Genomic DNA, 144,179 nt, shown 5'->3' on the forward strand with positions numbered 1-144,179 from the left:
GCAGGGGGCAGGAGTTCCGGGGGCAGTCAGGAAGAAGGGGTGGTTGGATGGGGCAGGGATCCCAGGGGGGCAGTCAGAAATGAGGGGAGCGGTTGGATGGGGTGGCGGGGGGCAGTAGTCCCGGGGAGGGGGGCATCAGGGGGCGAGAAGCAGGAGGGGTCAGATAGGGGCTGGGGCTGAGCCAAGCCTGGCTGTTTGGGGAGGCACAGCCTCCGCTAACCAGCCCTCCATAAAATTTTGGAAACCCGATGTGGCCCTCAAGCCTAAAAAAGTTTGCCCGCCCCGATTTACTGTATGCAAATATTTGAAAAAAGTATTTAAAAGCTTTATATTATCAACTTTATAAACAGAGCAAAAGTAAAAACCACAAGATGCAGATAAGTTCCAAAATCTTATTTTATTAACTTGAAGCAACTGCCAGTTTGAACATTTGCTGCTATAACTATGAGTTACAGTCGATGACTTAATACACTGTAGAAGATTAAGTTATATCTCCTGTATTCTCACAGAATGATCAGCCTTCTGCGTATGGATCAATATATTCAAAGGTTCTTCAGAGGTTTACTGCCACTTACCCTATATTTGGACGGAAAAACATTATTAAAAAATGTAATGATTCAAAATCAAAATTCATTTAACAAATTTATTTTAAAATGGTTTTCAATTTTGTCAACCTATACGTATTCACCTAAGCAACATACATAACAAATGTAAGTAGTAAAGGGATTTTTTAGTATACATCTCCAGTGCATTTACTTCTCATCTTTGGGCCAAGATTCAAAAGCACTTTTAGTTTGTTTTTTGTTGATTTTCAGTCACCATGAGGCACAGATCATAGGTTAAATGCTTGGGTTCAGCCGAGTTTCACTTGGCACCAGACCTGAGGTGTGGAGGCAGCAAAAACAGCTGCATACCACCCTCAGCCAAAAGCCAACTGCCAATGGCAGCTTCAGGGACTCTTCTATTTTGTAGCAGTTTGCCACAGCTGGGAATCAGCAGAGTTCAGCAGCACTCCAGTCACACATCCAACTCGCCCCTACACCAAGGGCTGAGAGGGAGAGGGGAGGCAAATAGGTAACTATGTCTCTACACCACTCAGGAATCTTCCATGCTGGGGGAACCATTTAGGTGGATGTTCAAGTCAGAATTACAACTCCTTTGTTCTGCCAGAAAAGCACAAAGGGAGCTGGAGGAGGGCCAAGGATCAGGACCCACTTGTTTTTCAACAATTTCTCATAACCCACCTCCCTAGTTACAATGTTTGCTCTTTTGGCTAAGGGTAAGTAAGAGATAGTATTAGAATTTAAAATGCACTTGCTACAATAAAATATGGGAACAAAATTTTGTATCCTCTGCTAGTAAAATCTTAAAAACATCAGTGATGCTAAAATATATATATTTTACCGACAAATTTGGTTGACTCCTTCCTAAAGGAAAAGTATCATACCCAATATTTCTCTTATAAGAAGAAAGAGAAACAGATACAGTATTGTGTATCTTCCTACATTCGATCACAACAAAATCACATTGACCAGAAATGAAACAAGCACATCATACATATAAATACCATCACAACAGGACTATTCTTAGAATTACCAATAGTGCTAATGAATGCTGTAAACAGAAAGATTAGACAGATAACATGAAAAATATTTTCATATCTTTTATAGGACAGAAACCTTTGTTCATGTCTTCTGGTGGTCATCATCTTCTTTTGAGCGGCACCTACAACACAAAGAACAAGTAAACGAGCAACTTTATTCTTCTTTAGAATAGTTTTTAAAAGTTCTGTAGGTATAATGTGCATTGTTTCTATTGGAGTTGACAACTCATTTCTTGATTCTTAAATAGGGATACAAAATAATGGTCAAAATCAACAGAAACAATAGGATTTCACTACATCTGTGTAAAATTGCCACCAGAAGTGCTGGATACGTTATAGGCGTCACCAAAACAGTGCAAAGTTCTTTGTGTGGAATTAACTAACAAGTATCTAGTTCTTCATTTCACTAAGAGTGAAATCTGCATTCTATTTCCTGTATGAACAAGAAACTTCACATGTTGAAGTAGGAACAGATTTACTTTTAATTAAAAATTAAAATAAAAACTGAGAAAAGACAGGTAGAAGGTTCAAAATAGGTATGTAACATCACCCATCACCTGCCTGCTTTGTAGTTCATTACATCTCCTTGGTGGGGAACACCCCACCAGCAGAATGACTGCTTAGTCTCATTTTCCATCCTTGATTGCACTAAGTGTGCATGTTTGTGCCTAGATGGATAAAGAAGTCCTATTTACAATTTGAAAAGGGTATTACAAAAAAACCCCTAAATCCCTGTTTTTTCTATACCTTTTATGCAAATAATAAATGGAAATAAAGATGCTTTTTTTTTTGTGTCAAACTATATTTAAAACATCAGTATGGATTGGGAAAGTTTGATTCTGGATTCTTCATGTTGCATAACTAACTCAAATGTTCCAAACTATTTTTAACTTGTTGCTAAATGTTTATCTACACATGCTGTCAGAAATAACCTTGTTAGGAAGGTGAAGTTGGTGTCTCATCAAATCAGACCCATGGAGTAGGCGTAGAGTGGCCTGTGCCTCGCTTTCCTTTCTCTCTTTCAGCACCATCAAAAGGAAAAGTGAGAAAAATAGCACAAACATTAGTTAAAGCCTGAATTGAATCATATATCCTACAGGAATAATTTCATAACAATGAAAGCAGATAGACAGTATCTGTAGGTTTTTGGTTTGTTTTCTTTCTTTTACAATGATGATAATTAGAGATCTAATTAATGTAGTCTAATATCGCCTTCCAAAGATCATAACTTTTAATAATCCCTTTAATTAAAGGATTTACAGAAAAATGAAGGGTTTCTTCTTACGTATTACCTGATTTACCAGCACTGAAGACAAAATCTTTTAAAAATGGCTACAAATGCCTTGTTCACAAAAGACTTTATTATCTAATGATGCATACTGAAAACATACAGAAATCTGCATGGTCCACTTTACATGCAGCAGAACAATCTTCACTTTACAATAAGTGAGTGTCAACTGTTTTATGCAAGAGACAACACTGTCACATTTCTTAAAGAAAAGCTTCATTTACAAAAGAAATAAAAGGTAAAGAAGCAATTACCGCTTTTAAAAAGCAGCTGCTTTGTTCAAGAGTGGAAGGTTTATGCCTGTATTGAAAGACAACATGATCACAAATAATGAAAACAATGAACAAATGAAACACTTTTAGCATAAAGCAGTACACTTTCAAAATGACATACAAATAGTTAAAAATTTCATTATGTTGTCTATCTATCCTTTAGATATAAGGTCTTTCAGAATCAGATTCCAACATATGTAATTAGTAAATGAAAACTCTTCTGTAAGTATTGGTTCTATGTCATAGTGAACTATATTTAACAAAATGTATACAAAGTCTATAGCAAGTTGATTAAAAAAATTAAAGTAATAAGAACAGTACACTGAAGGCGCTCTATCCATCAAGTGCGCATTCTCCAAATTTTAAATGTGATGAACAGAACAGAAGTCGTAACTATGCCACAGTTGCAATGCCAGAAAATAAAAACATCATTTATCAAACATGCAGGGAATTCTGCCATAAAGCTATTGTCTCTCATTTGTCAGTTGTTCCAGTAAAATAACATCTTAAACACCGGTGATGTTGATGGTTTAGCTTACCTTCAGTGTACTGAAAGTTGTACACAACCTGCTTTAAAAGAGGAGACCATCCCTGCAGGCAGGCTCAAGAAGGAACAGACCCCCTTCGGCACTGACTACACCAAGGGCATGCTGCTGTGGCCTGCACACACACACCTAGGAAAATGTGAATATAAACAGCATTTATGCTGGCCATTTTTTAAAGACAAAAAATGAAGCCAAGTCTGCTAAGAACAAATCAACCACCCAGTATTACTGTTCTTTTATAACAAGCTTTTTTTTTTTTTTTATAATATATGAACTGCAACCATATACATTAGCATTGTACTTGTGTGCAGTCTTGGCAATTAAAACAGTTCTACAGTGAAAATTTTCACATAAGACACAAACAGAATTACTCTAACATTTCTAAAAGAAATATCAGCCTTGATGTTAATTCAAATATATCATCCTTCCTCAACTTTGCAGGGGAAATATTTATGTTTATATACATTAATAAACTGCTGTGAAATTTCTTCAGTCTTTGTATCTTAACTACTCAAACCCTTTGGACTTCTTCATCGGATTTAAATTTTTTCCTGGATGAAGGCGTGTTGCAGAGCCTGGTTGATGCTAATCCGTTTGGCTGGGTCTAACATTAGGATCTGGTCCAACAAGTCCTTTAGCTGATGTACTTTTTTCCGCTGGTCTTCAGGGAGTCGTTGGCACCCAATCAAGTCTGCTAACAGGTCCTTGGTTGGATTAATGGTGCTCATGACAGTAACTTTTTCCTAATATAAAAAGTGCAACCAACATTTACTTCTATATAAATTAGCACGGTTACTAAAACCACTATGAGCACAATAACAAGCACATAGTTAAAAAACTTTCTCTCTGCTGTTATTCCTCCTAAATTTACTGCTGTCTAACACATATTTAGTGTTGTAACTCTTATGACTGTAAATGTTATTTAAAGAAATACTGAAAACTGAACATAAGACTAATAAATGTGCTTTATGCCAAATGCATTCATTTCCTTGCACATCTCATTTAAGATCTGCTTCTCTACATTTGAGACTCAGTGGTTAGTATACTGAGAATTCTAAATGAGAAAGCATGTTCTATACTTGCCAATTTGATGCATTCTTAGGGTGCACTCTAACATTCAATGGTACACATTATAATCCCTAAGGGCATATCTACCCTACAAAATTATGTTGGCCTAAATTGCGTCGGCATACAGCCACCACAGTCATTGAATTGTTTTTGCGGTCCACACTATGCTCCTTGTATTGGTGGTGCATGTCCTCACCACAAACGCTTGTACTGACTGTACTGTCAGTATGGGGCATTGTGGAATGGCTTCTGAAAGCCAGTAACAGTCGATGTAAGCAACACAGTGTTTATACTGACACTGCATCGACTTAACTACATCAATACCGACTCTATGCCTCTTGTGGAGGTGGAATTTTTAAATTGGCATAGTGGGGCAGTTTTGTTGATGGGAGTGAAATTTTAGCATAGACACTTACATAGTTAGATTGACGTAAGTTGCCTTGCGTCGACCTAACTCTGTAGTGTAGACCAGGCTTAAGGGAGTATTCTATAACAAATATTTCACATAAAAGTTGCACATTTTCTAATTTTAACAAAACAAAGGAAGGCAGCACCATTAAGATTTATTCATAATTTCAAGTTAAAGTTATACAAGGTTAAATTATATGAGGGAGTGTACTCAGTTTATGATTGAGAATAACCAGATTTTTTTTTTAAAACAAATGCAAAACCATAGGGAAATTCCCTGTTGCTAGAACATAAATTAACCTATCACAAACTGTCTGCATTCTGCAGGGGAAAAAAATATTTTAAACAGCCTTTACAACGTATCTTGGTACTAGTTAGGACATTAATTAATAGTTCATTAATTAGTGAATTTCATAACTGAAATATTATAGTTAAAAAACTTTAAAAAATTACAGTTCAGTTAGTTCATTTAAAACTTACCCTTTCTGTTACTTTGTCTACTTCTATATACATGAAGTTGAGATTTTGATCAAAGTGTTGATCTTTGAATACACCTTTTCGGATCATCTGAAAATAAAACAGAGGCAGAAGTTCTTTGTCTTGAAAACTTCAGATTTTAGACTCATCATAACAGAAGATTACATCTACTGACTTACAGTAATATGAATTACTTAACACTTTTAACAGTCTTTCAGAGAACAGTGAGAAATGACTAGAACATAAGAACAGCCATACTGAAGCAGACGGATGGTCCATCCAGCCCAGTATCCTGTCTTCTGACAGTGGCCAATGTCAGGTGTTTCAGAGGGTCTGAACAGAATAGGTAATCATCAAGTGATCCATCCCCTGTCGCCCATTCCCAGTTTCTGGCAAGACTAGACTGAATAAAATGTCACTCAAACCAGCTGGATAACACACACAGTTATCTTCCATTTACTTACGTGTTTTATTTTTTCAGCTCAGTGTATAAAAGAAGTTTCTGTTTTCACTTAACACTTAGTCTATGAAAAAAAAGTCATGTACTTTCACGTCATAAAATTTATAATCAATAATTCTACAGTCAAAAGGTTGTTATATGCTCGCTGTTAAGACATCAGACTGAATTCAGTGTTTACTATGATGCCCATTACTGCAATTTCATATGAGATTTTAAACAGTTTACACATTTCTTACCTTGTTTGGCATCTTTCCTTTGAGGTCCATGGCAAGTTTCAACATATGGTTATTGGTTTTGCCAGGAAACAGTATTTTTCCTGTATAAAGTTCATATAACGTGCAGCCTACTGACCACATATCTATACCATAATCATAGATTTTGCCTATAACTGAAACAGAAGAGTTTTCTGATTACATCAGTTAATACCACAAAAGCAGGCATAAACATAACATACAACAAGAGTAAACAGATCCTATAAATTAGGAGCTACCTTAAAACTCATATTCCTAAGAAGAGGAAAGTGCCAAAGGAAGAGAATGAAAGTCTTTCCATTTTCCCATGACAGTGGGCTTTAACTGTAACCTGCCCTGGCTTCCACAAATAAAAAACAGTGAAAACTGTGAACCAGAATTGCCCATCCCTCCGTCCCCCCCGGGAAAGGTCATGTGAGCTTCTGCTCACCAAAGTCTGTCTGTTCTGCCTCTGCAACATCCCAAATTCCTGCCTGACTAGGACCAAACAATGAGCATCACAAGCTCTCTTTCACCAGATGCTAGTGTGTTCTGCTACTGACAGATCGTGGGACTGGCTACATTAAGATTATTGTTTTAACTTTGGTTTTAGTTTTTAGATTATCTATGAAGCATCAATGTTCCGAATACATATGGCCATGAATGATAATTACCAGTCAAGTATTTACATAATTTAAATACAGAGAGAAATATGTCAAATAAACTTACTAATTTCAGGAGCTCGATAAAATCTACTGACAAGATATGGTGTGATGTCATTATCTGCAACATGTGAAGCTGATCCAAAATCACAAAGCTTTAATATGGTTTTAGATTCATTCACCTGCAAATTAAATAAAAACTTTACTGGCACAGTGACAGTACATAGATGGTCACTGATGCTGTGATAGTACATAAACTGTCATACACCAGTAACAAGACAATATCAAATCATCCAATAATCCCCTCAACTAACTTTAATATTTGTTCCCCCCACTCTATTTTGGTTCCTTGTATTCTAATAAAACTATAATACCTTCTTAAACTGGAAATGACAATGAATGACACAACGTCATAAAGACTACTGAATTTAAAATTCATTTTTACTGGTCAATTTGACTAAGTTTACAGTTGTTTGTCTATAAACTGAGAGACCATTAAATAACATTTCCAAATTTATATGGTCTCTACTTATATCAAATGCACATGCTACTAGCCCATAAAAAATAATGAGTTAATATGATTGACAAAAAAATTAAAACCATGGACAAATATGTCAAAGAACTGTGTGTTCATTTTTTTTTTTAAGATTTCTTCTATGTACACAGTAAGAATGACACCTGGTGAGAAAGGCTGGAATCTGCTCCCCAGGCTGCCATTCATGAGCCCGAACAATGTGCAGGATTAATAAGTGAAGATTATTTACATTCCAATGTGTCTTTCTCCTTCAAAAGAAACATACACAAATTCTGAGCTGAGGCAAACTCAGCGTGCGCCTCCCCCAAATACAGAACCAATACACATTTCAAATAGTAGCAGAGTCCTTATCACTCTTCCCCCAGTCATCAAAGAAATGGCTCTTCCTTGCCATATTTGGCTTGATCAAAAGTTGGTCATATAAAAGGTCCTGAGGATCCCCTAAATCTTCCCCAATCTACTTCTCTAGAGCAGAGTTTCTCAAACTGGGGGTCCCGACCAAAAAGGAGGTCGCAAGGCAATTGGGGAAGGGGGTCACAAGATCACCTTTTCCCTTGCCTCACAGCTAGGCAGCCAAAGAGCAGTGGCTGCTGGCTGGCTGCCCAGCTCTAAAGGCAGTGCTGCTGCCAGCAGCAGCGCAGAAGTAAGGGGGGGGGGATGGTATGGTTACTTAGCTCTGCACTGATGCAGTGAAAATTATATCCAGTACCAAGAGTGGGGTGGGGAGGGTCATCACAACCTGAAATATTTTTAAAGGGAGGCCCAGCAAAAAAAAGTTTGAGAATCTCTGCTCCAGCGAATTAAGACAGGGTAGCAGCCTGCAGAGAACTAGACAACATTCCCTGTCTGAAGATTGGTCCAGAATGTGCTCATGTAATGAAGGCACATCATTTTCCACTCAGAGCCCAAGTGAGTCACCTCTGCAATGCAATCCAATGATCACAAGGAAAGAGCAACCAAAAGTCACTTCCATACCTGGATAGCATGAACTGCAGCAGTCAGCTCTGTTGCCAAACCAGAGAGCTGGCTAAATTTCTCACTCTCTAAATCTGGTATTCATACATCAACTTACTGTGTCAGTAATAACAATGCACATTGGAATTAGTAGTTCTTAGCTAATTAATATTACATAGTTCATGTCATTTTTCGGGTAAATATTCTTATAGCTGGAAACATACAGCCTCTATTAGATTACCACACCACCAGTAAGTCTTAAATACCTCATATGCAAATGAAATGAATCAACTATAAAGGACTGGCCCCCCCCCCCCCAAAAAAAAAAAATTCTAGAAAGTTTTACACTGTTTGGAATAGAATTCATGCCTCCAATACAAAGTTAGAACATTTGTTGAAGTCGTTTACGAACATAAATATTCATTTTGTATGTATTGTAATAAAATTTAGAATCTTTAATATGAAAAAATATTCCAGTAGGACATATATATTCAAGTAGTCAGAAAACATTAGTTTATTATTTGTTATATTATTCAGCTTTCACAAGTTGAACAGGCATTTGCTAAGATTAAAGCAATGCACTTCAGTACTTTTCACACAAGTTTAAATGTGAGACCTCACTGCACTCCAGAGCTTAACTTTACAGTCACTTGCCTCTGGAATTTTTTGATGGCTGGATTTTCTCTAAGAAAAAAGGGGTAGGGTTGCACGTGCATGTAGTTTTTTGTTTCTGTTTGTAGAATGAATGGAAAAGTGAAAACTTATACACTGAAAAAAGCAAAATTCTAAATTGAGCCAGAACTTCTAGTATGACTAATACAAAAAACACCAAAGGGGAAGAGCATACAAGAATTTTTCAAGTTGTATTCAGAAATATTTGCAAAAGCTGGAGATGACCCTGAATAAACTGAAGGTAACATCATAAAGGTGAGAACTTTATTTTTCTAACAGAACATATTGTCCTGTATGTGTGTAAATGGCTAGATGCCATAGAGAATTCCTTTATCAAAATGAGGATCACATTGATAGCTTGGATCACTGTAGTTATAGGAAAAGCTGTAATTTCTAGGGGTTGCTGACAACTCATAAAAGGACATTACTTTTTTTTTTTTTTTAAATGATACTTGGATGTGAATTGAAGCCTTAAGATCTTTCACAGTTTGATTTCCTTTTTTAAAAGGGTGCACTTAAGGCTTCTTGGGCAGAAGAACTGAAAGACAGAATGCTTATTTTAGGATTCCTTACGTAAAGCCTTTGCTTTTCACATAGAGGTCTAAAGATTAGCTTTAAAATATTTGGACAGTAGAATTCTGACTCATGTGGGCAATTTTTAAAACAATATTTTAACTATGTTATAGTTGGAAACCTCTTTCAGTCATTGAGTAAATAGGAAATTTTAGAAATAGAAAAAGCCTTATGTTCTTGCCTGCTCACTTTTTTTTTCCAGATACATCTATTTGGTTAAAATGATTATACTACATTGTCTATTAAATTTATTACAGATTATTTCAACCATGCTAATAAGAAAAGATATAATCATCTTGGGGGGAAAAAATGTATTCTCATTCTGTGGCTGGACAGACCACAAATTAGTTAAGCCAAGCTCAAACTTTGTAGGGAACATAGAAGAAAGTTCTGATTGAACCTTAAAATGTATAATATAACCTGTCAATCTGAGCACTTAAATTGGTTTCTGAATACTTGGGTGGAGAGCTAGAGTAGGAGTTTTTGGACCTATTCCATTTAACTTAATCCTCTTCATTATTTCAAGTCTTTATGATCCTTTATAATACTATTACAAGTCATGCTTCTAAGCACTGAAATTATTTCTTAGTTGATGCTTTCAAGAGAACAGAGGGAAGGTATCCATCAGTTCAAATTAGTCAGACTTCTCACCTTAGATAACATTAAGGGAACAATTCAGATTTCCTTCAGGGGATTCTAACTCAATATATTTGATTTTTAAAAATGTATTTAAGAAAAGCTAAGTTATTTTAACACAGTTCAGACAGAGAGAGAGAGAGAGAGAGAGAGAGAGAGAGAGAGATCTATAATATAGTCAGGTTAGAAAAGATTAATCTCTTTGAACAGTCAAATTAAACAAGATAATTAGGCAAACTGGATTTTTCATTCATGCAAGCTTCAGAATCGGGAGGGGAGAACCAAGTTAATCCCAGCTGTGCCTTAAGGCTTGTCTACACTTATAGCGCTGCTCTAGCGTTAGAGAAGACGCTACCTATGCTGACGGGAGAGAGCTTCTCCCATCAGCATAGGTACTCCACCTCCGTAAGTGGCTGTAGATATGTCGACCAGAAAAGCCCTCCCATCGACACTGTGCTGTCCACTGGGGGCTAGTTTGGTATAACTACATTACTCGGGTGTGAATTTTCCACACCTCTGAATGACACAGTAATATCAACAAAAGTCTGTCGTGTAGACCAGTGGTTTTTAACCTGTGGTCCATGGACCCTGTGAGGGGATTCTCACAGAATACGCTAAGGTTTCCAAAGGGGTCTGGCACCTCCATTTGAAATTTTTGAGGGGTCTGCAAATGTAAAGAGGTTGAAAACCACTGGTGCAGACCAAGCCTAAGTTAACTTGACCATTAAAAACAGCTTTTAACATGTGTTTTTATAGAAGCAGAGCCAAATTTGTTACTGGAGGCTTCAAAGGAGTTATACACTACATATAAATTTGGCGCCCTCTCTCTCTTTTTTTTTTTTTTTTTTTAAAAAGGGCCAGGGTATAAATTTAAGACTATATATGGCCCTCAAGCCAGTGATTTGCATAAAGCTCAAGGGTAGAATATGGTTTTTACTTATTAAACTTTCAGGTATTCTCTATTATTTGTTCAGTATCTTATTGTTCTACTCAGCATCCCTCCATGAAAAAATAAGCTCACATTTAAACCTACTTATTTCTGCCCTTTGTTGCTTGCTTAATTTTGTTTATCTTCCCATTCTTTTTCTCCTTCTTTCTACCCCCGCATTTCTTTCCCTACAGCAATTCCAAATTCCTCCTTTGTGAGTTTCACTTCCACCACCTTCCATCCATTAAAGTAACCAGCACTTAAATAGTTAATGTTAATATTCAAAATACCATGATTATGCTTTAGAGCAGCAGTTCTCAAACTGTGAGTCAGGACCCCAAAGTGAGTCACGACCCTGTTTGCGTTAGACTTGCTTGGGCCCAGAGCCGAAGCCCCAGCCCAAAGCCTGTGCCCAAGGGCTTCAGCCCTGGGTGGCGGAGCTCAGGTTACAGACCCTGCTACCTGGGGTTGAAGTCATGGGGCTTCTGCTTTGGCCCCCACACCCAGTGCAGTGGGGCTCGGGTGAGCTCAGGGTTTGGTCCTCCCTCCTGGGGTCGTGTAGTAATTTTTGTTGTCAGAAGGGGGTCGTGGTGCAATGAAGTTTGAGAACCTCTGCTTTAGAGTTAACACCCCAATACAATTAATGAAGGGGAACAGAGGGAGTTAATGGATCTCAGATACTGTTTCAAATTGATGCACATTCAAAAGACAGTTAATTGCTTACACTAGGTTCATATTCAGGTTATTTTCACAACCAGGAAGACTAGAAACTTACATTTTTAAGTAACTGAAAGCTCAGATTCTGTAGTATTTGAATCTGTCATGTGGCCTACAAATACATCAAGTGAACCAGATGCAACCTGTGTTCTGGTGTTTAACGCCAATGAGGCTTTGCCTATCCTCTGCTTCCAGGGTATGGGGGAAGAGAGTTTAAGGAGTCTTTCCCACTCCCCTCATACAAATAAAAGGAATCATCTCAATTTAGAGCCAGCTAGCATGTCTGCTGCAAGAGCCAAACATGTCTGTGCTAGCACCCTCACAAAAAGGGAGCATTTGCTACCATTATCTCAAAAGTCATCAAAATCTTTCTTCTCAGAAAGAGTGCTTCCTTACTTTGCAATACTGAAGCCCTCTTTTTAAAGAAGTAAGAGTGGAACATGAAGGGATATCTGGGCAGTTGCTGTGTTGGTTTAAAGTATAAAATCACAGGTTACGTTTAGTGTTAAAAGTTTTTTAATTGGAAGCAGAAAATATTTGATTGAATTACATTTATTTTCTTATTTACTATTTGTACCATGACAATTAGATTTGTCCTAATGCAAAATCAAAAACTTTTTTTCAGAGTAAAGGATGACAAAATTTGGACTTTATAATTCAGATAACACCCTTTTCAAACATACATGTATTTTGTACAGGCTGTCTTATAGTGTTAAATATTACTTACCAAAATATTGTCTGGTTTAATATCAGCATGTAGGATGTTACATCTTTTAAGTAGTTTTAATGCCAGGAACAATTGCTGGCTGTAGGACCGTACAGCTTTAATGTGGAGACCGACATCCTTTCCATACTTTTTCAGTACCTCTCGTAAATTCATACTATTTATGTATATAAAAATTATAGGAAAAATATTAAACAAAGAATAGCATATTCATATTTTAAACATCAATTTTAATGCACAGAAACAAATTCTCTTTTAGGCAGTAGGAAAAAAATCACTTAAACCAGACCAACTTGAAATAGATTCCTTCTCATCAGGCCATATACTGAAATAAAAATCTCAGCCAATCAGAGCAAGAGATTCTATACAGTTACTGACATGACTGTGCTTATCTAACAGTTATGCAGCTTCATTAGGATTCACTGAGTGTCTCGTGTGTAAAAACTATGATAGTTTCTCAACAGTTGTATGGTCTTTGTGTAAATTTTCTCAAGGGGCAAAACAGGGCAGGAAAACATTGACAAGACTGGGACTTGGGGAGGAGAAATACAGAAGTTGACGTGGCCATGTTGGTTGTTGGCATAGGCAAATAGATTGGCTAATGTTTATAAAACTAACAGAGCAAAGTGACTTAACAGCCAAATATAGCACAGAACTTGAGGACAAAAACATTTCTGCATGCTGATAACTTGTGGGTGCGCCATAAAAAACAACATCCTTTGGTCTCAGTTTATTAGTCTAGTTGTGACACGCTGTACCTCAAAGTAGCATCCTGCAATCTCCATATTCATCACTCACATGTAGTTGTAATATTTAAAACAAAGTATGCCATGTAAGATATCACATGAAAGGTCACGAGCCACTGAAACCCACTGTTCTGTCAGAATATGTATATCATTAGAGTGTATGAAGTTATGAGATTTTGCTGCATGCTTGTTATTGAAATACGTTGTAAGTTTGGAAGTTGTCCACTGCTAGTTCTCCAGTGACAACAAAGGAGGTGACCAACACCTGGGCGGGCATTGAAAGATAATCACAACCATTAATGAGCAGGGGAGTTGTAATCAAGGGATTTACAATGCTGTAAGAGGCCTGCGCAACCATCATACAATGGGAGACGGCTCAACTTGGTGACTCAGCAAAGCCCACCAGGACATGTCTCAGCTAGTGTTTTCCAGGCACATGGACTGAGGATATAAAATAGAGGTCAGTGGCGTCATGCTTTTACCCTTCTCCTCCCCCACCTATACCGGAAGCAACAAGAATGCTGGGAAAACAAAGATTTGAACTGAGAAGACTGTTCCCAGGGGAAGCCTGCATATTAAGATCTGTGGCCTGCCTGCAATATCCAGTGGGTGAGAAAAACTGTTTGATCCAAATAGTGCCTAGTCTAACAAGGTTTAAGATTTAGACTACGCACTTACCTTTTTTCCTTTGGTAACGATCTCTGACCTTTTGTGCCTACCACTTATAATCACTTCAGTTCTATCTTTCTGTAGATAAACCTGTTTTATATTTTACCTAAAACAGTGTGTTTTGGTTAAAGTGCTTGGGAAATCTCAGCTGAGTTTACAAAGGCTAGTTTGTGTCCTCTCCACATTGAGGGAGTGGCAGACTGGGTAATGAACTTACACTGGTCAGTCTTCTGACCAGGGCAAGATGGTATAGTTCTGGGGTGCAAGGCTGGGCGCTTGGGAAATTTTCTGGTGGCTTTCTCTGTGTGATTTAAGAGTGGCTCAGGGAGCATTCATGCAACTTAGCTAGGTGTGGGGCTCCACAGCTGTTGTACTGAGTGATAACAGTGCCTGGAGGGGTTTGCTGCTTGTCACTAGCAAAGCAGTGAGAGAGACAGCCCAGGCTGGAGAGTTAAGAGGGCACAGCAGTACCCCAATTCCAGGTTATACCCCAGGGATCCCATCACAGCATACAATTATTACTTCATAAACTTCAAAATCACTTTCCCCGGGATACATGGAAAATTACTTGATTGTACACATACAAAGCTTAGGATTCATAGTACTCTGATAGTCTTGGTATAGAAATGTAACCCCAAAAGAGTTTTTTTGACATTTTTGAGTCCACTGTCATAAAATACAAAGTAGAGAATCTAGTCTGTCACAAGAAACCTGAACCTTTATACCATTTTAGAGTAAAAATTAAAGGTCGAATCACTCTATTGATTTACTCTGAATGTATCCTACGTGGTTGTATACACACAAGTAACATGTTCCCAGACATACTTAGCAAATGATATGAATACATTCTGAACCTCTGAAACCATTCCAGATGAAGAAGGAACTATGAATATTAGGAAAGAAAAATATAGTGGTAAAAAGAATTGCCAATTGTCAGGACGACTCACGGCAGGAATACTAACTGATACTATTTTTAATTTATTTTATTGTATTGGACCAGATGCCACCCTGACATTGTCATTTTAAGTAGATTAAAATAATGTGCTACTCCTCTGTATATCTGTGAAGTGGTTTTTGAACTGATTGCCTTAAGTAAGTTTACAACATATTAAGAGCAGAATCTAAAAAGTCCGAATGTAAAGAAATTTTTCAAGTTAAGAGTAAAAAAGATTAAAATGCACTTAAATCTACTTTCATTTTTATACACAATTCAATACATATTCATTTTACCTGAGTGGTTCAAATACCAGACAGAGGTGCTGTTTGTGATAAAAATGTCTGAACAATCGCAGACAATGAAATTTGTCATCAGGATCTGCATCATTGAGCTTCTTCAAAAATTCCAGTTCTTTGAGACCAGTTTTTTGCCTAAAAACAAAGAAATACATTTTTGGCCCAGAAATTATTGAAATTCTACACATCACATCCAACATGAGCATTAAGTTGGCTGGCTCTCAAAATGTTAGGAAGGCAGTAACAGTCTTATGTTTAACGCAGCCCTAATAGTCAAAAGATCTACGTTTTAGTCTCAACATCTATTGTCTTTGGCAAATAACTTGACCTTTTTGTGTTTCATATGTCCATATAAAACCTCTCTTTGCCTTTTCCCATATGTAAAATGGAGGTAGGACTTCGCCCTACCACACAGGGTTGTGAGGTTTGGATCAATACTGGGTTTTGAGAGAGTTGCTGTTTAAAAAAAAACACAAAAATCAATCCAATATCTATTTAACAAACTGTACTATACTTGTTAGCAAATCTTTTGCTGAATGGGTTGCACATGATAGAGAGTTCACTTAATATTATTTAAATTCACATCCAGATTCACATTTAAATATAATCTGTGAGCTAATCAAAGTACCACGGTCACTATTTTATTTTAGAGAATTTTTAAGAGTCTTACAAATTACAAAAGCAGTAAACTTTAAATTCACAGTATTGCAACTATACTGGATAATACCGTTTACTGTAACATTTACATTACTCAACAAGGGTCTCTAGAGCTGTAAATAATTTACTTTCCACGTAGGCAGAGTCTTACTCCTCTGCTACCAAATATTCATTAAAATGTATAATTATGTATCATAATCAATTGGATGTTGATTGCTATTGACTATGATAGACCTAAGATTATTTCACTTGAAACATCAAGTGGGAATAAAACCAAGTACTGGAAGATTTTCTAGAAAAAAATTTCAATACAGATAATTAATAAGATTATTATTAGCCCCACCTTTATGACTAGATTATTAGTGCGGTAAATCTCATTATTTTACTATTTAACAAAACATGACTTACATAAGTTCATTGTTCCTGATTATTTTGACTGCCACTTCTTGGTTTGCTCTGGCCATATCTCTGGCTCGCACTACGTTACTGAAAACTCCCTGGCCAGTGTAACCATAAACATTGTAACGTTTATCTAGAACTTCACCTATGTTAACACCTAGGAAAGAAAATGAAGAGGGAAATAAGATGAATTCTGAACTAAGTACACACAAGTAGAATAACTGACAAAAAGAAACTTTTCTGTATAGTTCTGAAAGAAACAAAGATACACAGTGCAGTCACTTAATTATTGTGTCAGGTCTACAGTGCTTTGTAGCTAGGTTTGTGGAAATTGTGGGAAACTGAAACTGTGCTTCCTTTGGTCAGGAGTCTTTTCATAAACAACATTAGAAGTTGCATGCCCATTTCACCCCATTACAAGAAACGTTTCTGTTGGTCTTTATTAACTGCTGCTGAGTTTAACATTGAGTAGTGAAGAAATGTGCTCACTGAAGCGCTTCCATTCTGAGTCCTGGGTGACAACTACAGCACGATGGGCATCAAGGTTCTTTGCATGCTGTTTTTCTTGGTTTCAGATCATGGCAAGCGTGCTGACGTAACCCTTCCTTCTGGAGGGAGATCTCATGGCTGTAAATAACTTTGGATAGGTTTTAATTTTACTTTGACTGTTAGATTCTGTGACACCTGTGAGCAGTTTGACAGAGCACTATAGTGCAGGAACATGCAGCTGCTTTGGGTGAGCCACACTTTAAGTGATGGCACTGTGGTATGCAATTTCAAAATAATTTTGCAAATCTTTTTAATAAGGTGCTTTTACATTTAGCAACCCTATTTTAGACAATGTAAATTAAGTTAGCAAAAAATACTTACGATAATAGCCTTCTGCATCAGTCCAGTTATCCCTGAGATTGGGGTTTTCTTTGAAGTCTTTTCCAAAGCCAGCAGCCCTAAGACGAGCACTCTGAAATAAAGCGGATAATTAGCTTTTCTATTATATTCAAAATAAATTTTTTTATATAACTGATTTTTCATTACACTTGCTTATGAAAACTAGAAATCCATTCAGTTATTTATCATCTCATCCCTAACCAATATTCTTCTATTTCTACAGTTCAAATAATAAATTGACCTTTTAGGAAAGGAAGTATCAAACACAAAATATCCCTTAAGCACCAACGTATGAGAATTATGAGAGAAAAATCAACAGAACTACTACTAAATAGTACAGATATGTAAAGCTTTCGTTGCTACCATAAGTAAAATTTAGTAAAGCATTAATGTACACTCCTAGTAACACACAAGATTTGTGGTCTCTCTCCCGCAGCTTCTAGTTTTCCTTTGTTGTTAATGGAGTGACACTACAATGGCTTTTTGTTACCCCTTTATTTGTGGTGACACCACTTGTAATTAAAGAATGACATCTGGTATGAATCATTAATTCCATGATTTTTATGTTTTGTTTCCTTAAAAGAAAAATCCATCCTTGACACAGCCATTCCCAGTCTCTATTCAAGCCTAAGTTAATGGCATCTAGTTTGCATATTAATTCAAGTTCAGCAGTTTCTTGTTGGAGTCTATTTTTGAAGCTTTTCTGTTGCAAAATGACTGAGTCATTACACAGATTGAATCTATTTCCCCATGTTAAGTATCCTCACACCTCTTGTCAACTGTCTGGAATGGGCCATCTTGATTATCACTACAAAAGTTTTTTTTCTCCTGCTGATAATTGCTCATATTAATTAATTAGCCTCTTAGAGTTGATATGGCTACTTTTACCTTTTCATGTTCTGTATGTATGTATGTATGTATGTATGTGTGTGTGTATTTATATATATCTCCTTACTCCTTCCATTCTATGCATCTGAAGAAGTGGGCTGTAGCCCACAAAAGCTTATGCTCAAATACATTTGTTTGTCTCTAAGGTGTCACAAGTACTCCTGTTCTTTTAGTGGTGCTAAAGAACAGAAAGCATCAAACATTGTGGGGGATCTCAGGTTAGGAGAGGAGCCTGCCCTGTTACAGAGGCACACCTCCCCCCTTTCAAATACTAAACCACCAGGGTAGTCCAAGACAACAGCATACATGAAAGGAGGTAGGATGCTAAGTGCCACCTAAAATATGTCATGAAGATTATGAGAAAATAAGGTTTCAGAGTAGCAGCCGTGTTAGTCTGTATCCGCAAAAAGAACAGGAGTACTTGTGGCACCTTAGAGACTAACAAATTTATTAGAGCATAAGCTTTCGTGGACTACAGCCCACTTCTTTGGATGCATATGCATTATTAAAGCATATGCATCCGAAGAAGTGGGCTGTAGTCCACGAAAGCTTATGCTCTAATAAATTTGTTAGTCTCTAAGGTGCCACAAGTACTCCTGTTCTTTTTATGAGAAAATAAAGCATCCTGAACCTATATGGAGAACCATGTAATTGTAGATTAACTAAATCCCACAGCATCTTTCCAAAGGCAATGTTGTAACTACAAAACCGGTCTGTGACTAACAATCCTGTCACCCTTCTTCTGAGGTGTGACACTTACCATGATGCCCACTGCATTTCCCAATTATGATGACAAACTTACAGTCCTAGTTCTAACATTTTTGTACAAATTCTGGGAGTAGCTTTTTTGTTTTTTTCTTATATTACTTTGTGCTTCCTCTGCAAAGACAATGCACAAAAGCCACTGCAGGTCCTGCATGAACAATAGGCAAAATCCCCCAGTATTTATCCAGGGAAAACTCCCATTGACTTGAGTGAGATTTCCTGGATGGTACTTATAAGAATTTCCAGATGTGGCTCAATGGACTTCTATTAAAGTTTTCAGAAGATATTATCCACCCGATTTTACAAATTTTAGTGAGTCAAAATTCAGGCATAAACGACTTGACAGTGTCCTTTTAACAACACAGCAACGAGCAAATAACGTGTATAAATTATCTTTCTAAAATTACCTACATCAAAGTATGCAGCAAACATATCATCCGATTCTGTGAACATGTCAGGAGCTAATAGCTTCTTCTGAGCTGAGCCTTAAAAGGAAATTTACATTACTCAACTTGAAAATGAAGAAAAACTAAAAGCACTGATTACCAATAAATAGAGGTATTCTGGTGTGTTAGCAGTTATCTTCTCTATATTAAGAATCTACATTATACAGCATTAAACTTATTTACTAGTTATATGAGACTGCAACCAGGCACTTCTATTACCATTTCTCCTAGATTATGTTGGTTTATGGCATATTCTTTTACATAATTAACCTGTTTAAAAATGCAACACAGAGCTTAAAATTTTCCATTTGCTTTAAAAAAAAATCTCAATTGAAGACTTAACTGTAATGGCTTTCCAACAATTCACATAATAGGAAAAAATTCTGTATTCTACACATTCCTATGGATAAACCTGTAGACTGAGTACATAACTTAGAATTATATTTTTGCCAATAATATGAGGTACTTTATTAAAAATTTTAAACCCCCAACACTCTTTTCTTGGAAGTTTCTCTCACACAGTCAGAAAAAAAATCTTCTTGACAGGATAGATAAAATAGCTGATGGTATTTTTAATTGTTCTATTTAAAAGAAACATTTTAAAATGCAGGCAAGATTACCCCTTTCTCGCCATTTAATCATCTTTAATGTCCCAAAGACATTTTATAGGGTTGATAACGTAAAAGAAACTAAATTAAGGGTACATTTTAATGAAGACAGAACTGGAATTATTTCATAACATATTAAAGTAGAATAATTTTAATATTTTGGAGTAAGTTACATGCATCCCAGAGTATTGAGGAACCCACTTCCCCCAGCATTACAACCCCAAATCCTGCACTTTCAAGGACTACATGACAGCCACCAGCCTCCTTATGATAGATGACTGGACTGGAATCATTTGAATCAAGGAGAGAGCACCGTTAAGAGAAAGAGGGCACTTCACCATACTTCTCAAATGTCTTTCATTTTAGTCCCCAAAGTTACCTACATTCCACAGAATTTGGTGTTACCCTACACTTCTAGTCTTGAACAATATTTACATCAGAAATAAAGGAGAATGAAATTGAGATTATACAAAAGCTGTTTATGCAAAATGATTAAACCAAAATATTAAGTTTTCTTCATATATCATTTTTTGTGCCCCTTCTCATTTATTCTCCCTCCCCCCGCCCCGGCTCCATGCACATATCGCATCCTACATTTGAACTCTGGCCAGTTGCTAGTCCCCTGATAGCAGATCATACTGCCTCCACAGGAAGTCAAAACACAGATCAAACTTGTCTCTGACAAGCAGCAGGGCAATCTTTTAAAATTGGCTTTCCTTTTATGTTTCTATTTATTGTAATATTCACCCCTAAAATCCTAGAACAAAATTATTTATCGCTTTTTAATTTAAAGTACTACTACTTGACTTTCTCTAACTGTATTTTCTTTAATTATCATATTGTGTATTTCGTATTTTAATTATTTAGTATTTTAATTGTTTGTGTAGCACACAAAAGTGTGCCTTGGCAGGGTGCTTTCTAAATACTATTATTTTATATATAACAAACTGACAATTTGGTGTATTTTTCAGAGTTGAGACAAAACAAATCCTTCCACCCATAAAAACCATTTTTTGTGTAGCAAAGCACAACTTGGTAAAAGTTTCTTCTTGCTTTGTGGCAGCAATTAAAACATTCACAGATCTGTGCACATTCCTCAGTGACAATGACTAAGATGAAAATAAGTCAAGGTTCACCAAACAGAAAAGGAAAAAATACCATCAGCAGAAAAACAATTTGCGATCTTCCAAGAAAGTGTCAAATATCATGGAGATTAAAAAATATATTAAACTAAAATAAATTGACAGTTCATTCTTAAATATAAAGGAAGGCATTAATGTCTGTTCTTCCTAATTTGCAGCACTGACTGCTTAACTGATAATTAGGAACCCTGAAGACAAACTCTCACATTCACACCACCATCCCTGAGAAAGTGTTTCATTTTAACAGTTCAGTTCTATAACTTTCTGGTGGGAAATTTTCAACACTGTCTAAGAATTAAATTTCTTCAGTCTGAAATTATGATATTAAGAAAGCTGAACAAAATATGCCCGCAAAGCAGATTAGGCATTTCGTTTCAAATTGCATAATGAAATTTCAGATTCTTACCATTATTTTGTTCAACTGTCATGAGGTTGTGTTTGGCTTTTACAGAGGCCTCAAATGTATCAACATTTTCCCGTTCATACTCTTTAACATCAGCAGCTACACGTTCTAGAATGTCATCTGGCGAATTTGAACGACTACGTGTGCTGCTCTGAGGACTGCTTGGTTCAGATGGCACAGACATGTTACTGTCTTCAGTCAGGTACTTGTATTTCTGCAAAGAAACTATAAAGTTATTCTCATCATCATGACCTGTCCCAATCTAATTCTACTGTGTATGTTGGGGCATACTTTTTCCTGAATCTAACTAGTTCATTCTAGAGCTTAATCTGTATCTTTTCTTTATACATTATCTGAAACACTAATCAAATTATGCAGCATGCTAGTTGTGGGATACAGAAAGAAACATATGTCTTGTCAAAATATACCCTGAGACAAGACTTTATAGTCCAAATCTTCAGGTTTGATTTAAAATACTTCAAAAATACCTTTTTAGACATTTAGATTTATTGATAAAACCTTTGTAACAACTGATTTACTGGTTAAGAAAGCAAGGCAAGAAGGATAGCACTTGACCATGTGTGGCAAAACGGCAGCATTGAGAAGTCCATTACTAATATTCTGGTGTATAAGAAGTGAACTCATTCATGCTTCAAAGAAAAAACAAGAGCTTTGAGTCTTGCAACCTAAACATTTACTATTCTATATTAGTTTGAAAGTGTAGAAATCTCAAGTGTTATTTGAAATTTTAGTATTTGAATTGGAGGATCTCGGTTAGTTCCCTATATTCATCTTAAGTTATTCAGTGCTTGTATAAAAATGTATCACAATGATAAAATTTTGCAAATGATTTTTGCTGCCCTCAATAATATGGAGCCCAATTATTTGACTGATGCCCTTTTATTCTATGCCCTGTCCCAGACGTTACAAACAATTTAGGAGGATCTTGGTGTCAGATCCTGAGGTTATACTCTCCAGGATTAGCAGCAGGGCTCTTTCAGTTAAGGGCACTGACCTTTGGAATTTGCTTCCCTTGGTGGTGCCATGAGAGTGAGTTGAGTGATCCTTTGAGTATGGTGGAAGGTATTTTTACTCCATTTTGTCTGATTTGGGGGATTTAGCCAGTAACGTTTCTCAAGGTAGCACCAGTACATCTTTACATGTAACCACACAGAAGGGTAACATTATTATTATTAAGCACCTGTTGTAATCATCGCTTATTTTACGGGTTTAAAATATAAACAACAGTATGCTAAGAATATCAGATAACGGCATTCATAGTACCTAACAGTTTCATAACACGCAAAAATCACACCAATTCTGCTCAGCTTTCTGAATACTTACATAGAAGACAAACCTTTCATTTCAAATGAAACTGACTAATCAGATTACAATCAATATTTCTGAGCCTTAACCTCCACTCTACTGTCATTTGTGGTATCAGCAATATACCAGTGAAGACAATAAATGTATGATTTATCCTTTGATACAATCATTACATAATTTTATAGTAATTTAAGTTATAAAGCCAACTGTCAGAAAAATGACTCGTTTGGTGTAAGTTGCTTCTGTTTTTTAAAAAAGGTTGTGCACCAAAAATGTAAGTTTCAACCCAGACAATATTTTTACAACCACATTGAAAAATGAGTGACAGATTGTGACAGTCTTAGCTTTATTAATGTAAGTGTCCACTTGAAAAATGTCACTGTCTCCAATCTTATTTTAAAAGAAATAGTAAGACAAAAAAGGTTTTTACTGTACATGTAAAAGACAACTTCAGCAGTCTGAGGGTTTTAATAGTCGCATACCTGAACAATTGCTTGTCTCTGTAATCTTCTCTGCTCTATCAGAGCTTCTTCATCTTCTTCTTCTACATCAAAGTCTTCAAGGCTGTGAATTATTAATTATTAATATTTGTATAGCACCATAAAAAATATGGTTCTTTACAGAACTTAGAAAAGATGTAGTCCCTGTCCCAGAGAGTTTACAATCTGAAATTAAGAGTAATTATACAACTCTTTGCCTCAAAATACTTGGAAACAAGAACCCAGATTCTTTTGAAGCATAGGAATAACTATAAACGTCACTCCTCTTTAGTCTTACTACAGGTTCAACTGTCTGAGGCAAAGCAAAGGAAATCCCAAAATTAGTTTTCTGAACCTCTTTTATGAGAAAACATATGCTCTTCGGTGTGCGGCAATTCTCCAAAAACAGCCATATTTTTGGAGTTTAATGTACCCTCTTTACATATACCCACATCATGTATCATTTGAAAGCTTATTGTATGCATGCTTAGATGAGGTACAACGTGGAGGTGTCAAGTGGTGCCGTAAACCTGTAGGTGAGGTGAAACAATGGTATTCAAAACGAAAGCCATTTTTTTTGCTCAATTCCAGAAACACAACATGACTAGGACTACAATTTTTAATATTTACGTTAATTATAATTATCTTAATGGGGTTCCTTTTAATCACAGCTACCAAACTACAATGTATTAAAAGATTTTTATTGGTTTTGCCTGGGGAAGCATTATTTTTTTCAGAAATGATTAAGGTGGTGCACTCGTAGCAGTAGATTGCATGTCCCTAATTTGTACTGCATAGTGAGTAGATATAAATGTATGCAAATTCCTAATGTAATTCTTCTCCATTTGTAAGCTTTTTTACATATGATGAAGCATCTAGTGTGCCTGGTAGAAGGTTTTAATTTGTACTGCCTATGCATGCAGTACTAGTCTTTGAAATATTCCAGAAACTAGCTTTTTAATTCAGTGACACTTCTGCACAGGTCAAATTAGTGTTATAGATGACAATATAGTTTCATATTATGAATATGCAAAAGCTATGAGAGAAAGAAGTGGCCTAACAAGAAGTAGGTAAGACAAAGTCCACAAACAACTCCTTGCTTCTGCACTGAAGAGGGACGAAGAGCACGTTACAGCTCTTACCAACCATGTTATCAACAATATGACAAACCTATTTGACCCTGACTCACATCCAGAGGCACTTATCAACATATCTACTGGATTGCATGTAACATGAGATGTACAAGAGTCTCCACTGAGAATAGCAAAGAATGGTGAAGAACAAATGGAGAGATCTGTGATTCTGATGGGACATGCAGCTTTTTCAGCCTGGTCAAGAAATCTGGCATCAAAACATTTGCTGACATGGACAAGCAGGCGAAGTTTAAATCTGGCAAGGGAGGGACGATAACAGCCGTGATCAGTCCAGAAATTGTTTTCTGAAGAACCCTCTCCTTAGCAAGATGCACAGATGATATTTCAATACCAACTCTTCTTCACCCAATAAGAACCTGGGCCTATGTCCCTCTTTCATGCTGATGGAAACATAAAAACAGATAAAGCTGAATCAGGGTAACAGTTGGAAGCTCAACCTGAAAGAATCCATCAGCTAACAGCATCCAACAAAGAAACCATAGTGTACATCAGAGATGCTCTGGCTGTGAAACAAATAATGGCTGGAGACAAATTCCACACATCCGATTAATTGGATGCTGAGTACTTGAAGCAGGTCCTAAAAAGATTTGACAAAGCTAATTCTATAATCAAAGTCTTTGAGAGAGATAACAATAACTCTGTGAAAACTACAGAAAGACAGTGTCAGACAGGATCTAAGGTTGGATGCCAAGAAATACCAGGTGATTGATGGGCATCCTGTACCTCCATGGAAAAAGTTTCTAAATACGGGATCCAACAGCAAGTCACCTGTAAAATTCCTCTATGAAAATCGTTCAAAATGCTCATGAGAATGGAGGAGCACACCCAACACAAATACTCCCTGTTGGGGGCTTTTCCAAAGGTGAAGTAGCAAAGTCCACCACCAGTGGAGGCGTTGAAAAAAGCCCGAGACTTGTACAGTACTCACAAGGAAGCAGACACAAGGATGCTTCTGCATCCTGTACGTGGCAATATGGCTTTGGGGCTTCTTGGAATATGTATACATTGCAATATAAGCCCAGGGTTAGTAGAACTCAAGTTAGCAGACTCTGGATTTGTTAATCTAGGGCTTGAGCATCTAACACTCATTTGCAACCCCAAGTTAGGAATTGCTGGACCCTGCACCCCAACCTGGAACTCCAGCATCTACACTGCAGTATTGGGGCCCAAAGTCCAACCACACATATTCCAGACTTCCTAGCACCCTCCAAAAATGTGGCCACTCTAGCCTTTTATTCATGGTGAAGTGTGGGGAAAACTTGACTGTCCAGAAGACAAAAAGTTGGCCCATGAGATTCTTTTGGCAGACTCCCAGAGCATGAGTCCAGTGGGGCCATGTCTGCACTGCAAAGCAATAGGGCTTGAACCCTAGGTCCCAGCTTGACTCAGGCTTGGACTCTGGGGTCTGGGACCAAGCCATGGGTTAGCGCAATTTGTGTGTAGATGGAAATGCGGTTAGGTTTGCGCCTTAGTTCAAACCCTGGGCTTACACTGCAGTGTAGATATATTTTTGGTGTTGTCAAAGGAACCACAGTAATTAGGTCACCTGATACAGATGTTTTAGTCCTTGCTGTATACTACTTTCCAAAAATAGAACACAGCTAACATGTGGATTGAAACAGGGACCATTACCAGCACAACTGACAAATGTTGCTTCATACGTGTGCATTCCTGTCCTGACTTCTGCAACATAATTGCTGCTGTAGACACATTAACAGGATATGACAGTCATCCCTATTTAAATGTTGTCAGAACAAAAGGCGCTTACTGCTTCAGAGATCTTTCCAAAATTGGGAGAGAGACAGATAACTTGCAATTTCTGTGGCAAGGAAACTGGTAGCAGTGCTATATGACTAAAGCAAGAAACAGAGACCTGAATTGCTTGCACCTCAATCTAGCCACCAAAAATGGCAAGTCACTTGGCAAACTCTCACCATGTGAGGACAGTCTGGAAGAGCATGTAAAAAGAGCATCTTGGCAAACAAAAATTTAGATGTTTTCACACACAGATAAACCAGATATTGGCTCACCATTGCAACGTGGATGGAAAAATGTGGATGATGAACTACTTCCTGTATTCTTCAAGAGTCCAATGGTATCAGAGCTCCTACAAGTCCTTATCTGCATCTGTACCAATAGGGGTTGCTGCTCTATCAACTGTGTCTGTAGCCAGAACAATCTTCCCTGCACAGAACTGTGTACGTGCCGAGGACCAGGCAATGAAGATGGTGATAACCCATGCACTCTCAATAGAGATCATAATGATGAACAAGATGCTAATGATGTTGACTAGAAAAGCAAGTAGTGCTACTACATTTCAATGATACCTGTACAAATGTATTATTAGAATCTGATTTACCCTTTAGATTGTGATTGTGATACTTTGAGCTCACAAAAACAATCCAGCATTATGTCTTGAAATAATACACAGTCATTAAACTAACAGAAATGAATATAAATATTTCAAAGTGGTCATTTTAACCTATTTATGAAGCTAATGTTTATCTCTCCTCTTCCCCCCACCCCCATGGTAACAAAAGTCCTGGCCAATTCCACATCGTCTCTCATTTTAAAACTAGACATAATAAGTTTTCAAGTTAAGTATGATGTGCATGTGTGTAGAGAGGGTACATTAAGTTGACCAAATTGGTGGTGTCTGCTGCCCACCTATCTGCTATCATGTTATACATAGGGCTGGAAGGGACTCCCTGCATCACTGAGTACAATGCCCTGCTCTCAGAGGTAATCACATCACATAATCCCATTAATCCCAAATTTATCAAGCTCCACCTTAAAACTAGTTAGGTTGTTTTCCCCCACTATTATTGGAAGGCTGTCCAGAACGTGACTCCTCTGATGGTTAGAAACCTTCCTCTAATTTCCAGCCTAAATTCATTCAAGATCAATTTACACCCATTTGTATTTGCATCAATATTGTCATTTAGCATAAATAGCTCTTCTCCCTCTGTGACATTTACCCCCAATATATTTACATAGAGCAATCATATCCCTGCTAAGTCTTCATTTTCTAGGCTAAACAAACCAAGCTCTTTTAGTCTCTTCTTGTAAAATTAGTTCTCCATTTCCCTGATCACCCTACTAACCCTTCTCTGCACCTGTTCCAGTTTGAATTCATCTTTCTTAATAACATAAGACCAGCCATAATGGGTCAGACCAACCATCCATCTAGGCCAGCATCCTGTCTTCTGACAGTGGTCAGTGCCAGGTACTTCAGAGGGAATGAACAGGGAGTCATTGAGTGATCCATCCCATCATTCTCTCCGAGCTTTTCGCAGTCAGAAGGTAGGGAAACCCAGAGCATGGGTTTGCATCCCTGACCATCGTGGCTAACAGCCATTGATGGACCTATCCTCCATGAACTTATCTAACTCTTTTTTGAACCCTTAGCTCCACTTCTCCTTGAAGATGTGAATGTTAAATATATCTTTTTAAAAGGGTCTCAAAACAATTTATGATGATTTATTGAGCCTTACATCTGTGGTGTACTATTCTAAACTCTTCCCCCCCCCCCAATGAATAAACTGAGGTACAGTAAGACTAAGGGCTTGGCTACACTTGCGAGTTACAGTGCAATAATGGAGCCCTCGGCGCACTAGCTCACTACCCGTCCACACTGGCAAGGGACGTAGAATGCTCTGACTCTGCGGCTACAGCGCTGCTGGTACTCCACCTCAGCAAGAGGAATAACGTTTGCTGCGACTTGACTACAACGCCCGGGCATCAGCGTGAATGAAGTGTTGCATTACTGATCAGCCTCCGGAAACATCCCATAATACCCTTAAATCAAGTGGCCACTCTTGTCATTGTTTTGAACTCCTGTAGGAATGCGGAAATGCCCTTTCAAAGCTCCATTTCTGACAGCCGGCATGCAAGCCGTTACTGTGCAATGTTGTGTGCGTGTGTGAGAGAGAGGTGGTGGTGGGGGGGGGGGGGGGGGCGAGAGAGGGGGAGGTCTGCTGCTGTCTGAACTTACAAGCCAGCATGCTGACATGCTGGCAGCCCCCAAAAAACTCACTCCCCCCAGCCCCCACATACACACAACACACTCCCTGTCACACTCCACTCCACCCCTCCCATTTTAAAAGCATGTTGCAGTCACTTGCATGCTGGGATAGCTGCCCATAATGCACCACTCCCAATGCCGCTGCAAGTACTGAAAATGTGGCCACACCAATGCGCTTGAAGCTGTCAGTGTGGACAGATTGCAGCGCTTTCCCTACTGCGCTCTACGAAGGCTGGTTTAACTCAAAGCGCTCTACATCTGCAAGTGTAGCCATGCCCTAAAGCCATGTCTACACTAGCACTTTTGTTGGAAAAACTTTGTTGGTCAGGTGTGTGAAAAAAACACACCGACTGACATAAGTTTCACCAACAAAAATGCCAGCGTGGACAGCACTACGTTGACGGAAGATGTTCTCCCTCTGACATAGCTACTGCCACTTGTTGGGGGTGGTTTAATTATGCCAACGGGAGAGCTCTCCCCCATCACAGAGTGGCTACATGGGAGCTGTGCCGCTGTAAGGTCTCTACTGTAGACATAGCCTAAGTGATTTGCTCAAGATACACAGCAACTCAGGATTGGGAACACAGCCCTCTCCTGCCCACTAGACAATACTCCCAGGTAGTTTTCAAGTTCTCTATAATTATACAAAAAGATTTTGATCACCACAAAACCGGTTTGCCACACAGATTAGTACTGAAACGATGTAAGAGTCAGGGCCCTTCGCTAACATGAAAGAATAGGTCATTACACTGGTTTTGTTAAATGGACACAATACAAAGCTTTCAATAATTAATTCTCCCCATTAATGGAACCAAATCTTTACTTGTTAGGAAATATTAGAAATTCATTCTTACTTCTCATCTGATGAGGAATCCTGCTCAGCTTTCATGCCTTCAGAAAGACTTCCTTTAAATTTATCTTCCTTAACTTTGCTTCTACTCCTACGTCTACGACCACCCCGTGACCTAGACCTCCTCCTAAGCCGAGATCTACTCCTCCGACCTCTATCCCTGTTGAACAGAAGAAAAATACAGGAAGGAAGGGAAAAAAATAGTATATGATTTAATTTGCTTATGATTAGTTTAGTATCTTTTATGTCCAAATAATATTTAGTTGACACAAATATATAAATAGGCACATCAAACAACCCTTTAAAATAGTAAGCTTTAACAATTAAACTAACATTAATATTCTGAAAGAGGCTAAGATGAGTGAAAGAATGTGCTAATGTGTAACTTTTTGGGGCAGGGAGGATATATGCATGATAGAGCTGTTTTGAATGAGCTAATAAAATATTTAATTTTTATTCTATCCAATTTGAATAATGGGCCTGTATTTAGACAATACTGAAAAGAAAAGTTTCATTGCAAGACTTTTTACCTCCTCCGAGGAGACCTGCTTCTCCTTCTTGGAGACCGGCTACGTCGGAGTGGTGAACGAGATCTCCTTCGGATTGGAGACCTAGATCTTCTTCTGGATGGTGACCATCTGAGTGGGCTGGCTTCTTTTGATCTCTCCCGTCTAGAGAGAATATCATCTCTAGGTCGGGTTCTTGAAATTAAGAAGAAGAGAAAGACACTGGTATCAGGGGCAAACTGAAAACAAAAAATCACAATTCCCTCTTAAAGCTCACTTTAAAAGCTTACTGCAACTGAGACTCCACCAGAGGGGTAAGTATACTTCAGTGCTGCCAGTCTGCTTTGCATGTCTCCCATCCCTGGAAATATCTGCCCAAACACAGACCTAATTCAGCACAACTCTCGCAATAAAACTTGTTAATTACCATCACAGAGCTAGAAGAAGTAAAAGAATGGCCTATTTTAAGTTAATGTGCAACAGTGTTGAAATGAATATATACATAAAATAAAAACTGAATCCAGAGGATCTTCTCCACAACATTACAAGTAATAGCTCAAATTTGGGCTTAAACTACTTAGCTGTAATCACTGTAGAGTCAATTTTAATTTAGAAAACAGATGTGGCCAGCCGTGATTTAATTAACATTATGTGAATACTATTGTAGCAGGAGTGTTGGTGATTCTGTGGAAGGCATCTTTTCACTTTGGATATTACTGAACCAATTCCATACTGTTGGTAAGGGCCACAGTTTTGTAAGTAAATATTTCAAATAAGCTTTAGTATTTTTACAATATATACCAACAATTCTACATGAATGGCAAATGAATAGTTATGCAGTGTTTACATGACAGCTGCAACATAATGAAGGCATGAGATCTCTATCAAAACTGTGAATAGTTTTCTAATGAGATTGTGACAGATGATTCAAATGTAATTGTAAACAACTCTATATTTAAAGTAAACAAATTAATGTAGTTCAATATTATTTTAAAATTATTTTTAACCATTGTTTCTTGAAGGTCTCCCTTTCAATTATTAATCCAGCCCAAATCTGTTTACTGTGGTGTAACTGAATCATAGCGTAAGGTACCATAATAACAAAGAAAGCTATAGTCCTAACGCTATAATGGTTAAAAATAATTTTTAAATAATATTGAAATATATTAATTTGTTTACTTTAAATATAGAGTTGTTTAAAATTATATTTGAATCATGTGTCACAATCTCATTAGAAAACTATTCACAGTTTTGATAGAGATCTCATGCCTTCATTATGTTGCATCTGTCATGCAAACACTGCATAACTATTCCCTTGCCATTCATGTAGAATTGTTGGTATATATTGTAAAAATACTAAAGCTTATTTGAAATATTTACTTCCAAACTAATTTCAGTCTGAGCAATTACATGAACTGAAAACCTGCTGAAGAAGCAAAGGGCAAAGCATTGAGTGGAGGAGCTGTTAATGATGCACTGTTGTCTTCCTGAGTCCTCAAGCTGGTAGCTCCAGAGTTATCACGAGCAAAGGCAGAGTGAGATTAATAAGGTCTTGTCCACAATGTGGATTTACCCGGTTACCACCATCAGTGACTAGTCACCAGCACACCCCCACTAGTGCAAATCCAGAGAGCAGGGAAACAAAGCCACTATTTCTGCTGGTAGAGCTTTCCCTCTACCTGAAACTAGAGTGAGCGCCACTGGTGCAAACAGCTTAGCCTGCCTACACTAGGCACTTGCAGCAGGTGGAGCTACACAGGAGGCTGGCCACCAGCTACTGAAGCAAATCTCCAGCACAGATAAGACTTAAGACTCATCATTCTGCAGCTGCTTGGGAACACTATGAGCAGCAAAAAATTTATGAGGGAGGAGGATTCTGAAAAATCCAGAAGCTTATGGAGGCACTGAGCAATGGAGTCAATCCCATCACTGCAGCCAAGAAGCAATGGGAGGACAATGCAACAGAGATCCCCACTCCATTGCTACAGCCAGGAGAGTAGCGAGAAGCACAGAGCAGTACAGACATCTCTCCACTAGTCTGCAAGCTTGCAAGTAGGGTGCTTAGTGAGGAAAAAAAAAATCTCTCTCCATTCAAGCAGCTAGAGGGGCTTTAAAATTTCAGACACCTAGATTTATCAGCCTAGATTTTAGCCTCAGCACAGGGTGCCTGCAAAACACGGCTTTTAAACCAATTTTTTTACATCCTCAATCCTGGGCCAGCTGTCTGCTGAGCTGGACCCGTTGGTATAAATTAAAAGTTACTTACTGATGATTTTAAAATGTGCTGCTTTATACTGCAGCAGCTGCAGCTCCCAGGTGACCTGTAAGCACTCTTAAGAAAAAGACAGATCTAGAAACCAAACGTTACAATCTTTTTCCCTCAAGTTTTTGTTCTTGTTTAAAATGATTTAGTTTCAAACAAATGAATATATATTTTTAAAGAAGATTTCTTCTATTAGGATGGCTACTGTCCCAGCTTTATCTGTTTCAGAGAAACAAAAACCACCAGGAAACAGATTTTCTATGGATTTAAATTTAAAACTATACTTAACCATTTTTCCTACTGTTATCAAAAATAAAGCATAAAATTCAGAATGCACTTAGTAAGAGATTTAAGTCTGTCTCCCCTGATTTTAGGTATAGTTAAGAAGCGTGATGCTGCACAGGGCCAAGCAGCCATACCATCAAACACATATGCAGCAAGATAAATGCTAGCATGGCTCAAACAAGCAAAAATCATCTTTAAAAGTGAAAGTCTCTTAAATAAATGACTAAAAATGGCATCTTCTTAGTCTGAGGTGTGTATTCAGTCATATATGCTGATTTTACTACTAAAATGTTCTTGTCAGCATTACAGACCCAACTCTGCTATAGAAGGATGAACTGGATTTTATTTAAGCTTGTACACACTCCACAAGATTGTTAACTACTTTCTAAATACAGGGCAAAATACTATGCCCAACTGACAGAACAGAATTTGAGCTACAGAATATTGATTATTAGGGATGATGAATGAGCCACAAAAAGCATGACTCTCAGAACCCAGGTTAGGTTTGAATGACTAGAAGTTAGAAAATACATCTATTTGTGAACTGAACACACACATGAAGACAATAAATATGCAATCTCATAATGCCATTTTCTCAGCTTCTTTTCTATAAAGCTGTACTTTAAGATGATAGTACAAAATTCTGAAGCCTTCTGAATTTTGCACTTACTTGAGCATCTTTGGTGTTTCTTAATATTTTAAAGTTACCTGGGAGAAGAAAGACGCCTCCTTTCTGGTTCTCTTCGTTTCCTTTCTGCTGATCTGCTCTTTGCTCTTCTACCAGGAGACTGAGTTCGAGAGGGTGATTTACTCTGTTTTGATCTGCGATCATTAAGAAGAGGAGATCTGCTTCTTCGTAATTTATCACGTTTTGGAGATAGGCTTCTTCCTTTAGGGCTGCGGCCAGGTCTTCTACTAGGAGACCTGTTTTCTTTTCCTGAAGAAGCATCTTTTGAAGGAGATTTAATTTGCTTCTTCTCTTTGTCAGTCTCCGATCTCCTTGATTTCCTGTCTTTTGATCGTGACCTTCTGTCTTTGGATTTGCTTCTTAGTTCTATTGGAGATTTGGATTTTTTGCCACGATCTCGACTTTTGCTTTCATTTACAACTGGAGACCTTCTGCGATCTCTTGCTTTACTCTTATCATCTGCTTTATTCTTATCCTCCGGAGGAGACTTAGACTTTCTATTTTTCTCTTGAGACCGCCTTTTAAGGGTCGGAGACTTTGATTTCCTTGTTTGATCTTGAGATTTAGTTCTTTTAGATGGGCTTTTTGATTTTCTCCTCTCTTTTGATTTGCTTCTAGTTGTTTTCTCTTTCACTCCGTCAATTCCTATCTTGCTTTTCTTTTTATCAGATCTGTGCCTAGTCCGTTCTTTTGATTCATTCTTACTTGCTTTTTTAGAACTTGTTTTATTGTCCACAAGCTCTAGTTTCCCCTTAGTGTTTGATGATTTAGTTGAAGACCTATTGCCATTTCGCACCTTTTCATTGATTTCTCCCTCTTCTTCCGAACCTGACTCATAACCTTGTAATATTAACCCCATCCCAGATTGAACTTTTCCTTCCATTAACTCATTCTCAAGTTCAGCTTTTAATAATGCTCTTTGTTTCTCCAAATCTTCTAGAGGAGCTAAGAAATCAATTTTAGTTCTTTTTGCTGGTCCATCTTCTTTGTCGGAGGCATCAACAACCTCTTTCCGTTTATGTTTCTTATGTTTGTGCCTGTGTTTATGTTTTTTGTCCTTGTCTTCTTCTGAAGAATGTTTGTGTTTCTTGTGTTTACTTCGGTGTTTGTGTTTCTTTTTTTTGTGTCGGCTGTGCTTATTCTGAGGTTGTTCTCCTTCTGATATTTCACCATTTTCTTCATTGACACTTCTCTCAGAAATATCAGCATCTTCAATTCTGCAAATACATTAAAACGTACATCAGCAAATATCAAATACTTCTACTTACTATGTTCTCTTACTTTTATCATCTTGACATAATTTCATTTACATGAGACTTGTAAAAACTTTCCAAAAATCAAGAAATCTAGATTACACTCAAATTTCAGGATACCGAGAAGTTATTTTCTGTCTATGGAATCATACTTGGGTGCATCATATAACCAAGTTGTAATGGCAAGTAAACCTCCCGCCCATGCAGGTTATTTTGATGTCCAAATGGTACTGATGATGGGAGATCCAGCAAGTATATTAACAGATATATATCATACGTTTATAATACCAAATTATGTCTGTTTTCAAGCTTAATGTTTATAGTACCCATATGTTTGCAGCACAGATATGTAATGCTAAGTATTTTTATGCACCACCTTAAGCTTATCTTTATTAAGCTCTTACTACTACTGAGGGAATTCTGCACCACTGCACAAGTGCAGAATTTATGTCCCCCCAGAGATTATTTCCCTCCCCTGCAGAATAATTGATTCTGACGGGGAGGTGAAGGGAAGCTGCAATTACACCTTTCGCTCACCAGGGACTGATGTGGCGCTGAAGAGCGGGCAGCTGGCTCATGGGCCAGAGCAGCCAGCCACGAAGAGGGAGGGAGCAGAGGCTGCCTTCCTCAAAGGGCCTTGCCTGTGGGGCCAAGTAAGGAGGCATGGGATATGGGGGCACGGACAGAGCAGGGCACACAAGGCTGCTGGGTGGAGAAAATCACACAGACGGGGGTTCAGAAGCATGGGGGGAGGGGGGTGGACAGACCGGGAGGGAGCACAGGAGCTAGTGAGGTAACAATATTGAGCCAGGGGCTGAATGGGAGTGGAGGTGCAGGGCCATGTGAGGACGGGGGGCATGGCAGGGTTAGTGGAACTATGCCTGGCTGAGTGTGTGTGTGTGTGTGTGTGGGGGGGGGGGAACAGGGACACACAGAGACAGGGGCAGTTATGCCTGGCTGAGGGAGGGTGCAGAGACACATGGGGACATGTGCAGATATGCCTGGCTGAACAGAGAGTAGGGGTGCAGGGACACACGGGGTCAGGGTCATATGTGCCTGACTGAATGGGAGAGTCTAGGGGTCAGCATGGATGAGGGTCCCCGAGAATCCCTCCCCCACCAAAAAAAACCCCTGTCCATACTTCTCCCGCCTATAACCAAACAACTCTCCAGGTTCACTCCCAGGCTCCTTCCCAGCAATTACCTCCCTCTCACTCAGCCCCTCGATGAAACCTGACTTTGCACTGCTTCTGAGGGGTGCAGGAAATATGTTTCTGTATTGTAATTTAAATGACTATCCAAAGTTCAGTATTAATATGCCTAGTAAAAAATTTATTTGCCAAAAAACATTTCCTGAATCTTTTTTGTTGTCTGTACCATTACAGACATACTTGCTGACAGGTATTTTGAAATAATTTACCAAAATAATTGAAATTGGCATGATTATATTGTGTTATTTTGACAAATAAAATATGCAGAATTTTTAATTTTTGGTGCAGAATTCCCCCAAGGGTATCTTACTTACTATCCCACCCACATGTATATTCAAGGCTAAACCTTTTAAAAGCATGTATATTATTTTCAAATGATAAAATACATAATGTGAATATTTTTGTTTCAAAGGACTGCACAAAGCACCCGATTAAGCCATTCTTGCACTATCCTATATGGATTGACTTATTTAGCAGTGCTGCTCTTTCTTCCTAAGTATACACATAGTTTGGCATATAAAGGATGTAAATACTATGGAAGCAAAGGCTTTTCTGTCAGGTGGTAGGAGTATAAGGACCAGGATAAATTAAGAAAAGGACAATTTAGAATGAGTATCAGAAAAACCTTCCTGACAGCAAGCCACATGAATCAGCTTATCTGTCTCCCAAGGAAAGGGTGAAATCTTTGGGCACTTAAAGCTGGACTGCACAAAATACTATATGATTATTTTAAATAAACAGTCACTCTTGACTGAAAGTAGGCAAATTTTTTTCCTGGCAATCACATCAATTAAAACAAAAATTAACAGCTCCCTACGGGGTGAGGGTGGGAGTGGAGGAAGGGAGGCCCTGTCCTGCTCATACCCTCAGCTATACACAGACTTAAAATTTTCTTCTTACCTTACTCTCACAATGAGGAATATAGAATTTTGGATGAACAAAATGAGTTGCAATTTTTCTGGACTCCAAACAACAAAAAGGAATGTATGTAATATCCTTAATAGTGTTAAAGAGATAAGCTCATCAGGCAAGATTCAACCCACAGAATTAGAAATAACTACGGACATGCCTACACTGGGAAATTTACCAGTAGAATTATACCAGGTTAATTATATTGATTTGGGGGGGAAGTGTGGCATTTACCATAAAATTCAATAAATTATAGTTATGCAGGTAAATTTCCCTGTGTAGACAAGTCCTAAGCCTCTACTGCAGCCCTCTTCAAGAAAGATCTTTCCCCAGAATAGTCATATCTGTTGCAGCCGTCATTAGAAGAGATGCCAGACTCAAATTGACTTTTGTTACATTTGTGATGCTAGTTGTTCTCATGTCTGGCTTGACCATGTCATGAAACTTGTAAACTTGAACCTTCTAATAACTGCCACCATCCTGTCAACATTGCTTCAATTTTTTACAATTGTGTCAATATGGCAAATTTTGAATATTACTACACATTGTATTATGATACAGTTATAGTTCTTATAACTGCTTTCCCACAAGCTTCTTACATAACCTCACTCAATTTTATACTCTGCACGTCCTGAGTCTGATAAAACTCTGGAAGACAGTTTTCCCCTCGTTTTATTCTATTTAGAAGCTGAAATGGGTTCATTCATGTTTTTTAAATATTATTTATTAATTGCAACCCTATCCCCCAATAATCACTAATGCAACATTAAGGTTACATTGTTCAAATTTTAAAGTCAGAAAACAGAAAAGATTAAAAAAGAAACAGTAACCCTGCCATACTGCATATATCATTATATTGTATATGTTTTATTACATATACAGTAAGATACACATTTAACCAGGAAACTGTATTATGCACACTGTGAAAGTTAAAATAATTGTTGGGTAACTTAAGATTTACATTTCCTATCTTTAACTGTGCAAATGTAACATTTTAATTACTACATTTATTAATTTTGCAATTTACATAAATACATGCCCTAACAATAAATAAGACTAGTATTTGCCACCAGTGAGTCATTCTGAAGCAATATATATCCTATTTTCTAGCCAGGCTATTTAAACATACCCAAGCTAGCACTGCTATTCTGTAGTTGTTTTTAAACTGCATATTAGACTTAGGCAGTAGTATATTTTAGACTGCAATAAATAAAAGCAGACCTTAAAAATCCACATACCCACTTGTCTTAGCAAGGGAAGGAACCTACATTATCCCATTCTGCAGAATCTAAACTTCTATTTAAAAAGAAGTTTTTAGACCTTATGACTGGCAAAGATAACCTTCCACCAAGACCTTGTCTAGATGAGGATAAAAGGTGTTTTAAAAAAAATATGTTAGCTAACACACTTAAACTTTAGTGTAAACAAAGCAAATCCTATTTTAAACAAGTTGTGGTATAGGTGTTTGACTTAGGGAATCACACAATTTGCCCTGCGTAAACTAGGATTTTAAAATGTGTTAGCCAAAGCTTAGACAAACACAAATAGGAACTAAGTGCAAACCAATGTAGTGTCATCCTCCTGAGTTTGAAGACAGACTTCTCCAGTGCCTCTGCTGCTGCTATTAGTTTTGCCAAGTGAAGGTGGAGTGAAATTAACAGAACTATTTCATGTCTGATATTCAGAATCCTGGGGACAGCATCAGAGGCAAATCCTGGAGTTATTCACTGGGGAGGAAAACCCAAAAAGTAAAGGTTGGGAGAAGTGTAGAACAACAGAAGTCTCTCTCCACCACCACTCATTTTAGCAGACAAGAGGCTTTTGAGGATGCTCGAAAAACACAAAGCACTTTTTATATTTCTACAGCTAGAAGAGAACGGAGGTCCAAAGATAGCCCTGGTATAAAACCCACTACTGTTCCCCTTACCAAGAGCTAAAACTTAGTTAAACAATTATTTTAATACATGTGATGGAAGAGTACAGATCACTTTCCAATAGTTGTATTGGTTCTTTAATTCTAACAGGAGAAAAATGATAAAAAGCAGTAACAATTTTAGTCAGTAACAGTTATTACTTTGAGAACTAAACAGCCAATATAGCTACAAGTGAGCACATCAGCAGAGTTAAAAACATGCTACTTTTATGTCAACATCTGACTACAGCCACACCTCAATCACATATTTTCTCTATATATTCTTTCCCATTACCACTGATTATCCAAGTATTTGTATGTAAATGAGCAGCTCTCTATTTCTTATCAGCTTCTTCCACATGATTATAATTTGTGACAGCAACAAATTATGTCGGAGGAAGTGGAGGAATTGGTTGTAACAAGAGAAACAAATTTTACACTGCATCTGCCTTAATAGATACCAAAAAGAAAAAAAATCTAGTTTACAACTTTTTAAAATTCCTAGTGGCAAATTAGAATTTGAATAGAAGAAGCTGCAATCCAAATCAGACACTGCTGTTCAAGAGGTTCAGAGAGGAGGCAAGAACTATATGGTATGATTAAGGCTGTGAGTTTGTGACGGAGGTCACAGATTCCATGACCTCAGTGACTTTTGCAGCAGCCGGTGCACCTGGCCTGGGTGCTGCCTGGGCATTTCAGGCAGCCCGGCACACCAGCCGCTGCTGGGGCAGTCTCTGATCACCATACCCACCTCCCGAAGCAGCAGGAGTTTGGGTGTGGAAGGGGGCTTAGGGCTGGGGCATAGGGGGGGGTGAGGGCTCTAGGCGGTGCTTACCTTGGGCGGCTTTGCCCCCTCCCTCATTCATCTCTGCACAAGAGGCTGTTGTGACCACAGGAAAAACCCCTGGTGGCCGCATTTGAGACACGCTGCTTTAGAGCCTACAGGTCCACTCAGTCCTACTTGTTCAGCCAATCACTAAGGCAAACAAGTTTGTTTACACTTACAGGAAATAATGCAGCCCACTTCTTATTTACAATGTTGCCTGAAAGTTAGAACAAGCATTCGCATAACACTTTTGTAGTCAGCGTTATAAGGTATTTACATGCCAGATATGCTAAACATTCAGAGAAGCAATCAAGGGCTGTTTATAAAGCAGTGGTAACCCCAACTCTGCTCTATGGCTGTGAGACTTGGGTGACTTACAGAAAACACTTGAAAAACCTGGAACGCCAGCAACAGCACTTTCTTCAGAAGATCTTCAATATTAAAGTGGGAGGATCATCGCACTAAAGTCAGTGTCCTCACAGAGGACAACATCTTCAGTGTTGAGGCCCTGATTATCCAGCACCAGCTGAGGTGGAGCAGGCACTGTGTGCGCATGCCTGATGTATGCTTACCAAAACAACTGTTGTACACCCAACTCACCAAAGGGCATGGCTACACTTGCAGATGTAGAGTGCTTTGAGTTAAACCAGCCTTCGGAGCGTGCAGTAGGTAAAGCGCTGCAGTCTGTCCACACTGACACGGTGTGGCCACATTTGCGGCATTTGCAACTGCACTGGGAGCGGTGCAATATAGGCAGCTATCCCACAGAGCACCTCTTCCCATTCTGGCGCTGAGGCTTGTGGGAAGGGGGCAGGGAGCACAGGGCATTCTGAGTCCTGTCCCAACGCCTCGTGATGCATTGGTTCGCATCCCAGCAATCCCTCTGCTTCCGTCCACATTTGGCGCCATCTTTCAACGTTTTTTGTGCTGCGTGCTCCGTCTTCCCTTTCGGTCTGCGGGAATGTAGCCCAAACTGCTGAGGAATATGCTGACGAGTCTCGCCAGCACATCACATTTGGCAGTTGAGTTACTCCTTAAGATCCAAACTGACAGTGAGGACTCCGAAGATGACATTGACTCGAGTAATGCATAAGACACGAGATCGCTTGTGGCATTCACGGACATGCTCATCACTGTGGAACACCGCTTTTGGGCTTGGGAAACAAGCACTAAGTGGTGGGATCACATCGTCATGCAAGTCTGGGATGACAAGCAGTGGCTGCAGAACTTTCAGATGAGAAAAGCCACTTTCATGGGACTGTGTGATGAGCTCACCCCCACCCTGCAGTGCAAAGACACGAGATTGAGAGCTGCCCTGCCAGTGGAGAAGCGGGTGGCTACTGCAATCTGGAAGCTGGCAACTCCAGACAGCTACCGATCCATCGCTAATCAGTTTGGAGTGGGAAAGTCAACTGTTGGAATTGTGTTGATGCAAGTTTGCAGTGCCATTAATCGCATCCTGCTCAGAAGAACTGTGACACTGGGTAACGTGCATGACATTGTGGCTGGCTTTGCACAAATGGGTTTCCCTAACTGCGGAGGGGTGATAGATGGGATGCATATTCCAATTCTGGCACCAGCCCACCTAGCCTCTGAGTACGTTAATCGGAAGGGGTATTTCTCTATGGTTCTCCAGGCGCTTGTGGATCACCGTGGGTGTTTCATTGACATTAACGTAGGCTGGCCCAGAAAGGTACATGACGCAAGCGTCTTTCGGAACACTGGCCTGTTCAGGAAGCTGCAAGCCGAGACTTTTTTCCCAGACCAGAAGATCACGGTAGGTGAAGTCGAAATGCCCATTGTGATCCTTGGAGACCCTGCTTACCCTTTAATGCCGTGGCTCATGAAACCCTACAGAGAGCCTTGACAGCAGCAAGGAGCAGTTCAACAGGGTGAACCAGTGCAGAGTGACTGTGGAATGTGCTTTTAGCCGTTTAAAGGGCCGCTGACACTCTCTGTATGGGAAGCTGGACCTGGCCAATGACAGCATCCCCGCGGTTATATCCGCGTGCTGTACCCTCCATAACATTTGTGAAGGGAAGGGTGAAAGCTTCATTCACACATGGACCTCGGAGGTTCAACACTTGGAGGCTGAATTTGAAGAGCCAGAGAGCAAGGCTATTAGAGGGGCCCAGCATGGGGCTGCAAGGATTAGGGATGCCTTGAGGGAGCAATCTGAGGCTGAAAGCCACCAGTAATGTTTGGTGCCCTGCATGGGAGTGAAGTGCAGTGGTTCCAATGTTAGTAGGATCTGTGTTTGCGATGCTGACTTGCAGTGCCTGTTGGTTTCCTGGGCTAAGGTATCTTTTACTTTATGCAATAATAAAGAATGTTTTCAAAGCCAAAAAATCCATTTATTGAAAAGAAACACAACCGCTTGGGAAACAGAAAGGGCAAGGGGGTGGGGTGGGGAACGGTACAATCACAGATTTGCGTATGTCCTGTTATTACACTCAGCCTTCCTGCCTGGAGTGCTGCGCAATGAGTGCCGCACTTCAGGATGGCTATACTGCATTGTGATGGGGGTTGAGTGCAGTGGGTAAGGGTCATAGTTTTCAGGGCTGGATGGTGAAGATACAGGTGTTGGAGGCAGCCGGTAGCGGTAAGAACCCGGATGTTGGGGGAAGTGGGTTGGAGGTGACATGGGAGCACAGGGGACAAAAGTTTTGGGACAAGGGCTGCGGGGGGGGGGGGGGGGGGGGCAGTAGTGCTCCGCTTGCATGGCTACAAGCGCCTGGATCGAGTCCACTTGGTGCTCCATGATGCTTATCAGCCAATCCGTGCTTTGCTGCCGGAGCTCCGAGCTTTTGTGCCGGCGATCCACATTCTGCTGGCAGATCCTCCTTTCACTCTCCCTCCACTCCTGTGCTTTTAGATTTGTGTTAAGTGACTGCTGCATTACTTCATGCAGCATGTCTTCTTTGCTTCTACGTAGCCTCTTCCTGATTCTTTGCAGTCTCTTGGCCGGTGATAACATGGACGGCTGAGATCTCAAAGCTGCATCTATAAAAGCAAAATGCAACACTTAACAGAGGCAGCATTGTTTACACCAGTCAGAGCAATGATTGCCCCAGACTTAAGGAGGGCAAGCACAGTCTACACAATAGCATAATATGCCCGTCCCAAAGCAAGAGCGCACAACCCACGGGAGCCCCAAAATGGTGAGTAAGCACAGGGTCAAGGGGAACTGATTGTTTCATGGCTGTACTGTCATCTGGGTTTCTGTGCCTTGGGGAGAGCCAACAGCTGCAGGGGGCCCCTATACTGAACACTGTCCTCATATTTTCCACAGGAGTTTGTCCTGGAAGATATCTCGCTGCTGAGGGTAACCTGGGAAGCAAAGAAGGGTCTTCTACTACAATGCAGCTTCCGCCGTGGCCCATATGCAGCTTGCTTGTGTGCAGCAATGATCCTCCTGCCCCTCATGGCACAGTGGCGCGGATATGTTAGCCTGACTGGGACAAGGACCACAGTGACTCTCCCAAGAAACCTGCGCAAGCGCATTGCCCAAGGTTTGGCTGAGACCTTTGAAGAGATCACTGAGGCCGATTACTGCGATGTGAGAGAGTACATCAATACCCCATTCTGCATCTAGGCATGCATGCAGCCCAACCCTCCTCTCCCCAAGAGCCCGCACTGAATAACTTCCTTCCCAAAATAAAAGCCGCTTACCAGGAACCTCCTCTGGTGTTTGTTCTTTCCCAAGCACCAACCGCCGCAACTGGTTACCTTGAGAACAGCTCCTGGCTGCATGCATCTAGGGATTCCGGGGTGTCTTCCTCCGCCTCAGCACCCTCACTCCCGCTTTGCTCCTCCTCCTCCTGCCTTGTTGAACTGGGCTCTGAAGTGTCCATGGTGGTACTCAGAGCGGAGGTGGAGTCGCCCCCAAGTATCGCGTCCAGCTCTTTGTAGAAACGGCAGGTCGCAGGGGCAGCACTGGAGCAGCAGTTTACCTCGCGGGCTTTGCGGTAGGCATTCTGCAGCTCCTTCACTTTAATCCTGCACTGCAGTGAGTCCCGGTCATGGCCCCTTTCTATCATGTCCCTTGATATCTGCCCGAAGGTATCAGAATTCCTATGGCTGGAGCACAGCTGTGACTAGACAGCTTCCTCCCCCCAAAAACTGATGAGGTCCAGCACCTCGCCATTGCTCCATACTGGGGATTGCCTGGCACATGGAGGCACTGTCACCTGGAAAGATTCGCTGAGAGTACTCCACGCCTGGATGGGCAAACAGGAAGGGGATTTTCAGAATTCCCAGAGAATTTAAAGGGCGGGTCTGATGGTTTGGCACCTGAGGGTAGGGCAGTATAGGTTCAAAGTGATGACCAGAGTGGCTAGGACAGACATTGTGGGACACTTCTGGAGGCTGATCAGATCGCATTAACAGACCAGGGCATCCACACTGGCGCCGCGGCACTCCAGCGGGGGTGCATCAAACGTTATTCCACTCGCTGAGGTGGAGTACCAAGAGCGCTCTAGCCGCGAAGTCAGAGTGCTCTACGTGCCTTGCCAGTGTGGATGCGTCGTGAGTTAGAGCACACTGGGCTGCTTTAATGTGCTGTAACTCGCAAGTGTTGCCATGCCCAAAGGAGAAAGGAAACAGGGAGGCCAAAAGGAACGCTTTAAAGACACCTTCAAGATAACATCAAGAAGTGTGGCATTGACACCACACACTGGGAGACAGCAGCCCAGGATAGGGATAACTGGCAAAGACTTGTCAGAGAGGGAACATTCACTTTTGAGGAAAATTGCCTTGCCCTGGTCACAGAAAAACACCAGAAAAGAAAGGAAAGACAGCAGTCATGCAGCAATGGTGGCCCAACCCTGTCTTCCAACACCACCTGTAATGTCTGCCAACGAGCCTGTGGCTCAAGAATCGGACTTCGCAGTCACCAAAGGACCCATGAAAAATAAAAGCTGTGAAAGAGAACATCCTTGACCTCGAGGGATTGCCGACGACACTCAACATTCATATGCCCCTTCATGCTTCAGCCACCATTCCAGAGGACATTCTTCCATACTGATGACACTTGTTAAAAATACAACACATTAATTACATTTGTGACCGAACTCCTTGGGGAAGAATTGTAGGTCTCCTGCTCTGTGGTTCTACCACATTCTGCCATATATTTTGTGTTATGGCAATCTCGGATGACGACCCAGAATATGTTGTTTGATTTACGAACACTTTCATTGCAGATTTGACAAAATGCAAAGGTACCAATGTGAGATTCTAAAGATAGCTACAGCACTCGAGCCAAGGTTTAAGAATCTGAAGTACCTTCAAAAATCTGAGAGGGACAAGGTGTGGAACATGCTGTCAGAAGCCTTAAAAGAGCAACACTCCAATGCAGAAACTACAGAACCCGAACTACCAAAAAAGAAAATCAACCTTCTGTTGGTGGCATCTAAACTCAGATGATGAAAATGAACGTGCATCAGTGCACTCTGCTTTGGATAGTTATGAAGCAGAACCTATTATCAGCAGAGACACATGTCCTCTGGAATGGAGGTCAAACCATGAAGGCGCATATGAATGTTTAGCATATCATAGAATCATAGAATATCAGGGTTGGAAGGGACCTCAGGAGGTCATCTAGTCCAACCCCCTGCTCAAAGCAGGACTAATCCACAGACAGATTTTTACCCCAGTTCCCTAAATAGCCTCCTCAAGGATTGAACTCACAACCTTGGGTTTAGCAGGCCAATGGTCAAACCACTGAGCTATCCCTCCCCCCTGGCATGTAAATACCTTGCAACGCCAGCTTCAAAAGTGCCATGCAAATGCCTGTTCTCACTTTCCGGTGACATTGTAACTAAGAAGTGGGCAGCGTTATCACCCATAAATGTAAATACTGTTTATCTTAGTGATTGGCTGAACAAGTAGTAGGACTGAGTGGACTTATAGGCTCTAAAGTTTGACTTTTTTTATATAACTGCACTCAAATAAAACAAAGTTCTACATTTGTAAATTGCACTTTTACGATAAAGAGATTGCACTACAGTACTTGTATGAGAACTGAGAAATACTATTCTAGTTTATCTTTTTTACAGTGCAAATATTTGTAATAAAAATAGTATACTGAGCATTGTACATTTTGTATTCTCTGTTGTAACAGAATTAAATATATTTGAAAATGTAGAAAACATCCAAAAATATTTAAATAAATAGTAGTCTATTATTGTTTAACGGTGCAATTAAAACTGCGATTAATCGCGATTAATTTTTTTAATCATTTGACAATCCTAGTTACAAGCTTTCATTACTTTGCATACAAAAGTAATGCAAGAACTGGGTCGGAAAGGAAAGTATATCAGTTTTCTTCACTCTACTGTAGATAGGGATCTGATTGCTATTTTCCTTTATGCACTCCTGATTTATAAGACTGCCATAAAATTGACTGCTGCTTGTATTAAATTATCAGAAGCATTTCTTTGTATATAAGAGTATGTAAACTGAATCAGCCAAGTATTTCCAATTTGGAAGACTGATCTTTTATTTCACATAGTTCACATTTGGACTCAAAAAGGCGACGAACTTTTATAAAATAAAGTTTAAAAATATCTGTGGATGAGTACGATGTAAGTATTGGTATCTCTCATGGAGAGAGAGGGTATTTCAGAAACTTCTTTTCCAGTTCTTTTTTAAATGAACAGTGGACTTTCTACTAATCCCTTTGGAAGATTACTCCAGACTAATAGATTTCATCATGAGAAAGATTTTCCTGACATTCATGTTAAGAGTTCCTTTGTTTATTTTCATCCTATTACTCTTTGTTGCAGTTCTCTGTACTACCTTAAACATTTCCTCCCACTCCTTAGTGTATATTTACTTTATTTATTTGTCACAGTTGTTACATTACCTGTCTTTTTCTCCCTCCTTCTCCATCACTGATTACTCAAACTATACATAGGTTATTCTTTTAATATTTCCATGCACGCGAATTTCTATGCATGCAGATCTTCCCCTGTAACTTCTGGTATGCACAAAATGCTCTCTATAAAATTAAGTTTTTGTTTATAATTTTCTAGCCCTTCTGACTATCAGAGATTTGTCTATATCAGAAAAGTTTTCACAAATGCACCACTGTAATTTCATTAAATAGTTACACCAGAACAAACCCTAATGTAGATATGCTTCACTGAAATAAAGCAATATTTAATCCCTATGTAGGTTCTGTCCAAATCTGCAGACAGACTAAGGCTATGTTCACACTGCACTCTCGTCATTTAAACTTTTGCCACTTAGGGTGTGAAAAAAACACCCACCCCTGAACAACAAAAGTTTTAATGGCGAAAAGCACTAGTGTGGACAGCGCTTATCCGGCAGAGACTCTCTCCCAGCGACGAAGCTACTACCCCTCATTTGAGGTGGTTTTATTTTGTCTCCAAGAGAGCTCTCTCCCAATGACAAAGAGCGGCTACCCTGCGCACCTTACAATGGTGTGGCTGCAGCGGCACAGCCACGCCATTGTAAGGTGCACAGTATAGACATAGCCTGAAACAACAGCTCTTAGGGTCTAATTCAGAGACTATCCAAATCAATGGAAGCCCTTCCATTAACTTCAATAGGCAGGGAATTAAACTCCGAGAACTGTCAACCACTACATTCATCTCAACAGTGATCACCAGGAAGCCACGAATGAGAATTAAAGGTCAGCATTAACCACTTAGCAGAAACCACCAAACTAACAGGCTCAAGTATATCCAGTGGGTTTATATTTTCCATTCATTCTAACGCACAATCCACATGAATTTAAGGCCATGTCTATACGTATAGTGCTGCAGTGGCACAGGTGTACCGGTACAGCTGCATTGTGTGTGGTGAAGATGTTCTATGCCTATGGGAGAGAGCTCTCCCATCGGCATAAATAAAAACCACCTCTGCAAGTGGCATAAGCTATGTTGGTGGGAGAAGCTCTCCCACCGACATAAGGCTGTGCACATGAGCACTTATATTGGCGTAACTTGTGTCACTCACGGGGGTGGAATATTCACATCCCTGCCAGCATAGGCTGTAGTGTTGACAAAGCCTTGCAAATTTTAGCTACAAATATGTTCTAGTCCAGGGGCGGGCAAACTTTTTGGCCCAAGGGTCACATCTGGGTGGGGAAATTGCATGCAGGGCCACGAACGTAGGGTTGAGACAGGGGTGCAGGAGGGAGTGCGGGGTGTGGAATGGGATGGTGTGTGCAGGAAGGGGCTCAGGGCAAGGGGTTGGGGCAGAGGAGGAGTGCGGGGTGTACAAGGGGGCTCAGGGCAGGGGGTTGGGGTGCAGGAGGGCGCTCAGGTTAGGAGGGGTGTGGAGTGGGGCAGGGGGCTCAGGGCAGGTGGTTGGGGTGCAGGAAGGTTGCGGGATGTGGCAGGGGGCTCAGGACAGGGGGTTGGGGTGCACGAGGGGTGCAGCAGGGGGGCTCAGGGCAGGGGTGCAGGAGGGTTTCGGGGTGCGGGCTCCGGCCAGGCACTGCTTACCTGGAGTGGCTCTGGGGTGGCAGTGGTGCCGCGCCGCTAAGGCAGGCTCCCTGCCTGCCCTGGCCCCGTGCCGCTCCCGGAAGCAGCTGGCACCACGTCCCTGCGGCGCCTGGGGTTGGGGGCTGGGGAGAGGACTCCACGCGCTGCCTTCACTTGTGGTTTCCACACCTGAAGCTCCCATTGGCTGGGGACAGGGAACCGTGGTCAATGGGAGCTTCAGGGCAGCGCGTGGAGCCCTCTGCTCCCCCTCCCCCAGGGGCCCCAGGGACGTGGTGCCGGCTGCTTCTGGGAGTGGCATGAGGCCCGCAGCATCACAGGGGTGGCAATTCTGTGGGTCGGATCCAAAGCCCTGAGGGGCTGAATCCGGCCCGCGGGCCATAGTTTGCCCACCCCTGTTCTAGTAAGTTCTACTCCCAACACAGAACTTTTCTGTCAGTCTCTATCTCCACTCTACCCCAGGAACCTTATATGAATTGACATTTGTACCATTTGTCAACCTTTTAATTTAGGATTTTGAACCCTTATCCGCTCGCTGATGTTTCTCAGTCTGATGCAGAAAAATACTAGGACTCCCGTACACAACTTAGGTCAGCAGAAAGTTGGGCAGATTCTATCTCCAAAGCATGTGGACTCTTGGTCCCCAATCAGATACAAGAAAATAGAATAGCGGTGGGAGGAGTCACAGAATGTAAAAGGATGGAAACTGGAAAGTCAGGAGGAACAACACCAAGCAGAGAGAACCCTCAACTTGATCTTCCACATTAAGACATGCCCCCACCACCACCCAAACACTCCTGTGTTCTCCCAACCTGAGCACCTGCTCCCAAAAATCCTCTTGAGCACCCTCCTTTGCGTTCATCATCTTTTCCTCTGTATTGAAAGGCTGAAAGGACCCTGGCGCCCATCAACCCTGCTCACTGTTTTGCTATCCTGACTGCTTCAGAGGAACATGATACCTTCTTAGCACTGCCTGATCCTATTGCTTCTCCAGTGCACCCTGGCCCTGACAAATATAAGGAAGCAAGAGAACAGAATTCACCTCTCTTGCATAGGAGGGCAATGTTCTAACCAGACACAAAAACAAGCAGACAGTCCCCATAATTCAAATAAAACAATCTTTAAGAATTTGGGTAAGTATTTCAGTTAATGAAAGCGTTGTGTGCATTGTTCTCAGTCACCAGATTTGAGGCTCCTGTGGTGTGTTTTGCATGGTGTTATGGAATTTCTATGAAGTTTTGTACAGATCAACAGGCACTAAAACAACCTAATTCAAAACTCCTTCTGTCTTACAATACCAGCTGGAAAATGGTGGAATAGGACCATAGAGAGAAAGAAGATTTTATTTATATATACACCTCTACCCCGATATAACGCAACTCAATATAACACAACTTCGGATATACGCGGTAAAGCAGCACTCCGGGGGGGGCAGGGCTGCGCGCTACGGCGGATCAAAGCAAGTTCGATATAACGCGGTAAGATTTTTTGGCTCCCAAGGACAGCATTATATCGGGGTAGAGGTGTGTGTGTGTGTGTGGCCCAGCAACCTCTTGCTAACTAAATTCTGCAGATTCTGGCAAAAAATCCCAAAGTAATTCTGATGGGAGGGGTGTTGCCCCAATTTCATAAGATTAAAATATCACAGATTGGGCAAAAAGGTTTTAAACACTTAAGTAAGCTAACCTTTTATATATACACCCATAGTAAAGTACATTTCCTAAAGTATTCTCTATCAGAAAGCATAGCTAATATTATACACAAACCTTGGGCCTATGAAATTCAACATCATATTTTGCTATTAACTAGGTATTACAATAAAACATTTTTGCACCATTATAATGTTTTTAAAATACATTTTCATGTGACCCAGAAATAGTATGTGTTGTTTTTTATTTCTTTGAAAAGCAACTGGTAAAAAAAGCCCTTCAAACTATTACAGCCAGAAATCAGATTACAATTAAGACAGGTCCAACACCGGGTATAAAAAGTCTTGACCAAACCCCTTCCCCTTTATATTAAGCCAGTAGTTCCCAAATTGTGGCCCATGAAGCCCTCATAAACCCATCTCATGCTGGGTAAAATCACCAGAGCAAGAGACCACTACAGGACTTAAGAGGTTGGGAGGGCATGGCTGATGTATGGCTACATATTTATACCTAGGGCTTGTCTATGCATAAAATACTGCAGCTACACTGCTCTAGCACTTCATCACCTATACCAACGGGAAGGGTTCTCCCATCAGCGTAGGTTATCCATCTCCCTAAGAAACAACAGCTAGGCCAACAGAAAAATTCTTCCATTGACCTCATGCTGTCTACACTGGGGGCTAGGTCTGCATAACTACACCACTACACACCCCTACACAATGTAGCTAGGTCCACCTAACTTTTTAGAGTAGCCCAGACTTTAGGTCGACAGAAGATTTCTAGCCCTAGTGCTGTCTACACTGGGGTAGGTTGGCATAATCACATCTCTCAAGGGTGCAGATTTTTCATGCCATTGAAACATGCACCTATGCTAATGTAAGTTGCCAGTGTAAGTTAGCTCTATGTCAGTGGTTCCCAAACTGGGGTTCATGAGCCCCTGGGGGTTCGCAAACTTTTGCAGGGGATTCTCGGGGAAAAAAATCCCTAATGGCGGACAGAGCTGTCCCTAGTGACCCTGGGCAGCACAGGACCCTGGACTTCCAAGAGCTAAGCAGATCAAAGCAGGCAGATCTATCACACTGAGGAGATTGAAACTTCAAGACTCCTTATAAGAAATGGAAAGAGAGATGGATATTTTTTGCTGTTTTTTAAATTAAATTGGCAGCTAATATTGTTTTTTAAAATTATTATGAAGAACAAGTTTAAGCTTCATTGTAACATACGTTGTTTGCCTGGACTGCTCAAGACCTGAATGCTTGTGTAGGAGGAACTCTGAGTTGGCTTGTTAAATACCTTCATGCTGTTTCACATCCGATACTCCTGGGTGAAACATAGAAGTCTTGTCTTACAACAGGCTTATTCAAAGCGATACAAGCTACAAAAGTGATATCTTGGAAGAATGTTGCTGTTTTCATAATGTAATAAAAATACTGTCTTGATAAATATTAATTAATAATAAATATTGTGCAATAAGCATATCATAACAAATTTATATTTCCAAGATCACTGCTTTTATAATTTATACGCCAGTAAAGGAGAAAATCCCTGGAAATATTTTTTTTAGGAGGGGGTTCACGAGACCTGACATTTTAGTGAAAGGGATTCACAGGTTGTTGAAGTTTGGGAACCACTGCTCTATGTCCACATGGGAGGAGGGTGGGGAAGGTGGTTAGTCTGGTTAATGGATTGCCTGTGATCTCAGCAGGAGCGAGGGCAGCTCTCCTCCCCTGAGCATTCAGGGGGCCTGGGGTCTTTGGTGGCTGGGGTCCTTCCGCTCCGCATCTTCAGGGCACTTCGGCGGTGGGTCCTGGAGCGAGCGAAGGACCCGCCGCCGAATTTCCACCAAAGATCTGGAGCGGAAGGACACCGCACCGCCGAATTTCCACCAAGGGCGGCAAAATGCCGCCCCCCCCCCCAAATCCTGCCACCCATGGCAACTGGCTACGGTCGCTTAGTGGAAGCGCCGGCCCTGGATCTCAGGGTAGTTGACACCTGTGCAAAGGGCTACTGGAGATTTCACACATGTATGGCGAGGCCCAGCCTGCCCCTTACAAGAGTCCCAGCCACCTGGAGTTCAGGCAGTCACTTTTAACTCCAGATAAAAGTCTCTAATAAAGACCAAAGTGCGAGAGATCCTTGCTCTCTCACAAAATGCTTTGCACCACGACTCTAACGCCCACAGCACTAAACACAAGACAAGCCTGGCCCTGGCCTCCTCACCCCAGAACGCTGCCCAGCCCGCGTTCCCCAAAGGCAGCCGCGGGTGCAGCGAGTACGGAACAGCCCCCAAGCTGCTGGATGCCCACACGCGGCGGGAGCCGGCCCCCGTTTCACTAGGGGGAGCAGGCCGGCGACCAGCAGCTCCAGCGCGGGAGGGGATTAGCAATACTCCTCCTTGGGGTGAGCAGCCAGTGTGAAAAATCGGGATAGTGGCGGGGGGTAAAAGGCGCCTATACGAAAAAAACCTCCACGAACATCAGGACTGACCCTCCCCCTCCCCCCCCCCGGCATCTTAGCAACCACCCCTGGGCGCCCGAGGCGGGAAGGGAGGAGCACGAGGAGCCCCGAACTCCAAGCGCGTGCACGGCCTCTCCCCCTCGCGGCCTGGCTCGTGCTCGCTGGGGCCGAGGAAACGGACGCCGCGTGCGGTCTCACGCCGAAGGCCCAGCCGGGGCCCTCGCGACTCGCCCGCTCCCCCCGGCAAATGAGCCTTAGCGACCGTTATAGCCACCTCCCGCCACAAGGCGCCTCATTGCTTCTCCCTCCCACTTCCCCCCCGAGAGGCGCCTTCCCAAAGGGGCCGCCCTGTCTCTTACTCGGGCTCCCGCAGCACAGACTCCACCGCGGCGGCCATTTTGAACTTCCAAACTCCTTCGCTGCTGCTGGTGAGACGGGGCCGCAGCGCATGCGCGATGGAGCGCCAAGGGTCGAGGCGAGGAAACGCACCAGCTCGGCGACCACCGGAAACGAACCTCACCCTCCAGCGAGGGAGTAAGTTACTTCCGGTGGATCTTTTTCTAGGGAGCGTCTTTAAAGAGCCACCTCCAGGCCCAGCAGCGCAATCCTAGAACAAGTGGTTGGGGAAGGGAGTCTTAGCCAGTCCCCGAGGCTCAAGCGATCTATACGCGGCGCCGTGACACTGGCAGCTGCCTGGGGCGGGCGCACCCAGCGTTTGAGAGGTGGGTGGATGATGGTGGCGGAGGGGACAGGAAATTTGGGGTGATTATAGAACAAAGGGGAGCGGGTGAAAGGCAGGTGCTCAGGACTTCTTGGGATGTGTGGCCCCTTGATGTCACGCCAAATAAGAAATGGGATCCTAAACTCTGAAAACCGGAGTACAACCAAAAACTACCAAGGTTGCCTGAATGTGTGGACATATGGAGTTAATTTAAGTAAAAGAGAAACTGCCAGGGAGCCTAGGGCCAAAGTACAGACATTGTCAGGGCCGGCTCCAGGCACCAGCCCAGCAAGCAGGTGCTTGGGGCGGCCATCGGAGAGCGGTGGCGTGACCGCTGCTGCTGAAATGCTGTTGAAGACTGAAGCGGCGGCGGTAGAAATCGTGAATGTGGCTTTTTTTTTTTTTTTTTGCTGCTTGGGGCGGCAAAAACCCTGGAGCCGGCCCTGGACATTGTGGCTATTGTTGAATTATGTTTTATAAAACTTAATAGCTCATAAACAAGATTTCATCGTTTATTGTTTTAATGTCAGAGCAGGCTTAGATGAGCATCTGCAACCCAGATACTCAAGGCATTTGCAGCCTTGCCCTAATGTATTAGAAGAAGACAATGAGGCTATGTCAACACTATCACTTTTGTTGATATAACTTATGTCACTCAGAGGTGTGAAAAAAATGCACTGAGTTACACAAACAGAAGTACCAGTGTGGACAGCGCTATGTAAGTGTGACACGCTCTCCTGCTGACATACCTACCATGGCTTGTTGGAGGTGGTTTAATTATGTCAATGGCCATGGGAGAGCTCTTTCCTGTCGACCTAGTGTGGCTACACAAGCGATCTTACAGCAGTGCAGCTGCATCCGTACAGCTGTGCCACTGTAAGCTCTCTAGTGTAGATATGGCCCTAAACTGAGTAGGAAGTCTTGCAAGATTGTCATGAAAATCTAGCAGCTAGTGATAATATTTGGGGGTGTGAATTATATTTTGCATTTTTTAAAATAAATTATTCTGGATGGGAAAGGGAGACTTTTGTCAGCTGGAAAACAAAAATGAACCCCAGGTGTCTGTTTTCATTTTCAAAATGGGAAGAAATGCAGTAAAGAAACAGCATAAGCACAGAAAATTAAACTAGATTTTAAAAATGGTTTCAGTTGTGATAATCTCAGGTGCTAATTATGCTAATACTTACTACTTCGCTATTATTACCTCATTCATTATAGGTACTAGATAATACTTAGCCCTGCCTTGAGTGCAGGGGGATGGACTAGACTAGACGGCCTCTTGTGGTCCCTTCCAGTGCTAGGATTGTATGATTATGGCCTAGTTATTTCTTAGTCCTGCCTCAGTGCAGGGGACTGGACTAAATGACTTATTGAGGTCCCTTGCAGTCCTGCACGTCGATGATTACGTTCTGAAAGACTAACCAAGAACTGTGCTAAGCACTGCACAGAGTACTAGATGACAATATCGCGTTCCAATACCTGGGTCAAAGAGCTCATATGCAACCATACATTACAACGTGTTGGAGTATAAAGATGAAGAACCTGAAGCACAGAGGTTTAAATGACGGAGCTAAGCTCACACAGGGATGGGAACGGGGAGCGCTCGCGGACCTCGAGCTGTCGCTGGTGTTTAAAGCGTTGAGAATTGGATTTCAAACGAGTCCTTCCGCGACGCTCTTGGGTGCGTCACTTTACGCACAGTCCCTTAGAGTGGGGAAGCCTGGTGTTATGGAGGGAGGAGGCGAGAGGGCTGAGCGCGCGCTCTAACACTGCCCCCTGAGTTCCGGGCCGGAAGCCGGAAAGCTAGCGGAGAGGGGCGTGTCTGAGCCGCGCAGGCCCGGAAACAGGGTGAGACTAACTCAGCAACATAGCCAGTGACCCCTGCAGAGTGGAATGGAACCTTCCTCCTTTCCCTTCACGCGCTGCTGACCCGGGCAGTGAGGGAGCGGCACGTGCTTTCAGTAGAGTCAGTCCAAGCGGCGGCGGCTGCGGGGGGGGGGGTTGCTGGGGGAGGATGAGGCGCAGCCGTTGTAGCTGGAGGTGGTGCTTTGAGGTGACCGTGTGCCCTTGGCCAAAGCGTGGGGGGAAGCCGCAGGAAAAAGGAAGAGCAGGGAGGGGGGTCGAGCTGCCAAACAGGCGCAAGAGGGACCCGCCACTGATTGTCTTCCTCTGGCACTAGCCCATGCAGCTACTACCTCCCTGTTTTGCTGTTGAATCACTGTAGCAGGTACGGTCAGCTGGTTCTTCGCCATTCCCTTTCTAAGGGGAATTCACAGCGCCTGAAAACAAAAGTAGAGCCCTGCAGTGGATACAAAATTTGTATGTGCACCTGATCCGTGAGGGGGAGGGATAGCTCAGTGGTTTGGCCTGCTAAACCCAGGGTTGTGAGCTCAATCCTTGAGGGGGCCATTTGGGACAAAAATCTGTCTGGGGATTGGACCTGCTTTGAGCAAGGGGTTGGACTAGATCACCTCCTAAGGCCCCTTCCAGTCCTGATATTTTATGATTCTGTGATCTGTAAACATCACTGGATATAAAGTGGACATCTGCAGATTTGCAGGGCTCTAAATATAAGGAGTGATCCTGCATTGGTGGGAGGAGGGGAAGGTATGCAGAGGGATGTACTACAGATGATCAGATCTAGGGCTTCCAGCTGCTGTGATGCATTCTGGATTATTTTATTGTTTATTTTAAAAGAATTGGGGAGGTTAACAGACTAAAGATATGTATTAAAAGGCACAGCCCTTTGTCAGTAGTGGATGTTCTGTATATGATGTTTGTATCTTAATGATACATTTTTCTATGGAAAAGGCTTTGCCATGGGATTCATAAATGTTATGCAAGTCCCAAAATGAATACACAACAAAAATCCAGTAGAGGAGAAAGTAGCAAATGGATTTGGAATGTTTTTTTTAAACATAAATCATTTTCTAAAATCTCAAATTTGAAGTTACAGAATAAATGTTTCATCTGTAATATTAATAATTGACTGAAGTAAAAAATGAACTGCTTTGTATGAGGCATTTAGGTTTAAATTTTCTACTGGCAAAACTTCTGTTGTCTTCCAAGAGGCTTTGATTTCACCTTTGAATTTTATATACACGGATGCAATTTGGATTATAATCTGACCCTATGTCCTCTTGTTGTAGCGTCTGAGAAAAGGCAGCCATAATAATTGAAGTATAAATATACCACAGCAGAGTATGCATCAATCTCTACTTGGGAAAATGTAAATAGACACTTTATGGATATCTTGCTTAGTATTACTGAAGATTTAGGATAAATTATCTTCTTCTGGAGAAGATTGCTGACATACCAGTTTTGCAGATTATAGAACAGCTACTAACTGCTTTATTTATGTTTCTCTTATAGACTTGTGTACTTGCACTTTCTGAAGATGAATGAATTTAAATATAAATACCAATACATTCCTTCCACAAACCTACATTTACCTGAGGAGATCACAACATCCCGATTGTATGCTTCTGCAACAGAGGGCTTTGAAACCCAAATTGCCAGCCTGGTGGAAATGTTTTTGGTTGAAGTGTACAGGTGCAAACTTTGTCAGTTCACAAGCAGTATCAAGAATAAAATCAGAACTCACATGACTAACATTCACAAACAAGGTAGAATTTGCCACATTTCTGAATGCCTTGAAATGGGCCCAGATCAAGATGAAAATGACTCATACAGCATAGGGGATGAAATCTGCCAAGAAAACAAAGAAAATGAAGAAAACCTTGCAAAGATGTCATTTCTGTTGCCCATGTACCAGATGCTTCATAACATGAGCCCTGAATTCTGTGATGTGAGCCTGGGGAATCATAGTGATAATCCTAGTGTCTCTCATTCTAGTAAGGTAAACACACTGTTTGAAGAAGAAGCAGGTCAGTTTCAGCTTGAGGAGCCCTGCTCTGTGGTGCCTAATCCCCTCTCATATTCCACAGACCTCAATGAATCTAAAAGAAGCAAAGATGAGGAGGAAGCCCAATCTGAACATCTCATGTCACTTGGCCTGTGTCGCATTTCCAGCATTAAAACGCAAACTTTAGAAGTAGAAGTGAAAACAACTAAAGTTGAAGTCAAACAAGAAAATAGTAAAAGTCAGAAGAAGGTCAGACCTGAACACAGTGGCTTAGCTCAGCCTTTGAAAGGTATTTGCACCTTAAAACCAAGTGCTGAAAGAATACAACACTGCAACATCTGTGACCAAGAACTGAAATCAAAGGGTGCTTATAAAATCTATGTTAAATGTCATGATGGGGACGAGGGCTTCAAATGTGTTTATTGCAATTGCTGCATGACTGAATGGAACTTAATGGAAAATCATTTAAAAACACACAAGCCAGTAAAAGAGAGCTACCGGTGTCTGATTTGCAAGAGAGTTTTTATGTCCCCAGGTGCATGGAAAATGCACAGGAACAACCATCATGGAAAACGTAATCTCTTTCAATGCACGAAGTGTTCATCTCTTTATGAAACTGAGCAAGTGAGAAATCTGCACGTATCTTGTCATTATGGTGACTTGTTTAAATGTCTGCACTGTGATTTTATTGGTAAGTCTCAAACAATTATTTTTCTCATACTTTCACCCTCATTGTAACCCTGTCTATAAGCATAATGTATATTGGGAGTTACAAAGATGTACTTCTAGAGTTTCAGCATGTAGTATGATACCATCTGTGATGAGCTATAACAATCTTAGTGTTACTGGGAAAATGGTTACAGGCAGGAGCAATACAAATCTGTGTGTTTAATAAGCTTTTGCAAATGTACCTTTTTATGAAAATGTTACTGTGCTCTACAGAATTGCAGCTCATTTTAAACTATAATCTGTGGATTCATGCTCGCTCGCTCTCTTTCTCATTCATATATATAATATGAGAGAGAGAGAGAGAGAATTTTTTTTTTAAAGTTGGACTTTAACTTTTCCTAGGACTTGAAAGTCATGTCACGTGTAATGGGAAAAGTAACTTTACGGGGATTTACTCTGTCTCTAGTTTAATAATAACACTCTGCTGTTTTTATCTTTAAACCACTACATTGCCACTGTAAACATTAACTAATACTTACGTGGCTGTGATGTAGCTATTATCTACATATTATGAATAGGGAAACTAACAAAGACCAAGTGACTTGCTTAGAATGACAGAATTCCTAGCTTCCAGTCTGGTTCTCAGTCCAATAGACAACATTGCCTTCTCTGACTTCAAATATTATATCAAATCATGGCATATAATGCAAAAATTCTTAGTGCCTGTTTCAGGCTGTTTTCTGCCACTTAAGTTTCTTCCTTTCCACTTTTTTGTTGCAGTCTGTCTGAAAGTGCAAACTGAAGCTATCTGTGTGGGTAGTGTTTGGAGAAAGTGCTATGGTGTCTGTAGCTATAGTCGGTAGTCGTAATAGCTTGTAAATGTAGTGAATTAGAATATCCGTTGAAGAATGAGGTGAGTATGGTGGCACATGGAAAACAGGTTACTGTGATAATGACCAGGTTGGACAGAAGGATTTATTGCCCTCAGATTATGTGTTGATCCATGTGAGACTGAGGCGCTAGTTTTGTCTGTTTTGATCTTGTTTGAGATTGCACGTACCTGGAGCTGGACCTCGTCTACAGAATTGCTGCAAGAAATAAAAATGACAGCTGAATCTTGTGACTTTCAGAATCAATTTCAAAACTCACTACTTCAAATTTCTCTTGGTAGTTTCTTCATACAAATGCACAACACCTCCACTTATTCATAGGCAAGCAAGAAATATATAAACTAATCAAACTATTTCTCTTACAGGGTGGAAAGGAAGGTGGGGAGAGAAAGGGAGATAGTTATATTTATTTCTGTTTTAAAATAATTTGAAGTGCTCCAATTCTACAGTTATAGGAGTGACTATAAGTGCATATATAAACATACAACTTGCTCCATTCAGTGTAATGAACCATTAATTTCAAAGTCTATTTTTGGTTTTTTTAATGAAGACTCTCTATCCAATTAGTGTTTTTGTTTGTTTGTTTTTAGTTTTAGCCTAAGTGACTAGAAGTGGTTTGTTTTTATGTCTACACTATGCAACTTTTAGCGACACAGCCGTGCCGCTAAAAGGCATGCATTGTAGCCACTGTTTGTCAGCAGGAGAGAGCTCTCCCGCCGACAAAAAACTTCCATCCCCAATGAGCGGTGGTAGCTTTGTCAGCAGGTGAGCTCTCCTGCTGTTCATACCAGCGCTTTTCCTCTGCAAAACTTTTGTCATTCAGGGTTGTGTGTTTTTTTTTTTTTTTTTTTTCCATACCTCTGAATTCTGCTTTCAGCTACACTTGTGTAACATCCATTGACTTTGATTAGAAGTGTGTCTGTGTTTTTTAAGGGCAGAATGTGTCCCTTAATGTTAAATTAAAATATGATGTAAATATTTTTTTGAAGTGGACCTACCTATTAAAAGATGCCACCAGTGTCCATTATAACCTGTTTCATAAATATTTCAGGTATTCTTGCATTCCTCACAAAAATGCAAAGTGATCACAAAACTGAGCTCTTCTAAAAGGATATTGTATTTTGTTGAATTCTGAAGATGCTGAAGTGGAGAAACAGTATAAGAATAGCAAGTTGTCGTCCCTCTCCCCCCCCCCCCCCCCCGATTATTATCTCTTAGTCATAATAGCCCATAGCAGATAATGGGACTCACTCTAATATTTAATCTTGGCAGAGATGCCAAGTCTACAGTTCTAATGAGTTTGTATAACTGAGATAATAAAGATCTACTTTTTCTCTATAGCAATGGTTTTGGAAATTGTAGTAAGTTTTAATTGCTGTGAAGTTTATTATTCGTAAGCTATGAACTTTCTTTGGTCTTAAATCGATTCCTTGAGTTGCCCAGGAAAGTGAAAACTAGCTTTAACAGCTAATAACTCTGTGTGCTGCATACTTGTTCTGACTTTTAACCTCAAGGACAATTACAATGGTGACAGGGAAATATTTGTACAAGAATAAATGTTTTCTCTCTTTCCTATACTATTTTATCAGTTACGTTAAAATTTACATTACCTTCATCCCATACCCTTATCCTACAACAAAACTATAGACTTGTCGCACCTTTGGCATACATTTTACATTGATTAGTATTTGTACTTCATTTAGCACCCCTTTCTGTCCCCCTCCCCCAAAATAAGAAAGAAAAAGGTAGCTTTAAACTGGCATTATCATTCTGGTTCTCAATATAAACCTGTGACGGAGGACAGAAAGGCCCAAAGAACAGGTAATGGCACTAGCTTTCCACCTATGGGTCAGTATTCAGAATCTGCCCTTGATCAGTTAGACCAAAAGTTACCACCATGTACTGTCTGTTCAGTGACTATGTATAATAATTCTTTGTGTGAAAGGAGTTAGTGCTCTCAGTCATGTTTGCTACGGAACAGGTGTTCACATTGGCATTTTTCATAGCATTCTTGGAGAAGAGCCAAGAGCAGAGTGGGAATGGAAATGGAATTATTCTCTTTCACCCCTAAAGATGATCCCTTCAGATCAGAACTGGTGCTCTCCTAAACCTCTTGTGTTCTTTTGTTCAGCACTTCATGTGCACAATAATTCATGTAAAAATAAAAAGATGCACCCGTGGAGGAGTTGATGATTCATTTCAGATTGTGGCTTTGCAATCTTTTTGAGAGCTAATTCTTTATCCCCTCTTACTTGACATGTTTGGGGCTTTTTGGTCCCTAGCTCACTATATTATATAAAATTAAAAAGCAGGAAAAATTTTGTGTTTTGATGTTTCAGTTCCATCTTGGAGTTCTGCGTAATACATAAGCCGCTCAACTTTGCCATTATGGCTTGTTGTTACCAGCAGAACCCCATGATGGAATTATAGCTACATAATTCATAGTCACCTGTCTGTTCTATTTATACAGCTAATGTTCTTCCTGAATTACTATACATACATACATACACTGGGTGAATATGGTTTGGTAGTAATATCACTGAAGTTATTGAAATTACACCAGTGATGAATTTGGCTCTCTCAAACAGATATATAGCTGAAAACAAGGAAGATTGTTGAACATGGTCAAATGTATAGTTTTAGAAGAATTAGTGATATTTTCTGTATTTACTTCTATTTCCTCTGACGCTGATATATTTCAATGATCTATGGCTTTTTAACACGCAGCGAGAGAGTGGAGTAAGGTCTACAAGCATCTTCGCACCCACAAATACAGTTCCAAACCACATCAATGCACCGAATGTGAAAGATGGTTCTTCCAAATGTAGGTAGCTCTTTAATTTGAATGCTTTACTATTTGTTTGTCTCTTTTTCTAGTTACTTGGTTATTAAAACACAGCAAACTATTTCATAAATGTTTATGTATCCTGTTACTGTAAATAGTGATGGTGAAGGAATGGTAGAACCCTACATGTGAGTATTTAATATAAAAGGGTGAGGGAGTGGGAGTGTTTAAAGAAAAAAAACAGGGTTTTAAAAATAATGTGGTGGAATTTGCTGTGTTCAGGAAACACCACATCCTGCTGCTGGTATCCGAGGGAGAGAGAGCTCTATAGTGGCTCCCTATGACAGTGACATGAGGTGAGGAAAAGGTAACTTGGGTTCTGAATACAAAGGCTCTTATACTGTTATGGGAAAGAGGTCCCCTATGGCCATTCTGGACATTGGTGATGGGGGAGACCAGAATAGGTACCTTCAGTACTCCTCCTTTAGCCCCCCTCCCCTTCCAGATACCATTAGGAAGGGCAGAAAAGAACAGGCTCCACATGGTAGTGGGATTTTGGTGGCCAGGAGAGGAGAATGGCGGCATGAGACACCCAAACTACAACAACCATGAGAAACTGGCAGTATTTCCAAATCAAAATTTTAAGTTTTCAGCTAAAAGTTTGTGATTTTCTGGGTGCTGGTTTTGTTTTGTTTTGACAAAGTCAAAAATTTTCAGAGAAAACAGATACTTTCCATGAAAAATTTAATTTAGCCAAAACCCAGTTTTCTGTCCAAAGAACGTTTTGAATAATAATAATAATAATAATTAATAATAAAAAGTCATCTAGCCCTACCTGGTAGTGACACATTTACAGCCAGACAGCTTGTCTTGAGCAGTCAAGCTGCTTCCTACTACCAACAGGTAGCTGCAGGAGGCTTTCTTTCCATCATAAGTTTGCAGATACCACCAAACTGGGAGGGATTGCAACTGCTTTGGAGGATAGGATCAAAATTCAAAATGATCTGGACAAACTGGAGAAATGGTCTGAGGTAAACAGGATGAAGTTTAACAAAGACAAATGCAAAGTGCTCCACTTAGGAAGGAACAATCATTTTCACACATACAGAATGGGAAGAGACCGTCTAGGAAGGAGTATGGCAGAAAGGAATGTAGGGGTTATAGTGGACCACAAGCTAAATATGAGTCAACAATGTGATGCTGTTGCAAAAAAAGCAAACATGACTCTGGGATGCATTAACAGGTGTGTTGTGAGCAAGGCACGAGAAGTCATTCTTCCGCTCTACTCTGCGCTGGATAGGCCTCAACTGGAGTATTGTGTCCAGTTCTGGGCACCGCATTTCAAGAAAGATGTGGAGAAATTGGAGAGGGTCCAGAGAAGAGCAACAAGAATGATTAAAGGTCTAGAGAACCTGAACTATGAAGGAAGGCTGAAAGAATTGGGTTTGTTTAGTTTGGAAAAGAGAAGACTGAGAGGGGACATGATAGCAGTTTTCAGGTATCTAAATGGGTGTCATGAGGAGGAGAGAGAAAACTTGTTCATCTTAGCCTCTAAGGATAGAACAAGAAGCAATGGGCTTAAATTGCAGCAAGGGAGGTTTAGGTTGGACATTAGGAAAAAGTTCCTAACTGTCAGGGTGGTTAAACATTGGAAAAAACTGCCTAGGGAGGTTGTGGAATCTCCATCTCTGGAGCTATTTAAGAGTAGGTTAGATAAATGTCTATCAGGGACGATCTAGACAGTATTTGGTCTTGCCATGAGGGCAGGGGACTGGACTCGATGACCTCTCGAGGTCCCTTCCAGTCCTAGAGTCTATGAATCATCAGCAAGAGGCAGGATTTTCTTCTTATCTAATAGACAGAAGGCTCCCTAAAGCCCCACAAATATATCATGGTCTTAAAATTTGATTGTATCACATGCTTTTTGTCATCCCTTTGAAAATCTGCTGAAATTTGAGCAAAAAAAAAAATCACAGTTCACAAATTCAATAGAGACTTCTTAGATTTTAGCAAGTTAAATTCCCCAAAGATTTCATCTGCACTGGGCACACTCCAGCCCAATGTTCAGCAGGACTTTCCTTGGAATTGCAGCCATGGGCTGCTGCAGACTGTGCTGGGTCCAGCTCTGGGCACCTGAACTGAGAGCAGGGGACCTCTCTCTCCTGTGACCTCCTGCTGAGCCCCAGTGAGGAGAAAGAAGTTACCTGATACAAATGCAGAGTGGTCTTGTTGGGCAGGGTCAGGGTGGGGAAGTAGACTGGAACAAGAAGCTTGGGGAAAGGGGTGAAAACTGGGATTGAGATTTGGGATAGGCAAAAAGACTGGTATTGGGTGGGCGAACAGACTGGGACTGGGAACCAGAGGGGCCAGAGGATGGAGGGGAGAGAACTGGGGGAACATATCTGACAAGGGGAAAACTTGTAGGGAGAACTGGGACTGGCTGAGTAGAAAGACTGGGACAAGAACTGAGTGGCGGGACAGAGATTGAAACTGGGAGCCCGTGGTGATGGGCCACATGGGTAGAGGAGGCAACCGGTGGCCAGGGTGAGGAGAGAGAGAGAGAGATCAGATATGGGGCTGTGGGGGAACCTGTGACTTGCTGGACAAGGCACCTGAGGGTGGGAGTGGGTTGGGTGAGGGGAGACTAGGATGGGGATTCTGGAGGGATGAGACTTGCAGGGATTCTGGCATTTTTCTAACTTCTTTCTCTTTTGAGCACTTAACTTTGCAACCTTAATAATCTTTGAATGTAACATTTGTGTGTGATATATTAATGAGATTTGGGGGAAATGGCAAGATTAGTAACTTTTAAAGGAAACTGACAAAAATCCATCAACTTTAGCAATATGTGCTCAATGCCATTAGCAACCAGGCTCAGAGGCATTCAGCACGTTGTTAATTAAAAGCTCACATATTTCTTCCTTAGGTCCTGGGACATTCAGACCCTCTAGGGTCGCCGGCTTCAGCTCCATCATGACACCTTGTTGGTGATGTCATATTGACCACCGCACCCCGCTGGAGCATGGAGCTGGTATATATTGTGGGTGGAGGGTCAGGTAAGTGCCTTTTTATTTTTAACATTAACTTGAATAGCTTTTTAATATTTTATCCTCAAAGGGATAAAATATTTTAAAATCTTTGCAAAACTGTGTAATACAATTAAAAACTGGCATTTTTCTGCCCCATCTACTATAGTAGTAGGCTGAGTAATCCAGCCTTTGCGATACTGACGATACAATGATTGCTGGGGCATCACACTAGAGAATTGGCAATCCAGGTGAGGCTGGATGACATTGGCTGAAGTGGGGGAGAAAAAGACACACACTTTTTCCCCCCTAGGTAACAACGTGCTGAATGCCTCTCTGCTTCACAAAGCTGTTGGGGGGCATTTAGCACATATTGCTAAAGTTGATGGAATTTCACAGGTCACCTCCTAACACTGTTGTTTTGTCTTGGGTTGGTTATATTAATCATTAATATTCATGTAACAGCTAATATCTTATTTTCTGTTTTTCTTCACTTCCTACACTTTCAAGATTTTTTGTTGTTGCTAAAATAATCAGCTCATTCAAGTGTGATAAACCACATACAAACTCTCAATGAATACGCTGTGAACAACAAAAATACGGTTATGAAACCAGGTGTCAAATAAAATAGTTCTCTGTGAAGTTAACTTTACTTGCCACAAATGAAAGTATTCTTACTCAGATTTGTTTGCTTCTGTTTTTACACTGACATGCAAACATCAGCTTCCCCTTCCCTTCCAAAGGGCCATTGCCAGATCTTTTTAAGCATATAATATGACTACACAGCAAACAAAATAAGCTTATCTGTGTTGGTCCTGGGATATTAGAGACAAGGTGGGTGAGGTAATATCGTTTATTGGACCAACTTCTGTTGGTGAAAGAGACAAGCTTTTGAGCTTTACTGAGCTGCTCTTTAGGTCTGGGAAAGATAATGTCACAGCTAAATACAAGGTGGAACATATTGTTAACAAACTTTCTGAGGAACAATTCAAGGTGGCCCATTAACATCTCTTCAGTTATAGGACAAAAAACATGCTAAACAATCTGTTCCACCTTGTATTTAGCTATGACAATCTGAGGGTATGTCTACACTGCAACATGAGCCTGTGTTTGAGCCAGGGCTCAAGCGTAACGCTCTTGCGTCTACACTGAAAGTGTGCTAACCCAGGGCTCAGACCCAGGATCCCAACCCTGTAGGGCTGGAGGGGCCGAGCTTGAGTCAAGCCAGCACCCAGGGGCCAAACCCTTTTACTTTGCAGTGAAGATGCAGCCTGTATACCTTTCCCAGACCTGAAGAAGAGTTCTGTGTAGCTTGAAAGCTTGTCTCTCTCACCAACAAAAGTTGGTCTAATAAAAGATATTGCCTCATCCACTTTGACTCTCTAAGATTATTTTACTCCTTCCAACCTTGACAAAATATACTGCCTATTTAATCCTTCACATACTATTGTGCCTATACTTATTTTCAAAGACAATATCTTTTATTAATGCAAAAATGTGCCTATCACCTGGTTTGATCTTTGATGCCAGTTTTGCATGAGAGAGTTATTTCCACAGGCTTTACATGATGATTCAGATTTCAAATGGCGTAGTAACAGTTTAGTAGTTTTTGGCAGTAATACACCAGAAGTATCCATATTTGAACAACAAGATAAAATAATAAAAGTTTAAGGGTAAAATGACAGGGCTAAATTCATTCCTATTGTAATTTAATTAATCTCAGTAGAATTACATCAATAATAAATGTTGCCTGTCGTGCTTATCTGTATATATGATTTTATTATTAAAGGTTAAACTGAAGACGTATCTAATGCTGTATATTGAAGGAAATCTGAACACATTTCCATAAAAATATTTATTTAAAAAATAAGTAATAAATTATCATGAATTCACTGGGTTCCAAGATTGCAGCTGCAGTTTCAAACTGTACATAAAAGACTCTCATCCTAAAGAGTTTTCCCCTCCACCGTTGACTCTTTTTCCTGCTGTTTCAACTAGTTGAATTCAAGAAGACACTGTTTCTGAAAGAAGGGGTATACTTTGTATATTTTTATAGCCTCTCCCGATTTAAAGTGGTAACGTTTTTCTGACTATCACAGAATTTTAAAAACAAAAAAAAATCCACAAACACTTTTAAAGAAGAGATCACCACATGAGAAGTATTGAAGTCCCCTAGCTCAATAATGGCAAGTCAAAAGTAGTCCTCTAACTGTGTATTATTGGTAATTGCATAGCAGAAAAAGAAAACTGGTTTAGATTTAAAAACAAAAGTTGACTTATCAATAACTATAAAAAATAAGTACCAGAGAAGCAGAACCAGAAAGTGATGTCCTGGTTCCTAAAACATGCTATTTTATTTGGGCTTCTCTACACTGGCAATTTACAGCGCAGCAACTTTCTCGCTTGGTTTTTTTTATTTTGTTTTAAGAGTGCTGAGAGCGCTTTAGTGTTGCCAGTGTGGACTAGTCCTAATACTCCACAAGTACTCATTGTGGGTTCCTAATTGTCTTCTGCAGCACTAACTGTTCCCAGGTAGTAACAATTGTTGGACCTGGTTTATCTTTCTTAGGTCTTCACCTTAATAATGGTACTATACTAGTATATTATGAAAGTACTACTTACAAGAATGCTAACCTCACCTTGTAGAGTGTGAGTAAAAATTATATATAAACACACCTCTACCTCGATATAACACTGTCCTCGAGAGCCAAAAAATCTTACCGCATCATAGGTGAAACCGCATTATATTGAATTTGCTTTGATCCACTGCAGTGCACAGCCCTGCCCGCCCTGGAGCACTGCTTTACTGCGTTATATCAGAATTCGTGTTATATCGGGTCGCGTTATATCGAGGTAGCGGTGTACCATACTGTAAGACATTTGCTTAACCATATTTTTTGCAATATTTAAAAAACATAAGCAGTTACTAGATTAATATAATTTCAAGGAAACGAGTTAAATATAACTTCGTCCTGTGTCTAAGTACTAAATGTTTGAATATCTTATCTAGTTGCTTGTGGGAGTCATATATATAATGTGTGTACGTATGTATGTATGTATATAAAAACTTCATGTATCTAGCATGGAATTGTGATATGTTAACAAGTCACTTGCTCACCCATGAAACCAGCGCTATTTCTAAAATACAATTACATCTTCACCTACCTTTGAGAATGTTTTATCCCAAACTAATGAGATGTTTTCCGCCACTGAAGATGATACAGTTTATTTTGATTGACTTACACTTTTTTTGGTGGGGAAAGGGAATTCTTAAGTCTAATTCTGGCTTGGGTTTTAATTTGTTTATTTGTATTTCTTTACTGTCCACCCAGAGCTGAGCTGAGAGAGCATATGGCAAAACACAAAACTCCCAGACCCTTCCTATGTTTATTATGTGGCCAAGCATTTAAATATAGACGCCAAATGAGCAGGCATCACAAACATGTCCATCAAAGACAGAAAGGGAAAGAGATGAAGAAAAGAAAGAGAACGGAGAATACTCTTGTGCGCTTGGATACAAAAAGAACAATTAGAACAAAAAAGAACTCAAATGAATTTGTGTGCAGCATCTGCAACAGGTAAGGCTTATGCTATAATTAGGTTCAAACTCTGTTTTATGCTTGCAAATAGTCCTATAGACTTCCATTTTAGGATTATTATTCAAGTACTGTTATTCACTAAGGGCAATATTTTCAGAGAGAGGGGCCCACAGTTAATCTGTAAAAATAGGCACTCTCTTGGTATAGCTGTGTATACAAATAGGTCTGTAGTTGGGCTACTCACATGAATAGAACAAGCGGGGGGGTTGGGGTGAGGAGTGTTACCACATGTGTGCGACAGGTTTTCTTATGGAATTTTTATTTTACTTTTTTGTCAATACTGTTGTTATATACAGTAGATTTTCTAGTTGACACCTTTTAAAAATATTAACTGAATATGGGTGAGACTTACTGCGTTTGTGTGTCTATCACTATGGACCTCACTTTCAGAAAGAGAGACCTGATGTTTGCAAAAATGTATGGTTACATGTGTTAGATTTAAATATAACATTATTAGATTATTATTAGATTAAATGTTAAATATTGTTACATGCTGGGTGAAACCTTGTTATGAACTGAGTTTAAAGAAAAACTCCATGAGGTTGATGAATATGAACTCACCCTTCAATTAGCATAAGACAAATACTCCCCTCCCCCCCCCAACCTAAAACAAAAGAGTTATGTGAACCTGCCCATGGGTTTTAGACTGGGTGGGCAGAGGGGTTTTGCTGATTATTTTTTGGGGGGTAGTGGGTGGGGGGAGTGAGAAAGAAGAACAGAAACTGAGAGACGGAGGCAAAAGGCAAGCCAGCCCCCCATGTAATAATCTTGCTACCCCCTCAGGGGTCGCAACCCCGAGTTTGAGAACCCCTGCTTGTATTTTCTATGAGAACCTTTGTATATTCCAGAAGGGGGCAGCAAAGGGCTAGTATTGTTTTGTTCTCCCCTTACAAATGCTGTTTTTATTTAATGCTTTACTCGTTATATAAATTTTAATACAGAAAACACATAAAATCACAAAGCTCCAGTTTAAACATATGGAAATTCATAGATAAGGATGTACCTCTGTGCTTTCTTCATTTATGCCTTTGTATTTCAGTGGGCTCATAACAATGATTTTTTTTTTCTTCTTCCGCTAGTATAGTATGTCTGATACAAAACCAGGGCGACTTAATGTGCGATCCGCTAGTGTGATGTTCATTCAAACCCTGGCTTGCCATGCAGTAAGTCTCCATGTGGACAAGTCCTTAAATAGCTTATGGAAATTTACCAAATCATTAATTTGGAGTATAAATATTGTTCAATGATCACATTAGCAGTTGCTAATTGATATCTAATATGTTACGTTTCTTAAGTGCCCTAGAGAGATTACTTTCCTATGCATGTCGTAGAATTTGAAAAAAAGCCAGGTGCTAGATTTCAGTGAAACATCTGGCATTAACTGAGTACTAACAGATAATTTCATTTTCTGTGACTGAAATAATGTTAGTTGAATTTAAATATTTCATTGGTTTTGTTTTAAATTGGTTTTTTCTGATTTATCTTAAAAGAAGAGATGTGATCTGATTCTACTGAAAGGAACATATTTACATTTAACTCTATAAACCTACTTTTGCAGAACAGCCTGTGAATTTTTAGCACATCACCACCAGTAATTTTGATATTCATTTATATTTTTATTTTTAAAAAGTTCTTTTTAAGGAGAAATATGTATACTTGGAACTTCTGTAACCCATGTGGTAGAGAAGCTGGATTTCAAGTCACAGGATTGCATTTAAAGGTGCTCTGGAACCAGTCCTGCTCTTGTTGAAACTAATGGGATCAGGCCAAATGTCAGGTCAGCTTTGACCAAAATATAATATATATATATATATATTTTACACCAAAAAAGTCTTCATAAAGCCTAAGATTAAATGAAATGGTTATTATTTTTTTAATTCTAGTGGAAACATTTTTTAAACTAATATTCTCCTATAATGTTAGCCACCCAGTTTTATTGCAGTATCATGCAAATATATATCATAAAAGTGAACCTGATGAGAAACTAACCAGCAGCACAAATTAATCTATCTAGTCCATTCCATTGATCAGTCTGAGAGAAATTCAACAAGTAAGCATCATAAATGATGAAAAGTAAATTAGAGGTAAATTGCTTTGATAATTAAAACAAGTTGTTTTTAGCATAAATAAGGACATTTCCTACTTGCTAACTTATGTAAATATTGTACATATAATCCATGCCTTTTTTTAAAAAAAAAAGGTGTCTGAAATACCCCTATGGTGTACTGCTTATTTTCCTCTTAAGGGTGAAAATGAGTTGTCCCTGCTGTAATTACAGGTAACCTTACACTCATAAATCATCTCCTCTAGCATTATATTTAAAAAAAAAAAAAGACACAGATCAATATCTATGGCTCTTTAGGTCATTCTGTGCCACAAACACCTGAGATGAGACCACAAGGTTATCGGAGTCTTCATGTGTCCCCTTAAATCATTTACAACTGTTAGAACCATGCATATAAACTATTTGTTTTAACTACAGTTCAAACCAAAAGAATCTTCTCTTCAAGTCACATGATTGAGTGATGGAACTGGGTTGCTCAACTAAATCATTGTGAAATAGGTATCTCTTAAATACATAAAGATAGTGCTTTGATTGTGATTGCAGTGAGCAGAAGCAGTGACACAGAATGTTTTCCTATTCAGTGAATGAGAGTACTTATAACTTTGAATTACCGTATGTGCATGGCTGTTTGATTCCAAAAGGCATTATGGAAATTAGACAGCATCTGTGTTTTTGAGCTGTGTACTTATTTTGTAGCTCTTTAAAAAAAAAAAAAATCCTTCGAATTCTAGATCTGTGAAAATCTACTTTTGCAGTAAGGCTTTACAGTTGGTCACAAATATTTAGAGGAAGGAAAAAAGTTGGTGTAACAAATATTATTTAGAATGGCACAGCTTGCTTTTCATAGATGGCTGACATGTTGAAATCTGCTGTTTAAATCCAATTATTTCTTCTCAAGCTTTTGATTTTACTGAAATCATTCTTTTATTCAAGATTGCATATCTTCTGTGAACAGCACGGTTTTTAACAATTTTCTTTTTTAACCGCTTTCACTTCCCCTATGGAAATGATGGGCTTATATCCCTCTAAATGATGCAAGCTTTATTTCTGCAGTGCAAGGAAGTGTTAAATTACACACGTCTGAGAGTTCAGTCCATTTTTCCATCTTTTTGTTTTGAATTTTGATGCAGCCAAACATCCTTTGAAAAGTTAATTATAAATTAAGAGTTAACTAAACTGGAAATTTTTATTAATCTTCTGTTTGGTTTTTTTGCATGATTGACATCTCAGAGATAAGGTAAACTGCTGTATGTAGTAAATTTCAGAAATCAGTGAAAGAGCGAAAGTACTACAATATCAGACTTTTAAAATAGTAAATCTGCATTATGAAATATGTATGTTGTATTAAAAATAAAGCTATATTGGTTGTAAGCAAAATAGTCAATGGGTACTAGTAATGTGTGACTTTAGTGCACATATTTTGGGGTTAGCATTTACCTTAACAGTTAATGTACAGGAATGTATCAGAATGAAAATGATTTTTCTATAATAGTGTGGATCAAGAAACTTGAAAATGTGGAGGGCCAAATTTTAATCTCTCTGAAATCAATTGAGAAGATTCCCATTGACTTCTGTGGGACCAGGATTTGACCCAAATCTTTTTTTGCTTATATTTTTTCTAATAAAACTTATAATGGAGGTATATTTTACTAATTAAAAATAAGTTGACTGCATTATAGGCTTGATCCTGCACTTCTTGCTTACCCACAGTTCTCACTAATGTTGCTGGGAGTTGGGGAGTTTTAGGTGCTGAAAACATATAGATAGGCAGTTTGTGGGAATGAAGGATTGATGGCTCTAGAAGAATTGCCAGACCCTAAATTCACATGAACAGCAATAGAATTTATGATCTCTATATTACTGTTCAAACATTTACATCTATGTTTAATAGTAAAAAAACTTTCACTTCTTCTTTTTAAGAGGTATAAACCCATACAGAGGTGTACTTTTCAATGTAAATAATTGCAATGTACAAGAGTGGAAAAGTGGGCCAGGTAGCTGGGAAGGTAGTACTTACCATTGACACCAATGGTTTTTAGAAGCTCAGATTGGATCTCTACTTTTTGCTGCCCTACACGGTCAATTGAATGTCACATTATGTGCATAGGCTGCCAGTAAATTACCTGTGCATAGATTATACATATTTGGGCCATTCTATGCATTAATATTTTAAAGGTAATACAATTATTAAATTAAATATGTTTAACTACTGTGAGGACTGAAAAAATTGTTGTTCTTTCATTCTCCCTCCCCTGATTATATTAATCTATACCCATTAAACTAACAGCTATAAATAACAGCCATAAAAGTCATTAAAGGGCTACAATAACACAATTGGATGCTATAACTGAGAAATGTCATCTTTCTGGAACGTTTATCCAGGAAAAAAAGATGATTTTTTTTCAGCTGTGACAAGACTTATTTCCTCTGTGGCAGGAAGTGTTCTTCAAAACTGGCTCTACAGAGACACATGGGAATACATGCTGGCATCAAACCCTTTCATTGCCAGCACTGCGAGTACAAAACTAGGCTAAAGGCCTCATTGATACAGCATATGCGCATCCATACTGGTAAGCTCTGTGTGTGCATTATGTTCTCACTTACAATACACTGTATTTTTTTTTTTTAAAAGGGTTGATTGTTTTGCAGTATGAGAGTTTGGACCTCTCTCTTTGTTCCTCAGCAAATATTTACAGTGGTTCTAAGGAAAGAAGGTACTTGGGCTATGATAGCGAGTATACAGCACTTAGTTTTTGTCCCTGATTCAGGAAAGCACCCCAGTTAACCATGTATTTAAATTTTATCTATTTATTTATTTAGAAAGTATTATACGTTTATGAATCCTTGCCATGTAAATATTAAATACAATACAATAATCATTACAACAGTGAGTTCTGTTTAGAGACATTCTACAATAATACAGTTATCAGATCTGTCTATTTAACAGGATGTTACTATATTACAGAGAGTGCATCATTATGCTTATGACATGTCATGTCTAGTGATTTTTGCTGAGTGAAATTTCTGATTTACGTATATTTAACAGACCAGGCATGTCTATAACATGTTAATATTAAAAAAAAATGGACAAGGTGAGGTGTTTTGTTTTTTTTTAATTATTTTGCGGTGTGTGTGTGTATACATTGTCTGAGTACTGAATAAATGATAATCAAATATCTAAGCCCTAGTCTACACTGGGGGAGGGGAGGGGATCGATCTAAGTTTGGATTGTTAGAAAGTTGGGGAGCCTGTCCCATGCAGATCCTGGCTGACAACTAGTCTGCCCCGTCCATGTGTGTCCCTGCAGACCCCAGACCCCCTGTGGCCCTGCACCCCTCCCCCCCATTCCCATTCAGCCCCTGGCTCAATGTTGTCACCCCACTACTCCTGTGCTCCCGTCCCAGTCTGTCCCCCCCGACTAGCCCTTCTGATCGCCAGTCTGTGTGACCCACCCAAGCAGCCTCATGTGCCCTGCTCTCTCTTCCTCCCCCATATCCAATGCCTCCTCACCTGGCCCTGCAGGCAGAGCACTGTGAGGAAGGCAGCTTCTGCCCCCTTCCTCTCCAGGGCTGGCTGCTTCAGCCCATGAACCAGCTGCCCTCTGTTCTGGCACCACATCAGCTCCTAGTGGGTGTAATGTATAATTGCAGCGTGATCCCTCTTGCAGCTTCTCTTTGCCTCCCCATCAGAATCAATTATTCGGGGGGGGGGGGAATCTGCGGCAGACATTAATCCTGCACTTGTGCAGTGGTGTAGAAATCTCCCCCCCCCCCACTCCCCCCCCCCCCCTGCAAGTATTAGGTGTCTAACAGTAAGGACTGGTCTACACTAGAAAATGAAGTCAGCTTAACTATGTCGCTCAGGGATGTGAAAAATCCACGCCCCAAGCAACAACAATTCAACTGACCTGATGCCTTGTGTAGAAAGCGCTAAGTCGACAGGTGTATTCTTCCATCAACTTAGTTACCACCTCTTGGGGAGGTAATTACCTATGTCAGTGGGAGAACCCCTCCTGTCAGCGTAGGTAGTGTCTGTGCTGAAGCGCTGTAGCATTTCAAGTGTAGACGAGGTCTGAGTTTGATTTTGAAAATTTTGGCCTCTCTGAGATTGTTTCCCCCTGGGGATTAAAGAGTCTATATACTGAGTCCAAAATGAGGATCATTATTTTTTTATTATTGTTAAAAGACAATACAGAAGGAAAATTTATTTTATGATGAACCGATATCAAAAGTACATATAAAGCACTGGAGATGGAAGTGTCCTGCATGTTTGCATTTATAATGGTTCCAATGGAGAATTAGAGACACACTGGTTAAAAATCATATATTTGAGGGGAAATACTACCTTACCAGTGTTGATGATGTTAATAAGTTAACTTGTTAAAAATGAAATAAGTTAATATATTTTTTAAGTTTTCACCATTAACTTGAATTGTCTGTTTTTTGCATTTGGGTTTGAACCATGAAAATAGACTTATCAGTTTAGTTTTTCTTTATAGTCTGTTTCACTTTCATGTTCTCCTGTATTAGATAAATGTTGTAAAATATGCAGGTAAATGTTTAGATCAAAACATGTGTGCAGATGGGCGTGCATGCAAAATTTCTATGTGCACCAAAAGGAGGAAGCCCTTAATGTCCTCTGCTTTTTAAGCATTATTTTTTTGTGCTCGTGCTAAAAGGTGTCCATGCTACTTTTACAAAAAAAAAATTAATATCCTGGCTTCACTGCTAATGCTGTTTCCTGTTGCTTTTTGAGAACTTCTGTTCTACCTCTTCTTCAGTTTGCAAGAAACCGTTTTTAACTGGTGTTAACCTAGTGACTTAAAGGAGGCTGAGAGTTAGCATTCTGTATTCATGGGGCTGATGCAGGAAAAGCGGCAAGGATAAAAGTCTTTTTAGCAGAAAAGTAAACTGATCTTCAGTTTGGAAATGGAGATAGTCAATTTACCTCAGTTCCACTTCATGTGATGATTTAAGGTTAAAGATGTCCATTACCAATAAGTGATCTACCTTGAACTAGAATTGTCCTGTTTGCAAGAACATACTTTTTATTTCAGATTTTATTTATTGCAACAGCTTTTACATAGATATTCAAGTCAAGTATGTTAGATTACATGTTGTAACCATTCAGTACCTGAGGGAAGGGCATTGGAAGCCCACATGGGAACCAAGGCAGCTCTTGCCATGGATGCAGCCTGCAAGTATATGATCCACACCTTGTAACTGGCCACAGAGTCACGAAGGCCTCTCTTTAAGTCATTTGCAATACATCTGATCACTCTACAACTGAAGCGATTTGAGTTTTGCTCGCAGATGCCGTAGAAGGTCAAAACCAGAGGGCTGAACTATTAGATCTGTCAAAACATAGGCATTGACTGTGTTTGAAGCTTGTTCTTGTTGATGCAGCTACATTGCCCTCACATACCCCATAAGTAACCTGCTTTGGCAGTGGAAACCTAAGCTGCTACTAGCAGGCCAAACCTTCCATGTCCTGGCTAGCATAAACTCTCAAGAGATCTTATTTCAGATGGGAATATGTAAGAGACAAGCCAATGGGTCTGAGGATTTTTTTTTAATGTTCTGGTGATTTCCTTTTGAATCCTTCATCCCTCCAGCCCCCATTCATCATTTATGTGAACATGTCCCCTGCTTTCCATATTTTGATAGGTGAGAAGCCTTTCAAATGTGAAATCTGCTCTTATGCCTCAATTGATGCAAGCTCTCTGCGCAGACATTTCAGGACTCACACAAGTGAGAGGCCCTACAAATGTGAAATGTGCTCGTACAGTTGGTAAGTGTAAATAGTCCCCCTTGCTTGGCCAGATTTTTCACAGTATAACTATGCAGTTTTTAAATAAAATATTGTTTCCTACATACTCTGCCCATCAACAAAAGAGCCAGATATTTAAATTCACTCCCATAGACAACTGAGTCCTTTGATACAAAGAGCTAATGAATAGTTTAGTTTTTCTAAGTGGATGTTTCTAACCCCTTTATCTCTGCTTCTGCTTAATTTCTACTGACATTGTACAGGCTACGAGGGAGGATATATGGAATCGGAAGATGATAAATCTAAAAATATCTGAGGAGAAATTGAGATGATATCTGTGTGTCATGGGGTACTGGGATTATGACAGAAGAACATGTTTCTATACATTCATTCGGTGAATGGGAGTCTCTTCCCACTGTTACGTCAGCTTCACTAGGTCTTTTCCTCATATTGATTTCTTCTGCCAGTTTGCTTGTAGTGCCACCCACACCGCCCCCCAAAATTTGGAAAACTGTCATATTACTTAAGGCATTTCTCATTGTGAGGTTGTACACGTGTCTTTTGTTCATTTGGCAGTGCTTGCACAGTACTGTACATTGTATCAAGTATAGAAACAATGGGTAATTTTGGCAAAGCTCAAATACATTTTGAAGTATGTTACAGAGCATTTTGTAGTGTGTAAGGTTACAAAAGGATAACTTAAATATTTTACATTTTTATGTCTTTGAACATGGTACTATATGTTAAGTGAAATACCATTTGCGTCTGGATGTTTAAACTTCAAAGGTTTAAACTGAGAGAGGTTTTGTCTGCCGTACCAATTTGCTGGTTTGTTTGGTTGAAAGGACTATTCTATAACCATCAATAGTAAATCATTTAGCATTGGATGAGATTAGGCTTGCAAAATTGAAGTGTTACTTCCAAGTTTCCTTTAGTACCAAAGTTCAAAATGGAAACACATCCATCAAATAAGTGGTAAAATAACAAAAACACCAAATTTAGAGTAAACTCCCAGCCCCCTGGCCTACATTGTGAGCCTTGCAGTAACTGAACACAGGAATAACAACAACAACAAAAAATGTCTCTTCCTAATCTTCATGACAGTTACACTGAAATTAAGAACTCTAAACATTGTCCAGCTTTGGTGATAAAAAATGAATTAAATTCAAGAGTTGGCGCAGATAATTCACTGCCAAATTGAGACAAAAATAGGACCCATTCATTAGCAGATGACCGCCTTCTTAGAAGTTATAAGAATGATGATTGTTCTACTGTATGAGTTAGAGAAGAGAGCAGGAAGAAGTCAGAAAATAAATATTCCTGTTACATAACAGACACCACAGAACTACAGAGCAGAACACTGCTAATCTGCAGTTCAGTAAATTACACACAATAATCTGCACAAAAATGTGTCAGATTCTCCTCCTGTCAAGTAAGATTTAACAGTAGGGCACTGTAGTGAATTCTCATATTATGAAAATCTTTTTACAAAATATGCTGCCATATTTTTCTAGTGTATATTGTGCTTTATTTTAAATGATTGACAAAATAAGTACAGTTTTGTGACATGTTGGCCTTGATTCTAATTGGATTTACAGAATTCACTAATTCCCTGCACTAGTGCAAATTGCAAGGTTGGTTGGTTTGTAATAAGGCCCTAATACTGGCCTTACGTACATGCTTAACTTTAGACCTGGGAGTAGTTCCATTGAAGTCAATGGAACATTCATATCTTCAAAGTTGAGCATGCATGTACATGTGTGTAGGATCAGAGCTTAAATATAATGCACGAATAAGGATGATAGTTCAAAAATTGTGGCTGAGTTGTGGACAAGCCATGGAAAAATCACGTAAAAGTAATAGTGGACCTTTGTTATTTGTGCTAATAAGGTCCATTATTATTTTTTTCCATGATTTTCCGCTGTCGGTAGCCTGGGGCTGAGAGTAGGGGCTCCCGCTGTCAAAATTGTGGTGGAAGCCTAATATTGCAGGAGCCACAATTTCCATAATAATGCAAATTAAGTAGGGCCTTATGCACGAGTAACTAAATTCAGCAAGTGTGCTGTATCATGCTCTGAAAGTGCTATTTACTTAAAGAACATTTCACACATGTATTTGTTATAGAATTTCAGTATACTAAATTACTTGCTTATCAGCGTAAGGAGCTGAATAATGTTCTGTATAGTTTGTATATATTCCAAGTGGCCATTTGTATGAATTTGTGAATATACAAATTCATACAAACTGTTTCAATATTTTCTTTAAATAGTTTTTTTTAAATGCTCCACTATGTTTTTACTTTAGAATACAACCCTTCGCTACTTCAACGTATACCATCTTATACTGCCCTGTTAGTTGCCTTTTTTTTCCCCTTCAGATATGTAAATTGCATCAATATAGAATTCATTAGGCTGTTGATCTCAGTGGGCCATATTGAAAGAGGAAGGGTAAAGTGATGTAAGTAAATAACCCATAAGTAAACGGGTACATGTGTAAGCAAATCTAAGGCTATGTCAACACTGGGGTGCGATTTACAGTTTGTGTAGCTTTAATCGAGCTAGCACACTGAAAATAGCAATGAGGGCACAACAGTGCAGGCTTCAGTGCAGGCTAACAATGCAAGTACATACCCAGGGGATCAGGTGTGTTTGTACAGTCTGCACTGATGCCTGTGCTGCTGTGTCACCCCTGCAGTTTTTTGCAAGATAGGTAGATTAAAGCTAATGCAATTACATCTACATAAGCTTCAAATCACAGCTGCAGTGTAGACATATACCCTAAAATGGTATAAATGAAATAACAAAGGAGCTAGAAATGTGCAAATGACACCAACTTAGATACATGTCTGAGTTCTACCCAATATTCTAATTTGAGACTAAAATAAAGATTTGGGTTGGGTTACCTATAGCTAGTCACAAAAAAGGTTTCATGATTTGAGCTTCCACATGTGAAGACTGTTTGTTTATGTGCCTTGGATTCAGCAGAGACCCTAGTATCACCTTAGTCAAGTTAATAGGAAATGATGGGATGAAATCTGCAATGACACCTGTCCATCTAATAGGAAGAGTCCACTGAGTAATGGATTTTAAAATGTGTCACACAAACTTCTTTCTCTACCATCACAAATTTTCGTTTCTCCAACTTCTATATTTGGAAATTCAAGACCTGAAATGTTTCTGAACTGGACTGTTTTATATAATCTGAAGAGTAAGGCTCATTCAGATCAACAGTCTAATAGATTCTATACTGGTTCAATTTATATATCAGAAATAAAGCACCTAACAGGACAGTATAAGATGTTATAAGTTAAAGTAGGGGGGTTGTATTCTACAGTAAAACCTATTGGAGCATTAAAGGTTTTCTTAAAATATTTTTTAAATCTTTTGTATGAATTTGTATATACACAAATTCATACAAGTGGCTATTTGGAATGTGTATAAACTATATAGAACATTATTCAGCTTCTTAATACTGATGAGTGAGTAAGGTCAAAGGGAACAGGATGAGATCCATAGTAAATATTCAACAGAGCTCACGTTTTAGTGTAGAATACTGACAGTGTTTGGCTCATGGCTTAAATTCTTATTTTGGAGGCCTGCTCTTTTGTCATAATCCATAAATAATGAGAATGTGATTAAAAGTACAAAGTCAAAACACAAATATTTTTCAATAAATTCATACTCTGGTTTTCAGCCTCTTACCCTCTGTCTTGTCTCTCTTAGAATATAAACTCTCCAGGCAGAAACTGATTCTTGTTGTGTGTTTGTACAGTGCCTAGCACAATGGGGCCCTGATCTTAGTTGGGACCTCTAGCCACTACTGTAATACTCCTTCTAGTAATAGTAGTTACAATTTTTTCCCAGTAAGCTCTAATAAGTTTCGATTACATTACAGCATCCAGAAGAAGAGCCTGGACCTCCATGTGCGACGACATCACACTGGTGAGGCGTTTGGCTGTAGTTTTTGCTGCTATTCTTCCCCTGACAAGCAACTCCTCCGGAAGCACGTAAAGAAATATCATCTCATTTCAGAAACCTCATTAATCAGCACCCAGCCCACCCCTAGCCTCAAACCATTTCCAATGGAGCATTAGGTTCTTCATGCTTAAATGTGTAATAGAGCAGCTAATCAACAGTAGGTCAGCCAGAAGAAAAGGAGAAATTGATCCAGTGAGGACATTAGAAGGACTGGCAAATGTGACTCAACCTGAGGCTCAAAGAGTGGTCCTTGCAGGAGGCTTCATATACACTGTAGTATATGCTATATCTCTGGTTTTCCTGAGAGGAGCATGACATGCTATGAGTAATGAGGTTTGTTTTAAATGAGGACTAAGTATCTTGATCCTGTTTTCTGACTACCTCATGCTGACTTGTCCTTCATTAGAAGTTAGGGAGTTTGACAGTTAAAGGGGGAATTTATTGAAATGCCAGTTTGGGTGCATTAAATTCTGCAAATCGGTTCTTGGATGTCACCTTGCTCATTTTAAATATAGGTACGTATTTTTAAATAAGTAAATGATTGAAAGTGAAATCTGCCGGCGCACTGGCTCTCAGAATTAATTATATTAGAAAATATATCACTGCTCCCTCGCTATTCTATAATAGATTATATGCAAAGTATGTCTCATCAGAAACTAATCAATGGTAAAATAAAAATATAGACAACATATCCAATAAACTTGATTTTAAAAACTCAGTGGTTTTATATTGTCTGTACTTACTTTGGAGTTGCAACAAAAGATTACTAAGTTTTTCGGAGAGAATGAAAATCAGACCTTTAATAGCCCATGAACAGAAACTGTTTTGCTGCTATTACTCCATATTTCTTTGGCAGTAATGATTTTGTGGCATCTGTTATTAGTAATAAATGTTACACCGGGAATACAACTCCACCTGCATAAAGATTCATACAGACACTTAATGTGATAACTTTCTGGACCCACAAGTAAATTATAACACAAGTGTGCACACATTATTTTCTCCTTAACAAATACAATACTAGAGAATAGGGAGGAGCTGTTAAATGCTATTCTACTTGTGAAGTGTTTATGTAGCAGCTTAAATGAAGCAGTGTAGAGACTCCCATTCCTTTCAGGCAGAAAGGGTTTAGGATCTAAATTCTGACCAAAATGTTAAGATGTTTAGAGAACATATTGGTAATTCATGGGACAAGTAACTAGACATTTCCTTTAAGATTATCAAAAAACAATCCAGAAAATTGAGAGTTAAGGTTAAACTGCAGCATAACTCCAACATTTGAAAATATAGAAATACACAGATAAAGTCACTCAAACAAACCTTGCCACCTTCTTTTCCAAATGAAAGGTGCACTTTGCCCTAACACATATATAGCAGTGTTTTTTTTAAAAAAAAAAAAAAAAAAAAAAAAAAAAAACCTATCCTACACTCCGAATTCCTTCTCTGAGAAAAGGCTTAGAGAGAGAACAAATCATATGCTACAGATGTTAGTCATATTGCCTAATATGTGAAGGTGCTAATCTACTACATTGATTACGGCAGTATAAGAACCTACATATAATAAACCGCTTTAGCTCTGCTTCCATACTGATATCCATCTCTGTTTTTCCTTCTGTTTCTCATGTATCTATATAGTAAGATGTTCTAGTTGAAGTAATGGCATTTTCCTGTATATTTTTGTTCAGAAGAAGGAGATGGCTGCCCACTTCAGTACTATCTAGTAGAAATTTATACATTAGCAATAGCCTTATCAGTTTCAGAAAGGTTAGTGGCTCACAGTGAACAGGTTAAGGAAACTTTTAAACATTGACTAGTTCATCCTTTGAGTCTTGCACTGCCTTTCTCAGTGAAGATATACTTCTATGTGAAGGGTAGCCAAAGTAGTTCTTCACCTGTACTTGAGACTTTAGGGTGGTATCCACAAAGCTACTTAAGTGCCAAAGGGTATGTCTACACTACGGGATTAATCCGAATTTACAGAATTCGAATTTTGGAAACAGATTGTATAAAGTCAAATGTATTCGGCCACACTAAGCACATTAATTCGGCGGTGTGCGTCCATGTACTGGGGCTAGCGTCGATTTCCAGAGCGTTGCACTGTGGGTAGTTATCCCATAGCTATCCCACAGTCTCCCCCGCCCATTGGAATTCTGGGTTGAGATCCCAGTGCCTGATGGGGCAAAAAACATTGTTGAAGGTGGTTCTGGGTACATCCTCCCCCCTCCCTCCATGAAAGCAATGGCAGACAACCATTTCGTGCCTTTTTTCTTGGGTGAACACTGCAGACGCCATACCACGGCAAGCATGGAGCCCGCTCAGCTCAAGACAGCAGTCATGAACATTATAAACACCTTGCGCATTCTTGTGCAGTTTATGCTGAACCAGGACCAGAAAAACAAGGCGAGGAGGAGGCGGCGACAGCAGCGCAGCGACAAGAATGATGAGGACATGGACATGGACAAAGAATTCTCTCAAACCGCAGGCCCCAGTGCTTTGGAGATCATGTTGTTAATGGGGCAGGTTCTACCCGTGGAATGCCAATTCTGGGCCAGGAAACAAGCACAGACCGGTGGGACCACATAGTGTTGCAGGTGTGGGACGATTCCCAGTGGCTGCGAAACTTTCGCATGCATAAGGGCACTTTCATGGAACTTTCTGACTTGCTGTCCCCTGCCCTGAAGCGCCAGAATACCAAGATGAGAGCAGCCCTCACAGTTGAGAAGCGAGTGGCGATAGCCCTGTGGAAGCTTGCAACGCCAGACAGCTACCAGTCAGTCGGGAATCAATTTGGAGTGGGCAAATCTACTATGGGGACTGCTGTGATGTAAGTAGCCAAAGCAATCACTGAGCTGCTGCTATAAAAGGTAGTGACTCTGGGAAATGTGCAGGTCATAGTGGATGGCTTTACTGCAATGGGATTCCCTAACTGTGGTGGGGCGATAGGGATATGGGTTCCATCTATCTTGGCACCGGAGCACCAGGGTACCCAGTACATAAACCGCAAGGGGTACTTTTCAATGGTGCTGCAAGTACTGGTGGATCACAGGGGACGTTTCACCAACATCAACGTGGGCTGGCCGGGAAGGGTTCATGATGCTCGCGTCTTCAGGAACACTACTCTGTTTAAAGGGCTGCAGCAAGGGACTTACTTCCCGGACCAGAAAATAACCATTGGGGATGTTGAAATGCCAATAGTTATTCTTGGGGACCCAGCCTACCCCTTAATGCCATGGCTCATGAAGCCATACACAGGCAGCCTGGATAGGAGTCAGGAGCTGTTCAACTACAGGCTGAGCAAGTGCAGAATGGTGGTAGAATGTGCATTTGGACATTTAAAAAGTCGCTGGCGATCGTTACTGACTTGGTCAGACCTCAGCCAAACCAATATCCCCATTGTTATTGCTGCTTGCTGTGTGCTCCACAATCTCTGTGAAAGTAAGGGCGAGACCTTTATGGCGGGGTGGGAGGCTGAGGCAAATCGCCTAGCTGCTGATTACGCGCATACCAGGAAGCGCTGCGCATCAGAGAAGCTTTGAAAACCAGTTTCATGACTGGCCAGGCTACAGTGTGAAATTTGTTTGTTTCTCCTTGATGAAAACCCGCCCCCTTTATTGACTCATTCTCTGTAAGGAACCCACCCTCCCCCTTCGATCACAGCTTGCTTTCAAGGGAAATAGTCACTATCGTTTAAAAATCATTTATTCTTTATTAATTCTTTATAAAAAGAGGGAGAGAAGCCGGTTGGGGTTTGGGAGGAGGATCAGCGGGAAGGAAATGGCCACTAAAAAAAGGTTTAAAAAATGACAGCCTTTTGCTTAGGCTGTCCACTGGGGTGGAATGGGAGGGTGCACGGAGCCTCCTCCTCCCCCCCCCCCCGCATTCTCACACGTCTGGGTGAGGAGGCTATGGAACACGGGGAGGGGGGAGGGAGGTTATACAGGGGCTGTAGCGCCAGTCTGTGATCCTGCTGCCGTTCCTGAAGCTCCACCAGACGCTGGAGCATGTCTGTTTGCTCATGCAGCAGCCCCAGCATTGCATCCTGCCTCCTCTGATCTTCCTGCCGCCATCTCTCATCTCGAGCGTCTCTCCTCTCCTCACGTTGGTCTCTCCTATCCTCACGTTCACTGGCATCTTTCCTATACTTTGAAACCATGTCCTTCCACTCATTCAGATGAGCTCTTTCACTGCGGGTGGATTCCATGATTTCCGCAAACATCTCGTCTCGTGTCCTCTTTTTCCGACGCCTTATCTGAGATAGCCTTCGGGACGGAGGAGGAAGGCATGAAAAATTTGCAGCTGCTGGTGCGAGGGGAAAAAAGGAGAGAATTTTTTTTAAAAAGATACATTTTACAGAACAATGCTTATACTCTTTCACGGTGAACAACACTATTCACATTACATAGCACATGTGATTTTTGTGCAAGGTCACATTTTGCCTCTTAATATTGAGTGCCTGTGGCTTTGCTGATAGAGATCACAGACGCAGGTCCAGGCAACAGAATTCGGCTTGCATGCGGCTATGGTAAGCCATTGTCTTTCGGCTTCTGCGCCCTCCTTTCCCGCATACCAAGCAAAGCCAGTTGAGTGCTGCCGTTTTCCTGTTAACCTTCAGCAGCAGAAAACAAACTAACACCCCCCCCATCCAATTCTCTGGATGATCGCTTTATCCCTCTCCTCCCCCCCGCCCCCCGGCGTGGCTGGTATCCGGGAAGATCCCTGCAGGAACCAAACTAACCCCTTCTTCCCCCCCCGCCATGAATTCTCTGGGATGATCGCTTTACCCCTCCCCCCACTGCATGGCTGGTATCAGGGAAGATCCCTGCTAGCCAAATGCGAAAAGCTCAGGGCCAATTCCCCCCCCTCCCGCTCCGCGCTTGGCTAACTGCAGGGAAGGATTTATTTTCAGCCACAGGCAAACAGCCCAGTAGGAACGGCCACCTCTGTCCCCTTAATTAAATTCCCGTATTTCAACCAGGTTACCATGAGCGATATCGCTCTCCTGAGGATTACCCAGCGAGATAAAGAAGGGATGTTGCTTGAATGCCAGCAAACACCGGGACAATACGCTGCCAGGCTTTGTCATGCAATGATACCAGATTACTTGTTACTAGCATGGCGTGGTCAAGTGTCCTACCATGGAGGATGGAATAAGGCTGCACTGCCCAGAAACCTTGTGGAAAGGCTTTTGGAATTCCTCCAGGAGAGCTTCATGGAGATGTCACTGGAGGATTTCCGCTCCATCCCCAGACACGTTAATAGACTTTTCCAGTAGCTGTACTGGCCGTGAATGCATCCCAAGTCTTCAGGGCAAAGTAATCATTAAAAAACGCTTGCTTTTAAAACAAGTTTTATATTTTAAAAGGTAAACTCACCTGAGGTCCCTTCCATGGGGTCATGGTCTTGGAGACTGGCTTGGGAGGGTACTTCGGTCAGGCTGAGAAAAAGATCCTGGCTGTTGGGGAGAACGGAGTGCTGGGTGCTCTCTGCAAGCTCGTCATCGTCCTCCTCCTCCTCCTCCTCCTCCTCTTCCCTGTCCGCAGATTCCTCAGGTGTGGCTGATGAGATTACTCCCGCCTCGGAATCCACGGTAAGAGGTGGGGTAGTGGTGGCGGCCCCCCCTAGAATTGCATGCAGCTCGGCGTAGAAGCGGCATGTCCGCGGCTCTGACTCGGAGCGACCGTTTGCCTCCTTTTGTTTTCTGATAGGCTTGTCTGAGCTCCTTGACTTTCACGCGGCACTGATCTGAGTCCCTATTGTGGCCTCTCTCCATCATGCCCTTGGAGATTTTTTCAAAAGTTTTGGCATTTCGTCTTTTTTAAAGGAAGTTCTGCTAGCACTGAATCCTCTCCCCATATAGCAGTCAGATCCAGTACTTCCCGTACGGTCAATGCTGGTGCTCTTTTTCGATTATCAGCCTGCATGGTTACCTGTGCTGATGAGCTCTCTGTGGTCACCTGTGCTCTCCTGTGCTGGGCAAACAGGAAATAAAATTCAAATGTTCGCGGGGCTTTTCCTGTCACCTGGCCAGTGCATCCGAGTTCAGATTGCTGTCCAGAGCGGTCACAATGGTGCACTGTGGGATAGCTCCCGGAGGTCAATACCATCTAATTGCAGCCACACTAACCCTAATTCGAAATGGCAATATCGATTTTGGCGCTACTCCGCCCGTTGGGGAGGAGTACAGAAATCGATTTTAAGAGCCTTTTATTTCAAAATAAATGGCTTAGTTGTGTGGACGGGTGCAGGATTAATTCGATTTAACGCTGCTAAATTCGAATTAAACTCATAGTGTAGACCAGGCCTAAGTTCCCTTTTTTTTGGGGGGGGGGACTTGGGGATCCCCACTGTAACCCACAAAACTCCTATTGACCTCTGTAGGTGCCTAAACTCACTCAACTCAATTTTTCAAAGTAAAAGTTCCCTAGGTGCTGATGGTTCTGCCTCTGGGCCTGCTGCCACCTCACTCTAGGCCCCAAAGCAATTCATGAATTAGGTGAAGACAGGTGTTCAGTTGCTGAAGGGGCCCATTCTGGCAGGCACCTTCTGAGCACCCCTACTGGATTGGGCCCTATTCAGAAGCCTGCTGGAGATGGAAGAGGTAGTGCCACTGCCCATCTTATAACTTCAGTACAGTGGTTAGGGAGCCCCACCTCAGAATATCCCATAGCCCAGTGGTTAGAGCACTCCCCTGAGAGGTAGGATTTGAACAAGGGTCACCCTTCTCCCCCTCTGCCAAGAGGAGGGAATTGAACCTGGGTCTCATACATCCCAGGTGAGAGTTCTAACCACAGAGCTGAAAGTTACATGACTGCCCTCTCAATAGGTGCTTAGCTCATTGAAACTATGTAGACACCCGAGCCAGGAGAGGGGTTCTTCTTCATGGATTGCTAGCAGAGCTAGATGCCTATCTCTGAGAAAGGGGCGGTGCTCAGTGCATTGACATCTCCCATTGGCTACTTGAAACAGGAAGCTCCTGAGGATGCTGGCTTTCCTGGATTGCATTCTTAGGTGCCTATTTCTCCCCATTCATTGTATATAGGGAGCCTGATGCCTAACTTGGCTTTGTGGGTCAGTGTTGTTCATGTGATTTTCCAGGTATCCAAAAATTAGGAGCTGTGATGCTCAGCATTGCAATGCATACATCGCTTTGTGGATCCCACCACTAATTACGAATGGGAAAAATATTTCATTTCCTTACACTGCTAGCAAGTAAACTACCAAATAATTAGTACAGTATTCTTTTGGCTGTCTTTTTGTACTGGAATCTTCCCAAATGGTAAATTTCCACCTGTCACAGTAATAGTAGCTTACATTTAATAATGCCTTTCTTCCCAAAGGATTCCAAAAGCACTTTACAAGTTATTTATATAGGAATCATTTCACCCATCATTGACACTAAGCCAGCCCTCTCTGGGGTGGGACATGGTAGCTATTTGAGAGAATTACGCAACATTAAACAGTTTAAAGAGTGAACTGAAGAAGAGTATCATATCTGAGGGAAACTTCAGAGGGAGTTTAGGTAGGCAGGATATAACTAAACAAATTGGAATTAGGCCAGAACACAGATTAACAGCCTGATTCTTGCAAAAAGTGCAAGGGGACTTTTAATAACCATAAATGGACATGATTTTAGTTTTGCGTGATACTTTTATGATTTCACCTTTAAGCTGTCTAATGCCCCTTAACACCTTCTTGTGGCATTGATTCACTAATGACTCAAAGGGAGAGGCATACTACCTTAGGACTCAGTTACCAGACACCACTTCTTGCAGCATCCTGGCTCTTCCTTGGAAATTTCCTGTGCAAGTACTAACTAGGCCCAACCACATGCAGCTTGTGAAAGCAGACAAGAGAACAGTCTGAAGCATTAGGGATGCTGGCAAAGCATGGCTAGACAGTTTTAATATGCTGATTTCTCATTGTTGTCTGCACAGACTGTTTATCAAGTTTGATGAAAGTTTAGGAATTGGGTTCTGAGTAGAAAAATAGCCTTTTAAAAAAAAAAAAGTGTTTTAAGTTTTCATGGATTTGTTATCTTCGTTCTGATTATAGCTGGGGAGAACTATTCATCATTAGTTAATTAAAAAGGACAAAGTACCAGTATATAAATTGTCTTGAGGATAAAAGGTACTTTAAGAAGTCAGATTCTAATCTCTTCTGTTTACCAGCCTTAGGTAGAACAGCTGTTGTTCAATGAAGTGAGTGCTTAAAAAGATACAAATAAGTGGTATGTCTATAAGAATATGGCACAATGTAATGGAAATTGCTTCTCATTCTCTTCCTCTAGTTTTTCTCCTCTTCACTGGTCCCAAAAAGGAATTAGGATAGATCTAGATATTGACTATAAAGGCCTTTGCAGTGGTGGTGTAGCTATGTTGGTCCTAGGATATTAGAGAGAAAAGGTGGGTGAGGTAATATCCTTTTTGGAACAACTTCTGTTACACATTTGCTAACTTAAATCATTTAAAAAGACAATTAGATGAATGAGCAGCTAGTTGGATGAATTAGAAGCTCTTTCTCAACTCTCCTACAATTGCTTCAAGCTCAAATTCCTATGAAATCTGGAAAGAATGCCTGGAATGTGGTATCTAATTGACATATATACATGCACAAGTTGTATATGTAACTCTTGTGTGGGTAACTTATACTATTCAGGTAGCTAAACCTTCCAGCAATAAAAATAGGGAAAATAGTTTCACTGTGTGACTGTCATTAAGCAGTTTAAGCGCAAGCAAAATTGAGTTATACACACAAGCCCTCTTTTGTACTCACATTCCCTCTCCTTCCCTCCGCTGTCAGGAAAGACCGTTTATAAAGGACCAGTTCGACAAAGCACAGCCTCAGCAGAGGCTAGTGGCTGTAACAGTGAGTCGATTGTAAGTTCTTCTATGCAAGGACCTTGTCTTCCTACATTTCTGTCTTAGCTATATAAAAAACAAAGTTTTTAAATGGGGATTGTGTACTGTGATACCAGATGAAGCACTAATTTACCTCCCTATGCGGTCCTCTTGTGATCTTTGGTGTAAATTGGTTTTAAACCCCATCCTTACGATTCATCTACATGCAAAATAGCACCAGTTTAATTCAAAGTCTGATTTGAAACTGGTGCAACCCCCTGCATGAATACTCTGATTTTGGTTTAAACCCGGTTTACATTGCTTTAGCTTGTGTCAATAAATTTACAGGTGTAAACTAAACTGATGATATATAGATTTTAAACCAGAAGGGACCATTATGATAATCCACTCTGATCTCCTGTATGATACAGAACATAGAATTTATCTGAATTAAAATCTGAACTAGAGCATGTCGCCTAGAAAAACATCCCATCTTGATTTTAAAAATTGCCAGTGATGGAGAATCCACCACAACCTTTGGTAAGTTGTTTCAATGGTTAATTACCCTCACTGTTAAACATTTGTACCTTGTTTCCAGTTGGAATTTATCTAGCTTCAATTTCCAGCCGGATCTTGTTACAACTTTGTCTGCTAGACTGAAGAGCCCGTTATCAATTTTTTTGTTGCTAATGGAACAAGCCGGGATCAAGTCATCCCTTAATCTTTTCTTTGTTAAACTAGATTAAGTTACTTGACTCTATCACTATCAGTCATATTTTCTAATCCTTTAATCATTTTCGTGGCTCTGCTTTGAGCCTTCTCCAGTTTATCAACATAATAATCAGTTTGAAGCTGCTATCAGAGTGCCCACACAGGACTTTGCATCAGTTTAACTAAATTGGTTTTCAAATCAATTTAAGTTAAATTAGTGCAACTTTCTCATGTAGACAAGCCTTTATTGTCTCCACGTATAGCTAGGAAAAATTTGGGAATAAAGTGATTGTGGTCCTTATCAAACAGATGTCAGTGCACTTTTATTGCTGTCTGACTCATGCATAAAATCTCCTGATATACCGTACTTGATGCATAGGTCGGGGTTGCACACAAACAGCAGGGGACTTGTATGCCCCCATGTAGACAAACAACAGTTTGAAAATATGGGCTTAACGGTAAAATATTTAAAAGTTCCTAAGTGACTTGAGAGCCAAAGTTCAATTTTCAAAAGTGATTTAGGTATGTAAGAGTCATTCAGTGTTCATTGAAATCAATAAGAATTAGGCCTCTAAATGCCTGTCACTTAAATTTGGACATAGGCTCCTAAATCACGTAGGCAGTTCTTAACATTTTACGTTAAATGACTTGTTCAAGGTTATAAAGTGAGATAATGGTAGAATCTAGGAGTAGAACCCCAAACTCCTGTCTCCTAGACTCATCCTCCAACAACTTGACAACATTCCTTTCAATTAGACCCTGCCCAATACAAAATGTCAGATCATATAAAGAGTTTACATTTTTGCAGCTCTTCCTTTTGGCCCCCATGCAGGACTCATTGTCTGGGCACGTGCTGGTGGTTTTTCTAGAATCAAAAACTCCCAAAGATCTGGATCAGCACTTATAAAAGCACTGAAATTCAGGATGACAAATAAAATCAGAAGGGTAGAGAGATGAAACCTGCCGTTGATGGAATGGCACAAATCAGAGTTTCACCTAATGGGCTGTGGTTACAAAATAAAATCTCTGCACTCTGCAAGCTCAGCTGAGCACTTCTTTTTTAAGTATGCATTTCTTTCTTGTTTGTAACCAGGCAATCTTTCATGAAATGTGCAGTACAATTTAAAATTGCTGCCCCTTTAAAAAATATTTTTTTAAGTTAATTTATTTGAAATATAAATTGCACATTTTTAACTTGTCATCCTTCATTTACAAACTCCTGTACACATAACAGGAAATTTAAAAGGCCAACAAAAATAATTTGGCAACAAATCCACCAACCCAAACCAGAAAAATATATCAAAAACATATTCATGGATTTTCCCTCTCCATTCATATTGTATTGTTTATTCATAGCAACTGCAGAGCTTTCCGGTGGAGAAAACAGGGTGCTGAGAGACTACATATGGGGAGGAAGTGGAACCTACATTCCTGGTTCAGGCAAAACTCACCACCCTTTGAGATAGTGCAGCATGCACCCTGTGGTGCACTCAGCCTGCTCTGCAGGCCAGTGGAGGAGGAAGACAAGGCTGTGGGCGTGGCCTTGTCTTTCTAGACATCTCAGGGGATGGAGGGAGCAACAACTGTGACAAGCCATTGCAGCAAAGGGAGAAGGAGACTTTTTATGCACTTTCCCAGCTACGCGCACCCAACGGGGGGACATACAATCTGGCACTGAATCTTTAGCTTGGAACTTATCCTGCTCTCAGTTACACAGGTACCACTCCAATGATGTCAGTGTGAGATGCAGGAGGTTAGCTCTTCCCAGGCGGTGCTCAGGACCTTGCTGAATTAAGCCCTGGTGGATAGCAGATGAGTCTCCCTCATTATAAATTATTCCTAGCCCTCTGCATTGCTTCTTCAGCATAGCTTCTCTCTGTCGTAATGAAGGGTTTGGCCAGAATCTTGCTACTTCTTGCCAGTATGGATTGGCAGGAGGCTGTGGCTGCTGGCGCAGGCTCCCTACCCTCTGTTATGGTTCTATATACCAGGCACTGTTGCCCTCAGTGGAATTGCTCAGTGGTTTGTTCTCAGACTTTTGCTAATATAAGGTAGCGTCTCCCGCTGTCTTCTAGGTTAAGGAGTGGGAATGCTAGTTATTAGTGTTTTGCATACTAAAGGATTGGGGTTAGAAAAATGCTATGTAATGTTTGGATGTCTGCATAATAACTTACATTATCTCTATATTTATAAACAAGCAGAGAACAGAAAGAGAACTACACCCCAATATGTGTATTTTTACATACAAAGAAAACACCCTTCTCAGCACTAACTGGTGTAATGTTTTATGAGGTTTAATTGTTGTCTGAATTTTGGAGAGGATGAAAGGGTGACTGGAATGTCTTTTTTTCACATGCCAACCACTAAGTGAAGGTGCAGTAGTTCTGCTGTAATGTACCAGGTTTAATTTCTGCTTTCCTTAACTGAAAACAAGACGTGCAATGCACCCTTTGACATACAATTAAACCTTCCTTAATCACCACTCAAGGGATGGAAAAAATAGTTTGCTTAACTATGCTTGTTTAACTTATCTAATAAAGGTGGAGCAGTATAGTTGTGGGGAGCAGTATAACTATTATATTTATTATTTGCATTCCTGTAACACGTCTCTTAAGGTAGTAATTTGCCTATTAAGGATGGACTCTGTACAAGCCTTCATATCACGCTTTTTTCCTTTCTGTTGATAGGTGAAGTGAAATCCTGGCCTCACTGAAGTCACTGGGAATTTTGCCACTAACTTCAATGAGGCCAGGATTTCACCAATGAGGTCTGTCTTTGGGACACTGATTCCACTCTGCATTCATCCTAAAAGGGGACAAATTGGCTGCTGCTGAGTCTTACCAGAATGATCTCTTGTTCTTTCTCAAGCCCTGATCACACTAGGGCTTGTAACTAGGCTTGAAACTATTTTCAAACATGCCTACAGCCTGACACTGCAGTGACACAGTTCGTGACCACATTTTACCTGGCAAGCCATTGCCCTGGTCTTGCCAAGGGGATTCACAAGGGATCTTACTTCAGTTTGGCGTACCTGTGACATGTAATAGTATTAACAAACAGTTAAAACTGTAAAAAGTCTGCCACCAGTGCTAATGTTAGTGAGGCTCCATGCAGGTCCCTCTTTAGGATCAGGATCCCTATGGCAATCGTAAAGAATAACTAAACAAGAAATTCTGTTAAAATAAGGAAAGCAGTATTAACCCTAAAACTTCTCTCTCTGCTGCACCGTAGAGCTTATCCTACAACCTTCCAAGCCCCTTGCCACCTGACCACCTGCTATGGATTTAAAGAAACAGTAAATATATCCTTTCATAGACTTTAAGGCCAAAGGGATCATTAGATCATCTAGTCTGACCTCCTGTATAAGGCAAGCCATAGCATTTCATCCAGTTTACCCCTGTATTGAGCCCAATAACTTGTGTCTGAGTAAAGGATATCTTCCAGAAATGTATTAAGTCTTGGTCTGAAGTTATCAAAAAAAGAAGTAACTAAGGGCTTGTCTACACTGGCAATTTACAGCGCTGCAACTTTCTTGCTCAGGGGTGTGAAAAAACACCCCCCTGAGCGCAGCAAGTTACAGCGCTGTAAAGCGCCAGTGTAGACAGTGCACCAGCGCTAGGAGCTATGCCCCTTGTGGAGGTGGGTTTTTTAGAGCGCTGGGAGAGAGCGCTCTGCCGCGACCACACAAGCCACGTTAAAGCACTGCTGTGGCAGCACTTCAGCGTTGCCAGTGTAGACTAGTCCTAACACTTCCCTTGGGAGCTTGTTCTGATGGTTAGCACCTCACTGTTAACAATTTGTGTATTTCTAATTCTAATTTGTCCAGATCTAACTTCCAAACATTTGTTCTTTTTATGCCTTTCTCTGCTAGATTAGAGAGCCTTTTAGTACTTAGTATCTTCTCCCCAGGAAAGGACCTATACACTATAATCCAGTCATCTCTTTTTTTTTTTTTTTTTTTGATTGATAAACCTTTTTAAGTCTCATCTCATTGTAAGGGATCTTCTCCAGCAGTCAGATCATTTTTGTGGCTCTTCTCTGCATTCTCTTGAAGTACAATAACTGTGTTCAGAAACCAATTTATAAATTACATTAAGGGTCAGTCTAAAGCACAGTTTTGGCTAGAATGGTTGTCATTTAAAGAGAGAGAGAGAGAGAGAGAAATCCTGCTCCCTGTGCCAATAGCACTGGACTTGGACTCAAGAAACCTGGGTCCTATTCCTGGCTCTGCCACTGGCCAGTTGGGTGACCTTGGGCAAGTCACTTCAGCTATCTGTGCCTCAGTTTCCTCATATGTAAAATGGGGCTAATGATAATGAGGTAAAGTATTTTGAGATAGATTGATGAAAAGTGCTGTGTAAGTGTTACCCCAGGATTATTATTATTATTTGCCCAATGAAAATGGACTGTGGGACAATAGTGGCAGCATTAACTGGTTTTGAACACAATTGAAATGCTAGCACAGTTCAAGCTGAACAAGGGCTGATTTCTAAGGTTGCGCTTTTGTGGTTTTCTCTACTGCTTCTTTTACAGCTCTTACATTCATTAGCCAGCATTTGTCAAATCGTATCATTTCTTCCAGAGATCTTCAAATACTCAGCCTTTATCCAAGCCAACTATGCATTCATTAAGATGACAGCCTATCACAACACATTTTTATTTCTATCTTTATAAAAATCCATTGAAATTTGTTGCTGCCAGCTGTTTCTTTATGCAGCGCAACTTCTCAGATTCTTAATAGTACTGATTGATTTGACTCCTTGTCCTGCACAGTGAATGCAGGGGAGAAGTCATTTATGTTAATGACCCTGGCTCACTGGGTCTCAAGGGATTAACACACATGAGCCTCGCATTTCTCTGACCAGTTTTTCCCCTTTAAACAATGCCCTGGAAAGTGGTAAGGAGTTTGTCTGCAACAATGATAAATCTGGTACAGGTTACAGATTGTGCCTAGGTTATCCAGATGGCACATCCTGTCCTATTTTCTTGGGTAAATAATTGCACTGCTGTTTTGTTTACATGTTCCTACCTGGTTTGTGAAAGCATCTTATTGTTCACTTTTGAACCCATGTGCATATTCACCACTGGCTGTTCAGGAGAAAAACAAAAATCTGCTTATCCCTGTCTCTGTGATGATGATCGATAGATTGAAGTTAACCATTTATTTTTATGCCTAATCATTAATTATGCAAAGAGAACTAATGCTCTTTTCCTTCATAGAAACACTTTAACCTTGTGCTTGAGGTGATTAAATGCTGGCAGGTTGCATACATTTTTTACTACATTTGATAGTTTGCTAAAGAGAAGAATTAAGCTGTCATCCAGCCAAAGAAGAGAAGGGTTATAAGTATCTTCTTAAAACAGCTGCAGCTGTTCCTGTAGCTGGATGACAAGTTGTGTGGGTTTAAAAAACAAAACAAAACACACCGCTGGCAAAATGCATGGGTGGAAAATCAGATTCTGTTGTGGCTTACAAAACAGCAAGCCTGAAAGAACCAGATGCTCCTTACAATGAAACAATGGAGTATTGCACATCTGTATCACTAAGCAGAATTACTACAGGTCAGGTTTCCAGCACTCCTGGCAGGAAAGCTTCATAGCGGATGTATGCTTTTTCTCTCTCTTTTTTTTTTTTTTTGTTACTTAGGAGAGAAGCTAATGTCCCCCAAGATGGCATCATAAGCTAGGAAAATACTCCCAATATAAAGGAGTACACATCACTTATAAATTAAAAAAATATATGCAGCTAAACTTGAAGTGCTCCATCTACTCATTCTCAGTTAAAACCACAGAAAACAAAGGAACTGACTTCTGGTTCAATGAGAGCACATTTCCTGCAGAACTTGTAACAAACAACAAGTAATAAGAACCCCATTGTATGCCCAAGGAAGCAACATTTTATGCATCATCCCAGACTTTACCTTATGAACAATACTTCACATATAGGGGGCACTAACCCAGCAAATCACTTAAGTGTGTGCTTAATTTTAAGCACATGATTAGTCCCAGATTAACTTTGAGCATGTGAGTTGTGACATTGCACCCCATATTCCTCATAGTGGTATTATTATGATATGATTATTGCATAACTATAGTGCTTTTTGGACAAGATGGGTCATGTAAGGTGTCACTGGAAAAGTTATGATTTGCTGATTATCCTATTTCTATACATGTATCCATTTTGGATCTAAAGTTATGAATATTAACTATGTATCTGTATTTCAAATGTGGTTACACCTGAGTGGCACCCACTAGGCAAAATGCTTCCAGTCTAGACAGCTTGTTGTGAAGGGCCTATTCAAGGTAATGGGCCATTAGGAGAAACAATAGGCTTTCGGAGAAACTTGTTCTCCACCTGGTGAGCCTGTCTGAGAATGCTCCAGACAGCCTATGAGTAATGGCTGCTATCACTCAGCAGGGCTGCAAGGGCATGTGACCAGGTCACATGATGCTGATCTCCATTTTTGGTACCTGTATTTTTCCACAAACTGAGCTAGGAACTGTTTTTGTAACAAAGGGTTTCTGCCATATAGTAAAGCTATATAAGGTGGGGTCTGACATCATCTAGGGGCCTCACTCCTCACACAAGGACACTCCTGGAAACACCTGAGAAACAAAGACTGAATGAGGGGAAGTGTTGGTCCCAGGCTAAAGGGATTTCTAGCCCATGTATGGAAACCTGGTCGACTGCTTGTATCAGCAGCCAGGGTGAGAAATTGCTAATTCATATCCAATCTATCTAGTATTTTTGGTTTAGTTTGCGGTTTTGTTTATTTACTAGGTAATCTGCTTTGATCTGTTTGCTATCACTTATAATCACTTAAAATCTATCTTTTGTAGTTAATAAACTTGTTTTGCTTTATCTAAACCATTTAGTGAAATGTCTGGGAAAAATCTCAGTTTGGTTAACACAAGTTTGTTGCATATTCATCTCCATATTGAGGGAGAGGCAAACGGGGTAATATATTCATACTGGTTGGGGTTTTGATCAGGGCAGGATGGTACAGATCTGGGGTCTTAGGCTGGGGAGCTGGGGGTTATTTTGGCTGTAGCCTCTCTATAGTTGGTTCATACAATGGCTGATTGCAGCCTGTATGTAACTGCAGCTGGGTGTGTCCCGGCCTGTGCAAATGCTTGTTTAAAGTTAGGACTGGGAGCAGTCTACAGCTTGTCACAGCAGCACAGTGCTGAGAGGGAGCCCAGGATGGTGTGTCAGAGGGCTCAGTGGTACCACAGTTCCAGTTGGCACCCCAGGGGCAGCCTGTCACATGAGTAGTTTAGTCATATGCTTAAAGTGGTTTGCTGGATTGGGACCATGCTGTAACTTCTATCTGGGATTCTCAAAGCACTTTATAAAAAATAAATAGTGTGTGTGTGTGTGTGTGTGCGTATACACACACACACGGTAAGTATTTTAAGCCCCATTTTACTGATAGGAAAACTTCTACAGAGATGTTTGGGTCTGCAAACTCTTTGGGGCCGGGACCATGTCTACTTCTAGCACAATGGATCTCTGAATCTTGATCAGGGCCTCTGGGTTCTAGAAATATTTAACTAGAAAATAAAAGGCTGGGTGTCTATGGCCATATGTGAAAAATGTGTGTGCAATTACACACAAAAATTAGGGGTTTGCAAATGGCCATCTTGCTGGCTATTTGTGTATGCAAAATACCTCTGTGTCATTTTTGGTCATGTGAAAAAAATTAGGCTTGCAACCAGTGTTCCCCCTAATATTTTATGTTCATGTGCAGAATGAATTTTGTTATGTGCACCAATATGGAGGTGATGTGTGGTGGGGGTGGGGCTGAGGAGTTTGGAGTGTGGGAGGGGGCTCAGAGCTGGGGCAGCGGGTTGCGGTGTGGGGGGTGAGGGCTCCGGCTAGGGGTGAAGGCTCTGGGGTGAGGCCAGGGATGAGGGGTTCAGGAGGGGGCTCAGGGCTGGGGCAGAGGGTTGGGGTGCAGGGGGTGGGGCTGGGGACGAGGAGTTTGGGGTGCAGGCTGCGGTGGGGAGAGAGGATTCTCCTCAGCTCTCTCTCACCTTAGCAGCTCGGGGCCGGGTGAGAGGTGCCTCTCCCTGACCGCAGCAGCTCCAATGGGGCTGGGCTGGGCCAAGCCGGGGGTGGAGCTTCTCTCCCCACCTGTGCGGCCCTTGATAGCCTTCTGCATGGCCACGTGGCCGTGCAGCTTACAGGGAACTTAGCTTGCAACTGCTCCTGGCTTTTGGCACCTTCCTTTTTGAAAATGAGGTTCTTAGTAACTTGGCCAAGGTCAAATAGGAAATTTGTGGCAGGATCCGTTAACAACAGCAGGGGTGGAGGGTTGGTTTGATTGCAGCTATGTGTCTGTATGTGGAGGACAAGCAGCACAGACAATGACAGAAGCAGAGAGAGAAGGCATAAGGAAGCCAAGGCATAGCTAGAGATGTATTTGTAGCATGACCCTGAGAAAAGATGATTGAGAGCTTTTGGGTGCTGACTGGAAAGAAGTTGGGACTGTGAGCAAAGAAACTCCTGTTGTTTGAGTCATACTGTGTTCAGGAAAATAGGATTTTGTGTACATTCTGTGAAAATAAACAGCAGTGCATTAAAGCAGTACTTGACTCTATCATCAATATCCCTTCCTGACAGAAACAACCCCCAAGACCCTGGATACTGGCCAACCACTTAGATCAAAAGGGGCAATGATATTTACAAATTTATTTTGTTTTTCATAACTTCCCCCCAAAGCTTCATACAAAAATCTTCAGCATGTTTATTCAGGACCCCCACTCAGTGGCAGGTCTGCACAGAAGAGAAGATCTACTGCTGCTACCATTAATCAAGAAACTTCCTTAGCTCAGATATTAATGGCCTTTGGTGAACGCCCCAGATTCTATATACTGTACTTTACCTTTTCGAAGCAGAGTGGGAGAGAGAAGGAGTCAGTCACTAAGAAGACACTGAAGGAACTATGAGAGAGCTATTGTGAGAACCAGGAAAGCACAGGGTCACAGAATTCTAGGGAGGAGAGTATCCAAGAAGAAAGACATCACTTTCTACACAGTTAATGATTCTAAGTCAAGCAGAATAAGACTGGAAAAGAGGAGTATCTATTTAAACAGGAAGAGATCTTTGGTGACCTTTGTAAGGAGCATTTCAACAGAGAGGAGCTGGCACGCACCAGATTATAGATGAATAAGGGGAGAGTTAGTGGAGAAGGAGTTGATGAAATGGGAATAGACAGCATGTTCAAGAAATATAGGAGTGAGATGGGGCAGGTACAAGGGAAGTTTAGAAAGTGTCTAGCCTGATAAAGAAAAAAACATAAATTTGTGTTCAGCTGTTTATTTATCAGTATAACCCCCCCTTGACATTAATGCACTTCATCCAGTGCAGCCATAGCTTGGCTGTGCCCATCTTGTAGAAGTCCTTGTCCTTCGTGTCCAGAAACAAATTGAGTGCTGTGATCACCTCATTGAAGCTTTTTCCACAAAAGTCTTCTTTCAACTTGGGGAACAGGTAGAAGTCTGAGGGAGACAAATCTGGTTCACAGGCGGACTGGGAAAGCAACCAAAAGCTGCATTTGGTTGCTGTGCTCATTGCAACTTGGGATGTGTGGGGTGATGTGTTGTTGCCATGGAGAAGCAAAAAGTTCACTGAAAATGTCAAGTTGCACTCTTCTGATCAGCTCTCATCATTCTGGACACCCATCTTGCTGACACCTTTCCTATGCCCAAGTCTTCATTGAGGATGGCTTGCACTGACCCAGTGCTGATGCCCACTGTCTCAGCTATGTGTCTGACTGTTGAGCTTCTAGGTGAGGTGATTTTTTTTTTTAATTGGACCAACTTCTGTCAGTGAGAGAGAGAAGCTTTTGAGCCACACAGAGCTCTTCATTCATCACCATCTTGGAGTGCCCACTCTGGTGTGTCCTGTTCTTGGCTCATTCTCTGTGCTGCTTCTCCTTTGCTTGAATTCAGCAGCCCAGGTTTTATTTTACTGTGCATATGAAGAGGCAACATCCCCAAAGGTTGTCCTCATGTGTTTCCTCTGATGTCAAGCCTTTTTATGGAGGTACTTGAACACCACTCTGATTTCATTCTTCTATTTTTTTCAAATATTTTATGACTCAGTCACTTCAAAAGGTCCTTGTACAAGTTCTGCACAGATGGAAAAAATGGCTGCTAACAAAGAAATACATCAAAATACCAGTACTTTGATCTGTAAAATTTGTTGGGATCTAGAATATCATTAAATAGGTCAGGCTAGACACTTTCTCAGTGACCCTTGTAGATGGAAAGGCAGCTAGTATTAAGCAAGGGTTTGGGGGGCCGGGGAGACAATAGCGTATTTGAAAGCTGATGAAAATAAGTCAAGTGACAGAGGGAGAAAGATGTTGAAGGGGAGGGAAAGGAATGATGGGAGGAAGAGAGGTCCCAAATCAGAAGAGGGTTAGCTAAAGAAATTGGTCTGGAGGTCAGTGGTTGAAAGTGGGAGAAACATGTCTGAATTGTAGTACAGAGTGAAGGAGGAGAAAATCCAGGGTGTGTGTATGCGGGGTGGGGGATTGGAAGCTCATGCTAAATTATTTCAGTCTTCTCTTTGAAGAAGGTTCTCGGCAGCGAGGAAGGAAAGTAGAGGATTAAGAAGAAAGATAAGGGTGGAGAAGAGACAGCAAAGGTTGTAGGAGACGGACTTTATCAGGAAGGAGAAGCAGAGCTGTTTAGCAAGGAAGATCTCAGTGAGGAAAGCAACAGAGGGTCCTGTGGCACCTTTAAGACTAACAGAAGTATTGGAGCATAAGATTTCGTGGGTGAATGCCCACTTCATCAGACGCAAGACTAACACGGCTACCCCTCTGACCAGTGAGGAAGGCACTGAGGGGAAAAAAACCTAGTATGCCTTCCACATACACCATAGCTTTAAACAGAAAATATGGGCAAAGGCAAGAGTAATTCCATTTAAATAAATGAGGGTTAAATTGGTGTAAAACTAGTGTGAGAGGAGAATCAGGCCCATTACATCTTTAGGAATCATGGAAACAGAACACTACTTATTAAAATCACCAATATTCATTCCAGATAAAGTCCACATTAGGCAGAGTGAACACTATATACCACAATTAACAGAGGCCTTGAGGTAGATTCTTTGGCCATGTAAATTAGCTTTGAAGATAAACCCTAGGCTCTCCCATAATCTTTATCTCAATTTTCTAACTCATGTGAAAACTACAAACTGCCTTGTCTTCAGTAGGATTTTACCTCATGTTAGTTACCACGTTAGCGAACTTGAGTTAAGAACACACCTCATGTCCTAGTGAAGATATAGCCTGTGGTCAATTTTTAAAAAAACAATAAAATACTACCATTTTCAACATCAATAGCCCTGTGACACAGAGCCAGCAAGGGTTAAGCAACCAGCAGGCTGGGTGACCTAGACGCAACCCTTACAGACACATTAGAAGAGTATTGAAATGGTAAATAGGGCCATTCCTTGTAGATAGTGAGCAAACCCTTGTTAAGTAGACTAGAATCCTTGATATGTAGGCCTGTATTGTTAGAGAATCACAAGTAGATACTAATTGTATTTGTCTGTGTTTACCTATATCTTGTTAGAAGTTTAACAATTTGATCTAATTAGCTTGTAGATGCTAAATTTTTATCATTTAGATGGGACTTGTGGTATAATAAAGTTATTGGCCTCATTTCTTTTTGAAATTTGTAACCCTACTTAGTGAACTATCTGTGAACTGTTTGATGGTTAATTGTCTTATGCTAATGAATACAACTAGTGTATGCCTAGGAAACAGATTATCTTCAAAGCAACAATATGCATTACCTATTCTTCATCCAAGAAAGGCCCTGCTGTGACCATGACTTGCTTCAGCTATAAAGAAAGATTTGGGCCTGATCCTTTTTTTATCTCCGAGCTCCTTAAACTTTGACCAGGAAAGTCTAAGCCCACAAGACTGAGGTCTCCAGGTCTACTCTGGATTAGCCCTAGAATTCTCATGGAAGAATTTGAACAAGCTCCGCACATGGACTGCCTATTGGACTAGAACCTATTGAACTGATTCTAGAAGGACTTTTGCAGATCAGCAGCCTCACCATCTCTGCTATGAAACTGACCTAAGAACTGTACTCCTATCTGTATGTATATTGATCTTTTAACCATAGCAACTCTCTCTTTTTATTAATAAATCCTAGATTTAGTTAATAAGGATTGGCTCTAAGCATATATTTCGGTGAGATCTGAAGTATTCATTGACCTGGTGGGTAACGTGTCCAGTCTCCTGGGATTGTTAGAACTTTATATATGGTGAAGAAGGTGTTTAGTAACCCTCACTAAATTAGACTTGGCTGTCTGGGTAGGAGCCAAAGGCTGGATTGCTTAAGGGGGACTGTATTTTGGCTTCTTGGTCACCAGTAAGATATTATAGAAACTGTTTGGTTACTGGCTTGGTGAAATCTAATTATAGAATAAACGACTAGTTTTGAGGATTGTCTGTTCTATTCCTTGCAGTTTGCCCTGAATAAGCATTCTCAATGTAGCCCCTCCATGGTCACGTGCCCCAAACATGGTGACATCATTAAAGTATGAAATGGGGTTTTATTATACTCTCACTTACACCATTGAACATCTGGATCAACTTCAGTGAAGTTGTGCTGATCTTACATTGGGTAGGGTTACCATATCTAACAAATAAAAAAAGAGGACCCTCCACGGGCCCTGGCCCCGCCCATTCCCCCACCCCCAGCCCCGTCCCAACTCTGCCCCTTCCCCGCCCTAACCCCGCCCCCTCCTCCCTCCCACTCCCAGCCACGTGGAAAGGGCTGCCCGAGCGCTACCGGCTTCACGGTTTGCCGGGCAGCCCCCAGACCCTGCGCCCCTGGCCGGCGCTTCCCCAGCGCAGCTGGAGCCCGGGAGGGGAAGCGCCCAGCCGGGGGCGCAGGGTCTGGAGGCTGCCCGGCAAACAGTGAAGCTGGTAGTGCTTGGGCTTCGGGCAGCCCCTTGCCTCCGGACCCTGCGCCCCCAGCCGGGCACTTCCCCTCCTGGGCTCCGGCGGTGCAGGGTCCGGAGGCATGGGGCTGCCCGAAGCCGGTAGCGCTCGGGCAGCCCGGCTCTTAAACAGAGCGTAAGAGTCAGGGGAGGAGCAGAGCCGCCACGGGAGGGGAAGTGCCTGGCTGGCATTTTCCTGGACATGTTCAGCTTTTTGGCAATTCCCCCCGGACGGGGGTTTGAGTGCCGAAAAGCCGGACATGTCCGGGAAAAAGAGGACGTATGGTAACCCTAACATTGGGGGATGTGTGTGAGGTGAATCAGGCCTTTCCATAATGGTGCTGTAGTGTTTGGGCTTTTGCTGTTAAATCTGGTATAATTTTTCTTATAAAAGAAGGTTTTGTGTGTATGGTGCTTTATACCTTCTCTTACAGCATGTTCCGCTATACCGCATTACACAAATTGTCTCCTTGGTGAACTCGCAGCGCTGTACAGCAGGGGAGTGTGCTGCTTTAAGCTTTGCCTCCCCTACCCCAGCAGTTAATAATTAGCTGGCTTCAGGCAAAGAGAGAGTCTGAGACTCACAGTAAACAGTAGAAGTCAGATCAAGGCTGCCAAAACCCAGACTGTGCTGCGTGGCACTTGTGAAGCAGCAATACAATCTGTTCCTGGACGCTCAACATGGACAAAAAATAGATTTTTGTTTTTCTTCAGAAGCCAATAGTTCTATTTAGAAATTCATGGCTGGGTTGCCAGGAGTTACCAAAGCACATGCCATATAATAGCAGGGAGCAAGTGGAAATGTTTTGTATTAGAGATTTAAAAGGACACTTCATGTGGTGGTTTGGTGTGAGAATTGTTTGGACAATGTTTTAAAACAAAAGGGAAGGATTTCTGTATTGTGCCTGGACACCGCCAAAGCCCCCATCCTGCAATGCAATTCCCAGCTTCTTTAGATTCAGTCAGTGAGCCTGATGTTCACATGTGCTGATCTCAAGAGGCGTTGCAAGTGCTCAGCATTTCCCAGAGTCAGGCCCAGTTTCCTCCCTCCCCTTTTATTTATGGCTCCATTCCCTAAGACACAGGGAGAAGTTCTGTCTAGTAAGACATAAACATCAGATTTCTAGAAACTACAGTTCAGTTCCCAGCTCTGGTAGTTACATTCTCAATCTGTATTTTTGTTTTCAATTTAAGAAGGGCTTCCCTCTCAGGGAAAGTAAGGAAGCAAGCAAACAACAACAAAGAAACAAAAATATACAACCAGTAGTTTAGGGAGGCAGATGAAAGGGGGAGGGAGACATGTCATGAGACTTTGCATTATTAAGCAAAATATTCAGGCGTTAATGTTTTTCTTTGTAGGATTCCAATAAGCAGATGCTTATAATGGCTATAAATCTCCCACTCTGTAAGCCAGTGTCATTACAGGCATCAGTGCAGATATCAAAGGCAGAATGGGAAAGTGGGTCCAAGTTTATCCTAATATTTGAATTAGCACTTGCAATAATCTCCAATATATACACACTTAGAAGGTTTCAGTCCCCCAAACTGGTTTGCTTGTGTCTGGGATTACATTACCATCAGAGCAGTACAGATATCCATATCCCCTCACTACAAGATTTGAAACACAGGTCTTTACTGACACATATTTTTAATAATGTGATTTATGAATTTTAAAAAATCCTAATTCTACACTATGTCCAGTTGCATTAACTCTATCACTAACTTTTAATACAATATAACTTTTTAGGTTATTTGACACAAAGCATTTCCCCGGATATGTTGCAGAATTTAATAACACAGTTGCACAGGTAAATAATAAACAACAGCAGAAGGAGAGAGCTTCAGAGTCAACAGGTCAGGGAGAAGAAAGGAAATATTTTCAGGTGTGACTTGGAATGGGACAGAGAACTGTTAACACTGAGGGTACATCTACACTACAGCGGGGAGTCGATTTAAGATACGCAAATTCAGCTACGTGAATAGCGTAGCTGAATTCGACGTATTGCAGCCGACTTACCCCGTTGTGAGGACGGCGGCAAAATCGACTTCTGCCGCTTTTTGTCGGCGGCGCTTACTACCACCTCCGCTGGTGGAGTTAGAGCGCCGATTCGGGGATCGATTGTCGCGTCCCGACGGGACGCGATAAATCGATCCCCGAGAGGTCGATTTCTACCCGTCGATTCAGGCGGGTAGTATAGACCAGACCTCAGAGATACAGGAATAATTGCTGTAGCCAATACAGTTGACAAGAGCTGCAGAGGAGAATGTGCTTGCACTGCTAATAGCGAGATTGTGTGACTGGCCAGAAAGGAGTGGCACTAGATGAATTCAGTGGGCCTGATTCTCCATCACCCTGCACTTGCATTCCCTTTGCAATGGTGTAAATGACACCACAAGGGACAGAGCAATTGCAAATCTGGCTCATTATTTACTTTTCATAATGTACCTGTAAATAATCATAGGGCCTGATCCTGCAAGCTGGTAAGCACTCTCAACTCCCATTGACTAGATGGAGGCAAGTAAATTGAATTGTTGTTGGAAGGGCTTTCACAATTCAGTCCCTACCTGTCCAAACATTTCATAGGAACTGATCCTCAAGTATAATCTAATGGGAAACCTATCTGTGCTGGAAGACATTCACCAGTCAGATTAGTGAAACAAGAAGCCACTCTTCTCATTGAATCAAACTATCACCAGTGCTGTGCTTAAAAGCCCCTTACCCAATATTTCATCTTTGCCACTGTGTGCCTTTTAAGGTATATCTACACTTGAACTGGAAGGTGTAAATTGCTAGCAACCCAAGTACAGGAGATGGTTTGACAAGAGTTAAATTCTTTTTGTTTCTCTTAGATCTGCCAGATTGTGGATACAGCACACCCATTGGCTGGAGCCGTATATCTTTCCATAATACGCCAATATTCAAATGATCCCAATTAAGGTGATCAGCTACAGCTTGGTTTCCTTTGTATTGTTGACCAGATTAATACTCCGGACACATTTTTGCAGTCTCATCACATGAGCTAAGCATATAAGCTTCTGATTGGTGAAGAAGCTCCTTGCGTTTTACTATTCCGGATTCTGATCGTAGGTGACTATTTCAGTGGAATGTTTCACTGCTGCACTCTTTTTTTTTTTTTTTTTTTTTTGTGGGAAGGAGGTGATTGTCTGGAGTCTCTGGACTTTTATCTAGAGTGCCAGTAAAATATCAGCGTATGTGGTGTGGAGTGTGAAGGCTCTTTTTGGCACTGAAAGAGAATAATTTAGTTTTGGTTTCCATTGCCTTACCTGGACTGGGATCGTAAGTCTGAAATCTTAACTCCCAATGTGTTCCTGGTTGAAGTCTCTAAAAATGGCGAAAAATAATGTCTACACGTATGGGGCTCATTTTGTTCTCATTGAGGTCAGTGAGAGTTTTGCCATTGAGTCCAGTGGCAAAAAAACAAACAAAAGGAAGTATTTCTTCACATAGCCAACCTGTGGAACTCCTTGCCAGCTACTGTTATAAAGGCTAAGACTATAAAAGGATTCAAAAAATAACTAGATAAGTTCATGAAAGATAGGTCCATCAGTGGCTATTAGCCAGGATGGGTAGGGATGGTGTCCCTAGCCTCTGTTTGCCAGAAGCTCGGAATGAGATACAGGGGATGTATCACTTGATGATTACCTGTTCTGTTGATTCACTCTGGGGAACCTGTCATTGGCCACTGTCAGAAGACAGGATACTGGGCTAGATGTACCTTTGGTTTGACCCTGTATGGCCATTCTTATGAGCAGGACTGGGTCTATAAATCTCCAAAGAGGGATTTTTAGATTTCCAAATGGGTTTTCTGGAAGGTGTTCAGTATTTAAATTAAGGTCTCTCAGTTTAAAGTAGAAATCTCTGACATCTGATTCCAGAAGACAGGTTGGAAGGGTCATTCACCTCATCCCTCACCCTCCACTAGTTACAAGGGCACTTAGAAATGCTTAGAAAATGCAATGCAAGTACACAAGGGACCTAACTCTTTGGCACAAAAAGGGGGTTGTGGTGTGGAGGGTATGGGTAGGAAAGTGGAGGAGAAATTTCTTACTGGGATAAGTAAAGGAAAGGGCAGGGGATCAACTAAAAGAAGGGGGGGGGGAGATTTTTTTAAAACAGGTTCTGTTACAGCCTGAACTGATTTCAATTTTTTTTGTGGGGGGCGAGGGCGGGGGGGGAAAGCCTTCAGTTGAAATAACCCAGCCCACCCAACTGGAAATTGAAAGCAGGAATACAAGAGAGAAAAGAAAGATATCCACATGACATCCTTAATCTGCGATGAAGCAGAAACATTTTCTTATAATTTCCAAGAGTTTGTGCTTTTCAAGGAGGAGGTCCAACTAGAAATAAAACTTCACTTCTGCAGCATTTGGAAGGGTATGTTTTCTTTGAGTCACTGCCTAGCCTGTAATTGTTTTATTTTGGTGGAATGTAGGTACTTTGTAGTGCTGATTAATCTGAGGGACAAATAGCACAAGTTAGAGGCAGGCATGAGGTGGCAAGTGCTATGAATGGCCCAGCTGACTGCTCAGTCTTGATCTGCAGTAGCTCTGTTATATTCCTCCACTGGGTCTCTCTCTAGAACACCTTTCTATTTGCTTCATTATGTAACAAACTCTGTTGTGGTACAGGAGTATCCAATGTGGCTAATCTCCAGTAGAGATTAAGGCCCCACTGAAGTCACCAGGAGTTTTGTCACTGATTTCAAGAAAATCTAGGATGAAATTCCAGCTAACATTTGAACCCAGGTTTCCAAAAGTCAAAAGCACTTTGAACCACTGCCCCCAAAACTGGTGGACTAGGGTCTGAGGCATTGTCTACACTGTGTGTTTGTAGTCTCAGAATGATCTGCACTAGTGCATGTCACTTCTTACACCAGTGCACCACATCTACACTTGGGGTTTGCACTTCAGTAGATACATTTGTATAGCTACACCAGTGACTAAAAATGCCATTGTAGACAAGCCTTGCTCACCATTGTCCTGCATCTTGTGTAGTCATTTATGTCAGTGCAAACTGGATATAAAGTTCTACCAAAGCAGAATGGTAACTTTTCAGTGGTATCAAGGAGGACTAAACAAGGTGCAGGATAATGGTGACTCGGGGCTTATAAATTCTGGGGGTTTTAGCCACTGGTGTAGTTACACCAAGGTAGCTGCACAAGTGCAAATCCCTAGTGAAGATGTGGTGCACTGGTGCAAGAAGTAACTTGCACTGGTGCAGCTCATTCTGAGGCTAACCTCGCCCCCCCGCCCCCAGTGTTGCCATCAGTAGTGGTAAATAGATTTGGTTGCTTCCCAGTCTGAATTGCAGTCTGAGAAAGTGATCTCTCTCTCTCTCTCTCTCTATTTAAAATTGTATTTATAAGGCATAAAAGTGCTTCCGGTGTGAACAGGAGCGCTCACATCCAAAGCTTTTGGGAGCAGACAGCAAATCATTTGCACAGACTGTAAAGCCTGGGTGAGCCTGGACCTCTCAGCTACATGGAATGTCCCTGGAAAGTTTAGCATTATTCTCTTCCAAAATTCTGTTGTTCCCCCACATAATGATTTTTGTTCCAAATGGGCTTTTTTTTTTTAATAGAAAAATGGGAAAACTTTTATTTTCTAGATAAATTGTGAGATTCTGGCTCCTGTTAAAGCAGCTTTGTGCTACGCCAGTGGTGCAAAGTAGCCTTATTCCTAGCTTAACGGCAACACAAGGATTCTCCTAGAATAGGAAAATGTCCAGATGACATAGAGCTAGCTACACTGGCTCTACACTAGGCCACCTCCTAGCCCCTGGGTAAGGGCGTGTGTGTTGGGGTAAAGGGGATGGCCAGAGGACCCTTGGGAAAGTTACAGCTAAACTAGCCCCCCAGTTAGCTTTGGGAATGGGGAAGTGGGATGTAAAACCACCTTTCTGCCTCACAGCTGCACTGATTGCTTCTCTGGTGCAGTTTGACAGGGTGTACTTGCCCCACACTGGAGCGCAAGGGGTTACAGAAGCCATGCCCCCTCGACTCTGTTGGGCATGCTCCAACTGCTGCTGCAGTATAAAGGGGAACAGCCTAGCTCAGTCTAGGTGCATCGATGAGGAGGAAGGATGCACCTCACTGGCTTCAACTGAAGAGCAGCTAGGATCCTGGACCATGGGAGCAGGCGATGCCGAGGCCCAGGTAGGTGCCAAGGTACCTGCGGATGACTCAGGGAGATTGCTGCTACCACCCAAGGAGCCCAAAGAGTCCGAAGACACCCTGACTTCAACTGCAGGAATCATGGTAGGAAGTAGCCCAGGGAGGGCTAGCCAGTGTCCCTGCAGCAGTTGGCATGTTGCGGGCTGATTTCCTACTGACTTGGTGGTGAACCCATTTGCTACTACCAGGGCCCTGGGCTGGGACCGGGTGGAGCAGGGAGGGCCTGGGTCCCCCTACCTGGCCTCCCCCTTTGGGGACCAGCCCACCAAACTATTGATTCTGGCCATTAGGCCACGCTCCCCTGCAGCCAAAGGGAGTCCTATTGAACCAGCCATTGGGCCACACGGCCCTGAGACTCAGGGCAGTCATACTGACTTAACTATGGGGCTACCACACCCTCTCCCCACCCCCAGGGTGATGGGATGTACTTGTGACATGATATGCAGCAAAAGATTTAACCCAAATACTTTCCTTCCCTAGTTTAGTCCTGTTTACTTTAATCATTACAATACATTAGAAGCAAGAGGAAGACCAAGGACAGGGTAGGTCCACTGCTCAGTGAGGAGGGAGATACAGTAACAGGAAACTTGGAAATGGCAGAGATGCTTAATGACTTCTTTGTTTCAGTCTTCACCGAAAAGTCTGAAGGAATGCCTAACATAGTGAATGCTAATGGGAAGGGGGTAGGTTTAGAAGATAAAATAAAAAAAGAACAAGTTTAAAAATCACTTAGAACAGTTAGATGCCTGCAAGTCACCAGGGCCTGATGAAATGCATTCTAGAATACTCAAGGAGCTAATAGAGGAGGTATCTGAGCCTCTAGCTATTATCTTTGGAAAATCATGGGAGACAGAAGAGATTCCAGAAGTCTGGAAAAGGGCAAATATAGTGCCCATCTATAAAAAGGGAAATAAAAACAACCCAGGAAACTACAGACCAGTTACTTTAACTTCTGTGCCAGGGAAGATAATGGAGCAAGTAATTAAGGAAATCATCTGCAAACACTAGGAAGGTGGTAAGGTGATAGGGAATAGCCAGCATGGATTTGTAAAGAACAAATCATGTCAAACCAATCTGATAGCTTTCTTTGATAGGATAACGAGTCTTGTGGATAAGGGAGAAGCGATGGATGTGGTATACCTAGACTTTAGTAAGACATTTGATACGGTCTCGCATGATATACTTATTGATAAACGAGGCAAATACAACTTAGATGGGGCTACTATAAGGTGCGTGCATAACTGGCTGGATAACCGTACTCAGAGAGTTGTTGTTAATGGTTCCCAATCCTGCTGGAAAGGTATAACAAGTGGGGTTCCGTAAGGGTCTGTGGTCTCAGCAAGCTGATCTAATTAGCAAGGCAGTGTACTTAAAGGGGAAATGCGCATATCTCCCTCCATTCCTGCTGTCTTGTAAAGTGAGAGAGTTAACCCGTGACGGCTCAGCCAATTGCTAGTTCATCATTTAGCAGTAAGGGAAATATTCCACTCTCTGACTTCTCCACCTCAACAAAGCTTCACAATCATCATCACTGTGTACCAGTATTAAATTGTTTGTTTAAAACTTTTGTGTGTGTGTGTGTGTGTGTGTGTGTATCTATATATATCTATATATAGTCTTTTGTCTGGTGAAAAAAATTTCCCAACCTAACCCCCTCATTTACATTAATTCTTATGGGGAAATTGGATTCACTTAAGATTGTTTCGCTTAAAGTTGCATTTTTCAGGAACAGAACTACAACGTTAAGTGAGGAATTACTGTATCTGTTCAGAGTCTTAAACATTCATATTGATTCTGATCAATCCCCTTTGTATTTGTTTTTTCCATTAATATTCTAGTGACTGAGTTTGCAAGCAGGAATATTCAGTCATTTCCATGTTACAGCTGGGGAAGATGAGGCAGACAGAGTAAGATACTCATCCTGTGAGGGAAATGAGGGTGCTCAGTCCTTCTTAGAAGATGCTCCGTGTCTTGCAGGGCTGAGCCCTAAAGGTATGTCTATGCTGCAGCTGTGAGCAGGCCCCCCTGCCTGGGTAGACAGACATGCAGCTTGCTAGCACACTAAAAATAGGAGTGTGGACATTGTGGCATGGTGATGGCTTGGGCTACCCACCCAACTACGGACTCAGGGGATTGAGCAGGCTTGTACCTGGGTGACTAGCCCATGTGCCTGCCTATGTCACAGCATCCGCAGTGCTATTTTTAGTGCACTAGTTCAAGCAGAGCTAACGGGTGTCCATCTACCTGCACTGAAAAACACCCTATCAGCTGCAGTGCAGACATAACTAAAGTGATTTGTTTAAGGCCATACAGTAAGTCCAGTGTCAGACTGGGAAAAAAAAACAAAGTCTCCTGCTTTCTATGTCCGTTGTCCTGGCGTGTTTCCTAGCTGGGGTTATCCTAATGTTTTAAACAAATATCTCATACTAGAAGACATTTTAAAATACAGTCCCATCCCCCCCATTTTGAATGCAGACTTTTTCAATATAAGCTTTTTGTTTGAGTTTAGCAGGAAATAAAGAAAAATACGCACACATGTATACATATGTAGCATGAAGGAGGAAAAAGGCAGGGTTAAATTTTGGAAAGAAGAGAAATGGTGAAAGTGATAGTGGTATTTGAAGAAAATGTGGGAAATGGCCGTTCTTTTCTGTGCCAGCTTGTTTTGGCAGCTGTGAGCACGCAAGTCCTCAGATGGTTGCTAAGCAGTGTTTCATGATCTTCATATATTCCCATCACAGGTGGAGTACGTATCATAGGCACCGACTTCTATTGGCGCTAGTGGGTGCTCGACCCCCCTCCCCCACTGCCCCCAGCCCCACCCTGCCCCCTTCCGCCCCCATTCCAAACCCTTTCCCAAAGTCCCCACCCCAACTCCGCCCCATTCCGATTCCTTCCCCAAAACCCCGCCCCTTCTCCGCCTCCTCCCCTGAGCGCGCCACATTCCGGCTCCTCCCCCTACCTCCCGGTGCTTGCTACAGCTTGGCTGCCAGTGGGTGCAGAGCACCCACTAATTTTTCCCCATGGGTGCTCCAGCCCCGGAGCACCCATTGAGTCGGTGCCTATGCGTAAAGTTATTCAAATGTTTTTATTCGAAAGGGTCCCCTTTGCTGTCTTAGAATTGTATTAAACATGTCTGCCTTCAGCTGCTGTTTGTCACACTTGTTCTCAGTGTGTGAGTGATTCAGTGCAGTTTCAAGCATGAATGAAAAAACGTTTATCTTTCTGTGATAGAATTTCCTTTTTTTGTTTGTTTGTTTAAAAAAAAAAAGAGAGAGAAATTCCATGCAAGAAACTGCCCTGAAAGAATGGTAAGGTTGCAAAGTGAAATTATCAAAAGTCTGGGGATGCCAAAATTCATGTTGCCTGGGCAAATGTAACTTTGAGCCCTTTGAGTGTATGCATTTATAATTCAGTCTTTAATTATGTGATCACTTGAATTCTTTCTACATAATTGGTGCCTCATTCATTCTGCAGATTGGACAGAGTGAAGCAGGGTGGTACAGTGAATAATGTTAATATGGGAGAGATTGCAAGGTGCGTGGTGCATTAGACAGCCATGCATGGAACAATGCAGATGAAGTTAACTGTTAAAGAGTGGCCGCATTGATAGAGAACCATCCTTTTTGTGCACTGAATGAGGCAGGGGTCTTGGGGAATAAACAGTATTTGACCATGTAATTAAACATTGCATAAAGGACTCATGCTAATGAGCGAGGGCTCTTAATGTTCTGACTGTAGATTTGTATATGGAATTTATGAATGGGGGAAGAGGGGAAGGGAGAGAGAAATTTGGTGCTCATGCCAAATGAATCTGCATGTAAAAAGCCATGCATGCTTACATGCACACAGCCACAGCGCTAGTCACAACTGTAATTCACATACTAAACACAAACCAAATGAGCAGTGGACAAAGCGCATCATGGAGGAATTTAAGGGGAGGAAGTGATGGACAAAAACGTTGCCGCTTCCCCTGAAATTTAATGCACCTCAGCCATGGTCTAAAATACCTCCTCCTATTATTCTGGTCCTGGATCTCTTGTGAAGAGTCTGGTAACCCTACTGAATGTGTGTCTGTGGTTTTGCATTATGAAGCAATATCAATTAGGAATTAGGCTGGTGCTGCTTAATTTGAGACATTTGTTAACTAATCCCAATTTAAAGTCTAGTTATGACGGGTGACATCAGCTCATTAAACTACTCAGTCTCAACTAAAGTCATGCCCTAGTTATCTTCCTAGAGATCTTTCCTGCTTTTTTACCTCAGACTCCAGCCCTAACTTTCCACAGAACAGCCCTCTTCTAATGTGTGTGATTTCCCCAAAACTGGCCTGACCCCAGCTGTCAGTGACCATGAATCTTGAACCTCAGGCTACGTCCTCACTCTGGGGGGGGGGGGGGGGTCGATTTAAGATATGCAAATTCAGCTACGCGAATAGCGTAGCTGAATTTGTAGTATCGGAGCCAACTTACCCTGCTGTGAGGACGGCGGCAAATCGACCTCCGCGGCTCCCCTGTCGACGGCACTTACTCCTACCTGCCCTGGTGGAGTACAAGCGCCGATTCGGGGATCGAATGTTGCGTCCCGACGAGACACGATAATTTGATCCCCGAGAGATCGATTTCTACCCGCTGATTCAGGCAGGTAGTGTAGACGTAGCCTAAGTCTACAGGCCTCTTAGGAGCAAAGAAGCTCCCTCCTGTCACCCAGTGAGCTGCTGACAGTTGCTAGGGCAGAAGCTGAACTTCGACAGAGGACTCCAGTCCTGCTGTAGCCTGACTGGCAGAATGTCAGGGGTCCTGATTGGTCCACAGCTTTTATATAAACCCAGCACAGGAACGGGAAACTCAATGGGATCCACCTTGTTCCTGCAGCTTGACTCCTGGCGTCTGACTTGTGGCTCTGATTTCCAGATTGTCTCCTGCCAGGGGCGGCTCTGTTTTTTGCCACCCCAAGCATGGCACTCAGGTACCCGCCGCCGAAGCTGCGGGAGCGGCAGACCTCCCGCAGGCATGCCACCAAAGGCTGCCTGACTGCCGCCCTCATGGCGACTGGCACGCTGCCCCCCACGGCTTGCCACCCCAGGCACGCGCTTGCTGCGCTGGTACATGGAGCCACCCCGTCTCCTGCTTCTGATCTCCCGGTATCCTGACCTAGCCAACACAGTGCAGGAGTCAAGAGACTGTGGACCTTGGCACTGACCAGTAGGTCTGGCTGTCCATGACCTGCTCAAGACACCTTTAGATCTCTGCCTTCAGATCCTGATCCAATGCCTATTGAACTCAATCGGAGTCTGTCTAGTGAATTAAATAGTTACCGGAGCAGGACTTCTGTGCAGCCAACTGCAGTTCTTCCTTTAGCCAAAGGGAAAGAGTTAATTCCTGATTTTGACAATTTCTGGGCAGTGTCTATACACCCACCCTGTCTCCAAGTACTACATAGTCACTGAGCTGATAGCATGGAGATGAGGGAGGTGAAGTCTGTTTGATATCAGGATGTTTGGGTTTGCACATGCTTGCTCAGTTGCAATGCATAACAGTCATTCTTGGAAGATTTTAGACTGTTTTGTCAACTTGTCCAGCTTTTTCCATCCATTGCTTTGGAAACTTCCTTTTTAAAATTGCTCATTCTCATGACAGGTGCCAGATGGGGGAGCTCCAGAGGCTGACATCCTCAGTACACCAAGGAGAGGTGACTATATTAGCTTTCCCCAATTTGCATTGACCTTCTTCTGGAGGAAGCACTTCTAGAGGGAAGAGTGTAGTTCAGCCGCCAGGCTTGCTGAATCCTGGTCTTCTCTACAGACTGCTGACTTGAGTTCCAAGCAGTGCCAGTTGTGGATACATAGGCCACCAGATAGTGGTCAAGTACCAACCTGGGAAAGATTGAACTGATGACCTAAAAGTGAAAGCGTCCATATCCCATTATCAATTCCCTACCCCTAGACTCAAAAATATAAATAGATCTGTCTTAGGTCAGAGACCTAACAAGTTTTAGATTTTATCATCTGTCTTAAAAAAATAAATCAGCGGGATTTGTGCTTTGGATTACATCTTTGCTTTTATTTCACAGTTCTGTGTTTGGTATGCTGATGCTCTGAATAATGCATTATTGCTGACATATATCTTTGCTGCTTTCATTCTGTTCAAATACTGAAGCTCTCTTCCCTTCACTACAAATGAGATTTTTCATGATGTGAGAGTGAATGTGGAATTAACAGCCTTGCAGTGAAATCAGAGCTCACTCAACCTATCATAACACAAATCTGTTCTCTTCTAATAAAATTCTCTGCTCATCGCATGCAGTATTTGTAACCCTTCTGCCCGTCTGAATTGGCAACAACAAGGGCAGATTCAGTAGCTAGGGGTTCCGTTTCAATACACCCCCCAGGCGCCTCTAAGAGGCAATACTTCCCCTCTCGCAAGCCCGGAGTCCGAGTGTAGCAAAGTCCTTTTAATAATGCCTCATTGTTTCCTTCCTTTATGTTGGGGAAACACCACAAATGTGATTCATAACACAAACCATGAGCAAAAGACCCACCCCCAAGTAAGTTTGGCAGTGTCCTTTCCCCCTCATCGTCTTAAGTCCAGCAACCTAAAAATCCCCCAAAATCCCAAGAGTCCAAGAACTCAAAAGTCTCTGTTCCTGGTCAGTGCAGCCCTAGAGTTCAAAAGTTTATCTGCAGAGTTTTACCTCTCAGCCTGGGTGGAAATGGGTGGGGGGAAGGGCGTGTGGGGGTATTAAGGGTCACCTTACATGGTCCGAGGCCAAGTGCCCCACCCACCTCTCCATGGGGTTGTGCTACATCCTTCACCACGAGCCATTCCCGTGAGCCACTCCAGCCATCCCACAAACTACTCTGCTCCACCAGCCGCTCAGCAATATATCTTCAGGCCCCCCCACATAACACAGCACTCAGTGATTTCAGCTCTTAATAATTTTAGCTCTTTAGTGATTTCAGCCTGTAGTAGGGGAGCCCCAGTGCTAGTGCACCATTGGCCCAAAGTGAATTCAGCTCAGCAGCCTGTAACTAGACTCCTAATGGAATCAAAATTAGCTCTCATATTCCACAGTGGAGAGAGGAGAAGGTGCAGTTGGTGTTTCAGGCCCTCAAAAGGGGCCCACAGCACTAGGCACAAATACCTGTCCCCTGCCTCTCTCAATTCACTGGGTTTTGGAACCCATGTCTAGCGAGTGCTACTTAGTTGAGTCCCTCTGTCATAAAACAGTTTCATTGTTCTTGATTCACATAATCAGGGTAACAACACTTTATTCTTCCTGCCCCAATAACAGAGAAACTGGGGTTCCCACAGCAGCCAAAGTGACCATTTGAGCAGGAAGTCCCTCATGTTAAGCAGGGTGGGTGTGACCATGCAAACGAGATCAGCCCCTGAAGTCCTTTTCCACAGCTCACCACCAGATGTCAGGGTAGAGCTCATCCTGACTCTGCTTACATATATCTCTCAATGGAGGCTCCTTGGGGCCTAGCCTGGCCTACTTTGAGTCAGATCCACCATAATCTTTACTCATTGCTGTAAAAGGGGTTTAAACACACCTTTATGTGTGTGTTTAACCAATCCATTTTCGATTATATACCTGCCTCTAATGGGATATAAACCTTTGAAATATAATATAATGGTATATATACCTTTGAAATCTATAATAGAGACACAGGGCTTGCAATACGTTAGCGTGCAAAAAACAAGCTCTGAACTCATTTATCCTGTTGTAAAACCAGATTAATCAGTGGAGTGGCTCCAGATATAAGGCTGGATCTGTTGTGATGCTGAGTACTTCTTGATCTGTGCTGCCTGCCCTCAACTCATTGGGCATTGAGGGCACTCAGTATCGTGAAGAATAAGGCCTTCACACTTTTGTAAATAGGATCAGAACTTGGCTCCACAGCTGCAAATGATACTTTAGGGGACAGACTTTGTCATAAAGTTGATTTTAAGTCAGTCTACTGGTATGACCAGGAACCGCTTACATTTGTAAAAAGAACGAGGAGTACTTGTGGCACCTTACTAACCCAGAACCTATCCTTGCAACAAAGCCCGTTGCCAACTCTGTCCACATATCTATTCAGGGGACACCATCATAGGACCTAATCACATCAGCCACACCATCAGAGGCTCATTCACCTGCACATCTACCAATGTGATATATGCTATCATGTGCCAGCAATGCCCCTCTGCCATGGACACAAATCAGAGTCAAGAATTATAACATTCAAAAACCAGTCGGAGAACACTTCAACCTCCCTGGTCATTCAATTACAGACCTCAAAGTCACAATATTCCAACAAAAAAACTTCAAAAACAGACTCCAGTGAGAAACTGCAGAATTGGAATTAATTTGGAAACTGGACACCATTAAATTAGGCTTGAATAAAGATTGGGAATGGATGGGTCATTACACAAAGTAAGAACTATTTCCCCGTGCTAATTTTTTCCCCCTACTGTTACTCACACCTTCTTGTCAATTGTTGGAAATGGGCCATCCTGATTATCACTACAAAAGTTTTTTTTCTCCTGCTGATAATAGCCCACCTTAATTGATTACTCTTATTATAGCTGGTATGTCAACACCCATTGTTTCATGTTCTCTCTCTCTCTCTCTCTCTCTGTGTGTGTTTACACACACACACACATCTTCCACTGCATGCATCCGATGAAGTGGGTTTTAGCCCACAAAAGCTTATGCCCAAATAAATTTGTTAGTCTCTAAGGTGCCAAAAGTACTCCTGTTCTTTTTGCTGATACAGAGTAACACGGCTACTACTCTGAAACCTGCTTACATTATTCCTATCCTTACTCTATGCATGTGCATCACTGACAGTGTGTTCCCTTCCCTCCCAGAATCCTAATTTAGGGGCTTACTAGCCTTGTGTAAAACTGTTAACTTTTTATTTAAACTTTCCTAGGTTGCAACCTCCTCTATGCAAAAGGATTAGTTATAACTTTATTTTCCTAAGCATACTAAATCCGATAAACAATGGACTCTCTCTGTGTGGGGTGAAATTCTCCTTTCCAGCACAAAGCTCAGATAATCAGGCTTCGTGTGGGGCTCTGTCCAGGAATTGTGGGGGGCAAAGGCAAAATGGCTGCTTCTCCAATGTGTAGAATAAAATAACGGCACCTACCTGACGCAACAGATGGTAGGACCCGCAGAGTGGTGGACAACTGCAGAAGGAAGGAAGGGGTGGAGGAAGCACACACTAAATGCAAGGGTGGGCCCCTCTTTCTCCAGGAGCTCTCCCACTGGCCAGCCAGAGGGAGATGGGATCTGACTGGCTCCTCGTTCCTCCTCTTCCCCCAGCCCTTATTAATTTAAATCCTTACCTGCGTCTTTTGGAACATCTTGCTCCATTTTAGCCCCCCTTGCCTGTAGTTGTATTATAGAAGTTGTGTTTTTAGGATGCTGTGGGAATGACTGATTATCTGTTTTGGGGGTCAGGAAGGAGTTTTTTCCATTGAGGCCACATTGGCTGAAACCTGGTGGTATTTTTTCACCTTCCTCACTGCATCATGCAGGCTCAGTAGGAATAGGGTTGAGAAATTGCTAATGTTAATCTGTCAGAACATTTAGTTCATTGCAACTTGCGGCCTGTGACCAATGCAGATAAAAAGCCAAAAGAGCCAGTGCCCAGAAGAGACCTGGGATTTTGCTGGTAGAGCTCGTGCCTATGGGAAAACAGAGACCTGAAGTTTTCACAGACCGAGGTTCCTCTTCGGTACCTTCTGTCCCCTTTGCAGTGGGAGGGTGAAAGGATTCAGAAGAGTGAGCCGAATCCTAGGGATAGCCTGAGGAGTTATGGTTTATATGGTGGGAGCCTTTAATGGGACCTATTTAAATACCTACTATGTGGGAAATGGGGCAGGTGGGACCCCTCCCATGTGTTAAATTAATAATATTGCAGCCTGCTGCTTAAATCTATCTTTCTGCCCCCATTCACTTGTGTGTCCTAATCAACAGTTGCTATCTCTCCTTATCTGCTAGGGTGGTTGCATCAGGACTGGCTCACGGGCAGCCTGTGGGCATGGAGCAAGAAGCTCCATGTCGGGGCTGAAAGCCAGAGATCAATTCAGGGCCAGGGCAGGTCAAAACCGGAAGTCAGAGTCCATTACCAAATTGAAAGCATGAGGCAAGAATTGGGGCAGGGCCAGGCTATGGTCTTTCACTGGCATCAGCAGTGATCTTAAGCTGTAGACAGTACATCAAGATCAGGGTCAGGAGCTGAGCCTGGGTCAAGAGCCAGGAGTCTAGGATCAAAGCAGGTTGCAGCCAGTAGTGTCTAAGGCTGAAGCACATCAGAGATCTGTGTTGCTCAGACAACACCTAGAAATGGCTTTCTGGTTTATATGGGGAGTGCCAGCCAATCAGGGAAACACAGAGGGCTGGTACTCCGACTTTTAAGGGTGTGACTTCATAGGGCTTAGCTCCTCTGTTCCTCTTGCTAACATCCCTGACTGGGCCCCTGGTGGTGATGAGGAAGTGGTGCCTGGCTTGATCCCCACCAGACCCTGGCTGGATCTGCATTGGCACAAATGTCATGGCTTCTTTCTAGCCAATGACCAAAGCTTACCTGTGAGCCAAGATGAGTGTGAGGTGCCATGCACAGCAACTGCAGATGCTTCAGTGGGAGGTTTGTCTGTCCCGATCCCTGTTAAAAATGCTAAACACTATGCGAGGCACAAGTGGTTGTGTAGGGCAGTTGTGGCTGTACAGGTCAAAAGGGTCACCCTCTATACTGGAAGGTGGTGGTGGAGTGTGAAGTTTCTGGACTGCAGGGTCGACTAGGCAGCAGTAGCTAACAGTGGGCTCTGTTTGCTGCAGTGTTGCATCTATGCAAACTTTTAATAAAAATAATTTGAATAATCTTCTAGAAGCTCTCCTTGCTTCAGTGTGAAGAACACCACTGTGATGAGGAAGGCCTTACATGAACCCTAAATGCCATGAGGCTGTTCTGACTTAGACAGGGGCTGAACAGGGCCTTGGCTATCCCAAAATCTGGGAAGCACAAATGTGATGTAAAGCTATCTTTCCACCCCCAGCTATACTCCTGCTGAAAGCTCTGTGATGGAGGACAGAGAATAGGAGCCCTTGGATCTGAATTTTGATCTTGGAAAATAACTACTGTTTCACCTCCACTTCTCAATTTTCCACAAATTCTGAGGTGTGACAGAGTGCTGGATTTAGCCCAAAGAATGCTTAATGAGCGAGAAGGTCATGTGAGTTCAATCCTTGAGGGGGCCACGTAGGAATCTGGGGGAAAATCAGTACTTGGTCCTGCTAGTGAAGGCAGGGTCCTGGACTCGATGACCTTTTGGGGTCCCTTCCAGCTCTATGAGATAGGCATATCTCCATAACTGTGCGGGGATATAAAGAATTAATTATTTATAAATCTGGTCAAAATGTTGTTGTTGAAACTTTTTTTTCTTGCTAGAAAAAGGGTTTTCAGTCATTTGGTCACATTTTTCCAGTTTTTGGTATTGATAACCAACAAATGTTACTGAAAGGGATTTCTAAAAGCTGGAAAAAATGGTATTGATTTTAGTTTTTCTTTGAAAAACCAAAACATTTTCATCTTTTAAAAAAAAAAACACAAAACCCCCCAATTTTTCAAAAAATTCCCCACCAAAAATAGTTTACATTTTTTGACCAGTTCAAGTGAGTTTACTTGTCTCTTCAGAATGCTCCCATATTACTTTGTGAATGAAGTCCCTCTGTGATTTCATCACATAAACTGAGCATGCACTATAGTCTCAGTAACTGTACTCAAAGTCCAGTTAGTGTACTGAAGCCAAATCCAATTTTGGTGTAACTCCATTGAAGTCAGTGGAATTTCAGGTCCATCTTCTGTGCTCACTTGTGTTGATCAAGTGAGAAATTGTTGCCATGCTAGATAGCCCTTTCTCTTCTGACAAGCTGAATGGGCTTCTGTTAGTTTTCTTGTTGTGCAGCTGTATTTCCACTACAGTATGTTGCGAAAGTCACACAGTCACTCAACTGTGTGGTGTTTTGCCTCAAGAAACAAGAACTTACAAAAAAAAAAAAAAAAAAAAAGAGGAGCAATTGGCACCACTTCTTCTTCACAGGGTTGCCATCCTATAGTAATTTACAGTGCTTATACATGAGTTTGTGGCTTTGAACAAAAATAGATAGTGCCCTCTCTTAATCTAGTTTGTCATATGCTCAAATTAAGAGTAGGTAATTTTTTTTTTCTGACAAATGCTAAACTAAGGATGAAGTTACATGCTGTAAAAGCTGAGCCAGCAATTCTCATCTGGAAACCGTTACAGCTAATGATAGATTCTATAGAAATCTCTAATGTATGAAAATATAGAACATACTGTACAACATTTGGGCAGACTTAAGTGAAGTCAAACAGAATTCCCAGACACTTTTGACACAGCTGGATAGAGGATTGTTTGTGAGGTGTGAATAAAAAGCATAACCTTTGGTGGTGGCAATTTGCAAGTAGCATAAGTTTCAGAATAGAAGATGTGTCTACAATCCTGGCTAAAAAGACAATCTGAAGGGCTACGAAAAAATTCCACACACTGGAATCCTTCTTAACTGTTGCACCAGTGCATTCTGGGATTCTTGAAACATCTATCCCACAGTGCCTAGCACAGTTGCTGGGAGCAGGGACTTTTGAATCATTTCCAGATGCATGGCACTGTATTATGGAATGGAGTTAGGAAAGTTGGTACAGTGGCTGTATTTTTGGGTTTTGTCCAAAATGGGGAGAAACTCATGTAAACCGCACCAGTTCAGCTGGAACTGAGCTAAAGACTTGCTCCAAGATTGTGGCAACAGCCCACTACATCTGGCTATAGTAAAATGCCTGGGATGGCTATGGTGGTCATGCAAAGCATTGTGCAAGTGTTGCAAGCTCAAGGAGTCCAAAGAAATGTTTGTGGGTTTTTGTTGTTGTTTGTACTTTGTTTTCTTCTTGGTATAGCTGGGATCTCTGTGCTCTGGGGCCTCATTCTTTGAATACAGCTGATGAGAAGAGGCCAGTCAGCCAGAAGACTAGTTCCTAGGAGGAGAGTGGGAGGTAGGGAGGAAGGAGAGATAGTAAGGTTTTGTCTTCCCTGTCCCCAACCCCAGTGGGAAATGTATATAGCCAACTCTGTGTAAAATCCTAGTGGAGATGGGGCACCACAGATTTTACCTCAGTGTAGCAAGTCAAAGTCAACTCTCTGTATCCCCCACTTGGGGTTGACTTCAGCTAGCTCCATTGAGGTAAAACTTCTAGTGCCCCATCTCCACTAGGATTTTACATGGAGATAGCTTTCTCCATGTAAAATCACACCTTTTTTGCACTGAAGATCTAACCAGAGCAGGGTGAACATGCTGAAAGAAAACAAAATTTTCTGTGGGCATGTGATGAGGTGTGCAACCCACACCAACCCTGATAGAATTAATGGGGGCTTGAGTGGCCAATTAGCTTACTTGGCATCACCTCCCAGATGGAGGGGCAGGGTTAAGTAAGAGTGAAGCCCAGTGGGTAATGGCTGGGGCACTATAAAGCCAGGAGGCTGAGACCAGAAGGGGGCTGCAGGGGAAAGAGGCATCAGTCATTTCCTGGGATGAGAGAGGCTGACAGGGGCAAGGGGAAAATCCAGGGGGTAAGTAATCCCTGAGATCCTGCCATGGTGTAAGGAGTCTAGCAAAAGGTTAGGACTGGGCAAAGTAGCCAGGGGGAGTAGAGTATGATTCTGTGGTAAACCCAGAAACAGGCCAGAGAAGACAGAGAGGCTGGGTAGGCAGGAGTGCAGGGAAAGGGCAACAGGGGGTGGGGATTGAGCAGACCTGGACTGCTGGTTATTGAGTCTCTGGGGTGAAACTTGGTGTAGTGGGTGCACCTGGGTTCCCCTGCCAGCCACTGGTATAGTGGCACAGGGCCCCATGCTGGGGCTGAACTCCATCTGGAAATGGCATTTGGACAGAGGTCCTGTTGGACTTTTTAACCCCACAAGGGGTAAACTAAATGGGGGGTCTGGCTGGAGGGCTAAATTACCAGAAGAGAGACGATTGCAGAGTGAGCAGAGAACAGAAAGGAGAACCCGATGCTGCATGAGCTGCTTTCCCACATCTAAACATGAGGAGATGGACTAATGGCGAGTCGGAACCTCCGTTACAGGGCACCAACACAGGTTTGGCCCTGGTTGCGGTCAGGTAATCCATAAGTAATGCACCATCCCTTTTATTCCCCCTCAAATCACTTCCCTCGCCCATATGATGAGAGAGAGAATTATGCATCTGTTTAGATGTTTGTAACAATGCTTTCACTGATACCGAGAGCATGGCCACTTGGATGGAGGTGTAAGCATCTAGAAACCAAGCAGGATGCTTGAAGTAAGATTTCAGGGTGGGTTGCAATAATAGAAAAAAATTAATAGAATATGTTATTTAAACTGGAATCTTGTCTCAAAAGACCTTCCTGATAGATTAGATTAAATATATCTACCATCTAGGACTCCTATGAAGGATGCTACTAACTTTTTGGGATTCCTGAAAGAGAGAGTATTTTCTTGCAGATGATTGTAGGGGGAAATGGAGTCCTGTTTCTCTTTAAATGGATATACACAGTACTATTGGTTGGAGATAGGCCAAGTAGACACAGTGAAAATTTGGAACAGGATTAGATTTAGGCTAGAATTCAAAGCTAGGGTTCAAGACCAACCAGAACTAAGGATTCAGATTTAGATTTGATGGTTCTGAATGACCAGGAGCTTTTTGACCCAAAATGATGGAGAGCTCATGAGATCAGCTCTTCTAGTATGAATGTTGCCATTTTTGGCTGCATCTAAAATGGATCTGGAAAACGGACCCTTACTAGATGCAATCTACCCTCAAAATGGTGGAGGGAAAGTTCAACTCTGAGAGCTTGTGTGTGTGTGTGTGTTCAAATCCAGATCAACTAATGATGTATAGAAATAAATGTCAGTCTGCTCAAAGATTTTCAGAGAGATATAATCCCTTTATTACAGAGGTTTCAGAGTAGCAGCCGTGTTAGTCTGTATCCACAAAAAGAACAGGAGTACTTGTGGCACCTTAGAGACTAACAAATTTATTAGAGCATAAGCTTTCGTGGACTACAGCCCACTTCTTCGGATGCACATTTATTAAAGAGGTTACAACTGCAGTGTACACATTTTATAAATGAGATGCTTACAGGAAAAGGCTTACAACTGAAATTTGTGAAAGACTCAGCGTATGTCTACACTATAATGGCATAGCTATGATGCTACAACCGTGCCACTGTAGGTCCATTCTGTAGACTCTTCCTACATTGACAGAAAGGGATTTTCTGACAATTTAGTTAATTCCCCTCTCTGCATTTACGGTGGGGATTAGATCAACCTAACTATGTTGCACAGAGTGTGACACTTTTCACAGCCCTGAGCAATGTAGCTAGGTTGATCTAAGTTTTAGGTGTTGACCAGGCCTTACTGTCAGTGAATCACTGAACATGATCACTGTGAGAAGTTGCAGTGATTAACAATACATTTCTCTCTCCTAATGGGAGTAAAGAAAAGTTCTCAGTTTTATGCTTCAAAAGGTTCAACAGTTGGCCCAAATACAGTTTGTTCTATATCTATCCCTAGTCAGTAATACGAATTTGGCTACAGTGTGCTGTATAAAGGCATCCAGATGAAATTTTCTCTAGAGCTGTAAAAGGCTGTTCCTCTCCAACAAAACTGCAGGAGGAAAGAAATGTGAAACAATCGGATTGTCTAGTGCTGGATAACAGCTCCTGCCAAAATGTTTAACCCATATTGGATGGGAATAGATGGGGAGGGGCAAAGGAAGGCTTAATTACTGTCAATTTGGCCCGAATGTTTGATCTGTGTTTTATAGCACAATCCAGTCACCACTATTTCTTTGTATTTCTGGGAAGTCTTCTATTTTCAGTGGCTTTTCTGTTTCTTTGTACTATATATGGAAACAAAATACTCTGCATGATTAGAAGTATCAATCTTAAGCAAACTATACTGGCAAAATTCAGTATTTGATATGTGCAACCTTCAAAAAGGCCTTTTCATCATAAAAATGACACACACAATATTAATACAGTACCTCATTCTATCCAAAACACCTCAACCACAGAAAATAGTCAACTGGAGGAGAAAAAACCAAAGGGGAAAAACCCAAACCCTACCAAAATAAAAGTAAATTAACAAAGAAACCCCAAAACACAACCCCTTCCCCAAGCAAAGTACTCCAAAATGGGAGCAGTGGCAGAGACTCCATGAAGTCTCTCAGGGAACTTGGTTATTGCTGTTGATTTTACATGAGCAGCACTCAGATACTATATTGGTGGGCAGCAGTACAAAATTCCTAAAATAAATAGATACAATATAAGGACAGAGGCATTACAGAAATATGTACATTTGTCCTGCATAAAGTTCCTCAGGGTACTGACAAGAACTTCTTGTCGTCAGTACCTACTGTATTACTTACATTTCTTTTTCTAGTTAGCTCTCTTTTCGGTTTCTGCTAATGAAAAGAGTTAGTTGTGGGTGGCTCTGATTTTGTTCATATGTAGTCAATTTATTCCATTGCTTGACAAGTGCAGTAGTTTATGTTGATGGCCATCAGGACCAGATATGAATTATAAATCCATACAGCTTATTTTTCTCTCAGTAATGTAATGTTTGTGAAAGGTCATGGATTGAAAGAAATAGACTTCACTCCTTACTCTGCCACACTCATATAGTAGGTACTGCAAAGGCAGGGACTGCACAACATTCCCCATTCTGTGCCAACATTCCTAATCTCATTGAAGCAGTGTGCCTACTTCCTAGGGCACTGCCCTGGGATTCAGGAGACCTGGGTTCAATTCCTGGCTCTGCCACTGGTTTGCTGGGTGGTTTTAGGCAAATAACTTTTCCTTCCTGTGCCTCAGTCTCTGCATCTATAAAATGGGATAATGATTCCTTCTTCCTTTGTAAAGTACATTGAGCTCTATTGGTGAAAAGTGCTATATAAAGGCGAGGTATCATTATTGTCTCATTAATGTAATTCAACTCTGACGTGGTTGAACTATCTCTAGGATTCAAATCATTCTGTGGGATATGTGCTTTATACAGTATAATTGTTTCTTCACATAAATGGTGTTTTTTTAGCCTGTATGCACCTGGCCTAAGCTGGGATACCTTCCAGCTGCTGCCTTCCTAGGAGTGCATTGCAAGGTATTATCTTTGGTTAGTAACATTTATTAACATGCATGTTCTAGCTTGCTTCTGTGTTCAATTTAATTAATCTGGAGATAGAGCTGTGCAGAAAAGAATTGCTTCTGAACATTATTATCATTATTTATTTATTATCATTATTATTAATAATTTATATAGCTTCGTTAAATGTGCACAGGGCTTTACAGCTGGTCAGATGTACCAGAAAAAGAACATGATCCCTGCTCCAAGGAACTTGTGAGCTCAACATCAATGGAGTTGCCCTCGTGTAACTGAGAACAACTTTGGACCTGTGTTTTGTTGTTGTTTCTGAGGATGAAGCTATTAGGGGGTGCCGGATGGGATGGAGGGGAACATGCACCAGTGACTGAAAATTTCGCTCACGTAGCCTGCTGTCTCTTTTGCAGTTTCACCGCAATTGAAGCAAAGTTCTTTTGAATTGGAAAAGTTACTGTAAAAGTATCCAAGACACTGGCACAAATAGGTCCCAATGCTAGCTTTGTGTGGGTGAATTTCACAATCTGCCACAACAACAGCTGACATGAAACATGCCAGCCGGCTGGAATGTGAGTTGCTGTGAGAAGACAGCAAATGCTTGATTAGGATAGCAGTGCTGGGCTGGGGAAAAGGCTAACGCCAGCACCTCAATATATCAATTGTGAAAAATTCCTGGTTTTCAGTCCCTTTGATGTGGGTATGGTAACTGTGTCTTCTGACCCTCATTTTGTGTGATCACATTAGACTGGAGAAGGGTCCAAATCACTTTATAATGGTCTGAACCAAAAGCTCACATGGAAGAAAATGAAGGTCATTATATCATTTCAGATATTTAGCAATAAGGATAAAAGGTCACTTGCAGAAGTGTGATGACCTGGCCAAATTCTGAACTAATTTACACTTTGAAGGCAATAGTGCGGCATGGAGGGATAAGTGAGAACAGAGAATGAGTCCCAGGTTTTAATTTCAAGAGGAAAAAATAGTTTTGCCTCCTGAACATATCTTGTTGAAAACCAAGGCAGATAAATCAGCTAGAAATGGCTATAGACTGGCTTCAGACAAGTTATATTCTTGTACCATCGAAAAAGAGAAAGCAAAATTCTCCTGTGCTGTCCGGAAGTGTTCTGATCAGAGCACTATTTTTGGTCCCACAAGATGATAGCCATAATAGCTGATAACAGAAGTTGGGTTAGCGCAGTCAGGAGAGACACCAGAAAACATCACACCAGACTTCACTAATTTAATAAATCAGATGTTCAATAAGGGTTGATGCCCTTGTGGAAGAAACTGACTAAAGCACTCCTTAAATCAGATTGGAAGAGGATACTGCTTTCATTTTTCAGGAGTCAACATAAATAAAGTGTAAAAGAAACAGGATAAATAAGCACATTTCTAAAGCGTGTTAATTGTGTTTTAGGGGGTTATTATTAAAAATACTTAGCAAATCTAGAGCATCTTATAATTGCAGTGCTGACGTAGTGTTTTTCAGTACCATCTAAGCTGTGACTGTGTCAAAGGAAGCTGAGCAGTTATGCTAACAATGGTATAATGAGACTCTTTAGTATGAATACAGGTAGCCAGGGATCAGGGAGGAAGTGTGTGTGGGGGGACAGATTGCACATGTATTTATTACAAACAGGGCCGGCTCCAGGGTTTTGGCTGCCCCAAGCAGCCAAACAAAAAAACCCCCCAAAAAAACAAAAAAAAGCTGCGATTGCGATCTGTGGCGGCAGGTCCTTCGCTCCGAGCAGGAGTGAGGGACTGTCTGCCGAATTGCCACTGGACATGCCGCCCCTCTCCGAAGTGGCCGCCCCAAGCACCTGCTTGGTAAGCTGGTGCCTGGAACCGGCCCTGATTACAAAGTCCTGAAATAATAACCATATTAAAGCAAACAATGTTTCTTCTCTCTCCCTCCAATCTAACATTCAAACAGGACAATCTAAAGTGAGGCCGATTACAATGTACACTTATAAGGGCTTTTCTGCCTGTGTCTTTCTGGAATTGTGGAGTACTTCCATGTGCTGTTACAGGCCTCAGTCATCTGAAGTTTAGACACTTGGTGATAATTCCCACCATTCACACAAGCATTTTATAATTTCACAAGGAGACAGGCAGGGTCACTTATGGCTTTCACATAGTATTTCTACAGCTCTTTCATTCTGAGGACCACTCTGAGACCTCTCTAGGCAAGGCTCTGTACACCTCTGGTAGTCCACAAACTACAGTCTGAGAACCATTGCTGTAGATTAATGTTCTATCACTTGTTTTCATCTACTCCTAATAATCTGTGAAACAAGAGTCTTTTGAGGCTGAAATGCTTCATGTTTTGTTTCAGCCTAGAGGTTAAGGTGGCTGTTGGTTTGCTTTTTTGTTTTGAGATATTAAAAAATCGAAAATAGGTACAATATGAGAACCTATGAATAGAATAGAGAGATGCAACCCGCCCTCATCGGCCAAAAATCTGGGTTATCCTCATCCCTGCCTAGGGTTATCTCAGAGGCACTTCCCTTCAAATAAATAAATAAAAATTGTCTTGTGAGACAGGGATTTAAATAGCAGCAGTTCCGGAGTTAACATTCTGGATGACAAATGTGGTGGAGAAAAATCTCTGACTCTAATGGTACAGCATTTCTTTATTCATTCAGATACCACCACCAGGGTCTTTTCGAGTTGAAGCTCTAAAACTGATGTCACTTGCTGCATTTTAGACCATATTCAGTAACAAGGGGGTGAATCTTCTCTTTGAGGGAAAGTAAAATCTTAGAGCTTTGCTTTTGAATGACATTCATCCTGGCATTGTGTAGTGTAATGCTGCATTAATTCCCATCAGCTCCTGGTACTGCAGTCTCAGTAACATTGTTAACAAAAAGAGGATCTACAAAAGGAACAAGGTAGGGCCCAGGCCAAGTTGGAGGAATCTCCTGAGTAATTTTTTTTTTTATTATTGTTCATTATTATTTTATTATATTATTATTTTCTTCAGGCTTGATCCTACAAAGTTTCAAATAGCTAATTTCTAAAAACCTGGATGCCTAAAGTTAAGAGCCTAAATCTATATGTAGAGATCTAAAAAAGGGACCAATAATTTTCAAAAGTTCTGAGAACCTAGAACTTCTCTTGCTTAGGCACCTAATTGTAGATTTATGAGCTCACCTTTAGGCATCCATTTTTGAAAATCTTCTCAAACAAGGAGGATAGTGATTCCTACTAATTACAAATCCATCTATAGCCAATTTTTAAAAAGACAATCTTGGGTTAACTGTGGTATCTGAGCATCTTCCTGTCTATATTTATTATTTAACAGTATAAATTATTATTTAATATTTATATGTAGCTCCTTAATGCCACAACCAGGTTGGGCCTATTATGCTAGACTCCATACAAACACCTAATAAATGACAGTCGCTGTCCCAACAAGTTCAGTCTAAAACACAACACTATGACAAGACTGAGGGCTTGTCTAAATGGTGGGGAAACACATTCTATGGGGGTGATTTCTAAAGTGTACTAAAGTGTTGCAATTAATTGGTCCATGTAGTGGGGCGACTGCCCCACTCCATTAGGCAGGGGTTAAAAGCAGCCCTGGAGAGGGCTGTGGCTGGGAAAAGGAGTGAAAGCAGCCAAGCTAGGCTGATTAGGGAGTAGCTGACCACAGGTGTGGCCAGCCCAATCAGGCCACTGCTGGCCCTATACAGGGGCTGTGAGCCAGGAGCTGAGGAGTCTCTCTCTAGCTCTGGAGGGAGGAGGACCTGGCTGCCTGGGAGAGTAAGGTACCTGTGGTGGAACAGTGCTGGGGAATAGGACAAGGGAGCTGGCGAGCTCCAGCCTGGTAAACCCCCAGGCTGCAGGCCTTGGTGAAGGCCTACGAAGGTACTGGGTCTGCAGAGATACAGCCTGGGAATAGGCAAAGGCAGCAGGTCCTAACCCCTTGTCAATGATGAGTGCCCATTACAGATTGCAGTCTGCCCCAGTGAGCGGGGGCTAGATGGTGACTGTTAGTAGCCACTGAGGCAAGGTGCATTTAGAGGGTTGGGGGTCCCCCTGGGAGGGGAGACCCAGAGTGTGGGGGTACTGCTGGGGCAGAACCCTGAGGTAAAGGGCAATGGGGTCCGGGATGGACATGGGGCCAGCAGCAGGCGAGACACTGGCCTGCAGAGGGCGCTCCATAGCTGGAGTTGAGCTAATTTCCCAGGACGACCAGCAGAGATGCTGCGCCAGTGAATCTTCGCCCGCTACAGTCCATATAGTAACAGCAGTAGACCCACTGATGCTCACTGACAGTTCCTTGTGTGCTTCAACATAGCACTCTTTCAAACAGCACTATGTTAAAGTACAACGGTAGGGTTTATACTGAACAATTAATGTGCAACACGTTAATGCACTCTAGAAATCACTCCCTGTAGAGTACATTATGCCACCATGTAGACCAGCCTTAACAGTGAAATCCAAGAATTTGACACTATTGTTCTTCCCAGTGCTAAACGAGGTTCAGTGTTAGAACCTGTGGGATTTTTTTAATATAAATTTCCCCACTATAGGCATAGTTTAAAGTTAGGCACCTAAATAAATGTTAGTGAATTTCAAAGGTCCTGAGTGGTTTAATAGGAGCTCTACGTGCTCAGCTGAATCAGTATTCTTGCCAATGGGATTTTTTTTCTTATAAATTTCACTAGTGTTGACAACATCTTATGCAGCCAAGTTTGAAAACTTTGCCCTATGTTTATTTGCTAATCCCATGCAAGAGTTAATTCCTTTCATATGGCATTGAAAAAGCAGGATGTGCTGCATACAGTCTATTTGGTGAGAGCACGTAAACATTTCCTAAAAGTTTGTTCCCTCTTCGTGGTTGTTTTCTGTTCTTGGTAGTGTGAATTCATTTTTCAATTCTCTTGAATAAAGATGGATGGGGAAGAGAGTGATTTGTCCCCAAATTTCCCCATGTCTGACTAGAAAATCTGCTCATCTAATAATCCTGGGAATTGGGAAAGCCTTTAGGATGCTTTCTATAAACATTCAGCAGGAGTTGTCCCATTCCTTCATAGGAAAGCAATGTTGTCTATGATTAGAGTACTGGAGTGGGAGTCAGGAAAGATGATTTCTAATTCAGCCACTGGCTGCTTGGTAACCTTGGGCAAGGTTACTTAACATCTGTGCTTCAGATGCTCTATTTGCTCTATCTTTGTAAAGTGCTTTATCTTCTGATGAAAAACATAACATAACTGTCAACTATTATTACAATATTATTGTCATACTGGATCAGCTCAGTGGTTCATCTAATATGACATCCGGCAGCAATAACTACTTGCTGTTTCAGACAAAGACACTCCACTTTCTTGCCACCACGCGAAGGGCAGTGAACCAGTTACACAATGCTCATGCTCTGAAGCCTGAAATTTTACTCATATTATTATATCAACATGCATTGTTACAAATGTTATTAATGGCCATAACATTATCCCTCCCTTTCAAAAATCCAGCCATGTGCCAATTTAATTACATACAATGTATGCAACTTTTGGTTCTATATTTGAAATTTTCTTGCTTAGCTTGTTGATCACCTAATTATTTTAATAATATCCACCTACCCTTCCTAGTTGTGTAGTGTGTAAGTGTTGGTGCGCGCTCTCTCTCTCTGTCACTTCCCCCATATTTTGAATTCCATTGAACAATCAAAAAAGTTTAAAAAATACATGCACCAAGTCCCTGATCCAAAACACAATGAAATCAATGGGGGTCTTTCAATTAATGTCATTTGGCTAATTGTGAAAGGTAAAGAAAAGCATCTCCAGTACATGTTCTGGTTTCAGTGTCAAAGACTTGTCCAGGTTTCCAAAATTTCCAGTAAACCTAGCCAGAGTTTGGAGTAAGCCTTATTGGCACAACGGACTATATTCTGATTCTTGTACTCAGGATAAGAGTACCTTATTTTATGAGCAGTCCCATTGAAATCAGTGAAGCCACTCATGGAATAAGGTGCTGCTTAACATAATAGGCATAGCAGAATCTGCCTCACAGTGGGGCAAATCTTTGAGCAAACTTCAAGTGAATCTGAATGATTCATGATGTGGGAAGAAATCATTTGAACTTCCTGAGTTTAATGGAGCTTTTCTCCCACATTAGGGAAGACTCAGCATTTGACCTGTTTTTCTTGTGAACCAATTCAGGTGGAGAAAGGTTTGCATGAAAGCCTGACACAAAGCTACAGATTTCCCCCAAACTCTAGTTAATTGACCACTGATTTAATCAAACCTGGAAAAACAAGTGTAAATTATGTCCAGAAACAGCTCCTTGAAATAATTGCATAGAACCTGTGTCCTTTGAGGGTTTTTGGTATTCTCTAGAAATAGATAGCAAGCTAACAGCCATGACCCTCTGACCTCACTTTTTCTGGCAAAGAGCAGCCCAATTGTTGCATATTATAAACACCACTTCCTGTCCTCTTCCTGTGTACTGACATGTTTTCCCATGGCAGGTCACTGCTGTAAGCACAGGTCTGCTTTCCTCAAGAAAGAGGCCCTTCTGTAATTTATGAAACTAGAGTCCAGCTGGCAAAATAAACACATTCTGGAACAGGTGATGAAAAATGTGGAAGAGTCTTTGTCTGACGAGGACATTATTTTGTGTTGAACTTCTAAGGATGTTTCTGAGGAAATGGATGTTGCATCTACATGAGCACTAAAAGAATTCCTCCCCATTTGTGTTCCGGAGTTTGAGAAAGCAGGTGTGGTGTGCCACCTTATTGCAGAGGACACATCAGAACAAAAATCTAGCTTTGAGCCCATCTCTATTCTCCATTGCCCTCTTAGCTGTTTACACAGATGGGATATAGGAGAACACTTGTTTCCTTTATTTCTTGTCGTTTGAAAGTAGTAGTGAAAGTAGTAGTCAGAAAGATGATGGTGGTTTTTTTTTTTTTTTTTTTAAATCTGTTTGAAAGATGCTATATATTGGAGACACTGCTGGGGAGGAGGATCTGAGAGCCAGGGATTTACAGCTCAAGTTATTGACTGAATAGAAGAGAGCAGCCCAACTTTTGACTGAGAATTGAACCCTTGACATTTAATCTGCTGGCATAAATCCTTGGGTTTATGGTATGACACATGCCCCTCTTTTATTGAAATGCTGGATAAAGGCAATTGCATACAATGACTACAGTTGGTGGGAGGAGGGGGAGCATCTTCATTTCGAATGCAGTAAGAAAGGAGATTATTGTAGAGACTGACATACTAGTCCTGTTTCCTGCTCTGCAGTGTGGGGCACTTGAATCCACTTGTGATGTCAGGCTTCTGTCATCCGCTTTTGCAAATACTTCAATGTAATGATCTCTTTTTCTGAGACAAAAAATAGATTGAGATTCTTCCCACTCTTTTCAAATCGCTGTATACGACATAATCCTTCACTCCAACGCTATTTCTTCTCTGACTAAAGATACTTTCTCTGTGGAAAATGCTGATATTTTTACATTCTTCCAGGCAAAATTCAGCTAATTTCTACTCCGTTCAGTGAGCATTTACCCATTTCCAGGGAAGGGATTGTGCTAACTAAAATTTGTGATGCTCTGGGGAAATACAGGAGCTACTCCTTGGCTTGCACTTGTCTTCATGCTTAGTGTTTGTAAATATATGCAGAAGAAATGCAACTACAGACTTTTGCTAAATTGGTGTCAATTTGGATTAAACTAGGGCCCGTGCAATAAAACCCCAGTCCACAAAAGATGACTTGTTCAGACCTGAGCCTCTATTGTTCTAGCCCTAACCCTGCAAGCCACACGACAATGTGCATTTTTATATTAGCAGGTCAAACTCCTCTCTGGTGTAATTCCATTTGACCAAAGGAAGCTTTGAAATATGTCTTGAAATCAACTCCAGAAGTGAAAGATAGACACTTGCTTGGTTACTGTGCATGTAACATTGGACAACAAAAATAGGTGAACCCATTTTCCCCCGCCCCCCCCTTTTTTTTTTTTTAATTAAAGATCAATGGATGCTAATGCATTATTTACTATATAGTTATGATGGAGGCTGGGTGAAACCTTGTTAAAGCGGTGGGTGTGACAGCTGCCCTTCATTCAGAATAAATGTAAGAAGCAGGAATAATATGACTGAAACAAGAGGAACCACCACCCGAAGCACAGGCCACATTCAAGGCTGGTCAGAAACTCTGTGGGCAGAGGGGTTTCACTGGGTATTGTTTGATGGGGCTGTATGCAGGGCCGGCTCCAGGCACCAGCGCAGCAAGCAGGTGCTTGGGGCAGCCAATGGAAAGGGGCTGCACATCCAGGTCTTTGGCGGCAATTCGGCGGTGGGTCCCTCAGTCCCTCTCAGAGGGAAGGACCTGCTGCCGAATTGCCACCGAAGAATGAAGCGGCAGCGGTAGAGCTGCTGCCGAAGTGCTGCCAATTGCGGCTTTTTTGGGGAGAGGGGTGGCAAAAACGCTGGAGCCGGCCCTGGCTGTATGTGTCTGGGAGCAGAAGCAGCCCAAAAGCCAAGCAGACAGCAAGAAAAGCACTGGAAATGGGGCCCTGAGAGAAAGCACAGAGAGGGGACTCTTTGGGCAGAGTGCTGCCTAGAAAGACACTTGGAGCTGTGAGCAAAGAAACTGCCTCCTTGATTCCTCTTTTGTTCATGGAAACAGGACTTCATGTACATTCTCTGTAAATAAATAGAATTGTAGCAGAGAAATACCTGACTCCATCTTCAATTTCTTCTCCTAATGGAAACAATCAACAAGACTGAATATTGGCTAACCGCTTGGGTCAAAAGGAGTAAAAATATCACACAGAACCTATTGTTCTGTGTATACTCCTGATCAAAATGATATTGTCATTTCAGTCAGCAACTAGGCCTGGATCCTAAAACCTGTGTAGGATTTTTTTAAAACTCAGGGAACAGAGAGATGTAGCCTATTACATGCTTTTCAACTATGAATTTACTGTGGGAGTAGATCGGCAGTAATTGTCCTAGGATCCCAATTTGGTTAAGATTTCCTCTTCTTCTCTTAAGTCTGAAGCATAACCTCTGCACAAGTTTTAGGACTTAAAATTATGATACAAATTTATACTTAAGCCCACAGATTCTCATGCAGCCTAAGCCCCATTTACATTGCTCTGGCAATAATTGACAATTACATCCACTCTAAGGCCATTGCACACTGCCAGGGTCCTGGGACCTTAGTGTGAATGAGAATCCTACCCAGGGTTATCTAATGGACGCAATGATAACAATAATACATTCGTTCCTTAATGCAAAACAAAAAATTAACAAACAAGCGATAGAACCCACCTGCTTCTATTCTCTTATGATAGAAAAACAGTGGACAAATCTGTTGGAGTGGCTTTCAAGCATATAGACTTACACAAATATATACAATTTACTTCAGTGAAGTTGCACTGATACTAGATCTAAATTTGATTGTGTGTGTGTGTGTGACGGGGGTTATATATGCACCACCAAGTCAGCTATAGAAAAACCTTCAGTAACCACATAACCTAACTTTATTAAACCTTATCCTCCCTTCCCCTGAACCTACCTATTTGTTTACTGCTGGCACTCATTGTGTTTTGTCTAAAATTAAGGGTCTATTCTGCCACCTGTTTGAGTGAGTCATCCCACTGACAACAGACCTACCTAGTCCTACCTGAGTAACAATTCATGGGAGGGAGTAAGAGTTTGCAGGGTTAGGCTTTCAGATTGTAAACTCTTCATGGGAGGAGCTATCTCTTTAAAATTTCTCTGTAAAGCAATACTTTTGGACACTGTATTAAGAATAACAGACTGACACAGGAACCTGATTCCATTTCAAATCCCTGTAGTAATTCTGTAGGGATGTTTGCTACTGTACAATTTTTAAAAAGCTCTTTCAAAGCTGATGATAAAAAAAAAATGAACTAAGCCCTATTTGAAAGCAGAACTTGATTTCTTTCTCTGCTTGTGGAGAGTTCTTTAAAACGGCTTAGCCAACAACTGAAGGGTGAGATATCATTGAAGTCCAATAGGAGTTTTGCCTGAGTCAGGACCAAGTAGGGACAACCGCTTTTGGGATATAGACTGAGATATTTTGTTCCGTAATCTGTTAGGCAAGATTGTCCTCATCTTCCCATCTAATTTACGCCCCCTTCCCCCCCCCACAAAAAAGTGGTATAACAAAGAACTAATAATGCATATTGAAAAAAGGTAAACTAGTACAAATATGGATGATAGCCAAGTTGAATAGGGCTTGCTTGATTCAGCCCCCCCCCCCCCCCCCCCCCACACACACACGTCTCATTGCTTTACATCCTTATATCTGATGTCTGAATTACAGACTTTCACTGATTTGGCATCTCCCTTGGTCATCTAAAACAAAGTACTCATGCACACCATAGTGGGTGAAAACTGGCAGTAGCAGTGTGGCTATAACTTAAGTCAGTTGCTATAAATCCCAGGCAAGAATGTCTCCTTTAGAGTTACGGCAGATGTGAGACATACGTCTGTTTGGGGATAGGATGCTACTGCAGCAATGTGGCCATAAAAGAAAGTGGACAAAGCAAGGATGCATCTGTTGCGGAACAAAGAACATCTGTCCTCAGACCTAGCAGCTTTTGGCATGATTTCACAAAGGGCCAAGTTGACCAATAAAAGCTGCCACTCCATAAAACAAGCTGTGTGTCTGAGGCTGTGCAAAATTGTGCTGTCAGTGCTCCTGGGCTCCAGTAGTAATGAGGCTTACAGTCTTCTGTCTAATGGGAGGGCGTGGAATGGGCTGGGTACCATCATGGTGCACAGCCCTTAGCAGTGCAACTGCTACTTGTCTTTTATGTTTTAACATAAACTGCTGTCCTATTATACACATCCTTGACATGAACAAAATGGGAAGTGGAGGACAGAGTGAAGAAACTCTGCTCCTGTGTATTTACAATGAGTGACATTCCCATAGAATAGATGTCCCCCTGCCCCCACCCCACACTCCCCCTCTCCTCCCTTTTTTAGCATGGTTCTTTCATGTCTCTCTCACCAGGCTGTAAACTTTTAATTATTATGGTAATCTTTCTTTATTGAAACATTGTAAATCACAGAAGTGCATCTGCCTTCAGAGTGATTTTGTGTCCTATTTTGGACAAGAGAGCATTTCAAGTGTCTATCTTTTCATGTGTATCACCAGAATCAAATTGTATTAATCCAGCAAAGGTTGAGGGGCCTGGCATGAAACTAATTATGATTTTTTAAAAAATCAATCACACTAGTTTAGAGTCACTCTTCAAAATTATGTTGAATCTCCATCTCCTCCATTGATGCATTAGCATTCAGAGTAACTGACGCTCTCGACCTTTGGCTCTACCCAGCTGTTTAACAAGTTGGTTTTCTTACTACATCTTGAGAGAGTGGGAGAGAAAATAAAGGAGAGGAAATATTTATGTAGGGCCAAACCCAGAAGTCTTTACTTTGATTTTACTCAGGTGATGGGAGTTTTGACTGAATAAAAATGTGGACTTTTACTAGATGTTTTAGTGAGCTCAAGCCCTGCTGATGCCATTTTATGTGACTATAATCTTCAGGGCTTTGGAGCTGTGCTCCGGCTCTGCTCCAGCTCCAGGCAAAAACCTGCAGCTCCACTGCTCTGGAGCTGCTCCAGGCTCCACTCCAAAGCCCTGATAATCTTAATAGAGATGGGCCTAAACTGCAGAATTCAGATCTGGATCCAGATTTTGAATAGTGTAGAATTCAGGATTGTTCAGGAAAAGAGGTTTGAATCAGTCTGTTGCCATCTTGCCAAGAGCCATCTTGGTGCAGTTTCAAATTTCCAGTGGTGGGGGAGATCCAAATTAGGGCTTCTGATTGGGTCCATCTCTAATTCTGGATGACACAATGGAGTAGATCAATATTTCTAGAGCACCTTGTTCTTTTTTTAATAAGATATTCTTATGCAACAATTTGTTATATACTTCCTAGTGACTTTTTAAATTCATTCTGTTGTGCCTAGCTTTTGCAGGAAGTGAGTCATCTGCTATACCATGTGTGCATAGGTGTGTGGGCCCAGTCATTCCATTTAGTAGTCAGAAGTGGACAGAGGAAAATATCTTATCTTTGTGGAGTGACATCTCCAATCTTCTGGTTGTCAACCACCACCTTCCATCTTTCACAGTTGAAACAGAATTGTAAAACTTCCTTTCTCCTTTGGATGTCAGTCTATCTGGCAAAGCTTCTGATGTAGCTGGCTCTCTTTCTTCCTCTTCCTGGTTTTGCCTGTGATCTTGCCTGCTTGGATGTGTGCTAGAATCGAGTCGCTTTGCGATTGCTGAGCTATGTGTCCACAGACAGCTGTTGTTCTCTTATTTGAGACGTAGGTGTGATGTTCTGTACCTCGAGGGAACACTCTGCATCCCCATATTCATCCTTATAATATGATTGTGTGGTATCCAATGCAAAGTTTGTCATGTTGGGTGTCTTCAGAAGGCTCATGATGCACTGAGCATTGTTATAGTAATGCTATAGGTTGTAATTTCATGTATATAGTTATGAGGCTGAAAATGTGTCCTTAGGGCTTAAAACAAGCCCAGGCAAAAACTCTCCAAGAGCAGAGGGACAGTTCACACCTCATCAGGCCATGTATGGGACAAATCCAGTCCAACCTCACAGGAATGAAGGACACTGGCCTAGGCAGCAACAAAGGGGGGTGACTCTTGAGTCACCCCCCTTCCCTTGGTCAGTTTGGGACTATGATGAGGTAATGTTCACTTGACCCTGGGTGGGGTGGGGGTGAGGCAAAGCCAAGAGAGAAGAAAGAACATGATAAAAGGGGGAGACATTTGCCATGCTCTTCCTTTCTCTTCCACTTCAGTCATTTGGTGGTGATGTCTGTAGATGGAAGTGCTGATCTAATGGGAGAGCCTGGCTGAAGGGCAACCAGACAGCCTGTGGTGAGAAACAACTAAGTTTGTAAGGGCACTGAAAGTGTTAAGATCAGCTTAGAATGCATTTTGCTTTTATTTCATTTGACCAAATCTGACTTGTTGTGCTTTGACTTATCACTTAAAATCTATCTTTGTAGTTAATACATTTGTTTGTTTGTTCTACTTGAAGCAGTGCATTTGCTTTGAAGCATGTCAAAGACTCCCCCTTGGGATAACAAGCCTGGTACATATCAATTTCTTTGTTAAATTGATGAACTCATATAAGCTTGCGGTGTCCAGCGGGCATAACTGGACACTGCAAGGCGGAGGTTCCTAGGGTTGTGTCTGGGACCGGAGATATTGGCATTTGTCAATGTGTCATTTGGTTGCACAATCCAAGGAGCAGCTTACATGCCAGAGGCTGTGCGTGAACAGCCTAGGAGTGGGGGTTCTCACAGCAGAGCAGGGTAAGGCTGGCTCCCAGAGTCAAGGATTGGAGTGACCTAGCAGATCACCGGGCTGGATAACACCAGGGGAATGTCACACTAGGGTCTCAAGTAATTGTTCTTTTAAAAAAAAATGTCCTTGTCATCACCTCATTGTTAGCAATGTGGATATCCGTGGACCATTTTTGCAGATAGTGGATCAGATGTAGATACAACCGTGCAGGGCTCTACTCACCAGCAGCACCTGGCCTGCAGCGTCCAGTTCTGGCAGCCCAGGGGGCTTAGTGCGCTCGGGGCCGGTGGCCAGCAGCTGGGGCTGGGCAGCAGGTCGGAGTCAGGGCTGTCCAGCACCTGCTTGTCATGTCACTTTCTGTCCAACATCCCCACCATGGCCCAGCCTGGCAGCACTGGCCGCGCTCCCAGTCCTGGGCCTGGCCCGTTGGCTCCTGGGCGGCAGGGCCTGCCCCCATCCACAGGGATTGGAGCGAGCAGGGCCCCGGTGCCCCACCCCTCCACCCACTGTGATGCAACACGCACAGCTGCTGCCGTGCTCTGTCGCTTGTGAGCCTCCGGGAGCAGCACGTGCCACACTGCCCCTTCTCCTCGAGACTGTGCTTCACACTGCCCCTTACCCCCAGATCCTATCCTCATGCTGCCTCTGCCCTGCAAGACCCCGCCCCCCCACTCATTCCCTTCCCTGCCCCCCGTAACTAACCCTTGTGAGATGGCTTGCTGCTGCGGATGTGGATACAGGTAAAAGGTAAAATTGGATTATGGGTTGATACTGCCGGATGTGAATTGGATGCGGTTCCACATTTTTGTATTCGCGCAGGGCTCTCCTCATTGTTCATGGTTTTGGCTATCTAGCTAATTTTTAACATTCTTCTGTAACACCAAAACTCAACTGCTCTGAGTCAGCTCTGGGTGACTATAGGTAGCATGTCAGCAGTCTAATGCAGATATGTAGCTTTAACTTTTGGCAACACAGAAGACTTTGGAAGTTGTTGAATGCATATTTTGCAAGCTGTCTCTTTCTCGATTTCTTTATCACATCTTCCAACTGATGTTATTGGACTCCCTAAATAGGGGAAACTATTCACCTGTTTTACCACTTGACTTTCAAGATATAGGTGGTGCCCACCTGGCCTACCTGTTTTTATTTATGTCACGGAGTTCCGGGCAATGCTCTGGAACTGCTCCCTACAAAGCCAGTTAGGACTTTGGGGAGCCTCCTTTCCCATGGAGCAGACTGTTTATAGGGCAAGAAACTCACACGGCTTCACCTCCTGGGTTTGCCCTTGGAGCATTCAGCATATGCCCCTCCGTGCACTTCCCACAGCGAATCCGCCCAGGCGGGGTCCTGGAGAAGCCAGAGGACCTGCACGCACCCCCACTTCGCAGTCAGACGTGACTTTTAGCCAGCCAGTAAAACAGAGGTTTATTAGATGACAGGAGCACAGTCTAAAACCGAGCTTGTAGGTCCAGAGAACCGGATCCCTCAGCCGGGTCCATTCTGGGGTCCCGCGAGCCAGACACTCCTGTCTGCCCTCACTCCTAGTCCCCAGCCAGCTCCAAACTGAAAACCCCCTCCAGCCCCTCCTTCTCTGCTGAGTTCCTTTCCTGGGCCAGGAGGTCACCTGACCTCTATGTTCTCCCCACCTTTAGTATCCCCTTTCAGGGGGGAAGGGCCTGGCCATTAGTTGCTAGGCGACAGTGTGTTGGTCAGAAACTGAGGCACCCACATAGTAGTCAGAGGAAACATTAAGAACAGTCCCACTTAGTCACAACTTATTATCATACTTTTTGTCTTCCTAATGTTAATCATCACTCCATATTTCTTGCTGGCATTGTTCACCGCACAAACATGTTCTTCCCTTGTCAAAGTGATGCAAACTAATCGTTGGTGTTTCTTATGCTGTTCATGTACATGTTATTGACCTGTATAACCTGATTGGGGTCTTCTCAACTTTCCTTCATTATACCTTCTATGTCTATATTGAATAGTTGCGGAGATAGGTGTACACCAAAGTTGCAGCCTTGCAACCACAATGCCATCCTGCCCAGCTGCTTGACTTTGTTTATCTTTTAACACTCTTTCTAGTTGGGACACTGCTATATGCTATGCTTTTTCTTCTCCTTTTGTGATGTCTATCTTTCCATTTTTCAGGATCATCAAAAAGTTCCTTCACATATTCCATCCATCTTTCCATGATGCTGTTGCTTTCATAGCATACTCTCCCCATTTTAGTTTCAATACAGCTCATTCCTTTTCTTGACTTCTTTCTTTGTCTCTTTTTTTTTTTACAGTGCAACGAACTGTGGTTGTCTTACTTTATATTCTTTGATTTCATTGCATCTTTCTTCTAGACATTTTTCTTTTGCCTCTTTGCATACTTCTTGAATTTGTGTAACTTTCAATATTCCTCATTTCAACTTTTGCCTTCTCTTCTTGCATTTATTATATTTACAATGTCATCAGTTATCCATGATTGCTTAACATCCTTTCTCTCCCAATACCAATGTACTGTCCGTATGTTTTGCTGTCTTAATTTGTTTCCCCAATTTTCCTTGAAGTATCTTTATTGCTGTATTTGTGGGAGACATCAAGACATTGCATGGAATACATTTCAAAAGTCAACCACTTTTGTTATTGTTTGAGTCCATCCACAGTAATCAGTAGGATGTTTTTTCGTCTTTTAGATTAGGTAATTTTTTAAGGTTTAGTCTCAGCTTCACAGCAAGCTGATTATGATCACTATTGCAGTCTGCTGCTGGAGCATTCTAGCATCTAAAACGGCATTACAAAAACTTTTTGATATTAAAATATAATCTATATGATTCCTTTATAGTGTGTCCTGGTTCATCTCCAGGGTTTTGCCATGTATATAAACATCTCAGGTGATGCTGAAACCACGTATTTTAAGCAATTAGAGCATTCCTGCTTGCACATTTAATCAGTCTGTGTGCTCTTTTATTCCTACATTCTTTAATCCATGATCTCCAACTATGTCAGCCAATTGACCTTTTCTTGTCTTGGTGATGAAGAAAATATGAGAAAATATGCATACAACAAATAATACCTACACTGTACTAAGGTTGGAGAACCTTAGATACACCATAACATCCTCCAAATCATGTTAACTGGCCAACAGGGGAAGCGATGCTCTGTTGCATGTACATTGACTAAATAAGGAGCCAGAGCACCATCCCTGATTGTCACAGTTTCTTTTGACTCCAGTGCCAAAGACTGAATTTCCATGCTCCTGATTGGAAATCTGCACTTAGGTCAACCTCCTGATCTACGTATGTGTCATGATGCTCCATAGCTCTGACACTCTGAATATGTTTCCTAGACCTGAAAAAGAGCTCTGTGTGGCTTGAAAGCTTGTGTCTTTCTCCAATGGAAGTTGGTCCTATAAAAGATATTACCTCGCCCATCTTGTCTTTCTAATAACGCTTCATAAGCAGGTGAAGAGGGGGTCATGCCCAGACAGGTAGAAGGCAGATAGGTTGGGGGATCTGGGGATAGAAGGCAATCTAGGCATAGAGAGGAAGCTTGAGTAGACTCTACATGTGTTTTACATAGAGGCAAGTGAAATTTAGGCCCCTGTGCTAATTAGGTAACGGCAGCAGGGATTGGCCTCTGACTTTTACACATAAGATGAGCAGGTTAAGCTGCTGGAGGTCTTTAATCGCAAAGGACCATCCAGCATTTTACAAATTATGTATATACACTGAGCCGATTGAAATGCAGCCACCCTGGGGGAGAGGAGCAGTAGTCAGCATATATCAGCACAACAATGGCTATTGGGAGGAAAGTTTTGTTCTATTAAATTAAGTGTGGAAGTTTTCATCTGAAAAGGCCAAACACCTACATTTCAGAAGCATAAAGGGCTGAGTTGATCTTGGCAGGCTTAATTGAACCTGTGACTCAGGCCTTGGCTACACTTGCAAGTTACAGTGCTGTAAAGCCTCCCCCAGTGCTGTAACTCACTCCCCGTCCACACTGGCAGGGCACTTACAGCGCTGTATCTCCCTGGGTACACCGCTGCAGGTACTCCACCTCCCCGAGAGGAATAACAGCTGCAGCGGAGTGGCTACGACTCACGGGTGTGAGTGTAAATGCTTGCAGCGCTGTACTAATCACCTTGTCAAGTGGCCAATCCTCTTAATTGTTGTGACTGGCTGCAGGAATGCGGAAGTGCCGGTTTCAAAGCTCGTACCACAGAGGAAAAGCAAACAGTTTGCTGTTTGCTTTGAGTGAGTGAATGAATGAGCAGGGGGCCGGGAGTTCAGAACTTGCAAAATAGAGTGCTGACACGCTCCAAAAAGCACTCTCTCTCCCCCCACACTCCCTGTCACACTCCACCCCACCCCCGTTTTGAAAAGCACATTGCAGCCACATGAATGCTGGGATAGCTGCCCATAATGCACCGCTCCCAACACAGCTGCAAATGTTGCAAATGTGGCTGGCAGCTGGCAGTGTGGACAGAATGCAGTGCTTTTCCCTACTCAGCTGTACGAAGACAGGTTTACCTCACAGCGCTGTACAGCTGCAAGTGTAGCCAAGGCCTCAGCCACCACATCTGGCTAAAAAAAACCCCAACCCCATATAAAGGCACTGCTGATTTCCCATTTTAAAAACCAGTTCCTTTCCCTGAGCTTTCATAACTTAAGCAAGGTGCTGAGGAGCAGTTTGCACTCAATGTTTCAGCCTGCCACAGTTGTGGGGTGTGTGTGTGTGTGTGTGTGTGTTTAATTTAATCTGTACTAAGGCAAAGTTACAATAAAACGTTAACATCCATTATTTCTTACATATTCAGGATCGGGTCGTTAATTTCTTCAAAACTAGATATCTCGGGTATTCAAAATATGGGGTTTTTTTATTCATGATTTCAAGAAGATTAATCTCATGCCAAATTTTATTGTCTGTTTTCACAGCAACTTTCAACACTTGGCCGATGTGCACAGACAAGTTATATAACCACCCCCTGAAGTAGTGTGACCAGACAGCAAGTGTGAAAAATCGGGACGGGTGGGAGCCTATATAAGGAGCCTATATAAGAAAAAGACCCAAAAATCCGGACTGTCCCTATAAAATCGGGACATCTGGTCACCCTACCCTGAAGACAGGAATTATAGTTGGAATGTGTACAAGTGTAATGGGGTTTCTGGGGATCCTTGTTGCAATAAGAGATTCCAAAATTTTCTTGACAATTAGGTCATGATTAGAGCCACTCTGAAACAAAAGGGGAAAAATCCCTAAGGATTAGCATTTTATCTTCCTAGGACCTGTGTTTGTGTAACCCATATACTGTTCAAACATAAACACCATTACTCCTGTAGAGGTGGTACAGAACAGAAACTCTAGATCCAAATACCTCTGAATTCTGAGGATGTTCATGTCTGGAGCTGGATTTTGCTGATAACTTCTATCTCTATAATAGGTCAAATCAAAACTCTAGATCCAGACATTCCTGAACTTTGAATCTGCAATGAGATCTGACCTTCATAGGTGGCCCTATATTGTCCCCCACAGGGCCGGCTTTAGGCTGATTTCCCCTGATTCCCTGGAATCAGGCCCCGCCCCTAAGAGGGTCCCCTGCCTTAGGTGCCTTTTTAATTTTTTTTTACTCACCTGGCGGCAGTCCACTCCGGGTCTTCAGCGGCACTTCAGCGGCAGGGGGTCCTTCAGTGCCGCAGAAGACCCGGAGTGGGC

At 41.6% G+C, this 144,179-nt stretch overlaps 3 protein-coding genes across 7 annotated transcripts; 1 reads left to right on the plus strand and 2 right to left on the minus strand.

Annotated features, from left to right (window-relative positions):
- Positions 1 to 378: 378 nt before the first annotated feature.
- Positions 379 to 52,307, minus strand: PRPF4B (pre-mRNA processing factor 4B). Of its 4 annotated transcripts, XM_054017090.1 has the most exons (19): positions 52,218 to 52,307; positions 33,192 to 34,388; positions 29,960 to 30,130; positions 29,434 to 29,589; positions 23,405 to 23,486; positions 21,600 to 21,810; positions 19,409 to 19,482; positions 17,327 to 17,417; positions 16,466 to 16,613; positions 15,398 to 15,535; positions 12,756 to 12,909; positions 7,081 to 7,195; positions 6,358 to 6,509; positions 5,665 to 5,751; positions 3,703 to 4,451; positions 3,146 to 3,191; positions 2,536 to 2,621; positions 1,680 to 2,271; positions 379 to 576 (listed from the first exon to the last, which is right to left on the minus strand). In XM_054017090.1, the coding sequence occupies exons 1-15, from the start codon at positions 52,253 to 52,255 to the stop codon at positions 4,248 to 4,250; spliced, it is 3,018 nt and encodes a 1,005-aa protein (XP_053873065.1). In that variant the 5' UTR covers positions 52,256 to 52,307; the 3' UTR covers positions 379 to 576; positions 1,680 to 2,271; positions 2,536 to 2,621; positions 3,146 to 3,191; positions 3,703 to 4,247. The 4 variants fall into 4 exon arrangements, with proteins under 4 accessions (XP_053873065.1, XP_053873066.1, XP_053873068.1 ...); XM_054017091.1 differs by having other exon boundaries at positions 2,536 to 3,837; positions 4,173 to 4,451; XM_054017093.1 differs by having other exon boundaries at positions 1,680 to 1,725; positions 2,536 to 4,451.
- On the minus strand, positions 41,359 to 44,060 carry LOC128831043 (zinc finger protein with KRAB and SCAN domains 2-like). The gene is made up of 2 exons (XM_054017094.1): positions 43,011 to 44,060; positions 41,359 to 42,284 (listed from the first exon to the last, which is right to left on the minus strand). The coding sequence occupies exons 1-2, from the start codon at positions 43,319 to 43,321 to the stop codon at positions 42,209 to 42,211; spliced, it is 387 nt and encodes a 128-aa protein (XP_053873069.1). The 5' UTR covers positions 43,322 to 44,060; the 3' UTR covers positions 41,359 to 42,208.
- Positions 52,308 to 54,363: 2,056 nt separating the features above from the next.
- On the plus strand, positions 54,364 to 79,942 carry LOC128832455 (zinc finger protein 14 homolog). 2 transcript variants are annotated; one of them, XM_054019855.1, is made up of 7 exons: positions 54,364 to 54,427; positions 55,952 to 57,135; positions 60,731 to 60,827; positions 67,147 to 67,392; positions 71,915 to 72,048; positions 75,145 to 75,268; positions 79,142 to 79,942. In XM_054019855.1, exons 2-7 carry the CDS (start codon positions 55,977 to 55,979, stop codon positions 79,338 to 79,340), a joined length of 1,959 nt encoding a protein of 652 aa, XP_053875830.1. In that variant the 5' UTR covers positions 54,364 to 54,427; positions 55,952 to 55,976; the 3' UTR covers positions 79,341 to 79,942. The 2 variants fall into 2 exon arrangements, with proteins under 2 accessions (XP_053875830.1, XP_053875829.1); XM_054019854.1 differs by lacking the exon at positions 54,364 to 54,427 and adding an exon at positions 54,592 to 54,806.
- The last annotated feature ends 64,237 nt before the right edge of the window (positions 79,943 to 144,179 follow it).

The sequence above is a fragment of the Malaclemys terrapin genome, chromosome 2, assembly GCF_027887155.1.
Source record: "Malaclemys terrapin pileata isolate rMalTer1 chromosome 2, rMalTer1.hap1, whole genome shotgun sequence".
In the NCBI taxonomy this organism is placed as follows: domain Eukaryota; kingdom Metazoa; phylum Chordata; order Testudines; family Emydidae; genus Malaclemys; species Malaclemys terrapin.

Excerpts from the sequence above, each read along its gene's own strand:
- LOC128831043 (XM_054017094.1), bottom strand. The coding sequence starts at position 43,321 with ATGATAGAAAGGGGCCATGACCGGGACTCACTGCAGTGCAGGATTAAA. Across the intron at positions 42,285-43,010 it reads AGCCAGGAGCTGTTCTCAAG|ATGCAGCTTTGAGATCTCAG; the intron begins GTAACCAGTTGC and ends TTGCTTTTATAG.
- PRPF4B (XM_054017091.1), bottom strand. The coding sequence starts at position 52,255 with ATGGCCGCCGCGGTGGAGTCTGTGCTGCGGGAGCCCGA. Across the intron at positions 30,131-33,191 it reads AGGCGTCTTTCTTCTCCCAG|AACCCGACCTAGAGATGATA; the intron begins GTAACTTTAAAA and ends CTTAATTTCAAG. Across the intron at positions 16,614-17,326 it reads TGATGCAGAAGGCTATTATC|GTGTTAACATAGGTGAAGTT; the intron begins GTAAGTATTTTT and ends TTTCTTTCCTAG.
- LOC128832455 (XM_054019855.1), top strand. The coding sequence starts at position 55,977 with ATGAATGAATTTAAATATAAATACCAATACATTCCTTCCACAAACCTA. Across the intron at positions 72,049-75,144 it reads GCATATGCGCATCCATACTG|GTGAGAAGCCTTTCAAATGT; the intron begins GTAAGCTCTGTG and ends ATATTTTGATAG. Across the intron at positions 75,269-79,141 it reads GAAATGTGCTCGTACAGTTG|CATCCAGAAGAAGAGCCTGG; the intron begins GTAAGTGTAAAT and ends ATTACATTACAG.